General features: G+C 38.5%; 5 protein-coding genes across 12 annotated transcripts; all 5 read left to right on the forward strand.

Moving 5' to 3' along the window:
* The first annotated feature begins 432 nt into the window (after positions 1-432).
* Positions 433-16,566, forward strand: panx2 (pannexin 2). 4 transcript variants are annotated; one of them, XM_038305549.1, is made up of 6 exons: positions 433-467; positions 6,426-7,112; positions 11,172-12,268; positions 12,575-12,710; positions 13,765-13,950; positions 14,044-16,566. In XM_038305549.1, the coding sequence occupies exons 2-6, from the start codon at positions 6,884-6,886 to the stop codon at positions 14,355-14,357; spliced, it is 1,962 nt and encodes a 653-aa protein (XP_038161477.1). In that variant the 5' UTR covers positions 433-467; positions 6,426-6,883; the 3' UTR covers positions 14,358-16,566. The 4 variants fall into 4 exon arrangements, with proteins under 4 accessions (XP_038161477.1, XP_038161478.1, XP_038161476.1 ...); XM_038305550.1 differs by lacking the exon at positions 433-467 and adding an exon at positions 1,433-1,623; XM_038305548.1 differs by lacking the exon at positions 433-467 and adding an exon at positions 1,796-1,880.
* A 2,401-nt stretch (positions 16,567-18,967) lies between these two features.
* trabd (TraB domain containing) lies at positions 18,968-29,936 on the forward strand. Of its 2 annotated transcripts, none has more exons than XM_038305551.1 (10): positions 18,968-19,045; positions 19,608-19,648; positions 19,877-19,937; positions 22,464-22,630; positions 23,872-24,012; positions 25,650-25,760; positions 26,034-26,173; positions 26,860-27,032; positions 27,788-27,884; positions 27,978-29,936. In XM_038305551.1, exons 2-10 carry the CDS (start codon positions 19,625-19,627, stop codon positions 28,147-28,149), a joined length of 1,086 nt encoding a protein of 361 aa, XP_038161479.1. In that variant the 5' UTR covers positions 18,968-19,045; positions 19,608-19,624; the 3' UTR covers positions 28,150-29,936. The 2 variants fall into 2 exon arrangements, with proteins under 2 accessions (XP_038161479.1, XP_038161480.1); XM_038305552.1 differs by having other exon boundaries at positions 18,976-19,045; positions 19,608-19,679.
* A 2,423-nt stretch (positions 29,937-32,359) lies between these two features.
* selenoo1 (selenoprotein O1) lies at positions 32,360-41,410 on the forward strand. Its single transcript, XM_038305518.1, has 9 exons — positions 32,360-33,034; positions 35,483-35,686; positions 35,782-35,959; positions 36,171-36,301; positions 38,249-38,526; positions 38,627-38,792; positions 39,618-39,803; positions 40,009-40,165; positions 40,271-41,410. The coding sequence occupies exons 1-9, from the start codon at positions 32,481-32,483 to the stop codon at positions 40,496-40,498; spliced, it is 2,082 nt and encodes a 693-aa protein (XP_038161446.1). The 5' UTR covers positions 32,360-32,480; the 3' UTR covers positions 40,499-41,410.
* A 1,156-nt stretch (positions 41,411-42,566) lies between these two features.
* Positions 42,567-52,587, forward strand: mapk12a (mitogen-activated protein kinase 12a). Its single transcript, XM_038305519.1, has 12 exons — positions 42,567-42,824; positions 43,303-43,432; positions 44,619-44,677; positions 44,785-44,896; positions 44,970-44,999; positions 45,102-45,149; positions 48,041-48,155; positions 48,658-48,729; positions 48,839-48,918; positions 50,017-50,095; positions 50,203-50,376; positions 50,541-52,587. Exons 1-12 carry the CDS (start codon positions 42,706-42,708, stop codon positions 50,606-50,608), a joined length of 1,086 nt encoding a protein of 361 aa, XP_038161447.1. The 5' UTR covers positions 42,567-42,705; the 3' UTR covers positions 50,609-52,587.
* A 12,032-nt stretch (positions 52,588-64,619) lies between these two features.
* On the forward strand, positions 64,620-113,215 carry mtss1la (MTSS I-BAR domain containing 2a). 4 transcript variants are annotated; one of them, XM_038305522.1, is made up of 16 exons: positions 64,621-65,131; positions 75,052-75,113; positions 75,213-75,286; positions 96,213-96,297; positions 96,421-96,512; positions 96,606-96,680; positions 97,082-97,090; positions 99,262-99,419; positions 99,518-99,625; positions 104,777-104,874; positions 107,140-107,272; positions 109,238-109,312; positions 109,509-109,664; positions 110,004-110,180; positions 110,321-110,486; positions 111,924-113,215. In XM_038305522.1, exons 1-16 carry the CDS (start codon positions 65,063-65,065, stop codon positions 112,739-112,741), a joined length of 2,355 nt encoding a protein of 784 aa, XP_038161450.1. In that variant the 5' UTR covers positions 64,621-65,062; the 3' UTR covers positions 112,742-113,215. The 4 variants fall into 4 exon arrangements, with proteins under 4 accessions (XP_038161452.1, XP_038161453.1, XP_038161450.1 ...); XM_038305524.1 differs by lacking the exon at positions 109,509-109,664 and having other exon boundaries at positions 64,620-65,131; positions 111,924-112,741; XM_038305523.1 differs by lacking the exon at positions 97,082-97,090 and having other exon boundaries at positions 111,924-112,741.
* The last annotated feature ends 1,374 nt before the right edge of the window (positions 113,216-114,589 follow it).

Below are 114,589 nucleotides of genomic sequence, written 5' to 3' on the forward strand. Positions count from 1 at the left end.
ATAGATAGATAGATAGATAGATAGATAGATAGATAGATAGATAGATAGATAGATAGATAGATAGATAGATAGATAGATAGATAGATAGATAGATAGATAGATAGATAGATAGATAGATAGATAGATAGATAGATAGATAGATAGATAGATAGATAGATAGATAGATAGATAGATAGATAGATAGACCGACCTCAAAAAGGGCCCACAGTTTTTTTTGTTTTTTTTTTAGGTACCAATATTATGAAAAGATTGCACTGTCAGGAAACTAAATCTTCAAGGCTTGTTGAAGGTTACATAAATATGAAGGAGGAGGGGTGAGGCAGAAGGAAGGAGCCTATATTTGGAAGCAGTGCGTGGTGAGGAGCGGATTCCCTTACTGGCAGAAGTCGGCTTGGGGTTTCATACTAATGGTTAGGCCCCACTTGGACACACTCAGACATTTACACAAGAGCAAAACGATCTCAGCAGTAAGCAGAAATGTTTCAGAGGCTGTAAACATACTCAAATCAAATATTTCCTTTATAAGTGTGCAGCGTGTTCTTTGATTTGACAGACAAGTGAGGCCTATAATTATTGATGAGAGGTAATTGATATGGATTCGTTTGTGAATTTTATTTGCTATTTCACGTCTAAGACTGAGTCTGTGTCTTAACTACAGCTTTTGTTCTATGCCAAACATATTCTCTGTTCTAGTGTGTACATTACTCTATAAGTTCTGTTTTTTTTCTGGCAAACATTAGTTAGTTCTTCATGTTTTTTCAACGTGAGAAGAGTTTTCCTTCTTCCAAACCTCACAGCAGTGTTTTCCAATAGGGCAGGCATTTAAATCAAAATTAAATGTAGCAGGAACATTCCGTCCTTTGAAAGTATTTTAGTGTTTTCTGAAAGCACATTAGGCATCCTGCCACCTGATCTCAGGGTGACATTACTTTGAAACTACTACTATTACTTTCTTGCCTTAACTCATCTCTACTTGTAGTTCAATATGAAAAACTTACATGGAAACAGAGGAAAATTAGAAGAATTTTATTGATACAATTATTTTAAGATTTTGGTGCTAAGACCTCAGCAGGAAACATTAGCGGGAATTTTTCTTTACCATGCATGAGCAGGTGTATGAGAACAGGGATGTTTCCCACAGGCCTGAAACTGGTGGTAGAGTGGAGATAGATGAAGTTGGTTCAGTCCAGAGACTGCTGGTTGGTGAGACGATCTGCTTGAGCTGTACTGGATTTTGCATGAACCTGTCCATGATGAGCAAGCAGGAAATGACAGTGGAGAGGAAAAACTCTCCTTTTGTAAGAAACCTCTGGCAGAACCAGGCTCAAATTGGAAAGGAAGTAAGAGTCCAGGAGGAATAACACTCTAATAGGGATGAGGTTGAAGAAACACCATGGAAAAGCTAGATGGAGCTTAGCTACGATTCAGGTGGGTTGAATCTGGGTCATCTGAGTCCAAATCAGACATACACAACCGCAGCTTGCCCTTTGGCTGGGTAGCAGGGTGATTCATGGAGTTGAAGTCTTTTGAAGATGAACTCTGATTGCTGATTGGGCTTCTTGGTGGTGCGGTTAAAAACTGATTGGCTTGCGATGGAGGATGATGAGCCTCTGATGGATGAGGGTAAGTAATTTAGTTTCAGTTGAACTTCTGCCTAAGCTTCATATAATGTTCTAGAGAGTGGAGTAGCTGAAATACATGAAAGACCTCTTTAAATGCCTAAACAGAATCGTAAGCTTTTGATATTACTATGGCGTTACTTTAAGAGTCAGAAGCACAAAAATCTAGGGTATTTTCTGATTGCTGATTGGGCTTCTTGGTGGTGCGGTTAAAAACTGATTGGCTTGCGATGGAGGATGATGAGCCTCTGATGGATGAGGGTAAGTAATTTAGTTTCAGTTGAACTTCTGCCTAAACTTCATATAATGTTCTAGAGAGTGGAGTAGCTGAAATACATGAAAGACCTCTTTAAATGCCTAAACAGAATCGTAAGCTTTTGATATTACTATGGCGTTACTTTAAGAGTCAGAAGCACAAAAATCTAGGGTATTGCTGAAAATTGCTGAGTAATGACGTCCTCTGATATGAAGTAGAAAACCGTTGTGTTGTTTCATTTTATTTATTAAATTTGGGAATAAATGCAGGGATGTTGTAATCTATGGAGCCCCTAAAGGGACATGGAGGAAAAAATAAACTTTTGCGAGATCCCGCAATACCTTTGCAAGATCTCGCAAAGGTATTGCTGGATCTCGCAAAAGTATTGCAGGATCTTGCAAAAGTTATTTATTCCCCTCCATGTCCCTTCAAGGGCTCTATAGTAATCTTTTCCTTACCAGAATCTGAAGAATGTTTCATTCTTAAGATTTAGGTTTCAGTATTAAAATGTCCTAAACTTGCTTGTTGTGTTATCAAATCACCTTAGATTAGTTAAAAGCCGTCTTAAAACCCCCCAAATTATTATTACTTACATGATGAGACTAAGTTTCTGATAACATTGCAGTCCAAACAATTCACTTTTTTTAATCTCATAAACCTTCCTCGAAACAGGAGGTTTAGGAAACCTCTTGATAATGCCTCATCCACAGACAGAAAGGCAAAGAACCAAGCTGCTGGCCACACTCGGAAGGTTTGAATGACAAGCATCTTTCCCTGTCGTCGTTTGCATGTGTCTTGCGGTCAGTCTCATTCTCAGATGATGGACATGCGGGATAAACCTATAAGTAGGCAAGAAAACGCAGTCATTGTCACGCAGCTATGGACCGAGCAAACAGGAGTTGGGCCGTACAGCCGGTCTGCAAGGCGTATAATCGATATTTGGAGTCAATAATGTGACAATTGGGGTGCTAAATTATCATGTTGAGTAGAAGATTGTCCCAGAAAGCTGCTTATTTTGTATTTCAATCTCAATGTTTGTATAGGCATATTCATTTGTTACAGGATGTAGCTCATTTCCCGTTTTTTTGTCTCGCCAACAAACCACTGCGCGTCTGTAATTCCACTTCAAACACTCAGAGAGCGGAAACAAAGATCCGCAGAATTTGTTTTTGAGGATGAGTCAAATACAGGGAGGGAGGGGGTGGATTGGGGAAGAAGGCTGGAGTCACCGGGGGAGGGTGGAGGGGGAGAAAAGGCGGAACAAACCGGTGCGCTCGGATACAAGCTGTAGCGTCTCGCCCGCACTGCAGATTAACTCTTACCGCGCCGGGAAGACACAGCTGGATTCGGTGAGTTATTTTCAAATTCTTATCTCTCTCATTCTCGCCGCCTGCAAATAGCAGTAGTTCGCTCCAGAGCAGCTGCGGTTTGGTCTCGTCTCACGCACACTCAAAGCACACGCATAAACATTTCAGCATACAAATCAAATCCATGTATTTGACGTTCAGCAGCCTTATCCCTGGTCGTGCGGGAGCTGTCCATTGCTCAGGTGCTGAAGCAGCTCGTCATCTACAGGCAAATGTAATTAACTGCAATGCAATGTCTCGGCAGAGGTGATGCCCTGGACTAATGGACCCCTTTTGGAAACAGCAGTTAGGATCCCAGCCTGCTGTGCTAACAAGGACATGATGATCTTTTTTTATGAGAAAAACAAAAAAACCTTATTTGTTCACTTTAAACACTTACTCACGCTAAAATTGTGGAAAGTGTGACCATGCTGATTTAGTTATCTCGGCTTGACATTTAGACATCCTAACCAGATGCCCTCATCCCACCTTAGAAGTTCTTCCATGTAATTTCGTCATCCAATCAATAATTAATGGAGAAACGGAAAGAGCTCCCCTCTCTGAGCTATTGTCCTGAAGTCTAACTTAGCCTCCTTTCACAGACAGCTGCACTAGTCAAACCGCCAAGCGGGGATGTCGTAGTAGCCAAAAAAAGTGGGATTCCCTATGTAAACACTGGTAACATTGCCCACCTGAGGTGCACAATCTGTTGGGCTGGAGCCGTGCCAGTGGCAAACAGACACCTCCTTAAATGTCTTTCTGCTCCTTTAAATATAAATTATGCAAACTTTTCATCTTCTCTGATTATTGTCATAGTCTTGCAGGATGCAGGTGAAACTAAAATTCATGTGGGGGGTTAAAGTGGAAGGCTGTTATCCCCAAAGGGAAATCTCATGCTCTCCTTAAGGAACAGTAATTATCCTTTGTCAGCATTAACATCAAATAATTGGCCCTTGATAATGCTTCTAAGGATTCTTCTGCTCACTATTAGGCTACAGAGGAGCACACTAATTGCTCTTTGCACTAGTGAAACCGCTACTTAATATTCTTTGATCTAGGATCTTAGGAGGATATTCCAGGATATACCAGTGTGTGCTATTAGAGGATTTTTGTGGAAGAGCTGTAATTTTATAAGAGCGAGAAGGAGAGATTCAGATATGCAACTGTTAATAAAAAGAAGAAGCAATGGCATATAGGGCTGGGTGAAAAAATTGATTTAATCGATTTTAAATATATTCCTTTACATTTTTGCAAAATCGATGTGTAGGGAATGAGATCGATTAGTTTAATAGTGACATGCGTGACGTTCACATTCAAATGAGCAAGCAGGTGTAAATGCCGACCCAAGTAACACACCGCTCAGCAAGCTGTCCCAACCGAAGTCTGATGTCTGGAACCATTTTGGGTTTAAAACAGCTAAAGATAATGTGCTGGATATGTAACATTAAGGTGACTTCCCCCTACATTGATAATGAGTGGCGCCTCTCATCTTGTGCTACAGACCATCAAGATGACTTCAATCCAGTCAGCTGCAAGTATAGCCAATAGGTTGACTAAAGACATTAATGGGGGCTGACCAGCAAACACCCTGTAGTTGTTACAGACAACGCTGCAAATATGCTTTGTGCAGTGAAGATAATGCAGCTCATGCATGTCTGCTGTGTCCCTACCGTGTCACGTCTGCTTGCTCGAGAGGCTTCACTTTTTCACAAACAAGTTTGCACTTTTGAGACTGTGTTTTTTCACATCTCAAGTTTTAACTGTCTGATTTACAAGTTTGAATTTTGTGTTTAATATGACAGGAAAAAATTAATTACATGAGTATTTTGAAACACAGTTGAACCGAAATTAATCGAATGATCGAATCGAAAGGAATAATTTAGAACGTATGAATCAAAATCGAATCGATTCAGGACTTTGGCCAAAATACCCAGCCATACATATAAAGGTACGATTAGTTAATGGTAAAATGGTGATGCATTCAATTTCCCTACAAAGGAGCTTCTCATAACTTTTATGTTAACCAACCCTGCTGCAGCAAGTGATCCTGCAGACAATTATGGCTCTTGACGTGCATTAGTTTAAACATTTACAATTGCATACATGAGAAAAAATGTAGGCGGACACTAAACATCTTGGATCACTTTAAGGGTTTTTTAGTAAGCACACAGTACATTTTGCAGTGTTAAAGTAACATTTTAAGAATGCATTTGGTCCCATTCAGAATTAGTGTTAAATTAGAACTCTACATAGCGTATATTTTACTTCAGTTGTTGTTTTAATAACTCTAAAGGAGTCAATGTACTTGGTCGCTGCATATTTAAGAGTGTGGAATTTACTGTGCATTCTTACCGCATCCATTGTCTAATCTTCATTGAAGAGTAGAGAAATAATTCTGATAGCATGTTCAAGATAAAAATATTTGACATTTTGGTGTCGATTTCAGTTTGAATCAGTTTTATATTTGTCTTTTCCTCTGTTCATTAAAAAAAAGGTTGTTTTTTATTTTAGGGGGGGGGGGGGGTATGCTTGAATTTGACAAAGATACAAGGATACAATAGGTAGGATTAGATAAGATAGGATTTCTTACAAAAAACAACCAAAACATTATTGTTTCACAGCTAAGTTCGAAAAATCAATCGTCAGGTCATCCATTATTCATAGCTCTTTGGATCTGGTCTTTATGGAGATGCAGCAAAATGCTGTGGGAAACTAACACTCTGTATCATCAAAGTGTTGAAAATTGAAGTTCGCAGACACTCTCCACCCAGCCTTAGTGAGCTTAAGCAATTGTGTTAAAAATAATGAACAAATATCTTTTCTCTAGGGCTTAAAATAGATACACACTTAAAAACACATTACTAAAATATTTCTCAACACTGTTTCGTTCCGCTTTACCATTATGCACTAGTTTTTAGAGAGTCTGTCATATGTACTATATGAACCCGGAATACAAAGTGTTAAAGTCTCTAGTAACATAAAAAACGTTTCCATACTTAGGTATGTTGTCTGGAAAATGTATTGGAATTACCTGTTCTTAATCGAAACATATCGTTTTAGACTCTGAAATATAATATTTTCCTAAAAATTTACTTTGATTAAGAGCAGCATTAAAATAATAGCAACATTCTTTATTTCTGTATAATTTAATTTGAAAAAAAACAACAACTAACTTTTACACCTAACTTCTTATTTGTCTTGTAGGAAAGGACTGGGATAGCTTCCTCTTTCCAATGATCACCTAACCACCCTTCAGCCTGTGATTACTGTTCCTTTGAGGCACAAGAGCTCTTCCTAAACTCAGGTTATTTCTCAACCTGTCACATAAAGAGCTTGTGGACTGCAGCCAGACTCTGTGGAGATGGGACAAAACAAAGGGATGTACCTGGTGGACGCTGATTGAGAGAAGTGCTTCTAACCCTTATGTTGGTTGTTTTACAAAAGTTGAACAACATGCAACTGCTGAGCAAAGTTTGAACGTCACCATACCTCTAGGAACTACCACTTTCTCACATATGCTGACGTGGGCTTACAGTAGCCACACATTTCTGTGTGTATGTTTGCTTTACAGCATCTTGGCAAGTATCTAAACACAAGAGGGAGCGTCGGGTCTTGCCTCATTTGCCGGAGAGGATTTGTAGAGAACATCCTTCTGTTTCCGCATGCAGAATATCCTTGATCAGAACTTAGACATGGCCACAGCGCTACTTGCTGGCGAAAAGCTGAAGGAGCTTATCATGCCAGGCTCCTCTCAGGATGAGAAGGGTGGGGCACTGGCTGGCCTCATGGTGCAGCTCAAACTGGAGCTGCCATTTGATCGGGTTGTTACTATAGGGACAGTCATCATCCCCATCCTGTTGGTCACACTTGTCTTCACAAGAAACTTTGCAGGTGGGTGGCTCAGCCACTAGAGGGGGTATGTGTTAAAGTGACAACAAAAGTTTTTCTTTTTTAACATACTCTTTTTGACAGTTCACAAGAACATGTCTGAGTTTACATACAATGTCTCACAAAGCATTGAAAGAAAGTCTGATATTTTGTCATGTTACAACCACAAAATTTAATTTAATTTGACAGGGTTTTAGGTAATAGACCGACTCAAAACAGTTCATAGTTGTAAAGAAGAAGGGACATATTTCAAAGTCAAAAAGATATACAAGAATTTTGGGTAATTTTCAAGCCCCTTTACACAGATACTCCACAATACAATTAGCACAACCAGATGCCTTAAGAAGAAACCTATTTAGAATCCATAGGTGTGCATGACCACTTTTTCTACAATTACATTGTAAATGCAAGCATGGCCACGGGAAGTGGGGGTACTGAGGGTGCTGCACAATCCCCTAGTGGAGAGAGGGAGATTTAAAGAAAATGTTTTAAAAATACTTTGCACAATTTATACATTTCTTAAGAATATTTTGGGAAATGATTTTTGCCTTATTTATTTTACTATTATATGTGTAGCTAGAGCGTGGTATCCTGCTTGCAGCAGCAGACTAGTAAATTTACATAGAAACGAGGAGGAAATATAGCACAGAAACGCATTTCGGATTTGTCGCTTATGAATGACTTTCTCTCTACGACCTCAACATTTGGACACCTGTAAAAGAGCAGGGCACCCTGCCTGTAGCCCTGACTGTGGCTCAATTCGCACTATTCATGCAGTTTAAAGTATCCATAGTATTTTAGAGTTTTATTTTGGTCTTGTGTTCTTTGTGTAATGGAGAACTGTTCAACAACGTTTAAATAGTATAATAATATAATTATTTCCTTTGGGTTTGCGTTTGTGTGACATAAACACAGTGACTCGGGCTCATGCCAGCTGACCAAATCTACATTGTTATAATGTTATTGTGAAGTTGAATTAATAACTTATACATTCACCTGAGAACTGATGAGGTCTGTGTGTTACAGACCCTGGTGGCGTGCACCGAAGTTTATATGACAATAAAGTAGTGAATCTCAATCTATTTACTTATTTATTTTAATTTTATTTTAAATAGGCCTATAGGTTCATTTTCTAAAAAAATAAAAAATAAAAAAATCACAGCACCCCTTGTTCAAAAGTACTTCCAACGGCCCTGGCCGCAGGGCATGTGTAAAATGTTGCCTACAGTATTTAATATCATACCACTGATATCTGGTCATTTATCTTTGCAGAGAGCTCAAGCTTAATTAATATGTTGTAAAAATATTATTATTGTTGTTGTTGTTATTATTCATAAATTCATAGATTATTTATTAATAAATTATTATCCATTCATAATCATAATAGATACATGAAATTAATATGTGTTCATCTAAAATATTCAATTGCTGCTCTGGATGTTTGTGAAGAGTTAAATATCCCCTCCATTCTCATGTCTTCTTGCTGCCTATGATTGATAGTTTTTCTTCCAGCATTGTCTTTTAGTTAGCTCCCTCTGCTTTCTCTGGAGAGCCTCCCCACAGCATTTCTTAATACGTAGGTGTTTCTTTTGGTTTTCTCTTGTGTTCCCCTTTGAGTATGTGGTTAGAAAACATATTATTGTATATTTAGTTGTTAAATACTTTCATTACTGTTTTAATATATTTTGTGTTCTTTCATATATAAATTGATTTATATTCTTTTATTCTAATCTCAGGATTTTCCCTTTTGGTTTAAAGAACCTCTTGGATTTTAGTATAGCTCCCTATCTGCCAATTACTCCCGCTCTCTCAGTATTCCTGCTTTAATTCTTCTAAAGCTGTTCCAGTTAGCTCATTTGTTTTGTATTTTACTCTTGCTGGGTTCTGTAGTTGCTCTGCTATGTCCCATGTTCTTTTTTACCTGTGGGATTCCCTATAAGATTTATTATATTTTATTAAAACCTCTGTTCTTTTCTTAGTCATTCTCTGCATATGGGATAAACATGACACAGCATAATTCTTAATACACATTGTTGAACCTTGGGGATATTTTATAGGGGTCTGTATTCTATTAAGTTTTCCAACACACATAGCATTTTGAGTACTGTACCTACATAATGTCTAGTTTTGCTCTCATTAGACCACCTTTGTACACATGTTATCTCTGCCCTCTACAATACTTGCAACAAACTACAAATTAACTGCTCAAGACTTTGTTTTAACCATGGGCCTCTTGGCTGCTTCATTGATTAGTACTGTCCTTACCCAGCCTGTCATTTTACATTAACAATCATGTCTTTGTGGGTTTGCAGTTGTTTCCAGTGTATTTCTATTTTTTATATTGATTGAACTGTAGCCTACAACACCAGATATTGAAGCATGTAGAATTGTTTTATAACCTAAAGCTGTTTTGAGCTAACATCATTTTGATTTATCTGTATGCATTGTTCCATGATTTTCTTGATTCTTTTTGTTCACTAATGCTTTCTAACAAACCTGCAAGGACTTTATAGAACAGCTATCTCTTCTCGTTGTCTTCCGATTTATCTGGGAATGGGTTGCCCTACGATAGACTGATGACCTGTCCAAGGTGTACCCCGCCTCTTGCCCATTGACAGCTGGAGATACGCACCAGCACCCCTTGCGACTTCACCCGGGATAAGCGTGACGGAAAATGGATGGATGGGCTCAGGTGCAGCAGTCTCAGCAGACACTACCAGACTTCCCTCTCTACAGACAGCTTGTCCAGCTCTGCTGGGGGAAGCCTGAGGTTCTCCCAGGCAAGCTGAGAGACTCTCTTGTCCTGGGTGTCCTGGGTCGTCCCCTGGGCCTCCTCCCGGTGGGACATGCCTGAAACAGCTCATAAGGGGGGCATACAGGGGGCTTCCCGAAAAAGATGTCCATGCCACCTCAGCTGACTCCTTTCGATGAGAAGGAGAAGCAGCTCTACTCCAAGCCTCCCCCAAATGACCAACCTACTCACCTTATTTCCAAGGGAGAGCCCAGCCACCCTGCTGAGAAAGCTATTTTCGGCCACTTATATCCAGGATCTCGTTCTTTTGGTCATGATCCAGAGGGTAGGGACGTAGAAAAGTTTTGCCTTTTTTCTCAGCTCTCTCTTCACCATGACAGACTGATGCATTATAGTAGCAGCCACATACTATTTTGTGTTGGTCTAACATCACTTCATATAAAATTGGTTGCAGCATAAAATTGGTTGTATCATAATGGTTATGGTAAAATATAACATTGTTTCAGAGTGTTTGACTGTATTTAAGGTGATGTTTACATGACCAGTTTGTTTCTGAGAAAATTCAAACAAAATATAGTTTTGATGATGCAAAAAATGTAATATTTTGTTGAAAGTAGGTTTAAGAAGGAGTTTGGCCAAAATACAGTTTAAAATCAATGACTGATGCAAATGCTAGCTTGATGCTGAGTCAGGCTCTCAGCTGCAGTGTTTATTCAGCTGGGAATGAAAATGAAGCAGCAGAACAATGTGGGAGTTCAGACAGTCTAAGGATTGACGGTATGTTAGAGTTAGAGACAAAAAAAAGCAATTTCATTAAAAAAAATCTTAAATGTCACAAAGATAAACAGAGACCAAATTAAACATTGAATTCCAATGTATTGTTAACATGGGCAGAGAAAATGTTTGGCAGACCATACTTCTTAGGTTCTCTTTTTGAACATGAAAGATAGATATTATATCAAAACGCAGAATGTCTCTGGTTAAGGTTTTAGTATTCAGCAGATGAATGACACAAAAATGCTCAGAGCTATAATATGATTAGAGAAAATAGCAATTTGTCATTTTCATAAAAATCGAAACAATTCCTTCAAGAAAATGTGGATTTCAGAGTAGAACTAAATAAAAGACAGGCACTTTAAACATTTGTGTTATCCATATGCAATATTTTTCCAGTGGTTATATTACTTTATACAGACTTTGATGTACACTATAGCATGATATTGGTACTTTACTGTTTCAGCTCAAACATTTAAGTATCATAATAAATCAGAAAATATATATTGACCCAAATATTTCTTTTCTTTTTTCAGAGGAATCTATATACTGTTACACACCGCACAACTTCACCCGAGACCAGGCACTTTATGCGAGGGGCTACTGCTGGACAGAGCTTTGTGATGCTAATCTTGGAGTGGACCTGTTTGAACATAAATTCCTGCCCTATGCCCTCCTTGCCTTTGCTGGGATCATGTACATTCCTGCCTTAGGTTGGGAGTTCCTTGCGTCTACGCGGCTAACTTCAGAGCTCAATTTCCTGCTTCAAGAGATTGATAACTGCTACCACAGAGCTGCTGAAGGCAGAGCCCCCAAGATTGAGAAGCAGATTCAGTCCAAAGGCCCTGGTATAACTGAACGGGAAAGGAGAGAGATTATAGAAAATGCAGAGAAGGAGAAAAGTCCAGAGCAAAATCTTTTTGAAAAATACCTTGAGAGACGAGGCGAAAGTAACTTTTTGGCTAAGATTTACCTAGCTCGCCATCTAGCTATCATGTGCCTCAGCTCTATTCCCATTTCCTACCTGAGTGCATACTATGCACGGCAAAGGCAGAATGAGTTTACTTGTGCACTAGGCCAGCCCCCAGACATCAGCAGCTACCCAGAGTTAAAGCTTAATGTCAACTGCAAGCTCCCTGCTGTGCAGCTGCAACGTATCATGGCTGTGGTAGACTTAGCCCTGCTATGTACTATGAACTTCATCATCCTGCTAAATTTGTTGCATTTGTTTGTGGTGCGCAAGTCTAATTTTGTTTTTGACAAACTTAATAAAGTCGGGATCAAGACAAAGCGACGATGGCAGAAGTCTCCGTTCTGTGACATCAACATTCTGGCCATGTTTTGTAATGAGAACAGGGACCACATTAAGTCTCTCAACCGGCTGGACTTCATAACTAATGAGAGTGATCTCATGTATGACAATGTGGTCAGGCAACTGTTGGCTGCACTTGCACAGTCCAACCATGACGTCACACCTACTGTGAGGGAATCTGGGATACAGACCATTGATCCCAACATGGACCCTTCAGATATTGGGGTAGGAGAGATAGCTGGGGAACCGCTGGTCATCAAACGTCCCCGAAAGAAGATCAAATGGATACCAAGCTCAAACCCTCTTCCTCAGCCATTTAAGGTAAGGCAGTCACTGCTGAACACAGCTCACATTTTTCTTGTATTTCAGAATTCATTGAACATCACCATACCAACATTCCAATTGGGCATAAATGCAGCTACTATTGAAAACGAATGAAGATGTATCATTGAAACTATTTTACAGAACAATATAGATCAACATGCTCTCAGCTCAGGAAACCTTTGATTTAGAGTCCATTAAAAACTTATGAAATGTGCCTGAGGTTCCTAACTGTTGTTTTTGGCTCTTGAAATGGGAGCTATTTAAACAATAAAAAATTCACCTCTTCTCTGTCTGCTAATCAAGGAGCCGCTTACCATGACCCGCTTGGAGAATAACACTAAGCCTGAAAAGCCCAAACCACTCAGACGGAAAAACATGGCAGACAGCCTCATTGCACCACTGCTGGACAGTAAAAGCACACAGCATCCTTCAACTAAAGGTATTCTGTCTTCTGTCTATGACATGACAAGAGCAAATTTATGGTTCTCCACAATTATCTGAATCTCTGATATAGATATGCAACAAGCCTATACCAAAAACATATCACGCTTATTTGCAGTAGTATAATATCCATTCAAAATTTTAAAAATGATAATTTAATTGGGGAAAACCCACAAATTTTCCAAGCATTTTTTTACCTTTAAAAAGACATTATGTAAGTTTTTAATAAAAAAATATGTTATAAACAGACTTTATATTTGACCCTTTACTACTTAAACATTATTTGATGAGCAGGTGGACACCTCAGTTGTTAAGTGTCTGAGGTGTCCACCTGCATCTGTTAGCTTGTAGCATATATTCCTGAATTTACTTCAGGTCGAAAGTTCCCGCGCTATTCAGCAGCTGTAACTTAAAGCTGTTCAATCGGTTAGACCTTGCAAACAATCTAAGCGTTAAATTGGAGATGGATTTTGTGGATACCCAGAAATGACTCAGTTCTCCTCAGACACCAAAGGCAAGTCAATGTAGGTTAAAAAAAAAAACCTTGTCAAGTACGAGCACGAGCTATGAGAACAAACAGCAGAGTGCTGCAGACCTGTGTTTTGGCTTAAGGGGGCAGTATTATTAGAAAACCTCGGAATGCCTCTTTAAATGGACAAGTTTAGCACTTTTCATTAGTTATCCATGACTTCCAATTTTCATAAGGCTCTATTACCTTAGATATACTTATAATGGGATTCAACTAAGGTTGCTGATCTTCATAAGTCACTAAATAAGTTCTTAATATTACTAAAATCTGAGCAAGAATTTTAAAGTACATTTAAAAATGTAAAAATTAACACAGGATGAGAACCTAAACTTATTTTGTCATAACTTACAGTTTTAATCAGTAACAGAAGTAAAAAATAAATGAATAAAATTCCATGACCTCTTGTTTGATATTTGTACTAAGGAATGACATCCTAGAGGTCCCCAGGTCTACCTTATGGTACATTTTCACCAGTGACATTCAGATTCTTTTTAAACCAGACAGCTTTTTTTCTAATCTACAGACATCAGTGGAATGGAGAAGAAACATGCACGAAACCTGTCTCTGGATATCCACCCGTACATGCTGACAAGCCGCAAGCCAAAGGTGGAGGTCTCAACCGTTGAACCACTACCATCAGAACACAACATGGATACTGTTTACCTAGAAGGCACTCACACTATTGTTCATGTCTCCTGTGCCATGACAGGTATGCCCTACAATAGGTTGGTGCTGATACTGGATTAACATTTATTAGAACATTCTGAATGTGAAGTTCAACTCATGACTTTTATCTTTTCAGAGCCTAAGATTAGTTCCCCAGTATCAACCACTGCTGCCTTTTCTACAGTAACTCTGCCCTCCACTACATATGTGAATGGAGTGAGCCCCAACCCTCCCTCTAGTGAAGACGCACTCAGTCCCAAGTCATCCCCTGCACTTATGGAGCCTCTTGCTCCAGCTGACAACACTGAGCCACCTCTCCTGACCAAAGTCCCCACAAGCAAGCTTCGGAATATTCATCACACCCTTTTTGAAGAAGAAGAGGATGAAGAAAATAGGAGAGGCCGGTTGGGAGAAAGACCTGGGGAGCTCATTGCTGCTGGAGAATGTTGAAAAGTACACCATACACTCAACAAAAGTATAAACGCCACACTTTTGGTTTTGCTCTCTTTTTTTATGAGGTTAACTCAAAGATTTAAAACTTTTTCCACATACACAAATTTACAATTTCCCTCAAATATTGTTAACAAACCAGTCTAAATCTGTGATAGTTAGTACTTCTCCTTTGCTGAGATAATCCATCTATATCACCATGATTAGTGCAGAGGTGCGCCTTAGAGTGCCCACAATAAAAGACCACAATTAAAGGTACAGTTTTGTCACACAGCACAATGCCACAGATGTCGCCATGGATGATGGAGCATGCAATTGGCATGCTGACAGCAGGAATGTCAACCAGAGCTGTTGCTTGTGTATTGAATGTTCATTTCTCTACCTTAAGTCATCTCCAAAGGCATTTCAGAGAATTTGCCAGTACAACCAACCAGTCTCACAATTGCAGACCACGTGTAACCACACCAGCCCACGACCTCTACACCCAGCATGTTCAACCTCCAAGATTGTCTGAGACCAGCCACTTGGACAGCTGCAGAAACAATTGGTTTACATAACCAACAAATTTCTGCACAATCTGTCAGAAACCGTCTCAGGGAAGCTCATCTGCATGCTTGTCGCCCTCATCGGGGTCTCCGTCTGACTCCAGTTCATCGTCATAACATACTTGAGCCGGCAAATGCTCACATTCACTGGTGTCTGGAACGTTGGAGAGGTGTTCTCTTCACAGATGAATCCTGGTTTACACTGTTCAGGGTAGATGGCAGACAGCGTGTGTTGCCTTGTGTGGATGAGTGGTTTTCTGATGTCAATGTTGTGGATTGAGTGTCCCATGGTGGTGATGGGGTTATGGTATGCCCAGGCATCTGTTATGAATGAAAAACACAGGTGCATTTTATTGATGGAATTTTGAATGCACAGAGATACCGTGACGAGATCCTGAGGCCCATTGTTGTGCAATACATCCAAAAACATCCCCTCTTGATGCAGCAGGATATTGCACGGCCCCGTCTTCCAAGGATCTGTACACAATTCTTGAAAGCTGAAAATGTCCCAGTTCTTAAATGACCGGCATACTCACCGGAGATGTTACCCATTGTGCTTGTTTAGGATGTTCTGAATTGGCATATTCGACAGCGTGTACCAGTTCCTGCCAATATCCAGCAACTTCACACAGCCATTGAAGAGGAGTGAACCAACATTCCACAGGCCTTTTGGCATCCTGTTCAACCCTATGTGAAGGAGACGTGTTGCACTTCCCACCAATAAAATAAAACTGTACCTTTCAGATTGGCCTTTTATTATGGGCAGTCTAAAGGCTGATTTATACTCAGAAACCAGGTCATCTGCGTGTGTTGCAGTTAACGCAGATATGCCCCCGCCCCTTCCACAGACACTCTGGTGCACCTCTCCGAAATTGTAGGTGACTGCAGACAGTGTCGCAGACATGAGGCCTCTGATTGGTCAAATCTACATCCCCTCACAAATATGCATATTTCCTGTTTGGTATCTTACTGGCTTGTTCAGGTTATATGACCGCCATTGTGGAATACGACTCGTGAAGATCGACTTGCTAGAAGAGCAAGGTGCGCAAGAATGCTGAGACCTGGATCCCCGCTCTTTTTCACCCTCATGTCCCTCCATTGTTGCACAAACTTACCTCTTGTATTTTTCCACTTCCTCACTGCCTTGGCCGTATCTAGACCCACAGCTAGTTTGTGATTGTCCCTCTTGTGTTGTGCCGTGGAATGACATAAGACCATCCTTCAAAATTGGACATAAATCAAAAATATCTGCGTCATACCTGCGATAAGCTCACTGCGACACACTGCTGCAGGAGTATAACCAGCCCTTAAGGCACAGCTGTGCACTATTCATGGTGTCTAATCAGCATCTTGATATGGCACACCTGCGAGGTGGGATTGATTATCTCAGCAAAAGAGAAGTGCTCACTATCATAGATTTAGACTGCTTTGTGAACAATATTTGAAGTAAATGGTTATATTGTGTATGTGGAAAAAGTTTTAGATCTTTGAGTTCTTCTCATAAAAAATGGGAGCAAATCCAAATTTGTTGCTTTCATATTTTTGTTGAGTGTACTTCAGAACTGTGTGATCACAAATGCAACAATCCCCTATTTCTCATCTCCTTCTACTCATATCAATTCATGTGACTGGTGTCCTGGGCAGCAGAATGCAAGAAAATGATAATGGCATATGAAAAAAAAAACATTTCTGGATGACAAAATATGTGATTTGTTGAAGGAAATGATGTCATCTTCATGCCTCAGGATGACCTTGCTCAGCTTTCACCCACCAATGAAACCAGCAGCGATAAATTATAAAACAGGGTGCTAAAGAGCAGGGTAAACACCTATAATTAAAAAAGGCACAAGGTGAAGAAACATGTTAAGATTTTTAAAATAAAAAAATGAAAGACACCTCCATATCCCCTACAGACTCCAATATGGAAAGAAATTTCTTTAGAACACATACTAGGACTTTGTCCCCTAATCCCTCTAGCTGAGTAGACACGTAGCTCATGCAATACAGCTGTTGAGATCTGCACAAATAATATGCAAATGTTCACTATATATATGTGGCAATAATGTATGCGCTTTGAGCATATTACTTCACACAATGTTTTAACTTGGTATATGCTTCAAATCTAAAACATTTCATAGCTTTCCATTTTTAATTAGCAATACAATGGATATTTCACTATATGCACACATCCTTTATCAGTAAGTTAGCACATTATTGGATTGTAAGAGGGCTAAGAGTAGTAACACAGGTATAGTGCCTTGTAAAAGTACTCATATCTTTGGACATTTTTTTTTCTCAAGTTAGAATCTTAAACTTTAATTAAAATTGTATGCCTTGAAACAACCCAAAGTAGTGGATGGATTCTGATAGAAGCCTGTTTAATTTATTTATACATAATATAAATACAACAGGTACTATGGGAAGTTATTTAGACCCTGAAGAGAATCATTTGTAAGACCACCTTATGCTGAAGTCTATTATTTATTAGCTTATTTTATGCATCAACCAACAAGTTTTTTTTCTAAAGCATTATTCTTTGCAAGATAACTCAAACTCAGCCAGACTGCACAGTGTCTTAGGACATGTATTTTTAAGTCTCTTCATAATATTCTAATTTGAGTTAGGTATGGGCTTTAGCAAGGGCCATCAGATTTTACCGAAACATTCTAGTTAAGTTCTAGCCATATGTTTTGATTTTCTTGCCTTTTAAAAGGTGAACCACTGCCCCAGTGCAAAGTCTTTGCTAATTTTGTTCAGTTTTTTTCCTCTGTATCTATCCACATTCCCATCATGACTAATAATTGACCTGTTGGCACATTCTCCCACCCGAGCTATAATTTACTGTAGCTCTTCCAGAGTTGCTACAGACCTCTTGTCTGCTTCTCTGTGCATTGCTCTTTATGATTATACCTCAATCTTATTTTTAGATGTTGTATTGTGAAGTGTTTCGTGAGATGTCCAAAGGTCGGAACATAGTTATTTTAAACCTAACACTAATATTCCATAATCTGATTAATCTCCTGATCTGTGTCAGGTGTGTCCAACTCTTGAGAAAGGCCATGCCTTTCAGATTAGATTTTCAGAATAAGAAAATTGAATGACATCCTTCTCCCTTTTACGTACTTGAAAATCACCCTGCATTGTTCCTTCACATAAAATCCCAACATATACATTAAGGTTAGTTTGATAAAATGTGTAAAAAGGTATGAATACTTCAACAAGGCATTGTGTAGTGTTAATAAACAAGTTATCGGGAATTTAGAAAAATGTTGGTGGGCTCCTGAAAATTTGGTGATCAGCTCATTTTAAAGGAAGAAGCTCAACTATATTGTTGAGGTGGTTTGATGTAATGTAAACAAAACAATGTGCTATGTGGTAAATTGTACCTTTTTGAATGGGTTATTGCAAAGATGAGTAAGCTATACTCTGTTTGATCCTCTGACACAATCCAAAAACAATCTTTCTGTAAATTAAATCACAAGTAGTTAGAATATATATTTATAATATTCATAGATTAAAAACTAGCATATAGATATGCATTTACCATACGCCTTTTTTTTTTTTAAATGTGTTACATGTGCACACCACAAACTTTCTTGCACAAAAGATTACAGGAACTTCAATAAAGGAAGTTTAATACTTAGTGACACATCAGCATGACATTTGTTGCAGACATATTACTTTATAGGGCCTACAGTGTAGATCCACCTACATATAAAACTTGCATCAAACATAAACACTGTGGCTAAAGTCTTTTTCACATTAGCTAATTATCATACGATTGTCTTGAGGCTGCCTCGTTATAATACGCACATTAAATGCATCCACAAGCACTTTAAGACTAGAACCTTTAATGAGTTCAAAACGCATTTTTTCTGTTGATTTTCACATTATAGCTGACTCAGAGCAGAACCTCTGATAGTGAAAGGTTACTGGATAAGGTACAGTCCAGACTTTGATTGTACCTTGTGAAATGTCACAGAAAAAACACAAATAAAAAAGTTTTCCTTAAAAAACCTGATTTGGTCGTAAATGCCTACATGTACCATAATGCACCGCGGCTGTCAGTGTTAACCAACTGAGTGCTACTCTGCTGCATTAGCAAACACCAGTGGGACAGACGGGCCCCGGTTGGCTGGCTTTGTAAGTAACATGTTTTCTATAACATCTTTAGGAGTTGCTTGAGTCAGAAAAGAAGTTAGATGCATTTTAATATTGTTTTGGTTGTAAATAAACTTTGTGTGTCCATATTTTATCGAACCAGCTAGCGTATGCTAGCTTTAAGTTAGCTTTATCCAGAGGAAGCTAGGGAAACAGTGAAGTTCTCAATAAGTAAAGTGTTTGCATGCGCTGCAGCAGCAGGCATTTATAAAAAAAAATGTATAAACAGCCTTGACTATATTATTGCTTTGTTGTAGGTCACCCCTCACACTCATAGCGATATCGAGTGATATTGTAATATGTGTGTGATTAATTCTGTTAGGTCTGTTACAGTCACCACTTTCAACAGCAACATGTTCTGCGTTGTAAGCGGTAGCAACCTTTAGCTAAGCCGGTAGTTGTTGTGTTGCACATAAAGCAACGTCAGCAGTCAGTGCGTGTCCAACTGTCAGTGAACGCCTCACCGCAGTCCGCCCTCTGTTTGTGTACAGAGTTGCACCTCGATGTGAGCCGTTCTCATTCCTCTTCTTTCTGTTGCACTTAGTTTTCGATTCTCCAATCATGGACGAAGACAAAAAACCTGAGGTGAGGAAAGAAACAAGCTTGTTTTTAAAAGGTATTTGGTTATATCAAGTTCTTACAACTACATAGTTACTTAGGTTCCGTCAAAAAAAATATTTCTCAATCTCCAATGATCTGGCAGTGTTCATCTTTCTCAATACAGCAAGGTTTTTCACGAGGAATCTCTTAATCTTTAGCAGGACTGAACAAGCCATTAAGTGATGATGATGTGTCTGTTTTGTTGTTTCACAGGATCATTTAGTGGCTTCTAATGCTTCAGAAGATGAACCACCCTGTATAGCTCCAGGAATGGGTATGCTATAGTTTTTAAGTCTTTTTTCGTGTAAGTTATATATTTACTGTGTTGCAAGAGTGTTCCCTGTTGATTCAGACACTGAAAACTGCATAACATGTCGGTAGGCATAAGATAGAATCAGTTTTTTTTTTTTTTTAGGAATACTGTAATACTGTGCCTACACTTTAAGACAGCCAGCAACTGAAACAGTTCTGAACATAGCTGCAAGCTATAAAACATGCTTAGAAAAGAACAAGACTATATGAATCAGGAACACTTAAAAATAATAAAACCAACTGAAAACAAACAAGGTCAGACTAAGTCTGACCCATGAATAAAGTTAGATTTTAAGCCTAGTTTTTAAAATCAAAGCCAACTCTCGCTGTTGGGTCGGTAGTGCATTTGTTCACCTGCCTAAAAGCGCTCAGGATGAGTCGATGACAGAGTATGAAATGCACAAGCTTCTCTTTTTCATGGTGCGTTTCTCATATTTGTGCAGATAGGGAGCTGAATGTGTTTAAAAAGGACTGTTTCTCTGGAGTTATGCTGATTAAAATCCAGTGCATTGGTCTGATTTCGGTGTTAATTTGACAGCTTTCAGTGTAACCAATATTTGTGCTGAGATGAGTTGGATAGAGCCCTGCGAAGGGAGCCTGAAGGTTTGTGAAAGCGACATTACATTCATTAAAAAAAGGCGTAGAGGCCTGTAGAAGCCCCCTATGTTCAAATACGCTGGTGCCATCCCTGTACTGTTGGAATCTAATGGCTCTGCTTGCAGTATGGCTGACAGGATTTTTTTTTTTCCTGGGAAAAATGATTTCTATAGCTTGATGGAATTGTGTCGTAATACATAACATTTGGCATCTCCATCTATCCCTCCAATGTCTTCCTCGTGTCTCTTCTTCTTCTTTTGAAATTATTGGAATACTCTTTTAAAAAAATGCAACCAGAAGCATGTTTCAACCCAACATAAAGCTATGTCTTGCTGTTCAAAATGTATCTAAAACATTATGTATAAAGGCCAAACTATATTGACCTACTACGTTACTACTATATATTATAGTATATTTCCTCTTTGTCAGACTGCAATTAATTATGCTTTGATCAGAAGAGAGGAATATACATTTTTGGAAATCAGAAAGGCGTTAAAAACAATATAAACAAGTTTAAAAATAGAAATTAGACATAAGACAAGCTATGTAATTTCTGATCAGTACTGTTTTTGTTCATATAAACATTTTAACTGTTATATACATTCATATAAATTATATTTCATTATATATTTTATTTAGATCATTAGATGCCAGAAAGTTTTACTTCTGTGAATTTTATTTTTATTTTAACACTTATTGCTATTTATAAACAGGTCTCCCAGCTTGAATCTCAGTGAGATAGTCTATATAAATAATGGATAAATGAAATAAAATTATTAATAACAACTTATTTAAAATAAAATATTTTAGTTTGAGATAATGAAACTTATTGAAGAAAAACATGTATTAAAAGTGTTTACATATCTTTGGCTGGTTTTCCCATAATTGTGTGAGGTTGCTTGGTATAAGAATAAATCCAACAGTTTTATTCCTCTAAACTGTACCACACATGACCACACTGTCTTCATTCATGATTCGACATTGTTAGACAATGTGATGATGCTGTCCATTTAGCAGGTTAAGTTACAAAATGTTAACATGTCATTGAGTTATCTTGGTAAACCGAAGAAGATATAGGTACAGTTGGAGCTCAAAACATTAGATTACAATATTGTAAAAAGTCTGTAACTTATTTTGGAAAATGAAACTCATACAAAGATTTGTTATACAGAGAGTGAATTATTTAAAGCTTTTTACTCCTTTTCTTTACATTATTATTATGTTTATTTCTATGCACTCCATGCTGGATTGGGGCTCTTTTTGTATCATTTACTCTATCAATACAGCGAGCCATGACTGTTGCATTGCTGATGTCTAATGAAGCTCAGGCTGCTTTGATGGCTGCCTTCAGTTCCTCTGTATTGTTTAATCTGGAGTCTCTTCTTCTCATCAATATCCTATAGATTGTCTATGGGGTTGTCTCCTGGATAAATGTCAAGTCAGCAGTCTACCCAATGACTGTTTAATCTATTGAAACTGTGACTAAACAAACTTTTTCAGGTATTTTGAGATCATTTACTGATTAGGGTTCGACAGCATGAGTTCCCAACATTTGCTTTGGTTACAATTTTCTGATAAACTAATTATTGGTTTTAATTCTCCATCATAATCAACAAAATCCGCACAAAAATAAAAGGCTGGTATATTTCACTCTCTGTAATGTAAATAATGGAATAAGTAACAATATTTAACCTTTTTTCACACCATTCAAAGTTTAGATATGTGTATTCATTATCACGTTGTCTTACTTCCTATTGGTTGTTTAATCAAATATCTCATCTCAACTGAAAGAATATATGAAGATGTGTCCTTTATATTGGAGTTATTTAGTGTTCATGTAACATGACAGCGTCAGTATTGACTTAAATGAGTATCTCTTCTGTCTGTTTAGCGGATGGTGAAACGTTAGAGATGCTCTGGCAGTTGCGAGCCCAGCGGCGCCAGAACTCCCCTGAGCTTCCAGAGACGGTGACCCGTCTTAATGCTCCTGACGGCAGCATCCTCTACTTGGTGGGGACTGCCCATTTCAGTGACAACAGCAAAAATGATGTGGCGATGGTAGGTTACATTTACTTTAAAGATTTGGCATGTTGTAAAGTGGCAGGCAAGTCAGTTGTGAATTAGCTAGGGCTGCACAATATATGAAAGATGTATTGTCATTATTATAACAGCTTATATGTTAGGAAACCCACACAAAACTGCTCAAAATTTAATAAATGACTCACTTAAAAAATATTTGTAATTTTTCCACTATGTCAGACTCACCACCGTGAAAAAAATCCGTAAACATATTGCCAGAATGATTTAACATTAGGAGGACCACTTACTTTGATGATCCACCCCGAAAAGAACATCCTTCACTAGGGATGCACGATATAATCAGCCCCCTATCGGTATCGGCCTGTATCGGGCTTAAAACTGAATATTGGACATCGGCCACCCCACCGATATTTAACCCTATATTTGATCAGCTTCTGAGTTTCTAAAGTCTAAAAAAAAAAAATACTACTTCTTCTTCCTCAAAAACTTATTTTTTACAGACTTAAAAACTTCTAAAGACGAGGGAAAAAATATTGATACATTAAAATATCACAATATCTTCATATACTGATATATTGCCATTTAAAAACACCATATAAATCTCTTTTACTAATGAAATATTGCTATATCTCATCGTTATGCTACGAATTCCCCCATAAATTCACGAAATTTTGCCATATTTTTATATGTTGATATATTGACGCGGTATCGATCTATTTTACTCACAAGAATTTGCAAAATATCAAGAGTTTGTAACAGAACGATGAAATTTCTCGAGATTTTTTAAAGTAAAATAGATCGATACCGCGTTTTTAAAAATCAATTTGATATCAGCATATGAAAATACATTTGAGTATATTATTTTTCAAAGTGTCAGAAATGGATAACCAAACTGCTATTTTCAATGACTACTTATTTTTGTCCACCTTTAACATCAGTATCGATATCGGTTATCGGCTACATGAGTTTTAAAATATCGGGATATCGGCCAAAATCCCAATATCGTGCATTCCTATCCTTCACTATACCTTTAATTAAGTCCATGTTGAATATTTTCACTGTCAGGGTTCGTGATATTTAGATCAGAGAGCTAATTTAGTAAAGTCTCATCTTGATTCTTCTTTGCTCCTCAGCAGTCATTCTCCCTTTTTGTTTAGTACATATTTCTTTTCCGTTTGTCTCATTTTACCTTCTTTGGCTCTTATAGTGCCCTCATGTCTTTTGTCTCTCATCCACTGCTCTTTCTCCCCTTCATCCAGACGATCCGTGCCGTGCAGCCAGACGTGGTGGTTGTGGAACTTTGCCAGTACAGAGTTTCGATGTTGAGGATGGATGAGAATACGCTGCTGAAGGAAGCCAAAGACATCAACCTGGAGAAGGTTCAGCAAGCCATCAAGCAGGTTAGACTTGGAGACAGGATGAAGTTGAATAAAATTAAATAAAATTCAAATTTTAATGGTTATTCAGAGGTTTGTATTTGGAATGTGATTTAAAATCGGGAAGGTTTCAGGGATATGAACACTTTTGCAGACAATTGGATAAATACTTTGACATTTCACTCATTAAATTAATTGAATTGGGTCAGTTAAGTAATGCCATATACCTTCAATAAGGTTCATATATGTACAGCACTACATCCCAATCATACTGTTATTTGCATGACTATCACAAGCCATTAGTACTGATTGTATATTTCTATCAATGCTCCATCATAACTGTTCCGATTTCTATAAAATCTCTCTAATAAAATCTACGACATTGTCATTGTTTTATGCTTGTGTGACAGTTTTTTCCTGTCCAGTTAAATAATATGTTAGACACTTTTATAAATTAGCAGTAAACTTTTTTGGTTAGTATCCATCTACATGTATAGATATTATGGGTGGAACGGTTCACAAAATCCACGGTTCGGTTCGATTCACGGTTTCTGGTCACGGTTTTCGGTTCGATTCGATACATGTTGATTGTTACACCGAAATTCCATAAAAAATTATGAAATTAATGAAAAAATCCCCCCAAAAATAATGGATTGTAATTATTTTAAATGATCCGCGGAAACCCTGGATAATTTCCGTTTGTTTTGCTGCTTTGAATTTAATCATCTGGCGCATGCTCTCTAACCTGACAACAGCCAGATGCATGTCTCGCTCATGTAGGCGGAGCGAGACATGCATCTGGCTGTTGTCAGTTACATGCTCTCTACCATCTCCAAGGAACTCAGAGGGGAGCAGACGAAGCCACAATGGGGGCTGTAGGCTTTGCTTTGAGCAGCCGGTCTGGAGCGCAGCGGGGGTTGCTGACGGAGTATGAGGGATTTCGGGGTTAGCATGACATGTTGCTGTTAGCATAAACAAAACATGTTGCACAATGCTTGCACACTGTTGCACTTTTATCCACAACTTTCTTTCCGCCGTCATCGTAGGTCACTCTGAATGCAAAGCGCTCCCATACAGCAGACCTATAAAGTGCTGCTGGCGCGTCTTCCAACTCCTGTTCTTTCCCACTCGCCAGTCCGACACAATTCTCCACAACAACTGATTTTTTTCCCTGCTACACCCGGCTAAGCTGCTTCGCTTCTTCTTCTTGTTTACGACTGGCGGTTGGCTTTAGTCGCAGTACCGCCACCTTCTGCTCTGGGTGTAAACGCTTCGCCTATGAGAAAAAGGAGCAGCGCATGAACCGAACGAAACACACGCGAACCGAACCGAGACAGTCGAACCGAACGATTCTGACGGTTTTCATAAATCGTCCCATCCCTAATAGATATGAATACTACTAGCAGGTGTGATTATCCTTCTTTTTTATGGTTCCAGTTAAGAAATATGCATAAATGGCCTTACAGGCATAAACTTCTCTTTGAATCTCTAAGTGCACAAAAAAAAACCCTCTTTCAGAGCTTCTAGTTTCTCAGGTTTCCTTTTTACTTCAGGCTCTGGTTCCCTTCCAGCCAAGATTTTACTTCCTCATACAGCCTGTTATCAAGTTCTGAAATGTATTGACGTTTTTATTTGTATTGTTCTTTTTCTCTGTCTGACAGAATGGGCTCATGTCCGGCCTGATGCAGATTCTTCTGCTCAAAGTTTCGGCTCATATCACACAACAACTTGGAATGGCACCTGGAGGAGAATTCAGGGAGGCATTCAAAGAAGTAAGTTGACCACAAACCTGTTTTACACAACTACCGTGCCATATCTAAGCCAGACACGATGTTGTAATTTCTAACTTGGAGGTGCGTCATCTGGAACTGCAATTCCTTGTCTGTGTTTTGCAAGAAGAAAACAAAGAGCAGTTTTGATAGATCAATCTTACCTTAAAGAGGCTACTTAAAAATCCTTGACAAAGCAGAAAATATGACTTATTTTGAATTATCTGTGCACTCTTTACCTGTTTTTACAATCTGGAAGTATTTTTGTCTTGACAGGCAGGACGGGTTCCATTCTGTAAATTTCACCTTGGGGACAGGCCAATCCCAGTGACATTCAAGAGGGCCATAGCTGCTCTCAGTCTGTGGCAGAAGGCCCGTCTGGCCTGGGGTCTTTGCTTTTTGTCAGATCCAATAAGGTATAAATTCACTTTTCCCCCCCCCCTACATTGTATTGAATGCTTTCTTAATAACCTTTTATAATACTGCTTAATAAAGAAAAAACTGCGTCTTTATCTGGATCCTTTAGTCTCACCAAAGTGACATGGAGACTTTCCATTTATTAAGTGGATGTAGGGCCAAAAGGCTAAGCATACAACATAATGTAATAACACCTAGTAATTTTATTCTGATTGCAGGATTGGTTTGTAACAAAAAATATAAGCATCTTAGATATGTTTATGTTCACTTTAGAACTTAACGATTAGCACCAACATAATCTTAAGAAAATCTGCTAGTGTTTTAATAACAGCTTGTTTGGTGTATCTGATTGATAAACTCATTATTTAAAGTGCCTTATTACAGCTTTAGCATTTCCTTTTTATGGCCTATCCTTGTAAGATAAAAAGCGTACTTTGAATTTATATATTGACTTGCATCTTAAAATATATTCTGGGCTCATTTAAATCTTATGTCATTAAACACAAACAAACAAAGTTTGTGTTAAGCACTTTAAAGTAAAGGCTTTTTCAAATATGTTTTTGTAAAGTCATCTTCTCAAGTTCTACCACTGTAGAGTACACCCTAAAATGTTCCATATGAGCTATAAAAAAAAGCATGATTGTATAACCTTCATCTAAGTGTAAGAACTGGTAAAACGTTTCAGTAAAGAGGACGTAGAGAAGTGCAAGCAGAAGGACTTGCTGGAGCAAACCATGTCCGAGATGATTGGAGAGTTTCCTGCTCTTCATCAAACCATTGTTGCTGAAAGGGACATCTACCTCACACACACCCTCCGCCAGGCAACACGCTGCGTGGAGTCGCCATCTGATGGCCAGAGTGAGTATTGCATTTAAAGATCTCATCAGTTATGTATAAAGTAATCTAAACACATCAGTATATTTGAATATATATGGAGGCTTTGAAAGCATCATTACCATCATTACCCCATCTAAACACATAAAAGTGGTTATCATCTAAATGTAGCTGTATTTCTAGGAGAAGCTGAGCCTTTTCATCAGCCTCATGGAGCTCCTAGAAGGTGTTCTCTAGACCTTTCCATCTCATTCAGAATAGCCCTTGACACCTGATATATCAAGTAATCCCCTCCTTGCCCTGTTATTTTACTCCTTGAAGGTGAACATTTGGCCTTCCTCTTGAGATGCTTTGTAGCCTGTTTTGTATTTCCTGGAGTTTGGACTGTGTTTAACTCCCTGTCTCTGGCCACCATTTCTTTCCTATCTAGAGAAAAGTATCTCCATAGCATGATGCTGATATTGCTGTATACAATGCTGTACATGCAGGTCAAAAGCTGAACCAGTTCTTTATTTTTTTATGCTCCAACATGGTTTGTAGCTTATTGCAGAGGGGCATATATTTAAACAGTCTTAAACAAACCAGATTTGTGGACTACTAACTAAGTAGCAAACAAAGGTGAAAGCCATTTACTACGGTTAATTTTGAAGCCAAAATGGATGCGTTGAAATCCTTACAAATTTAAGCTACTTTTATTTTGCCCATACAAAGTATGTATTTTTTTTTTTAAGTTTTACATTAAATGAATAACAGAAGCATACTTTTTTTTGTTTTTATAGAAGTGCCTGCTGTGGTGGTTGGAGTGGTAGGAATGGGTCATGTCCCTGGGATTGAACAAAACTGGGAAAAGGAGCTCAACATTCAAGAAATCATGACGTAGGTTTTTACCTTTTAATCAAATACTAAGAATAATGGCCACGTAAAGAAATAAACAAACATGTTATTTTCTGCTTTATCTTTCCTCCTCAGTGTTGCACCGCCCTCACAGTTCAGCTGGGTTATGAGCGCTCTGGTGAAGGGTGTCCTGTTGGGAATGCTGGGATATGCCTGTTACCGCGCTGGAGGAGGTTTAGGTCGAACCCTGTTGTCTCTACCAGCAGTCCAGTCTTTACTGGAGAAACTTTGGCCTCATCCTGCCTGACCCCACTGGACCTTTTTAAGCCTTCATCTGACACAAGCTTTGATCTGTTAAAATAATGCATCTATCACCGATGGCCTAAAAAACAGGAGGTGAGGCTGGATGAACGAGTGCACCAGCTCACGCCTAGGAACTGAGACGGACCTCACTGGGGTCAAAATCTCTTAACCTTATGATGTCTCCATAGACACTGTTGGAGTATACTGCCAAAGAAATCACAACTGTACCCTAATCCTTCAGTTTTGTTGTACATTTGGCATAATTTGCCTCCTACTAGAAAAATAATATCCCTATTTTACCCAAGATTTAGATCATTTTAATTACTGTCCTTGGAAGCAAATAGTTATTTCCCTGGATATAATGGAACCCTTAACCTGAAAGAAGCCATTTTCTGTGTATCAAACAGATTGTTGGTAATTGGTCCAGCACTTTATAAGGTGAGTAGAAAGAAGGAAGTAACCTATACTGTTATTTAGGTATATATGGATTTGAAAATTGCACAGCGTCTCGAACTAGACAGTCTATCATATTTTGTATGATCATTGAAGCATATTTCAAAAATATCAGCATGGTGCTCATCACCCACATTCAGGATTAGCAGAAGAAACTGATTGCTCTGTGTCCCAAACTATACAGCCAAGTGCCTCATGTTCCAGCTGGAAGGGCTACTGTGAAATCCAACCATGTTTGTTAGCTGCATCTAACAAAGCATTTGTGCAGTTTTAATAAGTCTTGTCATCTTGCAACTAAAATACTATTTTATAAAGAGAGGAGGTGAGGTTGATGTTGACTTTTTAAATGTTACCAAACTGCAACTTTTTTGTAAGAATATTCTAGAGACACTGATGCTCAGGAGGCCTAACAAAGCCTTACAAAAAAGTTAGATGATTTTTTTTAATATATATATATATATATACAGTTTTCAATATAAGGTACTTAACTTTTGTGTTAATGTTCTTATAAAAAAAAAAGATCCTATAGGGAAAACCATAGTTTGAGGATGTGGCAGTCATTGCTTCAGCTGTCCTTATATATGCATTTATATTTATTGTAAAATCAGGAAACCAGATGATGAAAGTTGCTTTGTTTCCCCCCCCCCTGAGTAAAGGAACACTCTGGTTTGTACATTTATAATTTTCATTATTTGGGATGCTAACAAAAATGTTGGTTGTGTTGGGAAGTGTAGCCTTACTTCATTATTACTTCTGCCTTTGACCCCTGACTGCCTCCTCTGCTAAAGCATATCACCAACCATGAGTCTACGGTATATTCTGGTACTGCATGTAAAACAAAAAGAGACACCCCTGAAGCAAAATGTTATATCGGAGTGCAGTACTGCTAGTTCTCTAAACATATTTGCATGATTTTAATTCTTAGCAATATCCAGGTAATTTTAAGTGATCTTTGTACAGCAGATTTATTATTTACTGTATGGGACGGGAAATGAGCTGCCTCATTAAACCTGTAAATGGGTCCAATTAATTTATATTGAATGTGATGTTCATTTTTTTAAAAGCAAAATTAAAACCTATTCAGTCTAATTGTATTCAGGTAATGTGTCTTCCAAGTAATAAAAGGTTTAAAAACTGAAGGTCAGATGCAGGTCAGATACTTTGCTTTAACACAAAAAGTATACAATTGATGACTGTACAAGTATGAACACATAGAATGAATGTTTCTGTTTGTTTTAATGACCGTTTAGCCCATATCAATAATTTGTTTTGGCACTGTAAAGGTACCAAACACAGTCTTGTACAAAAAAGTAAAGGTAAACTATATTTGATTGAAAATGTGTACATTGGTCTGTGATTGGTCTAAGTTTGCTTAGGTGGGAAGATGGTGACATCTATGCTATTAATCTAAAAATGGTGTAGATTTTAAAGGGAGGGGGTCATTTCACTGACTTTTGGGAAACTAGATTAACAGATAAATGTTAACTTTATACCCGATACATGCATTCATTAAACTGTTAAAAATATTAACTTTCATGACTGGCATATGAACTTAAAGCTACAGTGTGTAATTTTCAGCAACATCAACATCCCCCGCCCCCCCCCCCCCCCCCCACCGCTTCTCCCCCCCAACAGTACGGCGAGCCTTACGGGACAAAATGTCTTCCACGACATCCGCATCACCTACCTTCTCAAGTGATGAGGTTTGTTTACATAGATAATTTTACAGATAGTATTTCATTAGTCTGTGTGTTCAGTACCGTCTCAGTTCATCTCTCTCAACTTGCCGTAGTTACTTTCGAGCGTAATGGGCGATCTCGCAATCGCTAGTTTGTTGGCTCTGCGCTGCCGTAGCGCAAAGATGTCTGCCTCCATGGCTGCGAGACCCGCTCCTATGTAATTATAAATAACGAATTCTAAGGCAACGCAAATATTAAGGTTAAGAGGCTGAGCTCGTAGATGATGATAAATAACATAGTTATGTATAATATATTACATTTCTGACTGTATATCCCTGTAATTATTACACACTGTAGCTTTAAGAGAGATACCATTATTAATCCACAGGGTTCAATATGATTTTCGTCTTTCCTTTGCCACTGAAAAAGTGTAAACTCTTCTAGAACTAGTGGTAGGAAAGAATGCCTGGTTGTCAATGTCCACTTATTTCACTTCAAAGGAATCTGCAATCAGGGTTGTACAGACCAGTTCAGCTAATTCACTCAACCTCCACGTCTTTGTGGGCTTTACTTTGGAAATAGGTGTACTGATCGAATAGGTTCAGAGAAAATAAAATCCCTTTAACTTTATTAGGAATCTTAATCCCTCATATTTGAAGTCATCTGTCCCAAACAGGGATCTGACCAACAACTGATAGACTTAGAGACTTAGATTTATTTTGTCATTTTTTTATACACAAGTGTATACGAAAAGAAATTTCGTTTTGAACAGCTCTCTAGACAATTTCATTTTTTTAAAGGGCAGCCTTGATAAGGTATGCAGCAGTTGTTGTCGAACTGCTACTACTTCCTCCAGCTCCTGAAGCACTTGCTTCTCTTCTCTCAGGGGAGGAAGAGGACGATGATGACGATGCTGTAAGGGTGGTAGCCCCCTGAGCTGAAGAGGCTGACGTGGTTGAAGCAGCAGTGGTGCCATCGACAGGTTTAGTAGTGACAGATGATGCTGGAGAAGGTGTGGAAGCTGGAGGGGGCCTGGAGGAGCCGGCTGGGGATGTTTCAGCATTTGGCAAGGAAGCATCTAGAGTGCTCTAGAATCTATATATGAATATGAGATCTCTGAAATTTCTCAGTCATCCAGATTATGTGCAAGCTTGAAATGTTCAGTATAGGCAACTGGATGTGAAGTTTTCTAGAAGTCGTTTCGCCTCTCATCACACCTGGTCAGCCAGGCCAACCATGATGATCACTACTCCCTTTTCAGAGGCAAAGGCCAGTATGGGGCAATACAGGCCAACAACGACCTCAGAGACCCCATTACTAAGGGGTGGACCTGTTCTTCAGTGTGCATGTTTTTTAAGCCATAATAACGCTTTGCTGCATTACGTCATAAAGCCTGGAACTCAACGCTAATTCAGACATTTTCAATTGAGAAAGTTTCCTGGATGGAGAAGGAAACCTCTTCAAACTTGGAAAACAAAGTCCAGCGGTTTGTATTTTAACTTTTTTGGAGTACTGTACATGTAACAAAGAATTAGAGGGAACAAAAGGTGGTTATGATCCATCAGACTTGATTGGCCATGGAGGTCACCTGGGGGGAGATAAGAAATGTATATTTGTGAGATTTAGTTCAATTATGGGTTGACTCTTTCTACTAAAATTTCAGAAGATTTTAAATACCTTAATGTGAAAAATAATTATATTTTTCTCAAATATTTTTTATGGGCAGTGTTGGTCTAGTGGTTAGAGCACACTGCTCCCTGGGTGCTGCACAGTGGCAGTTCACTGCACCTCAAGTGAATGGGTGAAATGCAGAGATGAATTTCTCCAATGTGAGTTTAATAAAGTTAAATTATATTGATCATTAGTTCTTACTTATTCTCAGAATTCTGACTATTAACCTCAAATCATAACTCTATGAGAATAATTGAGATGAAAGTGTTTTGAGGTACCTTTAATTAAAACCTTTCAGAAATTATAAGTTAGTTTTAGGTATTTGGAGTAAAATTTGTTCAAGCGCCCCAACTTGATTTTTCCCCACCAAGGATCGAAAGTTCCGACTTCTGTTTCAAGTCGGACGTATAAAGGCGTAACAACAAAACGTTTCCTAAACATCCGCCGCAAGCCTGAGGGTTATGAAAGCATGAGTAGCTTACACCGTTCAGTCTGCGCCATAGGACATTGACGTACTGATGGCCTAGTTTTCATGGCTTATTTAGCACCTCGACTTGGAATATCACGCATCTTCCCGCACCGTGTGGCTGTTTTCAGACTCCTTTGCACAGTAGGAATGGAAGACATGGGTTTGGCTGTGGGTCGTTCCGCTTTAGAGCGGCTCGACTTTGACAACGTCGTCCTAAAGAAACTTCCCATCGACCCGTCCGAGGAGCCGGGTGTGAGGCTGGTGAAAGGAGCGTGCTTCTCTCGGGTCAAGCCCGAGCCTTTGAAAAATCCCCGCTTCGTGGCCGTTTCTCATGAAGCCCTGGCGCTGCTGGGGCTGGACGGAGACCAAGTCCTCAACGACCCTCTCGGACCAGAGTACCTGAGCGGATCAAAAGTCATGCCTGGATCCGAACCCGCGGCTCACTGTTACTGCGGTCACCAGTTCGGGCAGTTTGCCGGGCAGCTGGGGGATGGAGCTGCCTGTTACCTCGGAGAGGTGAAGATTCCTCCAGGACAGAATCCAGAGTTACTCCGAGAAAATCCAAGCGGGCGGTGGGAGATCCAGGTGAAAGGAGCTGGACTCACTCCCTATTCTAGGTAACATGTCTCTAGTTAAAAGTATTTTTTTTTTTATTTTTTTTTTGCGAACAAGTAAAAAAATTAATAAATATAAAAAGAGAGACATATGATTCGTAATATTTTTCCCCCAGTAACTTTAAACTCCAGTTACATATAGTAAAGTTAGTAAAGTAAGAAATTTTTTTCTTGTAATTTTGGCTTTCAAAATTAAAACCTCGAAGTACAGTGTCTGAAAATAGTGTCATTGCCTCATCCATAGGGTTGGCATGGCTTCCTCTGGCACTCATAGGAAGCCCATGTTTCTCTAATAGTGTCCTCCATGGCATCTGTAGTGTTGGTTCTGGCGTTTCTTATCTTTATCTTCATTCTTAATGAGGTTTAAGGCAGGTAAGTTTGCAGGACAATCAAGCACAGCAGTACCATGGTTAATTAAATTAGCTTCTGGTATCTTAAGGGTGGATGGGTGCCATGCCATAATGGAAAAGAGGAGCGGCTCAGCACTAGAGCTGTGACAATTGTAGGCCATGTGTCGGATTAGTGCACATTGGCTGTTAATGCATTGACTCAAGCCTTAGTCTACTCTTATAATCTACTAAATTCTTTAATATATTTTGATCAGCAATCCTCTCAAGGTGACAAAATCCCTGCTGTGTGTGCACCCTATCCTTTTAGATAAGACAACTGGCAAATCAGCCTTCTTCCATCAGTTGTGTAGGCCAATGCATGGATTAAAAAGTCTAGTTTTATTTAGATTTTTAATACAATTCTTGCTTCTGTTACTGCATGTAAGGCTTCTAGAATTAATTAAAAAAGTTACAAGAAATATAAACATTGATAGAATTTAATGATCTTTTTTTTTTTGCATGCAGATTCAATTCAGTTCGTTTATATGATGCCAATTCACAACACGTCGTCTCAAGGCACTTTACAGTTCACCAGATCATACAGTCAAATTGATTTAAAGTTTCTATCTAAGGAAAAACAGTTTATTGCATCGAAACACTGACTTGAATGCAATCCCTCACATTAAGCATGTCTGTAGCGACAGTCGAGAGGAAAAACTCGCTTTTAACAGGAAGAAACCTCCAGCAGAACCAGGCTCAGTGTGAGCGGCCATCTGCCAAGGCTAACTGGGGTTTAAGGAGATAGAAGCAGAGATACAAAAAGCAGCTGTAAAAGGCAGGCCCATCCAGGAAACACACAGCCAGACAGACCAGCTCTGAGCTAACTCCCATGTCAGAGGATGAAGAGAGCACATTTCTACAAATCACAAACTTTATTTTATCTTGGGGGTGAGTTTGTTTGTCACAAACAAACACAAAGTCTACTTGTTAAGAAGGAAATATAGAAGGAAATATATAAAGAATTATAGAATCCGAACATTTTTTTGTTTTGTATTAAAACATGTTGTGTGTTCTGCATTTCTTTTTGTCCCCTAAGATACAGTAGTTTGTTAAACTATCAAAACAACTATAATCCTTGATAATTCCTTAAGGGTTTGGTCCCTACCAGCTTTACAAGTCTTAAAAAGCTGTGTTTTTAATTTCTATTTGTATATTTAAAAAAAAGGCTCAGTTATATTGGAAGGAGATCATCTTTTTCAATTACGTAATCAGATTCTGAGTTACGTTTAGGTCTGGACTTTGACTGGGCCAATATGAACTGCAGCCTTTATTAAATGTCTCATATTATGCTACATTTGAAAATGAAAAAATATTAACAATGAGGCCAACAGAGCATGCTTTCTCCGTTTGTGCCGAAAAATTCCTCTGAAATTAGGCAGACTGCATTTACCAAAAATCTCCCTATTCAGTCCTCCTTTGGACAAGCTGTATTCCACGGCCCCTTCTTCGTGAAGGCTGCGCCCCCGTAACCATGACAACCAGTCAGACTTTGTAAAGATAGCCTAGGAGCATGAGATAATATATTAGATGAAGGCCGTAGCTTGACCGATGGGCTGCTACAGACTGCTCTGAGCAGCTTATTACCCTTATGACATCATAAAGGGAACACTTTTCAAACAGAACATATTGAGAGGTGGAACATTAGCTAAGAGGTGGACAAAGGCAGTGATATGAGGTTCGCATTTGTGAATGTTTCCAAAAGCTTGTGTGTGAGGTTCACAAATGTGAACCTCATACACAAGCTTTTGGAAACATGACTGTTAAACAAATTTTTATAAAGTGAAATTTGCATAATATGGGACCTTTAATGCTCATTTTCCATAGCATACTGCTGCCACTGCTTACTTTCACTTTGGCAATGGTTTCCAATGTTCCTTGTCACAGGTAACAGTTTGCACGGCAGTCAAATATTCATGAATTAGAAATGTGGTGCCTTTTTTATTACCCTGGTGATTTACAAAGCCACCCTCTTCATTGCATTTATCATTTTTCTTTGTACTCAAAGCTATTAGCTACCGTTTTCATCAATCACACAGAATTAAAATACGTGCATCCCCTACAGAAAAGCTGATGGCCGAAAAGTCCTGCGATCAAGTATAAGAGAATTCCTGTGCAGTGAGGCAATGTTCTTCCTCGGCATTCCCACCACCAGAGCAGGCTCTGTTGTCACCTCCGACAGTAAGGTCGTAAGGGATGTGTACTACAGTGGAAATCCCTGTTATGAGAGATGCTCAGTCGTCCTCCGCATTGCCCCCACCTTCCTCAGGTAAGCACGTACTCTTCTTGTTTCCTGTATAACGGATATCTGAAGTCATCCTGATGTTTTCATTGGAGGTTGTTTGTTATTTTCGGTCTGCACAGGTTTGGATCCTTTGAGATCTTCAAGCCAGCTGATGAGTTCACTGGACGCCAGGGTCCCAGTTATGGACGAGAGGAGATCCGTGGTCAGATGTTGGACTATGTCATCGGAATGTTTTATCCTGAAATTCAACAGAACTTTCCAGACCGGGTGGAGAGAAACGTGGCTTTCTTCAGGGAGGTGAGAAATGTTTGAAGTAGAAATAATTTTTTTTAAGGCTATTTTTGTTTTTTTTCTTCTTTTAGTAGAAATAGTTCAATGTCTGTACAAAAACTGCTCCCTCTGTTTACAACGTTTTAATTTAAGGTAAGGTAAGGTTCTTATTTGTATTTTACACTTAAAAAAAAAGCTAATTTAAAGATTCCATTATCTCTTTTCCTTGTAATTGTAGCTGATGTGTCGTACAGCTCGACTCGTGGCTCAGTGGCAGTGTGTGGGATTCTGTCATGGAGTCCTGAACACTGACAATATGAGTGTGTTGGGTCTCACTCTGGACTATGGTCCATATGGCTTCATGGACAGGTAAGACATAGGGGTTGTGATATTAATGTGGAATGATTGACTTTATGGCTGTTGAAAGAATATATAAATATACCGGGAAAATTAGATCTTTATACACATTATGTTAAAAGAGAAAAGCCATCACTGAATTGAGGAGGAGGATTAAGGTTTCAGCTTCCAAACATGTACAATTCAGTCCTGAAACTCATTCCAAAAACAAAATATACCAGCAGCCTCATCAGGATTTGAACGGAAAAACCCAAAACCCATACAAAACAACAGACTTCAACGACCTAAGAGAACAACAGGTTGATCATTGATCTGCATGCGACTTGGAATGTGCTTAGGAGGATGGGCCTCCCGGTGCTTCAAAACATCAGCACTTCAACTAAAAGTTGCTCTAGAGAAAGGTAACAGAACCAACAAAGACTCCTGGGTTACTGGGTTAGTGAGACAACTTCAGCTTTAACCCTGACTTTCCACAAAGTCAGGGTACCACAAAGCTTGATTCACTCTTGGCAAGGCTAGCCACCGTGGTAATGTACTCTGAACTGCAAACTTGCTTTAGGGCAGGCTAGCTTTCAGATTTGATCTGAATCCTGGAAAACGCTTCAATCAGCAGCCAATCAGCTGTTTTGGAAACAATGATGGACCCTTGTGTAATTGCTATACTGAAGCTGCACCAATTGGGGATTGATGGTAAACCGGCAGGTAAAAAAGAAAAAAGTTCTAACACATTTAAAAAATCAGGACTATTTGACTCAGTCTCCTCACTTCTTGTCTTAATATGATGCAGTTGTAGCTTCAGATTCAGCTTTGTTGTAGCTCAAACATTATTGAATTAAAAAGTCCAACTAACTAGATAAAATAAAGTTTTAGTGTTTTATTTTTAACTTCCCCAAAGTCCTCTTCACAGCTCAGGGTGTTGCATCGAGGGGATGAGACATGATTAATGCACTAAAGTAATTGGGATGTATGGTTGTTAAATGACAATGTGTAACTTATGCATTTACACAGCCAGGAATCCTTTGTCACTTGTTTTAGCTTCTCTTTCATGGTACCTCCTTGTATAATTTTTTTATTGAGACTTTTTTTTTCTCTTCTAAGCTCAGGAATATGATTGGTCTGCTACTTTAAAACCGCCCCTTTCTACATACTCGATCACAGATCCATGATTAGTCGAAGCTAGTTTGAGTTAGCGAGTTGATAACCAGCTTCATGGTGCTGTTGATCCTGATTGCCATTGTTGGGGATTGTTTAAAATAGATAGTCCGGAAGTAATCCCACTACGTTTAGCTCGATTCGTTGTACAGGCCTCTGGTCTTGTGGTCTTCATTTCATCCTGTTCTGTGGATACACAAAAGTGTCTTCTATAATGTCCCTTAATTAGATTAGAGAGAAGAAACCTCAGTTTTTTCAATTCTCAAACCAGACTTTATTTGCATTAACCTCTTCTTACACGTAAATATATTCGAGTTTGAACCTTCTGATATATTTTTCTAGATGTTCTGTTTCTTTTATGGTTAATCTTCAATAATGTATAAGTAGTGCTTCATTATTCTATCGATTTTATACAATTTACCAGGACTATTGGCAGCTAAACAGACTCAACATGCACTACCTTCATTATGCCAGACGGTTCAATGTTCTTGGCTTTAGAAGCTTCCGCTTGACTCCTTTTATTAATCTCTTTATGGCCTGATAGCCTAATCTTTGCCCCCATTTAGAAGTAAAACATTACCTTAAATTGTATTTTTCTTGTCCATGTGTGCAACTGTAGATTATTAGTTGTGCTGAGTTGAAGCAGGGACTTCTATTATTATTTCCTCATTCAACTTTTAACTAGCATTGTATGTGGTTCTCACTGCTTATATAGCATCCTTAACTGTATGATCAGTCAAACATGTAATAAATAGTGATCATGTGTAATCTACATCAGTTGTTTCAGGATTTCTCTGTTCATTTCAGGTTTGATCCGGATTTTATTTGCAATGCATCAGACAACTCTGGCCGATATTCATACAAGGCCCAGCCGGCTATCTGCAGGTGGAACCTGGTGAAGCTGGCAGAGGCTCTGGCTCCAGAGCTGCCAACGGATCGGGCTAAGGCAGTGATAGATGAATACCTGGATCAGTTCAATCGCTACTACCTGGAAAACATGAGGAAAAAACTAGGCTTGCTTAAAAAGGAGGAGTCTGAGGATGAAATCCTGATCACAGAGCTGCTACGCACTATGCATGATACAGGTTGGGCTGCGGTTTGGGACCTTTAATGTGTTTTGCATCTCAAGAAAAGAGCATTAACTCAAATTAACTTAATTCATTAACTTTCCATTTGCTCATCTAGGTGCTGACTTTACGAACACCTTCCGCAGCTTAGCTCAGATTTCCTGTTCACCAGAGGGAGAAACGGAGCAAGATGAGGAGATTAAGAAAGCCACAGAACTCCTTCTTGAGCAGTGTGCCTCTTTAGACGAGCTAAAGTCAGCAAACACTCCCACAATGGATCCCCGGTGAGCTATTTAGATAATGAGCAAGGATAATGGTATCAGTCAGACAAATGAAATGGGTAGAAATTTTCCATCGTAAGACCAAAAATAAATGTACCTGATAGGGCCTGTATAGACTTAAGGAAATGTCAGATTTACTTTGTTTTATCCCAAATAAATCAGACCTAGTAAGATCTGAGATGTTGCTTCAACATGTTAACTTTACATGGGCTCTTCTTTTCTTTCCTTTTTTTAACAGATTCTGGCTTTCTAGTGGTCGTCTCATTTCTGGGATGGCTGAAATAGTTACATAGGTCAGGGGAGTGAGGCGATGGGTTCTAGATGGTGACCCACATGTTTCAAATATGATTAGATGAAGAATTTATTTTGGAGGAAAAAACTACAAAACTGCTAAATTGAGAAGCAGTTCATGTTTACTATGCTAAGTCTATTTCCTCTGACCTTGTATGGTCAAACTATGAGCTGAAAGATGGACAGGTGCCTCTTTTAGCACTGCTATTTTGGCACAATCATAGCATACTGGCTAGGTTCCATAAAATTAAAAGGAAGGGAAAGGTATTGATTTTATGATTGACTGTAGACTTATTTTGTTAAATGTAGTGCTTATTTCTGACTCTAGAGGGCCGTTGTGGCTTAAAACATTACTTTTATCTGCTCATACTGCTGAAGATGCAAACACCTGGTTTTAATGATAATGATGACACTTTTCCTGACTGGCCAGAGAACCTGCCTGACATTAAACACATAGAGTATCTCTTTATTTTTTTCTTAAAGACAGTTATTGCCTGTATTTTAATAGTTAAGCATCCTTTATCTTTTTGTTGACAGTGAGTTGGCAATGCTGCTCTCTATGGCTGAGAGCAACCCCGCTCTGTTTGAGATGATCTCAGACAGGGCGACCATAGCAAAGCAGCTGGACAGAATGAGCAAACTGAAAGTCCTGATGGAGACGAGTCAGGAGGAGCTGAGAGGCAGGCAAGCTCAGGAGTGGACTTCCTGGATTAAACTCTATAGGTAAGCGACTTTCTTTGCAAAACTAAACAGGAAAAGGACTAATTTGGAAGAGGCTGACTATAGACCGAGTGGGATCGTTATCATTCTGGTGGAAGTCTAACTGATAAAAGGGGCGGACAGACAGAAATGGGAGGAAATGGGGTTTTCTGGTGGATAATGTCCCAATGCTTTATTTCACAAGTGTTTTCATGTTATCACTGCACAGGAAACGCCTGGCTCTTGAGCTGGAGGGTCAGAGTGACGCGTTGGCTGTACAGGAAGAGAGGGTGAGGGTGATGAACAGCACTAACCCTCGTGTGGTGCTCAGAAACTACATTGCCCAGAATGCAATAGAGGCTGCAGAGAATGGGGACTTTTCTGAGGTCAGGATACACATCATGACTTTTTTTTTTTTTTTTTTTTTTTTTTCCTTTGTGCCCTGAAAACAGCTTTTCTCATCTCTCTTTGACCACTTTGTCATTCTGCAGGTCCAACGGGTCCTCAAGGTCCTTGAGAAACCATTCTCTTCTCAACCAGGCCTGGAGCTTCCTGCGTGGGTGGGTTCGCATGGGAGCACCACGCAGGGGGAAAGGGATGAAGGAGAGGAGCAGCAGCAGCAGGGAGCCTCTGCATCACCAACAGCTATAGACCCTGTGCCATATGACAGCAAGCCCCCAGCATGGGCACGCCAAATCTGCGTCACATGATCTTCGTAAACGCTTCCTTATTGCTGCCATGCCTGAAAGAACAAAAAAGTTGGAAGTTGTTGATTGATTTATCTCTTAACTTTTATGTCCCTCTCCTGATTTAGTCAATGTCCAACTTTCTTTTTTGTTTAGCTCTGGCAGGGCAGCATTGAGGGAGTAGTGACCCTTCACAGATTAGCACGATGACACAAAACAGATAGGGGTTAAGAGATGACTCGCTTCTTCCATTGCTTACAGTTTCCAAATTTAAAGTGCTCTGTTTTTATTTTAAAACATTTAATAATGAAGATAAAAAGACATGTTCAGATTCAATCATGGATCTGAAGGTTCCAGAAGGAAAAGTCTTTCGAATGCATTTGTTTGAAGGGATTTTCAACTTTACAGAAACCAAACTTGGCTCACCTCCACCTTATCTGTTCAGTGTCACTTCTGCTATTTATGATGATTCAGGCAACAAGTCCCAAGGTGACCTGCCTGCCTCTGACAAACTGTGGGTTGTCACTTCTAATGTACACCAAATATGCAGACTGTAAGTTTAAAAGGGAGTGTTTGCAGTGGAAAGAAACACGCACAACTAAATCTTTAAAGAACTTATTTTCCACCAATGGGGCTCAGACTATTATTTTCTTTTTCTTAATTTCTTCACTCAGGCAAGTTTCAATAATGAATATCAAACCTGGATGTAACTGTTTACTTATAGTGAATACCCATGTTTGCTACACAAAATAAGATGTAATAGAAAATGTAATTTTTGTCCATATGTAAATAACATGTAGAATTAAGCTCTTCATCTGTTAGAACCAGTTGTTACTAAACAGCTTTTAGTAGACTGATAGATTTTAGCCTTAAATTTTAAGTCACATTTGAACACAGAAACTTTTAAATCTCAATAAAAAATGTTTTTTTTTTCAATAATGAGAAGTGTATTGTGCATAATCACTCTCTTCTTTGATACCCTTTGATACCCCTTATTAAAGTCAGCTGCACTGACTTTAATTAGGGCAGTCACCCAGGATTTGAGGCCATCTTACCAACTGTATAATATGTAGAATTTACTTTTTACCTGAAATAATTCAATGAAAATCTTTTTTTTTTTTCTAACCGGCGGTCGGGATGCTGCTCAAATGCATCTACATTATGCTATTTTTAATCCTGCTTTTAGATTTTGTGCTTTTATTTTTATAAATATGGACCCATCTTCCTGTTTATTTATTCCTTTATTGTCCAAGTGGCTATTTTTAGTCATTTGGATATAAACACCACTTTGCTGAAGACCAAGGAGGGATTATGAGGTCAAATGTGATCTACAGGATCTACCTCTGTCTTTAAACGATACGTTTACATCCTATCTATCAAAAATAACAGCTTTTTTTTTTTTTTTTTTACAAAAAGCACAGCCTTATCTATGTACACATGAATAGAAATGAGGTTTTGGATTGTAAAAATATATTCCCATTAGGTTTCACTATAATTTCATTAAAGGACCGATCATTTTTATGCTGCCCCGGCGAAATTTTCATTAAATGATCATGAGAATGACAAAGATTTATAGATGTCTTTCAATGGCATAAAATATATTTATGGTATGATAATATTTTAATGTTATAAAAACTTCATATACTCAATATATTCAGAATGTGTTTTTCTGTTTACTGTTGAAAATTGAGGGAGAACAAAAAGATAATTTATTCCACTGCTGGATTTTCTTTTTATATATGAAAAATATAGCAGGACAAATCTTTTCTTATTTTGGGGCCCCATCAGTCTAGGGCCCTTGGAATCTTCCTAACCCCCTTGAAATGTTACGTGTGAATGCCTTTGCAAGGCAGTACCAGTTTGGGTGTCAGCCTTGCCTGAAATAACCTCATAGTTATTACGTTCATGTTCCAACACGTCTTCAAATAATTACTGAGGAATCCTGCAGCTATAACGCAGCTTCAGGTTTTCATCCAACCTGTGCGCATGAGTGAGTTTTAAAATTGACACCTGCCTTTCACTCACCACTGTTCTTCACCTTTAATTATTGAGCTCCGGGTATTAGTCAGGAGTGTTTTTTTTTTTTTTTTTTTTTTTTTTGGCGACCTGAGGGTGCGCCCTGAACTGCACTGAGCGCATAGGTGGAATCGAGAACAGATGAGTGCGCAGCGCCGGAAGACAAAGAGATCACAGGGAAGCTTTTATGTCACACGTCTGAACCGATATATTCCGCATTCATCATGGCAAAGCGGGTCAGACCTGGATTTTATCGGCAGGAAATAAACAAAAGCATCTGGGAAGTACCGGAGCGGTACCGCGACCTAGTCCAGGTGGGGACCGGAGCATACGGAACTGTGTGGTAAGTAAAGTGGAGTGAAAGACGATCTTTGATTGTTATGAGGAGGAGGAGGGGGGTAACAAAGAGCGTCAGTGGACAGATGGTGCCTGTCCAAGCAGACACTCAGTTAACAGCCAAACAAAAGGAAAAAGTGTCCACGCTTGGTTGATCTCACGCTGATCCACTTCCTCATATGATGGTGATGATGATGATGATGATGATGAAGAAGACGCTCATCGACACCGCGACGCATTGTGGGCAGCCATTCTGACAGCCTTTAGAGAGGGGCACTTTGCTTTATTGTGATCTGGAAAGTTTATACAAATGCCTGTTTAAAAAAAAAAAAAAAAAACTCCAGTTACACAATCAAGTCTGTGCATGGCTTGTTCTGCCTTGTTCCCGTATCAAAGTGAAGTTCCTATGTAACCTAACTGCTTGTTCATCTTGCTTCAAATACTGCAGGTTATCAGGTAATGAATTTCTGCGCTCCTTCCTGCAGCTCCGCGCTGGACTCCAAAACAGGGACCAAAGTGGCCATCAAGAAGCTCTACAGACCATTCCAGTCTGAGGTGTTCGCAAAGCGGGCCTACAGGGAGCTGAAGCTTCTCAAACATATGAGACATGAAAACGTGAGGCACAACATAAACAATGCGTCCTTCTGATCAGAGCAGCTTCATATGGATGCATGTCAGGAATTAGAATCTCAACTAAAAGTTTATTTCAGTATTCTGTTATATATATATATTTTTAAACCTTTGGACCGAATCCATGTTATTTTAGTAAGATTCCAAGATCCATTATCTTAAAAAAAAGTGATGGTAAAAAACTTAAATTATAAAAACGTTTTTAAAGTTGTCGACTTAAAAAAACCACAGTCACTAACATTCTCCACATTTAGGTAATATCACAAAAATATTAAAGATATTGACTGATAATGACAATAGTTTTTCTAAGTCTTAAAAAAAAAAACCGTTTGACTGCTCTCAAACAATGCTGTATCCAAACGTATTGACTGAAGTTTAGTGCAAGAATAAAATGATCGAAAGCAGGGAAGGTGAAGTCCAAGACTTTGCTGGAGATAAAGAAGGTGTGGACTGTGATGAAATGACTGTACCTGTACAGTATGACGCAGGCGATCAGCCTGAGCCATCGATGAGGTGTAGGAAGCCGAGGCTTGCATCATTGCAGTGTATCTCTCACTTTCCCCTTGTCAAAACCCACAACTTCTGCATTTGATTTCAGGTCCGATGATACCGTGGCCCCTGAGGCAAAATGAATTGGAATCCCTGTAAAGTTTGTCAGCCTAGCTTAATGCTTAACTATGTTCTATATATTATAAATCTCCTCCAAACTCTTGAATTGCTTATGTGTCGCAGTCCTGTCAGAGACTATCTGCTGGACAGCTGTAAACTCAGCAGTCTTCCCTGCTTTTTTACTATCACAATTAAGTTAAAATATATATATATATTTTCTTGGTAATGTAATTCATTTCAACAAAAAATTGTTTCAGGTTTCTGTTATTTGTTTTAGCAGAAATATATGCATTCTAAATTTTTTGTATCAGTTTTACTCTTTAAACTGAATAATTTCCATTAGTTAACTTGTTGACATTCAGGTTTATGCAGATGTTTTTGTGGTCAGTTTCATTCATACAGAGTTGAAAAAAAATTGAGATCAGTGGCTTAACTGGTGGTTTAAACAGAGGTGAGCTCTCAGGAACATAAAATCTTAGGGTGGCTCTGAACATTGCAGCGTTCGATACTTGATGAGGTAAATGAAAGAACGCAGAGTGTAATATATTTCCATTGCATGCAGGTGATTGGTCTTCTAGATGTGTTTACTGCAGACCATTCTCTGGACAGATTCAAAGATTTGTAAGCATGCATTTATTTCTCTCATCATGACGCCCCTGTAAACATCTCCGCTTGTACACAACAGTGTGCCTTACAATGATAATTGCAATCTGTTCCTGCCTTTCAAGCTGTCTGGTGATGCCGTTCATGGGAACAGATTTGGGGAAGCTGATGAAAAAGACCAGATTATCAGAAGAAAAAATCCAGTGTTTGGTTTATCAGACCCTCAAAGGATTAAAGGTTTGATGCTGTCCAAAAAATTTTTCCTTAATGTTTCAATTGATTAAACTCACTCTCTGTTTCTCTCTTTCAGTATATTCATTCTGCTGGTATAATCCACAGAGTGAGTTTATTTTATAATATCCATGAGGAATTTGAAGTAGTCATATCCTTCTTTTCTCTGAGTTTCTAACGTGTTTTTCTTTACTTATTTAAACTTTTTCAGGATCTCAAGCCAGGAAATCTTGTTGTCAACCAAGACTGTGAGCTTAAGGTACTGCTATTTCCATCACTGTGGTTAAAACAAATCACTCAACCATTTATAAACAAAAAATGCAAAGTCACATTTAATTGCTGGAAAATAATATTCAGTTTTACCAAAAACGGCAACATTTACAGTGGTAACAGTCATTTACTTGTAGAAAAATTGTACATAAAGACATAAATGTTAATAACAAAATAACAGGTGACTTAATTAACCCGGGTTTTCCCTTACTGTCAATGTTTTTTTAAGCAAAAATATTTGCCAATCTCATTTACACCATCTGTTGGGAATATCTAGACTCAGTTCTATAGTATTGTATGTTTTGCTTTAGCTCATCACCCAAGTTTTCTGTAAGATTTAATTTTGTGGACTAAGATGCCCAAATTATACCTGATGAGCCCTTTTTTCTCTATCATTTTACCCCACATTTCAAATCATTATTCTACTGACAAATATAATTTTAGTTCACTGGTGTAGTACATCTGATTTTCATTTAAAAGTTCCTGGTCTTTTAAAGAGTTCAAGCAGCAGTGGAGTCTAAAACGGTTCCTGTGGCTTTTGTAGGAGAAACAGCGCATCAGAGTCTGTATTATACTCAGCAGTGACCAACGAATTTCTTTTTCAACCTTTGCTCTTTTTTTTTTTAACCAGTGGCAGCTGGCCAATAGAGGGTGCTAGGACGCCACCCCTCCCACCCAATGACCTCGATTAAGACATAAAAAAACATTATGAAATGAAAATATTTAGAAGTATAATCATATATGTTTTTAGATGTGCAAGATAAGTATTTAATCTTTAATGATGAGTATTTCCGTATTAGAGAGGGACACTTTGCTTTATTGTAATCTGGAAAGTTTACAAAGATGCCTGCTTAAAAAATAAATAATATTATTATTCCGTATTATTACGTATTTCCGCCCTGGGGTGCCAAAATCTTTGGCCATTGACTCTGCAATGCAAAAGGATAGGAGAGGGCGCAGCTCTCCTGTGGCCCGAGCTCCCCCCATCTGACAGGAATTGTCGTTACAGTGGTAGTGCGGCTGATTGACAGGTTGAGTCCCGGAAGTGAAGTCCCTTAACGCAAACTTACCAAGAGAAGCTTGAGGGTAAAGCGTTTGGACCTGATCAACCAAACATCAAAATTTACAGCAATCCAAAGACAGATGGAGATGGTACACGCTTGGTCTTTTTCCAGAACCTAGTTTTGCTACAAGGCTTTTGCTAACTGAATGCAGCGAGGCTAAGGCTTTATTCTGCTGCCTTGACTGCCTCCTTTTTCAAATGTCAGGATCTGACCCAGCATGGATAAAGACGGGTAGAAATGATTTAAAGCACTTTTTAGCAAAGGCAAAGAAGAATGAACAATCTGGGATTCACATGGAAAATAATATAATATAGTGTACTTTTAGTAGTTTGTTAATTTGCATAGTTGATCTTAAATTATCACATTCTCAGAAAATAAACAGTTTTTATATATCAAAAAATATAAAGCTGACAGATAGTTTCTCCGTTATTAAACTGGTACATTATTTTTTCAGGTCTGTGACACAATATTCGAGCATGCAAACCACAGATTTCCCTTCCTAAAGCCTCAGAAAGGCAAAATTTATGTACAAAATGAAAACCTTTACATGAAATTATGTTTTGTTTTTATAATGTTTTAAAATGTAGTTTTTTTGTTGTTGGCATTCATATAAATATACTGGTTTGATAACTTAGTTTGATTGGTCTTTGGTAAACAACTATTTTGAATTTATAGCACCCCCAGGATCAATTCCATTAGCTGTCACTGTTTTTGACACGAAACAGACCATGAAAACTCCACCTTTAGATCCAAGTCTAACTGCTCCAATCAGTTCAGTATACAGCAGCAAATCCCACCTTTTTTACTCCTGTACTCTTTTGCTTTGTACCAGTTAAAACTGAAGCAAACCTTTCAATTGCTATGCTGACAGTAAATATGGGAAGTTTTGCTTAAGAGCTATTTCCATTCGACTATTTCCTGCCTAAAGACCAGCTCTCATTTGTCTTACTTGAAGAACAGGTTCTCAAGGAATAGAGTCCATGCTAAAGAGGCTGGAAAACAAAACAAAAACACCTTCATTGCATCCTGTCATGTTTCTACCCAAGAAACTAGTTTTTAACAAAGTAATTTTTAACATTACTAATCAAAACCTTAAAGGGGTCATAGAATGATTATATAGGGTATTTGGTGCTGGTCCTTAAGGTCTCTGAATAGGGTGTGCAACATTGTTTGCTCTGAAAATTGCATATTTTCTGTTCTATGAGCCCTAACGCAAGCCTTGTTAAAAGCCCCAGAATAAAACAACAGGTTTTCTTCCTTTTATGGTATGCTCATGAATATTTAGATGAGCTGATTGGTTGGTTTACAACGAGCGAATCTGCTGAGCAAAGATGCATCATAGCAACAAGCACTCACTCACTGAAACATTTCTTTCTGGCCATGTCCTGCTTTTTCACACCAGATTTTACGTCAACTCTGGGCTTCGTTTGAATTCGCCCGGTTTCTGTCGAAAGTTTAGAATTGTGAGATTTGCAAAGAAAGGTGGTGTCGATGGGGTTTGAACTTCTCTTTACATCCATTTCACTCACTGAACTGTCGTGATTCATCTATGACAATGTAAACTTGGCTTTGCATTCTATGACCCCTTTAAGACTTCTCCACAATGCTGCACTTCCCTTTGTTTTAAGGGTTTGTTAGGATAGACAACAGTAATGGAGGTAGAGGTCCTTTTCCTGAATTGCTTTTTGCACATTTCACTGAAGGGGCCGTCATCTGTATCTGTTTGAACCCTTTTTTGTAATTACATTTTGTCTATCTGTTTATAGAAACACAGAGGCTCATAAACCTTTCATTGTCGCCCTTCCTGTTCTGTTAGATCTTGGATTTTGGTTTAGCTCGGCAGGCGGACACTGAGATGACAGGATATGTGGTGACTCGCTGGTACAGAGCCCCGGAGGTCATCCTCAACTGGATGCACTACACACAGACCGGTAAATCTCGGGAGCAGCACCCTGATAATGGCCTCTCTTATTAGTCTGTCATTTTTAATAATTCTACTAGAGCAAAATGTATTTGATTTGAACCTGTTTCTTCTGTGTATGAACCTTCACCTGTTTAGGGATTCTACTTTTGAGAAAACACTAGATTTGTTTTTTGAAAAAAAAAAAATCTTAAATTAGGGAGAAATATTTGCTTTATCCTAAAATCATAATTGTGATATCATTGATATTGATAATTTTTTGTTGATGGATGTGAGTTTAAAATGTGCTCTTTGTGCTACTTTATGGTATAGATAGATTTTAAACAAAGAATAATGCGCCTTTTACTTCATAACAGCACCATTACTCAATACAGCCTTTATCCACTAGGTGGAGCTACCTTAACATCTTGAATTATTCATTCCATTTCAAATGCTTTAATCTCAGCTTGCAGATAGAGGACCTTCAATGTTATCATACTGTGTCTTTATCTGTGCTGTTTTCTGTTTCACAGTGGATATTTGGTCTGTGGGCTGCATCATGGCAGAGATGCTACAAGGAAAACCGCTTTTTAAAGGCAGCGACCGTATCCTTATCAATCTTTTATTCCATGCAGAGGCTTTTCTTTTCTTTCCTGTGATCAGTTTGTACTCACTTTGCTGTTTCAAGTTTGAACCTTAATATAATCTCCTTAGACCTAGATCAGTTGAATCAGATCTTGAAGGTCACAGGAACACCCAGTCCAGAGTTTATATCAAAACTAGACTCTGAGGACGTGAGTTCACATTTAAGAACAAAGTTTTATAAACATGTGATATTACCATTTTGGAAAATAGTGTCATATGTGGACTTTGTTTTGAGATATATTTTTACCCATAGACTTCAAAGCATTTTTATTTTCACAGTGTCGGTGAAATGTTTAAATACAGTCAATAAGAGCTTAATTTCTAAATGATTAAAGGAACTAATTACTTCAATTAATTAAAATTCTCCATGGTGATGTGATGCGTACAGATCTGGAAGTGATTCTCTTTTGTCGTTATTTTATTGGCTGTGATAAAGCTCCATTACTGTTGGTCAAAGAGCTCCACAGCATGCCACTGAAGCCACCATAAAAACTTTAGTCAACCTGATTTAATCACTGGAATCAAGGCTCTGGTGGATTACCCAGCTTTGTTCAAGGTTTAAGAATCTGATCCAAAGGGATCACACTGTTTCAGACTGATTAGATCTGAACCACAAATCAGTAGTTTAATCGGTTCTTCCTGTCTGCAGAGATGCACATTTTACATAAACTAAGAAGAGTACCCAACTATGGAATGAGCCCCTGCTCCAAAATAAACCTATTTAGATTTGACTCAAGTTTTGGCATCATACTTCCCTAAATCCCTAGATTCCCAGAACAAAAGTTAAAAATTTGGACACATTTGAATGCCATGTAAAAATAGTTAAAGTGGTTTTGATGTAATCAAATCAGGTTTCTAGAATAGTCTTTCAAAAGCCCCAACATCACTAACATACAGTTCTGAACTATGCTTTAAAATCTGCTTTTATCTCATTAAAAAAAAAAAAATTATTGGAAGATTGTTAAAGTATCTGAGCCACAAGTATGTTCAAGGCTGCTAAAAGTAAGAGTTCAAGGGGAAACTTCTCAAAGCATCTGAAAACATTGTCGTGGTTTCTTTATTTATGATTCATTTTTATCATGTCAGGATTAGGGAAAATCCTCCATAAAATTCAACCTGTGCACCTAGTTCTTGTATTATACTGATCGATGTATTAATGATATTATGGAAACATTTAACTGGCACTGTCTAATGTATTGCATTGTGTAAGAATGTTCGAACTGACCTATTTATATGTTTACTTTTAGGCTAAAGGTTATCTAAAAAGTCTTCAAAAAATGGAAAAGAAAGACCTTAAGACAATGTTTCCCTCAGCTAGTTCCCAAGGTACAGGTTATCATTTTCGATAAATATTCAAAACCTTTCTGTTGTGGTTAAACTTACCCTTTTGTTTACATATTGAACCATCTCTGTATTTTTCCTTGTTTTCTTAGCCGTCTCTGTGTTGGAGCACATGCTTCTGCTAGATCCTGAGGAGAGAGTGACTGCTGTGGAGGCCGTCTCCCTGCCTTACTTTGCTGTATTTAGGGAACCAACAGAAGAGACTGAGGCTCAGCCATATGACAACTCACTTGATGACAAGGACTTGACTTTGGACCAGTGGAAACGTAAGAATGAGGAGAGGAGGGAGGCTATTAAAGGCTTCATTCTATTCAAACTTATTTGGGCAATAGAAAAATTGTTTGTAGGATGTATTTTTAGAGCAATCCCGGGGACTTTAGGTGGTAAACATGATTAACTGAATAAATCCCTGTTTTGCTTCTTTCTACAGGTTGTGCCTTCACAGAGATCTTGAGCTTCCAGCGTACTTTGTTGGATGCAAAGGAAACACCACTTTAAAACCATGCCTGCACCCTTCAGGTCAGGCCCAGAACAAACTAACTCCCAACAGAACTTTTCGATTGATGAATGTCCAATGTTTAAGGGTTTCTAAAGTAATTGATGGAGCATTGAAATGGGACACTTGTACAGCACTAGCTTGACACTGGATTCACCTTGTTCTTTTAAGTATTTTACTGTTTTAAAAGTTGTCTTAACATCAGAATAGAGAAATTCAAAGGTCTAATGAACTGATTTAAGGAATACCTCAGCTTCTTCATTGTCTAGAAAAGATTTGGATATATAATTCTGAGAGTATTGCTCCTCACATGCATGGTTTTCAAGATGCATTTGCCATTTTCAAGCATTCCTTTTTGAATTAGTTGTTGTTGACAGCTCAGTTTATCTAACCTTTTTCATATATTTCCGGTACTATTGTTTTTTTGTTTCTACTCCATCTCAAAAGGTTACTTATGTTCTTCTTTTTTTGTTATTGTTATTTCTGCATTTGACGCAGCTCTAGCACAAACATATCTCGATACTGCTGAGCCAGATCAATGTGCGCTTTATTTTTTGATAAGGCTACATCACACATGCACAAACACACACACATGTTCAAAGCTGAAGTAAAGGTACTTAAACTACTGTTGCAAATTAAGGGTTCCATTTTTTCTCTCTTAGATGTAGGAGATGTAAATTTCTGCAATTAGAAAAAACTTAATATGTAACCAGCAGTGACTTTGGATACAGGCGCTATATTGCTCATCCCCGAAGAGGCTGTTCAATCCAGTAACATCTTTTTTCATGTTTTTCTATTTGTTTGGTTTATTTTACATAAAAAGTACTTAGACATCAATCTGCAGGTGGATTATTCAGGACTGAATAATGGTTGCCTAAAATTAGTTTAAGGTTTGATAAACCTTTATTCTATTTTAACAAAATACAAAAGAGCATTTTCAATTATTTTATTATTTACATCCAAAATCTCCTTGATAAAGACAAACATAAAATGCACAAAATATGGGGACTGAATTTGTTTCAGTGATTATGGAAGCATGAAGAGTTTGGAATTAGTGAAATTTCTATGGGTGAAAAAGAGGTTTCTTAAATTTTCATAAATATATAATTTCTTAAAAATCATTCTTATAATCTTGAATAAAATTTGTTCGTAGAATATAAACAAAAGCAGAAACAGTTATGCAATAAGAAGAATGTTTTGACTACATTATACAAACACAGCTAAAGAGGAGGGCTTGGCCATGGCACAATGGAGGTACTCCTACTTTAAAATTTTTGACTGCTTTAAGCCCAAGTTCCCTTTAATAAACACTGATTCACTAAGTTAGGGATATTATCTGCCAAAGACTCAGTCTAAGATTTAAACATGGCTATAATATTTTCAGGTTAAATTGTTTTGTTTTGTAAAAACACCAAAGATAGTCAAGCTGTAACAAATGTAAGAACTCATATGAATACCTCTTTTTATTTTAATATAATCTTTCCTTCCCTCTCAGCAATGACTTTCTGACAACCTTTCTGAGATGTTTGAGTATATTTTTTAAAACCTGCGCATTTGTGTCAATTTGCACCAGTTCTGACCTTTTTCTCTCTCCCAGTGGCCTTAGAGATAACAAACAAACACCACTGAGCAGAATTATTCTTCTCTCAGTTTGTTATACACAATAATCCACACCTTGGTAAAGAAAAAAAAAAGAGGCTGTTGCTAATTCTGATGGTGTATGGTATAAAAATATCTACAGCGATTTATGGAGTAATTTTTGTAACACCAGTCAAACTTTTTTTTTTTTTTTCCAATGAGGAAAATTTCTTAGAAGTCACTTGGTGACATAAAACAGATTTTTAAATCAGATGGATATTACCGCTCTAGAACTGTACTTTTTCCAAGTACTACATTTTTACACTTTCTGTTGTTGCACTTTTGTATTTTTTATGTAATTTTGTTGATAAACAAAATAATAAATAAAGAAAATGAAGCAAAATGAGAAAAGAGCCAATGTTTTTTCAATTTTTATTAAAGAAAATCTAATTGTCATTCTGCACATCTGTTACTCACTTGGTGATATTTATCCCGTAGCAATTGTTTATAGGTTAAATGATATGCAGAAAAATGTTACTTTTCAATGTTTTTATTGCAAAGGCATTACTTTTTATTTTAGTGGTTGTGTATTAGAAATTGAACTAAGCCAGACAATGTGAGACGAACACTAGGTGGCAGCACCCAAACAAAATTTCTGCAATCATCTATAATTTCTCATTTGTGATCTTAAAGTCAGGTTAACTTATTGAATAAGAATAACAACCATTATACTTGCAAATCATATGTATGCTGGCCTTATCTTTTTAAGTATCACAACATAAATGTTTATCTCTTTGTTTCCAGTTTTACTTTTTATTTGATGCAATGAACTCTTATTGCAGCTGTTGCAGAGATTTATTGTGCACAAAGCACCCCTGGCAACCTAATGTTTTTTCCCCTGATGAATATGATTGATGATCTCAAGAAGCAAATGTTTAAAAAGTCTTGAGGAATGCCTGTTTGCTTTGAGATTCTGCTCATTCTTCCGTGCGATTCTCCACCACTGGGTGTTGAATTTAACTGGCTTGTCTCAAGTGACCTCCAGATCCTTGACTCCTAAAAGTTACTCCCCAGCGGATGAGCTTCCTTCCTTGGGCTTAGCATTTCCAAACCAAACCGTGGCTGTAGTGTCTTCGCTGCATACACACAAACACATGCATACGGTACATGGGGTTGGGGTGCTGCTGGTTCACTAAAGAGTCACAGAGTTCTTATTCCTGCAGGAGACAGATAAACAAGTGGGAAAGTACTTCTTTTTTTTTTACCCCACAACCTTCCCACAGTAACATAGCTGCACATTGAGTGACTGCCTCACTTGTTTGTTGAACCTTTGTTCTATTTGAACAGTTTACAGGATTTTGGCTCTCTGGGAAACAGTATTGTGTTGAATGCTTTTTTTGTTTTGCATCCAATGATCTGAACATAAAATAGTTTGAAGCTGATGAACACTTCTTAAGTTTTTCTAAAGATCTGTTAAATTTTCTCAGCAATGTGTTTTAACACTAATGTTTGGTCTATCTTGTGAAATAAGATGAATAATTTTAGCTTATTTATTTATTTGTTTGTTTCTTTGGCCTTTAAGTTTGATGTAGGGATCTTTTAAATGTGAAAGGCCTCTAAACTGAATAAATATTATATGTCATTAATAATATTATAAATATTAGCATTTTCTTAACAATCAGAGCCCATATTCTTAAGCAAATCTGTGAAAAATGAAGGAATGGAGTGATGGCAGAACAACAGTCAGCTCCAAATTTGGTGATGAACTCCGTGTTAGACTTTTTCCTGGTTCTGCCAAATGACAAAATTACAGGAATTTTGATAACCCTAATGGAAGACCACTCCTAACAATCACAGTGGGCAAAAATTGCCCTTCGAACCAATTCTTACCTCTTGGCCAAAATGTTTTGATTAAAATTATTTTGAGATTGATATACTAAACAAGATAGGATTCTGTTAGATTATTTATCTATAATCTGCCAGTGCAGTAACAGAATTGCACTTGGTAAGACTTCTTGAAATCATATATATTCTCAAAACAAGATGTCCCACCAAGTGCAACTTTCTAGATGTAAAAATGTGCTGGATAAACAGTTTAAACAGTTTATTCCCACAGTACATGTTTGGAAGTGTCATGCTGGGGTGATACTTTTGGTATTTTAATCTGTTCAAAGTTGTAAGATGGATATACCAAAAAACAAGATGAGTTGTCAACAATTCTAAATAATTTAAGACCGTACTAGAGGTTCATCTTCCAGGATAGCAACAAGACATGCAACCAAACCTATAATGTTTGTCAAAGTCCAAGGTAAATCCAATTAAATACTGGAGGCAAAGTGGACAGAACTTCCAGTGTTCCAAGGAAAGCAAGGCTGGTAGAAAAAAAAACTGACAGCTGTTCTTTTCATGGAAGATTAATGTAACTCTTCTAAAAATAAAGAATATATGGACAATTCTTAAGATTCATCAAAATGCTCTATTTCATTTTGGCCTATTACATAAATGCCCAATATGACCCATTAACACGTGTAGTTGGCACATAGTAAAATGTGAAAAAATTATTCCAACATGCAGACAACTAACAGATCAGGATTCTAAACACTGACTTCAGATGGAGCCTGTGAGGAATGGCAGCAATCCTCAAACGATGATCTGCCCTGGGTCACCCTCCTTTCTTAGACTGGAATGTCAGTTATAACTGTGTTTATTTTATGTGTCAGGGGGAGGCACATCTCTGTGGATCTCACTACAGTCATAGGATCCTCTCAGTCTTTTCTCAGAATCAAGGATGCATACTCATATTCAACTTTCACTGCTCTGCATGACAAATTGAATATGATGAAAATAACATGGGGTGAACTTGAAACTGTCTTTTCTCTCTGCAAAGACAGGAATGTTGATAGCTGAAGAGGTGATAAATACACTTGAACCTTTAGCCCTTATCGTTTTCTTCATCAGAGAGCATCAGTTTGAGTTGAAATGAATCAAAAAGGAATGTCAGGAGTGAGAGGGCTTTTATTACTCACTTTTATTACTCAAATATGGCGTGTCAGGTCCTTCCTATGGATAAAATACACTGATTCAAGGATTCAATAGTGAAAAACTGACAGAGGCGTTGCTTGGCGGCGAGGTAAGAAGCAATCAATTTCTTGTCCATCTCTATATCTTAGGTTCTTATATGCAACACTATTTATTCATTTGGTATGGTATCATTAAGTCTGTACATGACTCTGGATGTTTATTTGGTTCCAAATGCAAGATTGAGTCTATAATAGCAATATAAAGTTCATTGGCACAAATATGAAGTTTTAATGGATTTTTATTGGTGCATTTGACCTAATGCATTAAATGCATATAAAAGTATACAGTATTTAGCTGACCTGTTGGAACATCCAGTTATATCCAACTTTAAGCTGTTATTCTGGGAGGAGGGTGCTAGTTCACATGAGTATTTCTAAATATCAGTCAGGATTTAAAGATTTTGTTTTGAAGCAGCATTATTTATGGCCAGCTTCTTCTCAGACCATTCAGATGAAAACTTGCTCTGATAAGGACAGTTACTCTGTTCTTCCAGTAGTTTCGGGGTCATGTCGGGCCTTAGCTACTGTGGTTCTTTGGGGTGTTATAGTGTATAATATAATATAATTATAATATAATATTATATTATATAATATAGATAACATTTACCACATTATTTTAAATATATCATTATACCCTGAGAAACAAACTGAGTTCAAAGAAATTATATTCATATTATATTTATGCCAATGATAACAGTATATAAACTTCTAACCTACATTGTACTTTGCTCTAGTAAATTGACATCTCCATGATCATATGGTGAAAGCGCTTTTAGTTTTCGGTTTGCTTACTTAATAATTAATAGGATACTATTATTTCCTGTGTTTGAGACAAAGGAAATTAAATCAATTAAGCTTTCCCTGTATCAATGTTTTTTAGATGCATGTTTATTTTGTTGCATTTTTTTTCTTGTACATCTCTGTGGCTGTGTGGATCCTCTTGTCTTCAGCCCTCTCCACGTAGAACATGTGTTATTAACTCTTTTACTATCATTATGAGACAAGGACCCACAGAGGAAAATTCACAGACTGTGAAGAAGGTAAGGAAATATCTTTACACTAAAAATAAAATCAATGTCACTGAATCCTAGGCAGATTCACAGCTGTGACTGCATTGGATAATTAAGTCCACAAGAAAGAAGTTTAGATTACATTACCCTTTTCATTTGTTTCCCAACAGTTGTTAAGAGACTCCAATGGAACAAGCAATGTAAAGAATGCATACCAAAGATTTCAATGTTCTCTGAGGACAACTTTAAATGGAACTGTTATGTGTTGACATGTGTATTCTGGCCACTTTCAGAGATTCCTTTCATATGCTAAAGAGATTCTCAGCTCTTCCTGGAACATAGTAATAATGGAAGTCGGTTGTTTTACAAATAGATTATTGTTCTTAACTATTTTATGTTTGTTCATGTGCTCTTTTCCCTTAACAAATACAGTGGGGCAAAAAAAGCCACTGAGTGTGAAACTTGTCCTTACTTAGAGATAAGGGAAGTCTGTTATTCTTGTCATAGGTAGACTTCAATTCTGAGAGACCAGGTTATAAAAAATCGAGGAAATTCCATGGTAGGATATTTAAATAATTTATTTGTAGTAAATTATGACGGAAGAAAAGTATCATATATTTGTGTGAGATACCTGTCACAAACTGGTAATTTGGAGAAAATTGTAGACCTACACCAGGCTGGGAAGAGTGAATCTACAATAGGCAAGCAGGCTGCTGAGAACAATTAAACTGCGGGAGTAATTGAAAGAAAATGGAAGACATACAAGACCATTATTAATCTTCCATAATCTGGAACCCAAAATCTAATTCCATAATTTTTGTCTCTCATAGTTAAAGCGTACCTATGATGAAAAGTATAGACTTAACTTTCTAAGTAGGAGAAATGCACAACCGCTGAGTAAATTCTTAATTTGCCCCTCTGTACACACTTTGAGAATTGTTAATATTGTTGCGTCATCTCTTCTTGTGGTCTTCCACTTCATCCGGGATAGGGTTGCAAAAGCACAAGTCTCAGGAAAGACTTCAAGACTTCCCTCTCCGCATATACCTCCTCCAGCTTTGCTGCTGAAATCTCAAGGCAGTCACAGGCAAGCCAAGTGACATTGTCCCTCCAGCATGTCCTGGGTGGTCCTCTGGACCATCGGCGTCGCCAGACCCCATTTACTGGGGCACGTGCCCCAGTATAAATGAGCTGTGCCCCAGTATAAATCTCATGAATATTTGCAACAGTATTACATTTTTTTAATGCATCAATTTAGATATTTCCAACGGAAGGAGACGTATATTTCTACTCAAATGCGCAGCAAGTGTGTTGGTAACTCCAAATTGAGGATGTATTAGCGCCCCCACGTCACCGCATGTCACTGCATGAACTGCAGGTAAACTAACACGCCGCTCTCAACTGAGTTGGATGGGACACTGTGCAGCCACGACGCATTTTTAGTTCTGGTAATGTTTCTTACCTGTCATTTTTATTATTTTCCCAGTGAAACCACATGATTTATAGGCTACTAACTGAAAATTACTGCATTGGTTTGTAGATGGATAGCAGGAAATTCCTCACACGAAGCAGAGACAGGGAAGCAGTAAAACAAGATGAGAGAGAGGGAGGTAAGGTCCCGTAATGAATTAGTGATTTAATGTAACCAGTTACATTAGGAACGTTATAAGTAATATGATAGATATTTACATAATTATAAATTTGCGTTTTTTTTTATGTTTGCTGTAGAGAATGAGAATGCAGGTGCTGGAGTAGGAAAGGGAGGAGGAGGCGAGACTGACTGGCAAGAGACAGGTGAAAGACAGGAGAGACAGGACCATGAAGGTGATGAGGATGCAACAACCAGCTTCCACAAACAAGAAGGGGACATTAGGGACTTAGGGGGAAAGCATGATGGTCCTAAACAAGTGAAGTTGTCCCACTATCCCCTGGGGCAAATTTGGAGTAAAAAAACGTTCATTTAATTCAAAATGGTTTGAGCTTTTCCTGGTTAAAAAAGAAAGCCTTGTTATCAAGGATATGCAGTGTGTTTTCAACTTGCTTGATAACATCATATTCCCAACACTAAAGCAGGTCATCCAGATCTCCCTCACAATCCCAGTCTACAGATGGAGTTGTGAAAGGTCATTCAGTGTGTTGAGAAGGCTCCACACTTGGCCGAGGTGCACAATGGGACAAGATAGGCTCCATCATCTTGCTATTTTATCAGTTGAAAAGGAAGAACTTTCTAAGCTGAGTCACAAGTGATTGACCACTTTGCAAAAATGAAAAATAGGAGGTACACTTTAATGCTCAAAAAATAAAAGGAAAACTTAGTTCGGGTTGAGTTAAACTTTCCCCTGAACTAAAACTCGGAAACCTAGGAATTAATGATTACTTCAGAATGTGTATAAGGAAACTTTTTATTTTTAAAGTTGTTGATGTCTTATTTTTTATAGCTGCAATGTTGAAAATGTTCATATTTGTTAAAACAAATATGCTCTTATACTCATTAATATCTCAACTGGTAATTTTGGTAGGAATGTATCAGGGTTGGGCAGTGTGCTTGTCTGTATTTATGTATGGAAGGAGGGGCATATGCACTAGGGGGCCAGTGCCCCAGTAAAGCTTTGTGCCTAGCAACGCCCCTGCTCTGGACCTCCTTTAGGGAGGGATCTGAAAAATATGTCCAAGCCACCTCAGCTGACTCCTTTCGATGTGGGGAAGTGACACTACTGAGAGCCCTTCACGAGCTTGAGCTTTGAGAGCTTTGCCTTTTTGCACCATGCAGCGTCTGCATTATAGGACCAGCCACACCAACCCTTCTATTGATCTCCTGCTCTCCCGAAGAGTTGGTTTCCAGACCATACGCTTACTTTGGAGGAGAGCTTGACTATTTCTAGTCCATATCACTCCACATCCCCCAAAAGCACAGAATCATCCCCACCGCCATCGAGGTGACATTCCATTACACAAGAACAGGTCTAAGTGCCCACGTATTGGGTCAAAAGGCCTACCCCTTTGACTTCCCCAAAATCCTCGTCGCACTGGTCCCACATGGTTCCCCCTGCTGGTGGTGAGCTCACTGGGGATGGCCTTGCCTCATACTTTCAGGCTGTGCAGGACTCAGCCCCAAGAGGAAGAACCCAGCCACACTGCTCGCAGATGAACCCCAACCCCAGGCCTGTCTCAAATGTTGGGTCTCTGCTCTGCTGTACTGGACAACTTCACATGTATTGATTTTTTTTTTATTCATCCCGGGGACATTGTTAACCGCTTTTTGTCTGACCGGTCACCAAGAGCCTGTTTGCATTTAAGCCCGGGACAACCTAGCCTCTGGGATCATGCAGGCACTGAAATCCCTCCACCATGTTAAGGTGGTGGTTTGAGGAGGGGAACCACCACTATCATTATAAAAAAAAAAAAAGAACAAATCAGTTAGCAAAACTCAAGAGACCTATTGTACATTTTTTTATTAACTTTTGTGACTAAAGAAATTAACCCATCTTTGCCACTAAAATTGATCCAATATGATGGAATAGCTAAAAGTTGCTAATCTCCCTACAAACTTTTAATGAATATCGAATGGCATAATGTGACACTTTAAAATTACTTCAAACATTTTGTAGTAATGAAATGGAAACCAGGTTTCTCACAACCAAAAATCCAAATCCTATAAGTCAGTCCTCCAGCTAATAACACTTGTCTTAAATCCAGGAAAAACGTTTTATTCCATTTCTGTTTAATTATATTTTATTCTTTGTTGCCACAGTGTCTGATTGCAAAAACATGCAGAGAAACATATGTTAGCAGCCTTTATTGCTATTAGTAGTTAGCCTCATTACTATGCAGTAAGCAAATCCCACAACTCTTATAACTGGATATGGGTTTAAAATAGACCTGAGAGGTAATTTACATAAAAAAAGAGCAATTTAATAAAGAATTATTTAAGCTGGAAAATTCATGCATTGTTTTTTTTATTTCTCAAACAGCCTGGTTGCTTTAATAACACTTACTAAAAATATTTTCATCTGTCTAAGATCATATAAAAAGTCCTTTAAGTCAAACTTTATTTTTTTCTATATTTTCGAAGATGTTTAAAGAATTCACTGGAATGTAATTACTTTCAGCTAATTATTCCTCAACTAGGACTAAACCCTGGTCAAGAACACCTTTTTAGCTCTTAGATCCCTGATAATGTTCATTATGAGGGATAATTACAAATATTTTGAGAATGTAATAATATTACAGTAATGGAGTTTCCGCAGACTGCACACAGGGTACCTGCATTTGAATCCCAGTTGTTTTGGGTTAACACTTTGCCAAGTCTGACAAGCAAGTATGAATGACTTGCTGTGGCGAACCCTGAGTAAGAGATCAGCTGAAAGGACACAAACAATAATATCACAGACATCTGTGGAAAAGTAAAAAGGATCATCAATCATAGACTGAAAGAATGTTTATCAGTCTATTTCAGCAAATGGAAACTATGGACCCAGACTTCCTGCTTTCCTTATAAAAATGGATTGATAGGTTAAGGCCTAAAAGTCAGCTGTTAAAAGTTTGCTGTTCCCTGCTAGATAGAGAACAACAGCTTGAATTTATTCAATAAAATGAATTCTTAAGTGACAGGCTTTCATGGTGGAAAAATAAGACTAAAACTTAGCCGCAGAAATGTCTGCAGCGTTGGAATAACCACGTCTCCGCTTTCGGTCCACATCCACAGCATGTTTGTCCATTTCTTAATGGGAACCAGAGCCATTTCTGTGGTATGTACGAACCCCTACAGGTGAGCTTACCACAATGTTCAAACTTTTTTTTTTTTTTTACTTGCATAACACTATGACATCATGTTTACTAACAACAAAGACATTTGCATTAATTTTTATACTTAATTCATAATTTGTACTTACTTATACCACATTAAAAGTAAAATATTCTTGAAGGTCATGTTACATCACGGGATTAAGGTATTCAGGGGAAAAGCTTTAGTGACACAATCTTGGTTAGGAACAAGCAGGGAGAACATAACCAGAACTGAAGCAGATCGCAAACCTAAAATATTGACACAATAAAAGCCATGAAATTAGGGCATTAATTGGAGAAACATACAAGAAAACTATGGTAATTTGCAACAGCTGCAGAGATCCACAACTTTAATAGAAGAAACCATTGAAAGGACTATCATTTATTGTATAGTCACACACTAGAGGAAAAGCAGCTAGAAAAAGTCTAAATGGACACTTCCTTAAGGTAATATTCTGGTTTGCCATAATCCATGTAAGAGAGGCTGCAAACGTATTGAATGAGGTGGTCTTATTAAATGAGTCCAAAATCCAGCTTTCTACTTCACACGAAAACTGCCATATGTGGAGAGCTCACTCCACATCACCCAGAATGGACAAACCCAACAGTGAAACAGGGTGGTGGCACTACCATGCTGTGGTGCAGTTTTGTGTTTTTTTTTTTCAAGATAAAAAAGGCATTCAGATGGTTATTCATTTGTCAAAAGTATATTTTTTAAATGTCTTTTTTTCTTTTAATCTCTCAATTATTCCTCTCTCTGTGTTGGTCTATCACATAAAATTCCAATAAGTATTTTGAAGTTTGTGGTTATAAAGTGATAAAATAGGTAAGGCAGAAAATGTTATCATTTGTGGTATGAAGTATTTGACCAAATGCCTCACTGAGGTGAAAGACGAAGTGTTAAAAAGGGCTTAGAATTGTTCACATATTGTTGTACAATATTAGATGTAAGTGTACCCCGAAGCTAAACCATGACATACAGTTATATAAGCCTCTAAAATCCTGTCGGTCTGCCCAGCTTGATGTGTTTGGGGCTGATGATTGCTTTCATTTGTTCAGCCTCAGTGGAGGAAAAGAGAGCTGAAACAGAGACCTTTGCATATTTTCCTATCTAAAACCCATTCAGAAATAAGAAAAACAATCTAATGTAGTCACATCAGGGGTATGGAAGAGAACAGATTAGATCCCCCTTTTTCCAGGAGAGGAGGTTGATAGTGGTGGTTAGGAATGTCAGCATCTGTGTCGAGATATTTTCTGTTTTATAGCTGCTTTTGCTGAGAAGCCATTTAATCCTGTGGTGAGAGCACAAAAAGTCTGGGCTGCAGTCTCAGTCTCTCTACCTCATGTCTGTCCACGTGGGCAGGAGTTACCAAACCAGGCATAGTATCTAAATGTAGTTTATAAAATTAAAGCATGATTCTGATTTATTTGAGGTTATTCTTAGACCATTTATGTTTCTGTTGTATTCTGTTTTTATTGCTCGGGAATTTTTTTATGAGTTCTATGACAGGAAGGACAGTATTTGGTTACTCTATAAATACCCAAAGCAAAGACAGGGTTCCCCTGCTCTGTAGGAAGAGAACAGGATATAATTACTGACCCTGTAATTGCTTTGTGAATAAACTTTGGTGACATGACCCGTTGGAGGGATGACGTGATAAAAGAGATACATGGCAGACATTTCCCACATTAAAAAAATCATGTAAACTGAAGTTGTGGGCTGTGAAATGCTCTACATTAAGGTTAATTTTGTGCTGGATGAGAGAGGGAAGTGTGTGTGGCAGATGTACAGGGTAGACGGGATCAGGAATGCTGTGTGGTGACCTTGTGGCTCTATCTTAAATAGAAGTCATTAAAATTTGGAAATTATAAATATTATTGCCTGTAACTCTTTCTGAAAAATTACCTCTTTGTTAATTAGTACACATCTGATAAATGTGATCCAGAGTTGTTGGATGTGTGGCTTTTTTATTACGGTAAATATAACTGAATTTTTTAATTTATTTTTTTTTTTTTACTGGATTGTGTTAGCATAACCACTCTATGTTTTAAAAAAAAAATTATCCAAGGACAAAAGTTAGAATGCTTTTCCCTTTTGGGACACAACAAATTCTCCCCCAAGAGGAACACGTTGTCCCTGACCCAGGTGTTTTATTTGAGAGAAACGCCTTCTACTCTGTAACTCTACTTCTGGGTTCTGTTTTGGGAAGTCAGCAGATTGTTGTTAGTTGTAGAACACATCTAGTGCTCTTTTAAAATTTTGTCTTTCTATCGTATTGTTGCCTCTTTCTGTCCAGTTTCTTTATTGTGCTTTCATTTCTTTTGTAATAGGCTCAATATTCATTCTGTCAATATTTTGTTGAAGATACTATTGCTAAAAATTATACTTATACTGATTTCAATGTCCAACAGTTTCCAGCTATTTCCACAATATCCCCACAATATGCAGTGAAGGCAATAGGGGAAGCTCCAGTCCATTCAAGTGTATGCATATTGAATTAATATGCACGTAAATAGCCAAATATTTTACTCGGGTAAGAATAGCAATTTTTACAATGATATTACTCAAGTCACCTTTTAGTTACAGTACAACTACTCTTAAAAGGTCTTTTTTCCCCAATGTGTGCATCTGCTGGATCTATTTCAGCCATTTTAATTACTTAACCGTATTGCTTAATGTCTTAACCCCGTTACATGAGCAGGAGTGTTAAAGCAACTAAAGATGCTAAAAACTGATCCAATAAAGTCCTAAGTTTGTTTATGTAATTATATATATATATATATATATATATATATATATTGTTTTTATTTATTCCTCTGCACCTATGTTGTAAACTGGAACTTTCACTTTGTTGTACTACCCACTCCAACAAATTCGTTTTAATGTTGAGATGTACAGGAAATATTTTCACCTTAAAAAATAAACACAGTAAAGTATTTATAAAAGACTCATGGATATTAAGTCCTACAATCCTTGAGTTTTGACACTTAAAAGAAAGGTACAAAGGTATGATGGATTGATATTTTAGTTCTGCAAATGGTCATATATATATATATATATATAAAATCATATATGGATCATCCCACTTCTATTCCATATCATAGCTAGAGAAATATAAATGTTTAGCCTCTCACACCCTAGAAGAACAAGGACCAAAAAAATGAGCAGATACTCAGTGTCCCCTTAGTGATCACCTTTAATCATTTATCACAGTTGTATTACCTGTTGTTATTAATATTTTATAATACATTTATTGTGGTTCATAAAAAAAGGCCTAATTTTAAAGTCTCCAACACCTTGCTGTGTTTATTTAGGTGATTGGTGCAATCCTGTATCCTTTAACATGTTTAAGAATAAAACAGAGGCGCAACTGAGCATTACCAGGCGCGTGCTTGAATACGCACATAATAAGGAGGAAATCCTGCTTTGCATGTCAGGAAAATGTTCCCTTGGAGAACAGGGTTTTACTTTTGTTTGCTACGGGTGAAAGGAGGGCGGGGGGTGTTTCACCCTGTCCCCTCCTCCTCACCCAGAAAAGAAAAAAAAATTGACCTGCCCCTTTTCCATTCCCATGGATCGTATTACGGCAGACTCCATCTCCGAGACATCTGCTGTGCCATTAACAACAGAGCGCGTCTCCTCCGCGTCCCCCCTGTCCTCCCGTCGTGTGGTGGCCCCTGCTCCTGCGCTCTCATCGTTTTATGCCTCCATCATGAGGAGCCACCGCGCGTCTGTCCTCCACGTTTCCCGGCGGCTTTAGTCCCAAACCAGACCGCTCCATCACTCCACCGAGCGAGACGCGAGAGGAAAGCAGTCGGTGGCCCCCAGCCGCTGATTTCTTTTTGTGTGTGCGCTCCATGGCTGCGCGGCTTCGCATCCTCGGATGATCCAAACAAGCATCGGCACGATTAATGAGTGATCAAAGCTGAACCTCGGGATCCGCGCACAGTTTTTTCTACTCTCTTAAAGCTTTATTTAGTTAGTTTGTTTGTTTTGGACACCATGGAGTCTGTAGAGAAGGAGTGCGGAGCGCTGGGTGGATTATTCCAGGCCATCGTGAACGACATGAAGGTAAAGCGCAGTTATTTAATTAAACTGGGGTTTTGATCTGACCCTTGTTTCTGCACAGTGGCTTTGCATGCGCATATTATTTTTTTACTGCCTTTGTCTGTATCACCGGGTCCTCCCCCACATCCCACATGAAACACCGCTGCAGGACAGGCCAAGGGATGAGACATGTTTCCCTTTGTGTTATTTGCATAATGTGCAGCAGGTCCGTGAGGCAAGTGGTTGCCACAACACTCAAAACCAGTGTGCCATGCTGTTTACCAAACACACACTGCCCAGATGCATGCTTAATGGGAAATAATTAGCCTACCCAGTTTAATTGTTTCAGTTGTCATAGCAATATCCCAACAATTCCTGTGTCCTCTTCAAAAACAAAAGGTAGGGAAGAAGATGAGTAAATGCATAATAATGAGTTATCCCATTGGAAGTGATGGTGTGACATTTGACCCCAGATATTGCTCCCTCTTTATTCTAATCAGGGCAGGATGGACTGAAAGGAAATAAAACTTTCATCACCTCAGCCTCTCCAGCAGAAACAGGCATGAGAGGTTATTGATTGTGCTTCCTGATGTCTGGCCTTGTGCCATTAAATCATCTTCACAATATGGTGTTTTAGTGTTTAATTCAAACGAGGGGCATTGGTCATTTAACTGATTTAACTTGTTAATAATTTGTGGTAAATAGGTTAGCAGTCTTTTAAAGAATATATGTGTTATATTTTCATAAGAAGGAGTTACTTTTGGAAGTGTGTATTTGTGTGTATTGGGGGAAGTCAAGGAAGTTGTTCCAGGGTGGTCTCTTGTTGTTCTCATCAACAGATGGAAAGTGTGAACATATCCATCAGGCCTGCAGGCAGCTCCCTGCCATCTCATTGTTTAGGACCCAAATGGTGCTTGCAAAGCGCTCAGCAAAGCAAACAAATGACGAATCAGGTCTAGCATTGAGGCTCAAAGATTTTTTTATTGATCCAAAGCTCATGGGACCTTATACCATGGAGATAGGTTATTTTCAGTCTGCTCAGTCATCGGGCTCAGATGAAATGACCTTTCAGCTATTGGCAGCATTTACTTAGTTTCATATGTTTTTCCTTTGTGTTATGGTTATGCTAGGACCAGAGGGATGCTGGAGCTCTCCGACAGAAGCAGTTTTTGTATTGATAAGCAGCACAGATGAATGGGGCTGAAGCCCTTAGTCAGCACAGCATCAATGTCCAAGGCCTGAGACAAAAGGTCTGACCTCATTGCTGTCTCTCTTTTTGGGCAGTTGAAGCATGCATGACCAGCTTTTAGCATCAGCATTGTAGGCCAGCATTCTTGATTTTGAACAGTGACCGGACAGAGATTATCCTTATTTGCATGTGCTGTTCCCTTGGAGTACTCAGATGTCTTATTCCAAAGACGTGCTGAACTCTACAGATGTAAAGGGATAGTACTTGATTACCATCAGAAGACAACCCTCTCAGCTTCTTTATCTAGTATAAATTCAGATTAGTTGGTCCCAGAGTCTTAGAATAATGGAAGTCTGAGGGCTGCTAACATAAAAGTGGCTTCTACTGCCTCAAAATCTCTCTGGTCTCAAATTATCTTAAAGTTTTATGAAAATATTTCCTATTAAAGTTGTATTACTGTTATATTTACAGTTTACAGTTTGTTTATGAAGATGCAAACAATTAAATGTAGATATTGTACAGGTGCTGGTCATAAAATTAGAATATCATGAAAAAGTAGATTGATTTCAGTAATTCCATTTAAAAAGTGAAACTTGTATATTATATTCATACATTACATACAAACTCATATATTTCAGATGTTTATTTTGTTTAATTTTGATGATTACAAATGACAACAAATGAAAATCTCAAATTCATCATATCAGAAAATTAGAATATTACTGAAGACCAATAAAAACAAAGGATTTATAGAAATGTTGGCCAACTGAAAAGTATGAACATGAAAAGTATGAGCATGTACAGCACTCAGTATTTAGTTGGGCCTCCTTTGGCCTGTATTACTGCAGCAATGCGGCGTGGCATGGAGTCGATCAGTCTGTGGCACTGCTCAGGTGTTATGATAGCCCAGGTTGCTCTAATAGTGGCTTTTAGCTCTTCTGAATTGTTGGGTCTGGTGTATTGCATCTTCTTCTTCACAATACCCCATAGATTTTCTATGGGGTTAAGGTCAGGAGAGTTTGCTGGCCAATTAAGAACAGGGATACCATGGTCCTTCAACCAGGTACTGGTAGCTTTGGCACTGTGTGCAGGTGCCAAGTCCTGTTGGAAAATGAAATCTGCATCTCCAAAAAGTTGGTCAGCTGCAGGAAGCATGAAGTGCTCTAAAACTTCCTGGTATGTGGCTGCGTTGACCCTGGACCTCAGAAAACACAATGGACCAACACCAGCAGATGACATGGCACCCCAAACCATCACTGACTGTGGAAACTTTACACTGGACTTCAAGCAACGTGGATGAAGTGCCTCTCTTCTTTTCCTCCAGACTCTGGGACCTTGATTTCCAAAGGAAATGCAAAATTTACTTTCATCAGAGAACATGACTTTGGACCACTCACCAGCAGTCCAGTCCTGTTTCTCTTTAGCCCAGGCAAGACGCTTCTGACGCTGTCTGTGGTTCAAGAGTGGCTTGACACAAGGAATGCGACAGCAGAAACCCATGTCTTTCATACGTCTGTGTGTGGTGGTTCTTGAAGCACTCACTCCAGCTGCAGTCCACTCTTTGTGAATCTCCCCCACATTTTTGAAGGGGTTTTGTTTCACAATCCTCTCCAGGGTGCGGTTATCTCTCTTGCTTGTACACTTTTTTCGACCACATCTTTTCCTTCCCTTCGCCTCTCTATTAATGTGCTTGGACACTGAGCTCTGTGAACAGCCAGCCTCTTTAGCGATGACCTTTTGTGTCTTGCCCTCCTTGTGCAAGGTGTCGATGGTCGTCTTTTGGACAACTGTCAAGTCAGCAGTCTTCCCCATGATTGTGTAGCCTATAGAACTAGACTGAAAGACCATTTAAAGGCTTTTGCAGGTGGTTTGAGTTAATTAGCTGATTAGAGTGTGGCACCAGGGGCCATCAATTTTGAACCTTTTCACAATATTCTAATTTTCTGATATGATGAATTTGAGATTTTCATTTGTTGTCATTTGTAATCATCAAAATTAAACAAAATAAACATCTGAAATATATGAGTTTGTATGTAATGTATGAATATAATATACAAGTTTCACTTTTTAAATGGAATTACTGAAATCAATCTACTTTTTCATGATATTCTAATTTTATGACCAGCACCTGTAGGTCTTCATTCATGTACCATGGGAAGTGGAGGTAACAGGTACTTTAACAACAGGGGAACGGTTTAAAATTTTAAATATAGAAAACTAAGCCAATATCGAAACCAACAGAAAATACTACAAAAATACTATATTATTTTTTTCGTTTTACATACCTCTTTACTTGTCTGTCATGTTTTCAGTTTGAAATTATACATGTTGTTTGGTTTGTTTAGGTATTGCAGTTTTTATTGTTGTTTAATTAAAATATTGTTCTGATACCAAAATACAAAGGAAATTTTTTTTTTTTTATTTGAGCAAGGATCTTATATGAACCTTTAACTGTGTTCTCTACTGTCACCATCCCAGTTGAAGTAAAACCTGTAAAAGAGCCCTTCAATTAATCAACAAGACACATAAGAAGCTCCAAAGTAATAATTGATTTCTATTGATCTCACATTGCTGAAATTTACCTCTGCATTTAACCCATCCCCTTGGGGAGCAGTGGGCTGCCATTGTGCTGGCACGGGGAGCAGTGTGGTACTTGCAACCTTCTCAGAGTACAAGCACACTGCTCTGACCACTAGGCCAATGTCAACAATGGGTGGTGAGGTTGCTTGAGGACCCAGATGCAGAGACAAGTGAAGCAGGGATGTGTTCTGAAAGGTTTAATTGCAGACCAAAAAGCAGCGGAGGCAGAAATCCAGAAATCCAGCTTAAAATACAAAACAAACCAAAATCATGGAGACATCAGGGTAAAGACGAGTCTGAGGAGCCGGGGAGAGACGAGCTGAGTAGACAACACAGCAACAAGAAGGAACCAGCACTGAGTGACTGCAGAGGTGGAGTATTTAAGGACAACCAAACAAAGGATGGACTAACGAGCTGAATGGGGAGCAGGTGTGGGTGGAACTGGCAAGAGGGAATCCAAGGGAAAAGAAAACAATCACAAGGGGGCAACAGAGAGTAACTAAAGAATGCTTGAAGATAATGGAAAATAAAAACAAAACAACTGATAACAGAAAACTCAGAGTAACAACAAATAGGAACCATAACAGTACCCCCCCCCTCAAGGGCGGATACCAGACGCTCTTGGAGCCCAAAAACAAAACAACCCACCCAGGGTGGGCGGAGGGGGAAACCAGGAAGGAGGGCAAAAAACCAAAAACAAAACAACCCACAAAAGGTGGGCGAGGGCAACCTAAAGTCTCTAGAATTCAGCCGTGTGGCCGGGGAGGAGAAAGAGTCTCTGGAGGCCGGCCGTGGGGCCGGAGGCGAGGTGACAGAGTCTCTGGAGGCCGGCCGTGGGGCCGGAGGCGAGGACGGAGGTGGGCCTCTGGAGGCCGGCCGTGGGCCTCTGGAGGACGGAGGTGGGCCTCTGGAGGACGGAGGTGGGCCTCTGGAGGACGGAGGTGGGCCTCTGGAGGACACCGGCGACACTGTCTCTGAAGAAGGGGAACCTTTGGAGAGGGACGCCGTCTCAAACGCAGACTCTGCAGGAACCTTGGGGGACGCCGTCTCAAACGCAGACTCTGCAGGAACCTTGGGGGACGCCGTCTCAGACACAGACTCTGCAGGAACCTTGAGGGCCGCCGACTGCGGCACAGGAACAGCCTCAGAGGGGGCCGCCGACTGCGGCACAGGAACAGCCTCAGAGGGGGCCGCCGACTGCGGCACAGGAACAGCCTCAGAGGGGGCCGCCGACTGCGGCACAGGAACAGCCTCAGAGGGGGCCGCCGACTGCGGCACAGGAACAGCCTCAGAGGGGGCCGCCGACTGCGGCACAGGAACAGCCTCAGAGGGGGCCGCCGACTGCGGCACAGGAACAGCCTCAGAGGGGGCCGCCGACTGCGGCACAGGAACAGCCTCAGAGGAGGCTTGGAGCGCCCGCTGAGGGGCCGTGGAGGCTTGGAGTGCCCGCTGAGCTTTATTTTAGAGAGCCTTTTACTTGTGTGCTCAGGGATATCAGGATGACTCTGAGAGGGCTCAGGGGTCCCAAGCGCTAGGCTAAACGGCCCACTAATGGGCTCAGGAGCCTCTGGCGGTAGGCAAAACAACCCGCTAATGGGCTCAGGAGTCTCTGGCGCTAGGCAAAACAACCCGCTAATGGGCTCAGGAATCTTTGGCGCTAGGCAAAACAACCTGCTAATGGGCTCAGGAGTCTCTGGCGCTAGGCAAAACAACCCGCTAATGGGCTCAGGAGTCTCTGGCGCTAGGCAAAACAACCCGCTAATGGGCTCAGGAGTCTCTGGCGCTAGGCAAAACAACCCGCTAATGGGCTCAGGCACTGGGGAAGCTGCCCCGCTAATGGGCTCAGGCACTGGGGAAGCAGGACCGCTAATGGGGACTGGAGCTAGGGAAACAGGACCGCTAAGGGGGACTGGAGCTAGGGAAACTGGCTGGCTAGGAGCTGATGGAGGTGGCAGGAAAGGAAAAAGATCTTCCCTCTCTCCATAAAAGTAGTGCCTTAACTGAGACTCCTCAATATGGGGAGCTCTAACTGCAGGGGGTGTAATACGTGGACCTGGTTTGATTTTTTTCGAAGATGGGACTAGCTGTTTGTCATAAAGGTGACGACTGAGACTATGGGAGACACTGACCTGGTTATGGGGGAAGCTAAGTCTAGCAGCTGGCTGACCAAAGGGAGTGGAGGCGTCAGGCTGACCCGCCGGAGAGGGAGTGGAGGCGTCAGGCTGACCCGCCGGAGAGGGAGTGGAGGCGTCAGGCTGACCCGCCGGAGAGGGAGTGGAGGCGTCAGGCTGACCCGCCGGAGAGGGAGTGGAGGCGTCAGGCTGACCCGCCGGAGAGGGAGAGGAGGCGTCAGGCTGACCCGCCGGAGAGGGAGAGGAGGCCCCAGGCTGACCCGCCGGAGAGGGAGAGGAGGCGTCAGACTGACCCGCCGGAGAGGGAGTGGACTTCTTCCCCCGGCGACGCTTACGCCTGGAGGGAGCAGTTGGCAGGGGAGAAACAGAGGTTGAACAGGCAGCTGCTGCAGGTGATTGTGGTTGAGGTGGAGGAGGTTTATTTAATAGCTGGGCTAAAGCCGCCTTGTGGTTCCACTCCACCTCTTCTAAAATGTCCAGAAATCCTAGGGATGACAGGAGAGTTGTTTGGGGGGTTAAAATCTTCTTTAGGTCGGCTGCAGCACATACCCGTCTCCAGGGAGGGCTGAGAGTGGCAATCCTGTCCAGTGTGAACCGACAGTTCTCCAGGAAGTGTGTCATGCTTCCTGCCAAGTTTGACTCTGCTTGGTCCATGTTGGCTGGTTCCTTCTGTCAACAATGGGTGGTGAGGTTGCTTGAGGACCCAGATGCAGAGACAAGTGAAGCAGGGATGTGTTCTGAAAGGTTTAATTGCAGACCAAAAATCAGCGGAGGCAGAAATCCAGAAATCCAGCTTAAAATACAAAACAAACCAAAATCATGGAGACATCAGGGTAAAGACGAGTCTGAGGAGCCGGGGAGAGACGAGCTGAGTAGACAACACAGCAACAAGAAGGAACCAGCACTGAGTGACTGCAGAGGTGGAGTATTTAAGGACAACCAAACAAAGGATGGACTAACGAGTTGAATGGGGAGCAGGTGTGGGTGGAACTGGCAAGAGGGAATCCAAGGGAAAAGAAAACAATCACAAGGGGGCAACAGAGAGTAACTTAAGAATGCTTGAAGATAATGGAAAATAAAAACAAAACAACTGATAACAGAAAACTCAGACTAACAACAAATAGGAACCATAATAGCCAACACTTCCTAGTAGACACAACCTTTTGCATTGTTACCTTATGCTTTACTAAATTTCTTCCTTCTGTCTCCAGCTCTTTCACAATTAGTTGTTTTTTTCCAGCAGGTTCCCAAAAACCTGTTATACAAACTGTTTGAAGGCAGTAGATGTTTCTTCAATGTTGTTTCAGTCAGCCCTATGAGGGGTTTCATGCATGAACTTTTTCTACAGACACCAACTCTAGGACTACTCAATTTTTTGATGGAAAATAAGAAACTCACAAAGATATGAGAGAATCTAGTATCATATATTAATACAATTTTACTTTTTAGGGAAGATTTCGTAATGTTTTTACTTTGTGAGAACTCTTGTCATAAAACAAAGATTAATGGTTGTTATTATTCCCATTAATAACCATCCGATGCAAATGAGAGGGCACTTTGAAAATGATTCAATGATTTTTGCTTTAGCAAAAACAGCAGTTTTAAATTGGGTCATTAAACCACTCAAACTTGACGTTAACTTCAACGACCAGATATAACCAATCTGGATTTATGCTAAAGAGACCAAAACAGTTGTCTTCTAGACATAAGATAGTAAATGCTATCTCTGTAAGGTTATCTAAAACACAAGTAAAGTGCATAAGCATCATGCAAATACAATAAGGACACTCCGATCTCATTATTTGGCTACAGTGAGGAATGTTGAGCTGATAAAAGTTAAATTAAAGCTCAAACAGTACATTACTGACAGTCAAGTACAGGATAAGTAGAAGTATGACAACGATTTAACTGCTTTGTGAACAAAACTATTGTTTTAGATGAAAACCAGATATAGTCTTGCCTTCATGACAGTAATGTATGATTATAGGTGAGACGCCTTTGCACCAGTTCGAAAATAGGGGAGGAGAGGGAATTAAACTAAATTAGACAAATGGTTACCTTTCACAAACAGATAACAATACAGACTAATTTAACAATAGGTGTGGTGCAAGGGTGGATTGCAAATAGGGTTTGTGATTATTGCTTGCCATCTTTAGTCGGATGGTTCATACTAACAATGCATGTTTAATTTCATACCCACCAAGGAGAATATATTATACCTGCTCTGATAACCAACAATTTAGATTAGATTGCTATCCATTATCTACCCATTGCCTTTTGTAAGGATATTTTCCTATATTTGTTTTATATTTAGAAGTATACTGACACAAGGAGGTCAATTAATGTTGGTATATAACCAATGATCTTTGTCAATTATTTTATGAGAATCAACCAGATAAAGGCTGAGAAGTATGGATGATGGAAATACGGTGTAACACACAGTTTTTAGAAAATTATATGTAATTTAGGTAAAATGCCTATGTGACCTGACCATTTATACTATCTTCATAATTCCTGAACTTAATTACAGACACAAAAAACATAAACATGGTTTCAATAAAGGGGAAGAAAACTGTTGAAATAAACAAATGAACTACAAAAAACTCAAAGATGCCTTGAAGCAGGCCTATCTGAAACCAGGACCAAACACATTTGTCTTTTTTAAATGAGCGAATTATAGTGTTTGTGTGTGTTTCATATAAAGGAAAAGCCAAATGCAGTTGTATTAAGTGATAAAAGTCATTTACCTTTATGTTTGTGTATTGCAAATTATAACTCATGCAGTTCAGTGCAAGAAGAAGGGCACATAGGTGTGTAGAAATACATCTTTAAACGTGTAAAAGGGGGCTAAATTGCATTTTTCCCTTTTTTGATCTAAAAGAATTTGATACTTTATGATTTAATCTACTGGTACTAGATTAAATAAAAAATCACAATAGATGTGCTTTTAAAAGTGAAACTAATTCACTAGTTAAAGCCCTTCTACAAAGCAGAACTTCAAAAATGTGAAACTGTCCCTTAAATATTTTCATCCAAACAGGTCTGTTGGTTATATAACAGTCTGACGAAGCTGAGGGGAAAGAAATAAAAAGGAGTGGGAGGTGATAGAACAGTCAGTGAAAGGGTGAAAGGATGACAGCAGTGACTCATCTGAATTAGATCAGCAGTTCGATCAGATTTGAGTGGCACATTTTGATTTTGTCCTTGAGGAATGAGGATAATGCTTTTATTTAATCCTTGCATGCTCTCCTGGATGGTGTGCATGTCTTTGCCCTCTTCTTTCACCCTGGTTTCTCAGCTGTCTTAATGCTTACTTTCTGCCCCTGGGAGCCACAAACCTTACAAACTAATTAGACACCTGTTGAAGCGGAGCATGAACAGCAAGACTGGGAGGCTCAGAGCAAATTTTATATATTTTTTTAAGAGGATAGCCTCTAAATCACTGTCATAGGGAAATGCTTTATCCAAGAAAAGCTGGGAGTTAACCTCTGTCAATGCCAGAATAGGGGTTACACCAGAAGCGCTGAGGAGGGAGACACTTACCAGATTGCATCTTGGCTATATATAGTCAGATCGTGTAACCCTTCTTTTTTTGGCTCATCTCCATCAAAGAGTCACACTGGGGTTATGCCTTCCCTCTCTTTTCTCCAGGGCTCAAGCTCTTGCTTTAATAGGATCTAGCATTGAATGTGTTATGGTTTTGGTTTCTGGACTTAAAGCTCAAAGCAGACTAGGATTATCAAAGGTAAATTTTATCCAGATTCTTCAAAGACAAGTCCATCTGACCTGCACAAGAAAAAAGTAATTGAAGAGCCTCTGTCTGACCTTATTATGTAAGCAGCAGACAGATTCCTTTCAATAGATTCATTTAAAAAGCACATTAAAACAACCACAATGCTACAGATTAAAAAGAATAATAAGAACAGGCTTCCTACTTTGATAAAAAAATGATGTCTGTGTTTTTAATGGAATATACTTTTGCACATAAATGTCCTTCCTTAGATGTTGCCAAACTTTTCAGTGTTTTTTTTTTTCCTCACCAGAGCTCCTACCCAGTGTGGGAAGATTTCAGTGCCAAGGCCACAAAGCTGCACTCTCAACTCAGGTGAGGAGTCGTACATGTGAACTCTCAACCTCAGAGGTGAAAACTATACAGTGCTTAATGTGACATCAGAATGCAGTAAACAGGCGGTTGTGTTTGCAGGACTACTATTCTGGCAGCTGTGGCATTTTTAGATGCCTTTCAGAAGGTAGCAGATATGGCTACCAACTCTAGAGGTAAGAATTTCACCTATGGTTGTGATTAAGCTAAATTTCCCTCCTCTTTTAATGATATTAGAATATCCCTACCCCTACCTGTAAGTTTTAATATCTGAATGAGGAATATATATTCAAAAACAGTAGTTAACATACATTCTACTGACCAAACATATTGGATGCATGCAATATGAAACATAGTCCATCATTTATTACATCTAAGCAGTCCTTTGCAAGTGCATTGTAGCACACCCTGATATCCTGACAATAACTGGTTCTGTATATTTTGCAGCCTTGCACTCTGTTTCAATAAGTAATTTGTTGTCTTCATGGGGCATTTTACTTTTGTTTTGTTTTGTTACTCACTTGATATGATGGAGATTTATCTGAGTCCTAATGTATGTGAACTCTCAGTATCTTTAAATTCAAACAGCATAACAATTGATTTAAGATCTATTTACATTTGTACCATAACACCGATATTGTGAAGCCGGTGAGATATATTCCAAAAGAATTGTAATTGAGAAAACACTGTGTGCAATATTAGTATTTCAAAAGGAATGATTGGATTGCAAAAAGTTGGGTAATATATCCCATGTCTTATGAAGTTGCATTTTACATCCTAACTTGTTATTTCACAATTTGGACATCCGCAGAGCAGCAGATGCTTACCCCAGATGCAAATGAGATTGCCCTACATGCTAGAGGTCAGTGTAGGAAACACAGATGAGAAAGAGAGGGAAGAATAAAGGGCATATCTTACAAATGAAATCGCCATTGCAATTTTTGTGTTTTATTTCCATTAAAAGATTTTCTAATAATATTTAGCCCCATATTTTCGACTTAAATGGACAGTTAAACGTTTTTGAAGCGAGGATTCGAGATACTCTCAGTAATATACCTATTACAAGCAGAAGAAACATGTCACCTCAACATAAGCTTGTTTACAAAGTAAATAAAACTGAATGAAGGCAAATAGGCTAGTCAGATAAGCCTTTATCTATATACCTTATCATCTGCTTTAATATATGAGCTGATCATCATGTTATATTCATCGGGGGGCGTTTGCTAAAGTATCGGTTTAGCTTATCATGTCTCATTCATTGATGATTAAAAATCTCAGTATGGTTGCAATTAATCTTGCGCGCTCAGATTTGGCTGGATTTGTTTATTTTAATATCTGTCTGTTTATTTACCAAAAAGTGGCATAGCTTGCTTGCTGCAAAGAAAATTGTTTGATAGAGAAAACACATTTTTTTATTTGTCTTACATAAAAAAAAAACAATTAAATTTTGAAATTAAGAGAGAAAGTTTTTATGTTTTTAATGAAAACTGCACCTTAAGGTTTCATTCTTCGTAAACATGAAGTGTGGCATGGGATGTCCAAGTGTGAATTGGATAATAGAGATGGGTCTGATATCAGCCAAAAAATTAATAAAATATAACGGCCTGCATCTAAAATCTCTGATATAAAGAAGCTTATAGAAGCACGCTTCTATTAGCAGCAGCACCAACAGCAGGGATATAGTCGTAGGATTGTAATCAGTGACTCCCTCTACCAGAATTGAAAAATGCCTCCACCAGAACCATGAGCCAATACCTTGGATCGGATCAGAAATTCCCAACACAATGAGCCTTTTCATTCACTTCTTAACGCAAAGCGAAGGCTTAGAGCTGACAAGCAAATGGGTTTGTTTAAGCATACAGGTTTTTGTTTTTCTTTATAAGTGGTGATTTGTGAAGTCACATCTTTAAAGAATAAATATTATTCCTTTTTTTCCCTTCACTTCATCCAGGGAGCAGTTCTGCATGCCTGAATATCTTTGATCACAATTTTCTCACACCAAGTAGATAATGGAAGCAACGAAGAGAAATAAAAATCTGAGCTTTTTGTTTTTCTCTCAATGAAGTCTCCTGATATGCTCCGTCATCTGCTTGCAACAGCAAAGAGGCTGGGCAGAGGGCCGCTGATTAACACAGATTTCTTTGGACCCGATCGTCGAGAGCAGTATGTAGGTCAAAAAAAAATCCAGCGAACCCACATGAGCGTGCAAAGGCTCTTGACATACTCTCAAATACAATCACATGGGCTTAGATGCAACACACACATATATGTTAAGAGTGTGACAGCTGGTAGCCGGCTACCTGACCCCACAGGTCACATACCAGTGTGCTTTCAAATACTCTGTAGCTGCACCAGCCTGTCTTACAAGCATAAAGGGGATCTCAACAACGCCATCTACTCACCATGATAACAATTTCTCTAATACACTTTTAACTTTATTTAGTTTAACATAGTTATCTCCATTATTACAGTAATTCCTTTAGATGATGCAAAAGGGTTTTACAAGACAAAGTAATATAGACTTGGCTTAACCAGCCTGTAGTGTGCACCAAAAAATTGGGGGTATGGACTATTATAGGGCAGGACTTCAAAGGAAGGGAATGCAGTTAAAGAAGTCAAGACAGCCAAATGATAGATGGCCCAGAGAGAGATGAGAGAGATGAGCAAACTGAGTTTCGCAGCTGGAGATGCATAACATCCCTGTAAGTGTGTCACTCATACACCCACTCACTCCCTTGCTTGTCTGCTAGCAACATTAAGCTAAGGATTAATGTCATCCTTCATAGGCCATAGACTATATGAGCCATGAGAGACTTTCAGAGCAATTAAGGGGAACTAATGAAACGTGGCCTAGACCCAAACAGAGCAGTCAGTTGCTAAAAAGGACTGAGGCTTTATTTTTATCATGTAACAACAGTGAGCTTTCAGTTTTTTTCAGGGCTGCATGATAAAAGGAAAATATGACATTGTGCTATTTTAGAATATTGAGATTGTATCGGTTCCAATTGAATTACATTTCACTTGCGTCACTCCCCTTTTTTTCCCCATCATCACAGTCTTGTTACCACTATAGAACATTGTTGACTGCAGTCTTTATTAGAGCATTGAGGGTTGGAAACATTGATATCAGAAATGGTATTGAAATGTAAAGATTTAATGAATGGTACTTGGAATATTTAAGTGTACTAAATAATTCCTGCAAGTATTTCTTTGCAGTTGGAAGTGAAACTATAAATGCAAATCAAAATATTTTATAGATGACCATTTAATTGTTTTTTTAGTTAGTGAAACAACATTAAATATAGATGACGTATCTTCCATGAATTTTTGTAATCACCTTTTGCAGCCTATATATTTAACTTGTATCATTAAGCAAATGTCACAATTTTTCCTGCAATATGTAGATGGCTAGATGTGATATATCTCTAGTTATCTACTGAATTAAAATCCGTGCAAACATATGCTTGAATATTCAGTAGCTTTGCAGTGTAGTAAAATAGCACCCTGTAGGGTCTATATTAATGCCATTTATCTCCCTCACAAACATTCTGGATGCTGCAATAGTAATTATTTTTTACCAACACACAACTGCAGTCCTCAGTTAAGCTGCTTTTGTTATTAATAAAAAAAAAAAAATATGTAGCAGTTTAAGTGCTAGGCTAATGTAAGCATGTTTGGGTCTGTTTGGCTCTTACTTGTGGATCATTTGTCTATGAAAGTTTTGTATGACATTTTGGTTAATCCTATGTGTGCGGAACTCACACAAAAGGTTCCTTAGGTGCTTCATGAACTTAGAGCTTTTTTGTGATTGGCATGTAGTTTAATGACATGTATAAATGCACAGACATGTTTACACAGAACAGACAAACAGGAATAGAACATCATTGTAGAGGATGCAAAATACATTTTTAGAAAACTAATACTATTCAAAAAAAGATAATTTGAAACTGATCATTTAAAATTGGCTTTGCTAATACTGGGGATCAGATGTGGACAAAAAATAATAAAATAATGGAATTAATAAATCCTTTAAAACATTAATGCAAAAGGTATTTAGAAGTTGAACTGTTATCAACCTTCTGTCATGTGATAGTAGGATTGGTTTCCTGTTTGTATGGCTGGGTATTGTTCAAAAATTTTCGGTTCCGGTACCAATACCGATACCTTCACTTCGATACCGGTTCCTGAACGATACTTTTTTCGATACCAGTTTTATAATATCAATTCGGAAAAAAAGAAAATTACACAACATAAAAAAGTACAAATCTTGATTTTTATTTTAAGCTCTGTTTTTCCATTTACATTTTTCCTCTTACATAAAAAAAAAAATTCAGTGTCTAATATTCATGAGGACCTTTTTACTTAGCAGTTTTCCTTTAGAAAAACTACCATGTCTGACAAACAAGCCCGTTGAATGGGATCCTACTGACAGCACACCGCTGGTATGTGGGGTTCTGAGCGGCTCCGACAGAAATATTGGAAGGCAGGATGAACTGACTGCACTGATTAAGTTTTCAGGTGGATTTTCCCACTTAAAAACATAATAAAACTACTTTATTCCCACTGATCACAGCAAATATAGCTGCAAGGCAAAGAAAGGATAGAGTAGCTCCGCCCAACGCGTGTCAGACACACTTTTGCACCGCGCAGCCAGAGCAGCAAAGCTTCTTCAGCCGCGCGTCAGAAGCTGGTACAAGCAGCAAAAAAGGAAGCATCAGACGTGATTTTGCTGCTCCTGCTGCGTCCAGTTTGAAAGCAGCATTCTCCAAGAGTGTCTCGCATTATTCACTCCGCTCTGGCTTTGCTCTGCCCACGGGCTGCTGAGAGGAGGATGGTCGTGCCGGCTGCGGTCCGCTCTTCTTGCAGTCAAACACCGAGCGACTTTCTGCTCTTAAATTATTTCCGTGCACGATTTATTGCATTGCGCACTATTAGCATCAGTCTTAATAAAGTGAAGCCGCACTTTTGACCGGGGGGGCATTTTAAAGGGGTTCCACGACGCTCGCAACCAGTTCACAACAGATACACATTAACCCTGGCTGTAGGCGTGACCACCTGTGTATTTTTCCTGGATGACGCAATCACGTTAAGTGTTACAGCCAATCACCGAAACTTGGTACCGAAAGACGAGGCATGTTTCGATACTCTGTAGAACCGAAGCATTTCGGTCGGTACCATAAAAGAACCGAAGTTCGGTACCCAGCCCTACCTGTTTGTAGTCCTACCAACATAGAGAATTTGTGAGGTTTGACTCCAGTTTTTGAGGCCATCATATTTAGATTTGCACTTAAATAACAATGATGTAGATCAGACAGCTATTATATGTTGTATTAGTTTAGTTTTTTTGCTGGAAAAGGCAAACATTTTTATTCAAAATGGACGATCTGCAGCACTTGACAGAAAGACCACATTGAAGTTGGCAGGTCTTCAGTCTATTCAAGCCAGTCTCTAGATTCCCTTTTTTGTCTGTTATAATCTGATTTTAGTAAAAAATGTTCAGGATAAAAGAACTGTAAAACCTTGCACCTTAGATAATATATCCTGGAAGTATTATTAATTACCAAATACATACATCTAAAACCCTTGAGGAAAAAAAGAACCAGTTGAAAAACCTAGAAACTCCTCTTTGATCAAAGTCTTAAACACTTTTTATTGGTAAAAATATGACTTGTTTGTTTCAAATAACAGGTGTTTAGTCAGTTTAAGAGAAACTTTGGTACCCTCCCCCCATTATTATGGTTGGTTTGGGCAAACGGTAAATGTCTGTCTGGGTTGAGATTCAAATCCAAGCCGGGTGTGTTGAGGATACTACCTTTTAGATATGGAAAGTAAAGGCTAATGTTTTAAACCCAGTATTTGTTCGGCAATGAACAGAAGTGAGGAAACAAAAGGGGTTTTTGACAGTTATTTTCCACCTTGATTTTGTTTTTTTACATGGTTAAGAAAATCCAGTAAGCACGGTATGCTTTTAAGGTACTCTAAACCAGAGTGACATTTCAATTTAATTGCTTCTTTGGGATCTGTTTTCTTTGTTGCCTGATCCAAACTCTAATTAATTTGGCTGCAGGAATGTCGATATTCATTGGACCAGGCCTGTGCTAGTCAGGAGTGATCTTTGATGATCAGCCTACTAATTCCATGACTGCAGTTTGGCTGCTTTAACCATTTGACTACTGCTACATTTAAAAAAAATTATATAAAAAAAAAGCAAAAATAAGCATAGCAGAAATACTCACCTCATTAATGTTCACTGCACTTTTTACACATCAGCTGTTAAACAGCAAAAAGCTGTTTGCACTTTGCTGTCTGATATCTGTCCATTGGGCTGTTTCTCTTTACCTGCTGCCTGCTTGCTCTTTTAGATGTATTTTGGGTCTGTGTCATTACAAAGATCATACATGTCCTAGTGTCTTCCATAAAGCCGTATAGGGCTGAACACACCATGGGTGGGTTGGTGGTAGAGGTTCTATGAACTGTTGGCCGCTATTGCCGTCACCCTGATCCACTTCTTGTACTTAGGGGTGAGTTTGCAGCTGCTGGCACAGCTTGAGGTTTCATCGCATTCTTTTGTTGCCTGCTTTAATCTACATTTAACACGCTCACCCTTCACCCCTTTAACTCTCCCACACTCAAGAGTATGCACGCTTCTCTGTTATTCCTTGCCAAGGCAGGCAATGTATCCCCTTATTCAGTACCGTCCAACTGGTCCAGGGAGAAGGTCAGGAATAAGAATGGGTTTTATGAGTTCCTGTCCTGACTTTAATGTTGTCTTTCACTCTGCTGACAGACTTTTGTTTAGAACCCATAATGACTATATTAGGTTAAAAAACATTCAACCAATCACAATGTTCCACTATAGAAGTCTAAAACCCCCTCTCCTTGTGCTCCTGTTTGGACTCCTTTTGCTTATATTTAGATTTTTAAGACTTTAGATCCACAGAGCAGCTGTGTGAGTTGGCTGCCAGCCATTTTGGCACTGCATTTGACAGTTTCTCCAAGCTGTGTTGATCGGTCTGTGTCTGAAGGCGTGTCTGAATCTGCAAAAAACAAGAAGTCCTCATATGGGTTCAATAATGTTTTTAATTGCTAAAACTTTATAAAATTGGTGTATTTAGAGAATTTAAATCTTGTGGTGAGGAAAGTTTCATGTTTCAAAACCCATACTTTCTGGAACTTTGAGGCCCTGCATATAGCTGGGATGTTTTAATATTAGACTATTCAAGATTCTACACCTTGTTTTTTGATTAATCAAGGGCAAATATACTTAAAAGTAGTAATGCACTGATCAGGATATTAGGAGCCGATCACAGCACCAAATCCATAAATCCTTCAATTGCTTTCTTATGTACATTGACATTGAATTATTATGTATCAAAATTATAGGAGATAAAGTATCATAAACTGACCACCGTTTTAGCGTAGGAGGTGGCGGAGATGAGTTTTTTTAAATTGAAATGAAAGCTAGAGAAAGTAATGTTGACAAAGGATTGAGGGGAAGGATGCTAAGAGGTTTTTAGGTGGCTTTAAAAAAAATCTGTTTGAATTTAGCCAAGAAGGATGTGTCATCATCCTACCTCCAGCATAGGCACTGGCCCGCAGTCACCCTTTTTTACCCGCTCCGCCGCGTTGTTTGCCCACAGGCTACTCTGATCCCCTACTGTCATTCTTTCACCTCTAGCTATTTACTAGGGGTTAGCCATACCCTGTAGCTACTCATTCTCCCTGGCGCGCTTCTCCAAAGTACTGATGGTCTACATCGGGTCAGCAGTAGCCTCTCCCCCACCCTCAGCATAGAGCCTCAAACTTGTGTGTCTGGCTTTAGATTAGACTGAAATGATGACATGAAAACTTAATAATTGAAAATAATTTCCACTGTTTTGCAAACCTACCACTTTCCTAAAAACAGAAAGTAAAACACTTACCGTATGAATTATGAGATGGTACTTCCAGCTGGAGTGTCTGATATTGTATACATGATCTATTTTCGTGATATTACAGAAACATTTTAAATGGAAATATAGATGGTAAAAGGATGAAATGACCATCTTTTTTAATAAGATACACTATGCAGGGAATGTAGGTTAGCTGAGTGCAAGTAAACAGCCAGATTACCAAGGCAGCCACGGCTATTGTTTGTGAGAAGCTGGAAGGCAAGTTGTTTGAACCGTGTCCTTGCAGCAAAAAGCGTCATAGATTTAAAACCTGGGCTGGGATCTTTCTACACAGGGTTTGGAGGTTCTCCTTGTTCATGGTTGGGGTCTATCTGGGTCACTTCTGCTTTCTTCCATAGTCTAAAAAAGGTACTGTTGGGTCAATTGATTTCTCCTAATTGCTTGTGCATGATTATCATCTGTGTCCCTTTTACCTTGGCAGAGCATACTGTCCAGTTAGTACCCATTGACAAATGTAGACGGGCATAATATAAGATTTAAGATTGCTTCTATCCTCCACATGTGTGGTATTGGCACCGAGCTACTGTCATACTACTGAATTTTACTACTGCATGACCAGTGGATTTTTACATGTGTCCTGAATTTGGGTAATCGCAAAACATCAAATTGTGAAAGTTCTATAACTACTTACAACTAGGTATTTTAAATAATTCTACAGCCCTCAGTACCAAATTGTTGTCTTGTTTGCTTAGTCTGTGGGACAAATGATGCCAACTGTACAGTTCTGTAATTTAGTCAGACTGTTATGAGTAAAGCATGCACTGGTAAAATGTTGAAAAAATGTCTTGCACAGTATGGCTCACTAAATGAAACGGGATATACTGCTGTCACTATTCTTTGGACGAACTGTCTTACACATACCGGTGACATTATGATAGAAAACACTAGTTAGAACTAGTTAGAAATTGCAGTTTGAATTTTAAGGCCTCATATGGAGTTTTTGTCAGAATACATCATTTTCAAACACTTTTAAACCCCTCTATAGGCTGCTTGTTGGATTTTCTTGCTACTCGTCTCCATAATTTTCTCCAGACCTCATTCTCTCCTCACTAGATAAAATGCCATTAAAAGCATTTACTTCAAGCATTTGTCTTTGATATCAATTCTTTTTGTCTTAGGTCGTATTGTGAGGATCCATAAGTATTTTCAGCTGATTTTAGGTTCCATTTTTCCTCTATTTTTTCAGTGTTATTATAACAATTTCAGATACTTACCTGAATATAATAAAAAGAAAATAATGATATAGTCCATTTTGATGTTATGTGAGATAATTATGATTTTTTTTAAACTGTTCTGCTGCCTGGTCAGATGGTTTCTTTTTCATTTTTCAACTTCTCAGCATTTTCCATTTTTAATTCTGGTTGAACTGCATAAACATCAAAAAGCTAGGAGTCTAAGGTTAATGATCTGTGACGGAATGCCGCAAAAGCTAAATATTTTTGGAGAGAGAGATGAGCCTGGTGTTTGGGAGGGGGTGTTAGCTGACCTGAATTGGGGGTTGTGGTTGGTTGCTCTTGGATTTCCACAGCTCTTGGTATCCGGGGTAGGTAGAGGCGTTGAGCTAATCCTCTTAGCCCCACTCTGTAAAACACAGACAGAAACTGCCTTCACTTGCTTTCCTCATCGGCCAAGTACTGCTTCAAAAATTCACACTCTGAGATCACTGACCAGACTGCTATGCTCTGCAAATTTGTCCCAAGTAATAAAACCTTTCTTCTCTCAACATCTGCACGCCAGAGCCTGCAGAGCACACACACACAGAAACGTTACAGAACATCTATGCAAACACAGACAGGATGTTCCTGTTGGTCATTGCAAATGCTTGCAGGCTTCCTCTGTCTCTTTTCCCTCTCTCTATCTCTTGTACAGTGGAGGTATGCTTGTAGATCAGTGTGTCAGTGAAGCAGTAATCTGCTTGGCTGCTGCACTTCTCTGGGTTGGCAGATGGAGCGGATATCCCTACCCGCCATCTGGACACCCTGGCATGGATGAGATGTGGTTGTGGCCTTGCACTGAGCAAGATCAGGGGATTATTGTTGCCCCCTCTATTCCAGCAGTTCAAGCTATTTGTACTGGCTTGTCAAATAATAAGCACACCCTTGTGATCAACAGAAGAACAATCATCCAGCCTAGTATTTCTCATCCAAGATTGATAATCATCTGTGTTGTAATCTTAGTACCAAGCACAGGAGTTACAATCTAGAGTTGCTGGTAGAAATGACAAACTAAGATAATAGGTCTTGAGTGTTTTATATTATATTCATTAAACCAAATAATTCTGTTAACTGCTTCCTCGGATGTTCAGCTCCATCCAGCTTCCTATCAGCTCTAACCTGATGATGCCACTATGTTTGTTTTTATTTTTTTTTGAGGATGCTCAGGGTTGTTCTTTTCTGACTAGAGCACCTTTTCTTCATCTATTTGCTGTTTCCTATTAATGGCTTGTGCCACTCTGCAAACAAGACTTCTTCTGGCTTTCTTACAATAATTTTCTTGGTCCTCGTTTTCAAGTTTATTACCAAAAGTTGACCAGTAAACTGAACCAATGCAAATGATGTCCTCACATGCAATTAACTTGCAATCTGCTGGGTTGACTTTGAAGACATTTTTTAACTAATTAAAATAATTAGTAAGATTAATTAATTTTGAATACTTTGTTTGATACTGTGACCTGTTTGGAAGGTATGTAAATTATTTGGATTCTGTCTGTAAGATTGGCCTTAATACATATTTTTTATAAATAGAAAAAAAAACCCAACTAATTGAGTTACTTCTACTTGAGCTGTGGACCTATACAGCTTTTTCAGAGTTGCATTTGGTGTAATGTTTCTTCGATTAACACTACTCTTAGTTTAGGTAAGCCGCTATATCGTGGTAGGTTTGTGGTTTTGTTATCCTCCTTCCATTTTTTGAGAAATGAATCATATTCTTTTTTTAATAACCTAACCCGGCAGCTACTTTTCTGATTATATTTGGTCACTGATGTTCTCGACAGCTCTATCTATGCTACAGCTATAGAATGTACAAGCCGGGTTATTTGCACCGGATTTGAATAGAATAATGGGACACAGAACACTTTTATTTTTATTTGTTAGACAGTTTCCTTCGGCTTCTCAAAAATGCATTACTTTTTTAATAAAGCATTCTTTATTGTATAAAATCTCCCCTCAAAAACAAATTCAAGTCAGTTTTTGACATGACAAAAAAGAAATAATTAGAGGGGCATGAAAAGTTTTGCATGATACTACTACAGATTTTGTTCTGCCCATCAATCCATTAGGCTTGTGTTTATGCTGAGTCTCTCTATAGTTTCTATCAACCACAAAACTGCATCAGACATCCTGGATTTTTTTTCTTTCTCTTATCATACTGTGTACATGCTACCAGAACAGACTGGGCAAGAGGGTTATGATGACTGGAGAAAATTATGTCCTTTGGTTCAACATAGCTTGGTGTTCCCCCTCAGAATGAAGGTTAAGATGGAAAACATGAGACTTTAGGGGAACAACGGTACTCAGCAATTTATTGAACAACAATGTAGCAATAAAGAGAGAGTGAGTGAGTGTGTGTCTCTTTGTGTGTACTTGTTTATGTTACCTATTTATGAGTTTTTGTGGTATATTTAGTAATTTGAGGACCATGTTGGTCCTGTTTTCATGTTGGGTGGTTGGTTTAGAGGTATGCTATGAAAGGTTAGGGTTAGCAATTTATTGGTAATGGTTATGATTAGGCTAAATGTCAGGGTTAGCCATAAATGCACTAACTAAAATGACAGTCAATGTAATGTCCTAATATGGACACACAGACACACACTTGGGTGATGTCAGATGTCAACACCTAATAACATTACTTTTATAGTATATTTGGCTATACAGTCAGTGACAGTTTTAATCCTGATTACAAAAAATAGAGCACTAGAGTGGGCACAGAGCATTTCTAGCTGTTGTCAGTATGTTTACAACGGGTATAAAAACAGAGCCGCCTCTGGTTGAAGTGACTCACAGCTTTAGCTTTTTAAGGGAGTTTATTTGTCTCCCAAGAAGATTTATCTGATCCATTACCCTCAGATTTAAATATCCCCCACACGGCAAGGGATGTCGTCAACCTTTGGTGGATTGCTTCCATTAACTGAGCATTCTCCTTTTCTCTTGCTCATCCTGTTTTTATTTTTTCTCCTCAAGTAAAATGCACATCTGGACAATCATTAAGAAGTATTTTTAGCAGCATTTGCTTCTTAGAACAGGAAGCTCCTCCAGTAGGGAAAAACCATCACTTGTTCTACTCCTGCTCCTATTGAGTCATGTACTAATGCACACCAGAACATCAGCACTCACCAGGGGCTGTCTGTGGGTGTTTCTGGCAGAGAGGTGAAACTGTCTGGCCAAAGAGCTTAGAGATGACTGTGTGTTTTTGACTGTATTTGCTTCAGGAACACTTGAACAATTGATCGTGAGATCACTTCCTCTGCTTCCCTGTTGTACTGTGGCTGATGAGAAGAAGCATTCCACATTTAAAGGAAAGACGCAACATGAAAGGCTTTGAATGAGGATATGAGACAGCATCTGAAATGTTGGGTATATTCTTTTTACTGTGATTGGAGCTTTTAGTTGATATTTACCTATGACTTAAAGATCTTAACAGCCACACACGTTGGCAGAACATCTTTGTATAGAACCATTTGTAAGAACCAAAGGAATTTGGACTACATTTAAACTCTGAATATGATATTTCAACACTTCAAGATGAGAGTTACAGTAAATATGGTTTAGAATCTGCACCATAGTAAAGTCTCCAAACCTCAGTGGATGTATTTGCCATGATAGCAGCTTGGTAGCTGCTCATTCTACTCATTCAGTGTACTGCTTAGCAACAGCTTTGAGTGGTAATGGAAGTAGAACAATAGCACATCACTTCACCAAAGCCACTGTGTAGATATTGTCAACCTGAAAGCTACACTACTTTTTTAAATGGAGGTCCTCTTGTGTCACAAACTCCTTCTATTCCTAGTGCTGTTTCATCTCCTAACATTTGATGAAGACACTCTTTCAATACTTCTTAGAAGAGATTTTGAATTTTGGATTATTGGTTGTTTACATTTACAATAAATTTGAAATGTAACTGTTTCAATGTATGTCAAACTTGTACATCGGGCTCTTTATTATCAGGTAGGATGGACTCTAGGGCTTACTTTAGGACAACTAAATAATCGTTAGTTGCAGCCCTAATGCACTCTATTAGTTTTCTTACTTTCTTTTCAAGATGAGCTTTAGGTGGGATGTAGGGGAATGATGAGAACTTAAGAGTTAACTTGGGGTTAAGGGTTAGAAGTCAAATGTTTTCTATTTCCTTTTTTAAATTTTATTTAATTAGAGATGAAAGATGGGGTTGTAAGTACACCACAACAAAACACATTTTTGCATATTTCTCTGTGAAATGAGTTAACTTTTTTGTGACTCAACCAACATTTAATGCATATTTATGGTTTGAACAGGAATTCATGTTCTGGCCTTATGATAATGACAGTTTCACATTGAACTCTGAGATAAGGGATTTGAAAAAGTTGTAGAAGAAAACAGCTAACAGCTTTTCCTCTTGGTATTAAGGCTCATTTTAAACTAGCTTCAGCTCCCTTTCAGATATTCAAAATATTCAGATATTTAACTTTAAACATAGTTGCATATTTGTATATCTAATGGAGGTAAAGATAACACTTCTCTGACTAACTCCCAGCAATGCATAATTAATTTTAATTTAGTTTGTTCATGGTCACTTTCCTGATTGTTGGATTAGAGTCAATTACTTTAAAGCTACAGTGTGTAATTTTTAGCGACATCTAACGTCCAGACTGCAGACCGCAGCAACATTAACATCTCCCCCCCATCGCTTCTCCCCCCCAACAGTACGGCGAGCGTTACGGGACAAAATATCTTCCACAACGTCCGCATCACCTACCTTCTCAAGTGATGAGGTTTGTTTACATAGATAATTTTACAGATAGTATTCTCAGGCATAATACTGCCATCTATTGTTCAGTACCGTCTCAGTTCATCTCTCTCAACTTGCCGTAGTTACTTTCGAGCGTAATGGGCGATCTCGCAATCGCTAGTTTGTTGGCTCTGCGCTGCCGTAGCGCAAAGATGTCTGCCTCCATGGCTGCGAGACCCGTTCCTATGTAATTATAAATAACGAATTCTAAGGCAACGCAAATATTAAGGTTAAGAGGCTGAGCTCGTAGATGATGATAAATAACATAGTTATGTATAATATATTACATTTCTGACTGTATATCCCTGTAATTATTACACACTGTAGCTTTAACTGTTGTTTTTTCAGTGAAAAATACACATAAACCCAAAAATCTACATAATTCATTTTAAAGGTATGCTTTTGTAAACAAATCTGGCTAGCCTAAATTGTAATAAATGTAACAAATAATTGTTCCCTTTCAAATAAGTGCTAAATACTGTCAGTTCCACCTGTGATCCTGGTCAATAGACCTTAAACAGAGAGGCCAATGATTTGATCTTTTACCCTGTTGCCATGTGCTTTCCTTAAAAACAGCGAGTTCCTCTGATGTACTTAGTGGTGACTGCAGTATGCTGCATATACTATAAACACCTTCTTGAAAAGATGTTGTGTTTGCTAACACAAGATTTATGTACAGCCACAAAATAAATGAATAATAAAAAAAAAAAACGGCCAGCAAAATGATTGTGCTCCAACTCCAATTAAATGGAAAATCTCTTAGCTAATTTTCTTTAAAAGCTTGCTTTACTTTTATTCAGTTTACTTATTTTCAAATGGGTAAAAAAAAAAGCCATTATCTTAACCAAGATAGTGTATCAGTGTGCAGTAGTTTATCAAAAGACATTCTGTCCATTTATGTCATCTGCGGACTATGTCCGCATGAAGCTGCCTTATCGGCCACTCAGAGGGTATCGCTCTCTGGCGGGCAGGATGAGTCGAGTCTCTTTTATTTATGACCTGAATTACCCATACTGTGCAAGCACACAAAAAATCCAGCTGCGCTTTGAAGCTAATTATTGATTATTTATGATTATCAGTAGAGGTTTTAAAGTCAGGAATGTCAACATCACCAGTGAATCTTAAAAAAAGTAACAAAAATTCTCTCATTTATTGTGTTATTTTACTGACTTACAATAAATTTTGGAAAGAACAGACAAATGTTAGGGTATCTGAATTATTTTACTTGATTTTTAACTCCTGGCATTGCCTGTGGCACCTGCCCCAGCCTCTTACTAACTGGTCAATTTCACCCTCCAACTAGGAGAATGTACCCTCTTTCATCTCTCTCTCCTCCGGTTTCATCCCACAACCCTTTTCATCCATCAGTGCCCTCCAGTGTGTCCCTGCCAGTTCACACTTAGCTTTCATTAATAAGGCAGGGTAAAGGCACCAAGCTTAACTGCCTGTGCCAGGCGCTATCAGCTCCCAAATCTGAGGTGCTAACGTGGGAAAGAACTGTTGTCCCACGGATTATGGCATTTTCTTAGTTAAACAGTCTGTTTAAAAGCCAGGTAAAACAAAAAAAGGACTTTATATTCCAAGAAATGCTAACGTGGATTTTCTGTACCTTTTCTTGTAAAGTCTACATGCACACTCGTTTTTGACAAGGTCAGCAGAGAAAGGGGCAGTCCAGACTAACTCAGTAGAGCTGATTAAGACTTAAAACCAACGAAACAAAGAAGTCTGTCTACAGAGGAATCTGTTAGCTTAATCACCAATGAAACCCGAGTCAAACAACAAGCCTTAGATGTTGAGTGAGACGGAGAGAGATAGTTAAGCTCCCATGCTGAAGTCATCAAGAAGCAGGGCCTGTGGCAGTGCAGCTCCTGGTAGTATAACCCCCTATAAAGCAGGACAATTAAAACGGTCCTCCCTCCACGTGGAGTCAGGGGAGTTAATCAGAAGCAGAGAGTTGGGTAGAAAAGCTAGCAGAAATGCTTATGCCATGTTGCACAGTTTGTTGAAACCAGAGCTTGAAAGATTTCACCAAGATCACACCAGTTTGAGCTTGACTTTTTCACCTGAGATTCTGCATACCACGGCAAGCAAGCATATACATACACCCATTACACTTTTTTTTTTTTGATTGACCAAGACAATGTTGGCCTAGTGGATATTTGCAAAGTGAAAAGAAAATGATATTTATGTTATATTTAAACACCTCACATCAATGGATATCATTTGAATTTGGTGATTTTTTTTTAACTTTGCAGCGAAAAAAACAAAGGCTTCCATAAGGATTTATTTTTCTCACTCTTGTCATGATGCTGTCTGTTTACTCGTGTTCGGAAACAAACCTGTGAAGCCTTCAAAGAACTAAAATCTTTAGACAGAAATTTATAAGCACCATATGCAGTTTTGAACCGGCTAGGTACATTACATATCCCTCTGAACGAGGCCCCATCTTCTTATTTGGTTAATTTCTTCTCTTTATCTTCTGATGGGAAAATGGATAATGCATAATATTCCTGAAGGACAATCTATTAGTAGCTACAAAGATTTAAGGTTGGAGTGGAGGTTCACTTTTAAGCAGGACACCTACAATCAGTTCTACGATGAAGTGATTAGGATAAAACTGGATTAGAATGATTCAACCAATTTCCAAACTCAACCATGTTATGAATATGTAGCAAGACTTAAAAAAAAGGATGTTCATAAACAGGGTTAAGCAGTTTTCCAAAAAAGAATGGGCATACTTCAAGTTTTAGATGTGCAAAACTGGTAGAGACAAACATCAAAAGATTTGCAGCTGTATCTTCAGCCACAGGTGGTTTTGTAATTATATCCCCCTTCTTCCTTTTGCTTCTATTTTAAATATATTACCTGGTCTTGAACTATTATAAAGGAATAGGAAATATATAGTGTGGCAAAATGTGAAAAAAAAAAGATATTTCAACATACACAGCTGATTTCATGACGAGTAAACACATTGCTGAACTGAAGTTTTAGTTTGCATGTTTTAGGTCACAAGATATATGACAGAGTTGCATAACAGCTCTCCTCAATGCTTTACTTCATCCATGCACATGTGGGTGCCTGCAAAGAGCTACCTTTAAAGCCCTAAGGGTCCAATTTGCCCCAATAATTACTTTTGCAGTCCTTGCACTTTTAGTCAATCCCCAGGCTACTTAAACGTGCGCTTAGTGGACTTAAATCACTAAAGTAATAGGGAGATAAAAAGATATAAACCACAAAGGCAAAAAACAAATAGGTAATGGAGGCTTTTATTTTCTTACATATTTTTTTTTCTTTTATGTTAAGAATCACTCCTTGTTTGTAAGTGTTTGCCAGAATTTCATGTAGCATTTCTGGCTGCTGTGGGAGTAATTCACTACATCCTTGCTCATCCGGCTGAGGCCAGGGGCCAGAAGGGCTCTTGGACACAGCCAGGAAGCCTCTGAAGCTCTCCAGGATGTATCTGTCAGCTGATCCCTCTTTCGGGAGGGGAAGAAGGACAGGAAGAGGGAAATTGGCAGGTGTGGATGGGACAGGAGAGTGTGGGCTTTCTCCAGCTGACAGTGTCATTGGCAAGTCTGCAAAAGGCTTGTATAAGCTCAGATTCTCTGTTTTATTCTTCTTTCGTTCAGCCTCCTTCCCTCCTGTAAGGGCCCATGACCAGCTCTTTGGTTGCCTCTTGTGCTGCGATTAGAGGAGGCAGAGTTTGAGGGAACATGTTGGAATCCAGCATAAATAATTTATGGGATCATGGTGGTGACAAGTTACAACAATATATTTTCAGATATTTATTTTGCTATAATACAGCACAACGGAATTCACTCTCTGCATTTAACCCATACCCTTGGGGAACAGTGGGCTGCCATTTGCGGCGCCCGGGGAGCAGTGTGGGGTCAAGGTGCTTTGCTCAGGGACCCAGAGTGGCAGTCTGTGCGAGTGGGTTTCGAACTCATATCCTCAGGATTGCAAGCTCTATGCCCCAACCACCAGGCCACAAAAATATATAAAAATCTTGAAATTCTATTCTATTTCAGAAACAAGTGGGAAAATTTAAAATATGCAGTAATAGTAATTTTTTTAAATGGTTTGAAAGCTGTCAAAAAAAACAAAACAAAACAAAAAGAAAACTTCTGCTGAGTTAGGCAGAGGTTTTTTAATTAACATGCTTGTTGTGCATAGCATGATCAGTACATGCATTTCAACGTTTTAACATTAAATTCCTATTGGTTTAGCTTGTTCATATTAGCTGGTTGATTATCCAGGTTTTTGGCTTGGTTAACTACTTTGATGTCTGCTGCTTAACAAACCTACTGATAGTCCCTTATAAGTCAGCTCTATTTAGTAAGAGTGATGAAAGATGATTCTTTGGTGTTAATCCCATATCTAGCGACTTTTCTACTGAACTGTGTAGGGAACTGGTAGAAGTGCATCAAAGAAAGTAAGGGGTGGGGAAAGCAACATAGGAGTGTCCCATAAAGTCAGACCAAACTTAGCTAACTCTGCAACTTTCTGTAGAACCATGTGAAAGCAACATTAACCCATAGGAGAGGCATGATGAAAGATTTTGGTGGTTTTAAAGCCGGAACCTTTTAAAAATCATGCTGGTAGGGAGCACAAGCAGGCTTACTGCTTACAGATGCTTGCATGCATGTTGTTTAAGGGTTGAAACGTTGCTATTTATAACACAGAGCGTTAAGGGAACTGTAAATGTTCAGCTATGTAGAGACAAAAGTAACATTTGTGTTTTGTAAATGATATTGATAAATTATTTGTATTTGTTCAGCAAAAAACAGGCATGTTCTGTTGTAAAATTAATCTTAAATAATGTGTGTTATTTAGTGCAATAGACAAAAAAACTCATGATCAGAATCCATACAAGTTTTATTCTGCAGTGGCATAAATAAATTTTTAGAAATGTTTAGACAAATGCAAGTTGTATAGGAAAATTAAGAGAATGGAGAAAATTTGTGCAGCTTTTTGCATGAGTACATTTAAGGTTTTCTAATATTGACTTGTACTGCAGCCTGTTTTTGTTTTGTGTTTTACAGCTAGTACATTGGCTCCATATGTGACTTTAATCACTTCCTGCTACAGGGAACTTTAACCTCCAACCCTGCCCTTATGCTAAGTCACCTGGAAAGCCAACCCAATCACCCCCCCACCCCCTCTCTAAAGCCCTTTGCAAGGACACTCAACTCATTGTACAGGTGTTTGGAAGAATTTCTCTGTAAGACAAGGGCCAATCTGATGGCTGTCTTCTTAAGTGAAATAGTTTGATTGTTCGTAAGTCATATGGTGGAAAATTGGTTATATATATATATATATATATATATATATATATATATATATATATATTTTTTTTTTAGGTGTTGTTTTTAAAAAATAATTTACCAATGTGAAATCTGGAATAGAACATTAATTCTTCTGAAACTATCTAGCCACCATGTATTTTGCTCCAAAGCATAACTTCTCCCTCTTTCATGTATTACCGTATATTGAGGGTTAATGTTGGCCTCTGTTTCTCACTGCTTGCACTGTTTGAATTGTGTTTAGCAAGCTGAGAGAACAGGAAAGGCAGAGCAGACATGGAAGAATAGAGGGATATCCCCTTACAGGGTTGCCTCCTTTTTCCTCCAGGACAGAAGGGTGGAGAACTTTGGAAATGTGGGGGCTGGTAAATCATATCACCTGTTTGCATTTAAACTTTTATCACTATGAAAGTCAGTCATTAAGATATATGTTATAGTGTTATTCTTTATGAATCTCCTGCACCCTTTGGTCTATAAGATGCCATGTTGCTCTGTTTGTATTTGCATGTGTGTCTGTTCTCATACACATCCAGATTAGCCCTATGTGGCACAGATTACAACAGGATCAGTACTACCATATATTTCCCCACCCTCTGAAGTATCACTGGGACAGTGGGCCAGCCACAGCTTTAAGAGCTTAAGACCCCATTGAATTACTCTTCTGCAAAGAGCAAAAGTACAAACTTAACCATTTACTGCAAGCTGTTAAGCAGACTGTGGTGGGAGGTGTGCATATATGAACCTTTAGGGATAAAATGCTTGTTTTAACAAGAATGAAAGAGGTACATTTATTTCAATCAAACATATGGGACATTTGTAGACTCTATTATCCCACTCAGACTGTGTTGATCTTCTGGCTGCAGCTGGTAATGCATCACTGCATGAGAAATGTAACTGCTCAAAGGTTGTGCGGACCCTTTCACATTTAGTTAGGGGACTCTCTTGACTAATATTAACCATCATGGCCATTATCTTTTTTTTTATATACATTTTTAAATTTTACAGCCACAGATTAGATTTTTTTATTTTGTGTGACCAGCAGTACTGGATTATTTTGAATAAAATGCAAATGGCATGTGGCGGCCTAGTGGTTACGGCATAGAGCTAGGAATCCTGAGATTCTGAGTTTGAGCCCCACTCCCACAGACTGCCACTTTCTGAGCAAGACCCTTAACCCCACACTGCTCCCTGGGCAGCCCACGATGGCAGCCTGCTGCTGATGGGTTAAAGGCAGAGGTAAATTTCTCCAATGAGAGATCAATAAAGTTAAATAATTATTAAATGATACTTGCTTATAATTATTTACAAATAAAAAACTGGTAACTGTTATGCATTTTTATTTCATTCTGCTTAGTTAATAGTTTGACTTAAAGGCATTAAACCTCTTTTTCTGCAATTATTATTATTACAGGGTTTTTAGGGCTTTCCAGTCTTATTTGCTTTTATAAAGAGCATTTGTGAAGCTCAGCTTTTAAATCCTGCTACAGATTTTGAATTGAATTCTGGTCTTGAAAGTCTTCACAGCCTATAACACCTGATTATGCTCTACATCAGACCATGAGCTCCGGCTACTTGTAATATTTTTTTTCCTGTAAGGTTGACCGCCACCTCATACCTAAATCCTTTGCCACTCCAAATTGATTTTCTTCCAGTTTTGCCCTGTATTTAGCTTCTTTATTCCTTCCAGCACCTGTAACCAATATCTGTCTCCATCTGCAGAAAGGCATCTCCACAGCAAAATGATGACTCGAGCTCTGATGTTTTTATTTTCTCTTCATGTTCCCTTGGAATTGTGTAATTTGGTTTGGTAATTTTTTTCAACATTCAGCAACAATTTGTCTTTATATCTTCTCTCCAAGGTGCAACCAGGGAAATTGGCTCAGCTCTGACCAGAATGTGCATGCGACACCGCAGCATTGAGACAAAATTAAGACATTTCACCAAGTAAGAGTCACTTGAACTTGTACTTACTTGTACATCTTTGAATGTCCATGGGGAAAAATTCACATCTTACAAGCTTCATCCTTAGACTTTGCTGATTCATTCTGACTCTCCTCTTTCTTGTAGTGTTCTCATGGAAGGCCTGGTCACACCACTCCAAGACCGGATAGAGGAATGGAAGAAGATGGCTAATCAGCTTGACAAAGACCACACCAAAGGTAAAAAATAATGTCTAGAAAGTATAGGAAAGGGATTATGCTCAGTGTTGTAGTCTGAGTTTGGAATCTTATGTACTTTTCTGCTTTTTACAGAATACAAGAGGGCCCGTCAGGAAATTAAAAGAAAATCGTTAGATACCATTAAGCTCCAGAAAAAAGCAAGAAAAGGTGAGAGAACTCTACAAGGTATACTTAGTAATCCAAACTATGGCTGCTGAGCTGTGCACTGATATTATAGTGAACTGGCACCATCTAGAGTCAGGACTGAGGTATTAATGTTCCCTTAAATTAAAATGTGCTGCACAGTACCATAGGCTCCACTGTAGCTATGACGATGATCTGCTTTATGAATGACAGTTATTTTCTTTCTCTTGCTGTTCTTATATTAGCCCATACCGCTGGTTTCAACTAACTCTTTCCATCAATAAAGCAGCGGTATGGGCTAATCATAAACATGCATTGTGCTGCTGTTCAACGCACCTAACGCTGCCTGTTCTTCTGTCTCTCCGTCCCCGCCTGATACTGCAATCCTCCTCTGTTTCTTTCTGGCTTTTCCCCCTTGGCTGTAGAGCTTCTAGGTATGTTTGCTGCTCTTTGGCCTGTATAAGAAACTCATATCAAGCATCAAAACCACCTTGAGATCAACATCCTTTCAAAAAAAACAAAACAAAAAAAAACACTTTGCTGTCTTAGCATTTTTAGCTGAAGGATGAAAGAGTTTGATATGCTAAAGGAATGTGCTTGCATGAGATATTGGGTGAAACTTGCAAGGGAAGATTGACTCTCCTGTCAGCTTGGTAGCGAAGTAGCTGGTTGCCAGATGTCATTTGACTGAGCTAAGCAAAAAAAGAGTCAAGAGTTTCATAATCCACCTACAAACACTTCAGAGTGAGAACTCTGTACACCGAAACATACTTTATGTTAGTTTTATCTATTATTTTTTCTTAAAGTGTAAATATTGCTGGTTCATAAACTAAATTGCTGCTTTTTTTCCAACTATACACTTAAAATGCACTCTGACTCATAGTGATTATTTATATATAGTACCTAAGTAATGTTCAGTGCTTTATTACCTTTTTTATAAAGACGTATTATCCGTATAAACTGCTAAAGGTTTTTGCTAATTTTATTATATTTATTGATTCAGAACAAACTATGCTAACAAATATTTATTTCATCTAAGAGGAACTCTTTTAACAGCACTTTCAGACTTCCCAGAGCTCTGGTTCCTCTGTTTTATGTTCCTCTTTTCTTCATCTTAATCCGCATAGTTTCTGAAGGATTTGGGTCTGGGGACTGATAGCCAAGATGGAAGGTTACATTTTTAATCTGGCAAACCATTTCTGCAAAGATTCGTTAATAAGTTTTTAACTTGCTATTCTAATGCAAGACTCAATCATGACCCATTTTCAGTTTGCTGCTGAAAATGGGTCATCAACCAGATTGATATTTAAATTGTCCTGGTGTCTCAAAAAGTTTAACCTGCCATGCAGTTTGACAAGGTTTTCAGTGGCTTGGGAAATGAAACAAGCCAACAGCATCACAGAACCCCAGCAATACCTGTTTGTGGGCATCTAATGCCCACCAACAGATGTTGCAGGGGTGGGCATTAGATGCTTTGCTACACACTAATTATTTGTTTTACACAAGACTCTTTGGAAGATTTGGATTTTTAACTGATTGGATTCGGGTCATATGGCCAAAGCATGCAGTTCCAGTTATTGTCCCAGTGGAGTTTAACAAACTCCACGTATTTTTAATATTTGTAATGGAAAGACAGTCAAATTAAGGAATATACATGAGTTGATATTACCTTTGAGACTGCAGAGTATTTACTTGCTATGTAATATAAGTTGTTTTCTGGTGCCCCTTAAAAAAATGAATTTTACATAACAGCTTTTTGGAATGGTTATGTTGTTCTAGTGAAAGAAAGTGTTATATTCATTTCTTTCCAAACCTTTTTTACAGTGAGAAACATTTTTTTATTTAAATGGCCAATAAGTATTTTTTTCTGTTGTATATTCTTCACCATAACTCTACGATTTTAACTGCAGCCTGAAAATTGCTTAAAGACCCTGTGAAAGGACAATAAGTAAGGTTTTGTTATGGGTCTCCCAAGTTAATTAGTGTGTTATTAAATAAATATGTGCCTCAAGGTTTACTTGTGTCTGCTAATTTGTGTTCAGCATAGACACAGTTAAAAATTATAATTTGCATTATTTATTATTAAATACAACTATAGTAATTTAGGTGATTTAATTAAAATGACAGCAAACTTTTCAAAATACAATTTGGTTTTAACAGTTTTGCTCATTTACGAGTCAGCTAGAAATGCTAAGATACACATGCAGAGAATGTGTTTGTTCAGAAAATCCAATTAAAGCAGAAATGGAGTGTTGCTTTTTTCATTTTCATCACTCATGTAACTCTGAACATTATGCACAGTCTCCTCCTCTTCTGCATCTGCTCATCATCGTAGTTTGATGACTTCTTTCAAATACCTCCAGCTCCCATGTGCATGAACCATTCAAGTATGAAGTTTGTCAGTGCATTGACCTCTAGTCCACAGCAGCTCATCATCATTTGTTCTAATCATTTCTAATTTGTTTCATCTTCCCCCTCTCCTTGACATTTTATGCCACTGCTTCAATTATCACCTACCTCCATCGATCCTCAATTTCTTTTCCTTTTGTTTATTCAACTCGCCTTTCCTCCCACGGTTTGCAAACTGCGCTACTACCCCACGCAGGCCGGGGAAACCTGCGCCCTCAGCTGGACAGCGCCATGCAAGATGTCAATGACTTGTATCTGCTAATGGAAGAGACAGAGAAGCAGGCGGTTCGAAGGGCGCTTCTGGAGGAGAGAGGACGTTACTGTACATTCATCAACTTCCTTCAGCCAGTGGTGGTGAGCAACATTTATGCCTTCACTAAGAGCTCCAACGCTAAAATCATAGAGCTTTCCTTCTCACAACTTTCTTTTCATTTTTTGTGTTTTCTCTGCAGAATGTGGAGATTGCCATGTTGGGAGAGATAACCCACTTACAAGCCATTGTTGATGACCTCACTATGTTGACTGAAGACCCACATAAGCTGCCACCTGCCAGTGAGCAGGTAACAAAGCTGGATACTCCTAGTTCTAGTGCTATAGATCCACTTTGATATGCAGTTCATTGCTACACTGCTAAAGTTGTACTGATCACTTGAAATTTGAGTTCATGTAGGTTGGAAAGCTATTTTCAACCTATTTAAATAAATGCTGGCATTTACAACCCACTTAACAGTTATTGACATCTCTGGTTTGCACATTAAGATTTCGCAATATGATTTGAATGGCCTTAATGTTTTAAAGTTGATTAGACTTCACTCTTGGTTAACTAAGGTGATAAATTACATACAACAGAAGTCCAGGTCTATGAAACACTGGCCCTGAGGGTATACAAGGACCATGATTTATCTGGCTTACATGCAGAGTAAAGACAGGTGTAAAAGAGGTTGAAGAAAAACCTCCAAGGCTCACTGCTAAAGAATTACAGAAGTTAACATCACATTGGGTTACTCACATTTCAGTAAAGCTGAATAAACTTTACCTACATATTAACTTTTATATTTGGCAGTCCAGAAAGATACAGTGATATCCTCTCTTTTTGTGTGTGTCCCCGTTTTTTTTTATGTGACTCTTATAATACCGTAGATGTCCCAGAGCTAGCAGAAAGCCCAACAGCTTTGCTTTTATAAGCAGACAATTATGACTATTGCCGTAAGGTTCTGCTTGATACTTGTATATAAAGAGAAAGAAAGAGGGTATAAGAATTAAGGGGAGAGAGAAAGAGATAGAGACAGGAAAGAATTCATTAAAAGGGGGAACGTAACAGCAAAAACAAGACAGCATACAACAGAAGTAAAGCTTAAAAAAAGCTTCAAGAGCAGTGAGTATACCTTAGATATTCATTTATGTGGAATGCAAAACCTTTGGCAATTACACAATATTATTCAGGGTGGTGTATATCTTTAGTTGCAACTTAGTGTTTAATATTAGTGTATATCTTTGAACACCTGGATCCCAATTCCTGTGCTCATGTATGAATGATTTACAAAACTTCTTTAGAAGAAAAATCAGTAGCAGTTTTGGGTGGCCCCAGGCCCATCCTACAAGGCCTCAGAATCGATAAAGAGGCGATGTGAGCCCCACATATGCAAAGGCACCCCAGATCATTGGAACACAAGGAGGGCAGACATACAGTAGGGATTCCCACAACTACCAGTGAATAGTAGAGCTGAGCACCTGGATCCCGACTACCAAGGGGGCAAACTCAAAATAGCCCAATTTTCATATATGTGGTTGTGTATGTGTTGAGGAAAACAGAAAGCATACATACCACCAAATCTTTGAATTGTGTTTTCTTTGACAATATGACTAAAAGCTGTAGGTATATTGTAAGTTTTACAGTAGGAAATGGATCGCAAGTGATCTGATAAGCGTTAATCTAGCCACAGTCTGCAGACTTCTCTTCATCTCTGGTTGCAAGGAAACAGGTGATTATCGCCCCCATGTGTTCATACAGTTGCAGCCATTCAAAATGGCCCTTCTGTCAAAAGCGAGCTTAATGGCAGCCTACTTCCCTGCAGCTCCCAGCAAAATCCTCTCCAACTTTCAGCCACTGGTGTAACCCCCTCCTTCTTTTGGGCGTCCAGATTTTTTTTGTACTCACTCCACCCTTTCATTGCATTACAGGGTCTGCCCAGGAAATAACGCGTCTGTTTACATCTTAATGTCCACAAATCATGACAGAAAGAATATCTTAGTAGAAAGATTGATGTTTAAAAAGGAACCTGTAAAGGACCAGCCAAGAGTCCATCAAGGAAATTGGAGACATTTTGAATAGCAACTACTGTATGTGTTCAGTCTAAGATCAATGAAGATATCATTTTCATAAATTTGAATTAACAAAAAAAAAAAAATCATTGTTGTCAGACAGAACACAGCCACTTTATTTATTTATGTGTTCATTTGAAGTTGGCTAAGTGAAGTAGTATAATCCTTTCAAAAAAAAAAAAAATGTACAAAAAAATAATGGGTAACTTGACTGTTTTAGCCAAAGTATATAAAATATGGTGCCATGTCACTTTACTTTTTTTTTGGTTTTGTATTTTTGTTATGCCATTCTTGATGATATTAAAATACCAAAATATAAAAACTTTCGAAATTATAAAGCTATTTATTATGTGTTTTAAATGAAAAAGTTTTTAAGTGACAGGGTATTTCAATGTCATATGTTACTTGCTGTCTTGTATCCTTTAGAAGGAAAAGCTGTCAAAGTTTGGTGGGAAAACCAGAAGCGAAGGGTGAAAAAAATTCAAACATCAATTATGTAATTTTACCAGAGATAAACTCAACCTAAAGTTCTTGGTGCTATTGTGCTTCTGGTGGTATTAGGAGAAAGTTCAGTGTCATGTATGTTTTCTTTTTCTTTTTATAATAGAGAGGTGTGATCTCAGAAAGTACCATTTTACCCTTTTTTTCCAGGTGAACATAGCTATCTATGATGCTGAAGTTCATGTAGATATGAGGCTGAATGTATCACCAAAGACCTGTCAAACACGACGGACAGATAGTTTCAAAAAGGGAGCTGTCAGAGTAACAAATAGTTGTTAAGTGTCTGTGGCTTGTTTTCTGGTAAAACTGATAAATCTGATTATAATAGTGCTTTCTTTAGTTGTATCAGATAATTTAAGATATAATATAAGGCAATGAGTGTTCTGTTTGTTTGCTAATAACTTTCTGTGTTTAGAAGTTGCGTTGGTGGTTGGTTTTGGTTATCAATAGCTGCAAGGAAGTTAAAGCTCGCCACCTCAAGAAATCTTTCTGTAAAACATTTTGATTTTATTATCAAAGCTGTAGGCATTTTGTTTCTGTAAAAAATATCATGGCTCTATTGTCATTTTCTATATAAAAAATTGCAACTATGTTTTCTAAGGTGTTATATAGAAGCACATTACCAGAAAATGAAGATTTTAGGAAGTACAGTAATCGGACATAAGAGAGTAAAACGCTATTGAACAATATAAAAATAAAGCTAAAACTTCTTCACACAAAAAAGGCCAGTAAAAGAGGCCTGCTTTTAGATAGTACACATTCACTTCAAGTTCAGTTCAAAATATTTGATTTATCCCAAAGGAAAAAAAAGTAAAATGTTCAAAGTTTTCTATAGACTTGGGGCTGCTTCATGTAGGCCTACTTCAAATCGACACATTACTAAATAAAGTGGTTATGGTCTGTCTAACATCAATAGCCTTTTAATATATTAAGATTTTTTTTCATAATGTCAAATCCAAATGTATGAATATAATATTTTCATTGATCTGAGGCCACACGCATATGTACAGCAGGATGCTGTAATCTCCTGTTGTTTGAAACCAGAGATTCAGAGGAAGAAGTGTACAGACTGTGGCTAGGTTAACGCTTAGCAGATCACTTCATACTGTAATGCTGAAAATATGTTTTTGGCACATTCAGTCTCATTATTAGTGTTGCACTGATACTGATACCAGTATCGGGATTGGCTCCGTTCCAGCGCTAAAATGCTGGTATTGGTATCGGCAAGTATCAACAAATAGGACACCGATACCATTTTGAGAGTTTATTCAAATATTGTCACCCATTCCAGGTAGGCAATAAAATGTTCTACTTGATTCACTTTGTATTAGTCTTTTTCCTGCTTCACAAAGGTAGGCAGCAGCTTGACAAAGCCATGATGGCAATTAATTTACATCCAAGTAGTATGCAGTTCTTCATATATACACACACACACACATCAATTTCAAACAGATGGTATCAGTATGGTATTGATATTGGCTAATACTGCACAGCCAAGTATCGGTATTGGGGCAACACTACTCATTGTCAAAGAAAACACAACTCAAACATTTGGTGGTATGAAAGTTTACGGTTTTCTCAAACACATTCATACATTTACAACCACATATATGAACATTTATTTTTCATGACTGAAAAAATATAGTGTCAATAAAATCAGATTACCACATTTAGTGCCCATATATGACCTTTGGTGAAATGGCATACACCATTTTTCCTGGCATACATCATTATTCAAAACTGGCATGCCAGCTACCATTTTTGGCTCTTGGTGCTGCTGTTCTCTTGGCTTTCTTAAGCTCCACTTATCAAGAATTTGTTGATGGCCAAAAAATCATGTGCTACAATACATGCAGCACAGTGATTGTCTCTTTGCATTTTTCATTTCAAATTCAAAGTCTAATTTTGTCAGACTCTAAAACATACACTTACGCTATAATGCCACTGTACCCTTCACAAATTGGTTGATACAGGTTTATGGCTTCCTCGTTTGGTGAGTCAGGGGGATAATGGCAGTGAGTTGACTTTTACCCCCCTTCCTTGCTTTGCATCTTTAAAAACAAACAATCAAGCAGATTGATAATGTTGATAATGAGTTTTCTTGATTTACTGTAATTCTTTACATTATCTATCTAGGCCTGCTCCAATGTATTCCTTTTGAGGTAAGGAGGGAACAGTCAGCAGAAACTCCTGAGCTCAATGGGCGAAGCGACATCTAGTGTCTGCCTTTCAAAGTTTGGTTTTAGCTAGTAATGGCTACCCACCAAAGTTTGGATCTAGCCAGTCATGGCTGCAAAGGAAAATGTTATAAACAACGGGCACCATGAGAAAAATGTTTTGCTTTATAGCAAGCTTGGGTTGGTTGGGATTGGGTTAGTATAAAACAACTGATGAGCAATATTAAAAAAAGATCTTGCAAGGTGGAGGATCTGTAATGCTGTGGGCCTGATAAACTGTTCAGTGCATTAAATATTGATTTCTTTCAAATGCCAAAATTATTTAAATAAAAATCTGGGCCACATTAAAAAAGTCCAAACTTTTTTTGTGATTGTTATTGAAAATGAAAAAATGATTTCTTCCTTCCTGTGATGTGTCAGAAAGGAGGTCACTCTTGAATTTTCCCAACTAAAGGTATTCTATTGTGTTCTATTCTATTATGTTTTTATTCTATTCTAAACATTTGACATTAACCAAAGAGAGGACTCCAGAGAGAATTTGGGATGAAAATTGTGTGTACAAAATATCAACACCATGTTTATCATTAGAGAAATAGATTCTTACTCTGCCTCAGTTTATTAAAAGAATATTGCATGCACATCACTCACTTTTAAATGTAAAACTTGTGATCACTATTTTTTTTTTTATTATAATTTAAATAATTTCTGCAGGTTATTCGGGATCTGAAAGGCTCAGACTACAGCTGGTCCTACCAGACCCCTCCTTCCTCCCCAAGCAGCACCAGCTCAAGGAAGAGCAGCATGTGCAGGTACATCCTATAAACACACATGGGTTCTTTTGGTTTTCTGCAATAAAAGTCTTCTTCCAAAAATAGATAAGAACTGCTTTGACTAGGAATTTCCAGCATGCCTTTTTAATGTTATTTACGGCTATGTTGGTAATGATGGATAACATTGACTGTGAAGCTGAACAAGCACACATGCAATCTTAACATCAAACCACCTCTTAATATTGACATTTTTAGAGTATGTATGTATTAATATATATTTGATGTGCAGTCCTCACCAAGAACCTGACTACATGTGACAGACTACATGCTGTACCTGTGGTATCTTAAGAGTTCTCCAGCTTCTTGCCTTAGGAAGATTTGTCATTTTCAAGCTTCTTACAGGCAGATTACATGGAAAGCTGTCAAACATCACAGGCTGTAAGGCACCAGCTTACACAGAAACCTAAACCTGCACTTTCTTTAGAGGAATGATGATTTTTTGACAGTTTATTTATAAATGTGTGGTTTTGGGTCGAGAGAAAAGTCTGTCTTCAAACGGAACACCTTGTAATGTGGGAGTTAAAAGGAAATCACCTTGCTTTGGTGTTAAGGTTCCTGTCAGTACTTCACTGATGCTTAAGGCAATTAACACGGCATCCTATATTTAGATTGCCATTATTTATCCACTCATAAATGTGACATACACTGCTCACAGGCTGAAGAGATGTGAGAATGGCATTTTTTTTAGCAATAAAACAGCCACAAATTTGCATTAAGCTTTCTTTGGAAATAAGTGTTTTGATTTTGGCTCAGTATATTGAATATTAAAAGCAACATAAGGGTCCAATTGTTTGAATATACTTTTAACTTAATCTCAATTAGACTATGTCAAATAATACAGGCTTAAATATATATGAGACCAGGGCTCCACTATATATAATGAAAACAATTCTGTTGGCAATATATATGTATGCAAATGCAGTACTGATTTTTCCAGGGACTTTTTGGAATGCAATAAATGTTTTCTAATATAATAAATGAATGTAGTTTTTGCTTGGAAATTAGATATTTAGTCTATTTGCAGGACTCTCACTGCAGTGACAGAGACTACATTGTTCATAATGCTAAAGGTTAAAGAGAAAGTGAGAAGCAATCATGAGAGAGATGGTAATAAAGAAGAGGTGGATTTATAGTAACTGAAACGATGCAATACCTGTCATCAATAACATAGATATGGTTTTAATTTTTAGTAATGTCCAACACTTGATACACCCTTGCTAACACCTGGAACTACACCTAAGAGCTGCAGAGAAACCACACTCTTTTTAAGCCATAAACAAAACATTTATATATTTGAATCTTTTTATTTCATCAGAACTGTTAAAGCTTGCATTAGCTGGTTTCTGTTTTTTTAGGGTCCCAAAACCAATGCTGCTTACAGGAGCTCAAGCTATGGTGATGCTATGACCCAGTTGTCACCTTATACCAAGTTAACGTCCCTCAAATCCACATTGTCCCTTTTTTATGCTTCCAAAAAAAAATGAAGCTTAAAAAAATATTTGCCTTCCTTTGCTATACAGCTACACAGTACATCTTTCCTACTTCTTTGTGTCATTGTGATGAGTTAATCAGCATTTTTTATTTCAAGCCCCTCTTATGGTTACATTCTGGTAGCTCTAGAATCATTACTGTATCAATGCAGAGAAACAGGATTATTTATCAAAGGAGAAGGAGAAAGAAATAGAAGACCCTTCCCGGTTTTAAATAAATAATGATTATTCAATTTGCCATGTTTAATTTGCCATTCGTCCTTAAGCCTCATCCTAGAGTATGAAGATTAATGAGAAGTGATAACTGCGGATACGTTCCTTAGGGAGATGGGGAGAGGAGTTGGTGTGGGGGAGGAGGAGTGCCGCGGGAGGGTGCGGAGTGGGTTTCTAAATGTGTGGGTGACAAAGGGAAACAACTTTGCGTGCGGATAACAAAGCAGGAGACAAAAGGCATAAAGCCAGCTCCTAATCTTCAGAGGGAAAAATAAATAAAGGGATAATGTTTTAATGCTCTTTGATGCTCCAAAATGAAAAGAACGGCATCATTTAGCCAACGTTCATGCTTGGAGCTTTTATATTCTTTTTTTTATTTTTTTTTGTTTGTTTTTTATTTATCCCGTCCTGTTTTTGCTAAATCCTTTCCTTTAAAGAAAAAAAAATCTCCCAGAAGACAACAAAAGGGGATAAAAACATGACAATCTTGATTATGAGAATGTTTATTATTCACACATTGTTTGTGATATTGTGCCAACAGCTTGCTTCAGATGCCATCAGCGGGAGCACATCGGCTCAGCAGCGTCTCCTCCCACGACTCTGGTTTTGTCTCACAGGATGCCAACACCCATTCTAAGCCTCCGTCACCCATGCCCTCAGATATCACTAGCCAGGTAGCTTTCTTTGTTTTGATACTGAAAAACTAAATATTACTCAGAACAGGGATTTTGTACTCCAAGAAAACGAGGACCGAAGCAGCCTTCCACTCCCAGGGGAATCCTCAGGCAGTAATGCTGCAGGGCAGGAGGCCACAGCAACAGTTTCACTTTCTTATCAAAGCAATACAGCGATGTGAAAAAGTATTAACGGTGTTTCCAATTTAATCTGTTTTTGACTTTTATTTAGAAATAACTTAAGGGTTCTCATTATGAAACAAATATTGATATCCGACAAAAGATAACTGAGTAATTCGAAATGTAAGGCTGCAACTAATGATTATTTTGCAAATTGATTATTCTGTTGATATTTTTCTCGATTAATCGATTAATAATCAAAAAGCTAAAGGTTCATTAAAGAACACTTTTTTCATAAGTAAACCAGCTGAAACTGAAATATTTCCACTTGAGGACTTCTGGATAGAGCATATTGACAGACATTTTTTTTTTAATCTTAAATGCAAAATGTTTATATTGTTTTTTTTTTTATTTAGATATTATTACTGCTCTAAGTAGGTTGCTCGTCAGCTACAGGCATGTTTTACAGTCTGTAGGCTCAATAATCAATTAATCACCATTAATCCGATTAATTGTCTCAGTCCTAAAGAAATGAAGTATTCAGGGGATTTCTTTTATTAGAGAAAAGAGATACCCAGTTCATGTACAGTCAATGGCTTTTACGACATTTTGAGGTTCTAATTTGAGTGCCACTGAATAGTTCATAAACTGATGGTCAGATGTTCCCCTCAGATTTTTGTGGTAAAAAGTAGAATTCATCAATTACAAAATATTTCATATCCTAAACAACAAAGCAACCTCAGATAATCTAACACCACCATGTTTGTCTGAATATAATGAATTGGTTAAACGCCTGATTTTAAAGGACACAAAACTTCTATAAGTAGGAGTGATTTTGATTTGCCAGTGTACTCAGTACTGTTTTTCTGTTCTCCATTTTAGTGTAATGGCTTAATTTGAGTGTTAATGCCTTAGAAATAGTCTTTCAACCTTTCCAACTAAATTTCAGTTACTTTGTTTTATTACCTGGTAATGAATGTAGCTAGATCAGAGCATGATGTGTGGATGTTTTTAAATATTTTAGCCTTATTGAAGATGTCAAGCAGGTTCTTTCTAAGTTGTGTCCTGATTTTACAGATCTAGTCGTTATTAATTCTGGCTGTGGTTAGTTATATTAGACCCAGGTTTAAAGAAATGCGGTGAAATTACTTTATCACATAGCACCAGAATGGCTTGGATAGCTTTTTACCCTTTGCAAGTTAAACCATTATTTTAAAATTCCTTTCTGTATTTACTCAGATTGTCACTGTTTGATATTTTATTTTTTGATCATATGAAACATTTATGTTTAGAAAAAAAAAAGGCAGAATGAGAAGAAATGTGTAGCGGCGAATACTCAGCACTGTAATTTGCTGCTCTTTGAACCCACGATTACTTCCAGTCTGGTAAAGCAAGTGTATTTTTTTTCATGTTTGAATGTCAGACACAAATCCCTTGTCTCAGCAAGAGTTTGATAGTCAAACTGAGCTCTTGATTTTCAGTGGAATAGAGCCATATCATCTGCAAATATGAAGTTCTTATCCCACTGGAATGATAAAGTTATTCAGACTCTCATGGTCTGAACAGATTGCAGTGTATTGAAGACACTCAGCAGTGCTTCTTCACACCGACTGATGCAATGTTCCTTTGCTGAATAAATTATCTTACAGGCTACTTTATTTTCGATCTTGGCTGCAGTCTATAGATCCCATAAGAGAATTGTGAGAAAAAAAAATCCTTCTGTCTAATCTTATCGGCACTATTTTTCAACTCCCACCCCTCTTCCTGTTCATTTCTTCCACCTACCTCCTTTTCTTTATTTCCTGTGCAACTACGCTGTTCTTTACTACATCTTCCCTTCCCCAGAAATCCACAAGCTCAGCCTCCTCTGAGGCCTCAGAAACCTGCCAGTCTGTCAGCGAGTGCAACTCTCCTACAGCGGTTAGTACTGCATGCATACTATGAGTTCTCACTGACATGCACTCAGACACTCTGATGCATTGCACATTTGCTCTCATTGTTATCTATTGGTTAAAAAAAAGACTGCTGGCTGCTCACAGCAGCCGCAGTGCAGTTTAACTTGGACTACTTCTGGATGTTAAGCACTCTGACTCAGACTTGTCTGTCAATTCCGCAGTATGGCTCATGCTCATCCTTCGGTACCTTCCGCCCTGCTTTCTCTCACACTGGCACCATCAGGCCTCTCTCTGTCATACTCCCTGCGTCCCCCACATTTAACCACTCACCTGGATCCAACAATTCTTCACCCACATCAAAGGTTCCTAGCTGGAAGGTTTGTTTTAGTTCGCAATTTTAAGTTTGGGGTTTGTACTTTTTTTTAAACCCTTGCTACTCTGCCCTTTTTTTGTTTTTGTTATTGTTGGCGCCAACTTCACAACCACCCTCACGCTGTTGCCCATCAAGCTCAGCTTTCCAGTCTTTCCTTCAGATATGTGTTAAACAGAGAGTTAACACTGCCATAGCCTAACCCGCTCTGCAAATATCCGTGCATGCTTCTAACCAGTCAATGAGCCAGATGTGTTTGAACATCTTGGTCTGAACCCCCAAAAACTGAAAAAAACAGAGATACAAAGCTGAAAGTTCCTTCCGGGTTTTCCATCTGCCCTTTCAGGACTGGGTCAAGTCGAGCTCCTGTGAGCCGACGCTGGCCAGCACCCCACAGCGCAGGAGGGACTCTGTGGAAAAGATGAGAGAGCTTGAGGCGCCGCCTAGTCCACAGGGATACTCTGGGATGCAAACAGGTGATCGGCAGAGAGCAAGAAGTGGCCCAGGAATTATTACAGCCAAGGTAGGAGTGCCCTATGGACTTAAAATGTAAATGGCTGTGAATTAATTCCAGTGCCTCAGGGATTGGAATGTATTTTTAATGCAAACATATGGCAGTCTATATATATTTCTCATGTATCTCTGATTCTGTGTCTGCTTTAGCATGGAGAGCCCCTGTCTCCAGCAGCCAGTACTCTGGCTATGGTTCTTACGAGAGGCCTGAGTATGGAGCAGCAGAAGAGCAGCAGGGACTCCCTGCAATACTCCAGTGGCTACAGCACACAAACAAACACCCCTTCCTGCTCTGAGGACACAATTCCATCTCAAGGTAAACCAGAGCCTGAGGAGTTTAACAATGTATACATATTTCATTCAGCCAGCAATGTCCCACATATTAAATATTTACTTTAATGGTGTTCTGTCCAACCTTAAAGCATTAAGTGCTTTTCAACAGTGTTCATACCACTTGACCTGTTCTATGGTGTATCATGTTCCAACAACAAACACTATTGTGGTGTACTATTGGGGTTTTAAATAATAGGCTAACAAAAAATATAGCATATGGTTGTGAAGGAAAAGATACATTTTACATCTGAAAACTGTGTATATAATCAGCTGTCTTACTGATTTATGTTGATGCCTCTAAAGAAAATAAAATGCGAACAGCTCCTTCCAGAAGTGACAGGAACAGTGGTGTTCACTTGTGCAATTTATCCTCTGCTCAGGTCTCAGGGTGTGTTAGAGAAGAATGAGTGAAAAACCTTCTTCATGAAGAGAAGGGTTTAGAAAGAAAGTGATGGAGAAATGTAGTAAAGCTTTCAGTGATAAAAACTATATCACAAGCTCTTAAAATCCCTTTGAAAACTATTCAAACAAATATTTCTGAATGTGAAATCACTGAACTGCAAACCTACCAACCCTAACACTTACCTAAAACAAGGGTCACTTGGTAACTCTGGAGGAGCTGCAGAGAGCCAAAGCTTAAAATAGGAAATATGCCATTAGGACAATTTTTATTTTGCACTGCAAAAATGGGCCAAAGAAAGCCCTGCAAAGAAAACCATCAGGAGGATTTTCTGTTACAAACAGTATAAGGGATACAGTTAACATGTCGAGGAAAATGCTGTGGTGAGATCAAAAATAGACTTCTAGCCTTTATGTAAAATCATATGAAAGAGAAATGAAACTTCCCTCCCCCCCTCTGGAAGCACCATATCAGACCAGGCATCATGCAGTGGGGATGCTTTTTTTTTTTTAGTACTAAGAGGAGAGATAGGTGGAGCTAATTATATTAGAATCGTCTCCAACCTAAAAATAAAATAGATTGGTCCTTTGTTAAGTAATCCAAAAGAAATAGCATTTCTGCATTTCTGTACAAGGCAGTAGATAAAAAATCTAACAGACTTACAGGTTTAAGTGCAGCAAACAACATACATAAATCACTGACTTAGTTGGGCTGAAGAACAACAAAATTTAGACTCATGTTTCTCTAAAATTTAAATCCACGATTTCTCCCTATTGATCATATGCACTGCTTTGTGTTTGTGGCAGAAAAGTCACATAATATAGTTCAAAGAGTATAGGAGTTAAATTACCCTGTAGCCAGTGCAGGAAATTTCCTTAAGTGTCAGTGTAGTTACTGTGAATATAATGGAATAAATGAGCTGCAGATGATTTCACCAAAATAACAGTTCTAAGGATGTTTATCATTTAGTATGAAAAGTAGAAACCATCGATTCACTCTTGTTTTTTTTTGTTTTTTAAGGTTCTGATTATGAGTGTTACTCACTTAACGGGGATGTTGACAATGAGAGTCAGCCAGACTTTGACAAGTCCTCCACCATCCCACGCCATAGCAACATTGCTCAGAGCTACCGCCGCATGATTCAAACCAAGCGGCCTGCCAGCACAGCAGGTCTGCCTGCAGGTAAGAGCCTGCAGGGCACTTCAAATGGCTCCGGGGGAAGTGGCCCTGGAACCATTTCCTCTGGGACGGCCACGATCCGCAGGACGCCTTCCTCTAAAACTGGAGTTAGACGCACACCGTCAACATCTGGCCCCATTCCCATCCGGCCACCGATAGTGCCAGTTAGAACCCCCACAGTCCCAGACTCTCCAGGGTCTGCTAGCCCATCCCCACGCCATATGGGGGGTGAGGAGTTTCTATACAGTGATGACCCTTCAGCTGGGGACTACATGAGGGCTTCTCCAAAGCGGATAAGTCTTCCTGATACAGCTTGGGGCTATGGAGGAGGAGGAGGAGGAGGAGGAATGGACAGAACTGCTCACACCCAGCCAGCCCCCAGCGCGGCTGCTCACACAGCTGAGGAGGACCCTCAGCTTGCTGCCAACCGTCACAGCCTGATTGAGAAGATAGGAGAACTGGCAGCCAGTGCACATGCCCTCGGTGAAGGTCAGTACCCCTTCCCCAGCTCATTGTCTGGAGACATGGCTCAGCATGCGCCACAGGATTCATCAACTGTTACCCAGGAGGATGTGGATATGTTAAAAACCATTCGCCGTGGGGTGAAGCTGCGCAAGACGCTAACTGATGACCGGTCGGCTCCCAGGATCCTTCGGTAATTTAAGAAAACAAAAGCCCTTATCCACAAACTGAAGCACTCATTAAACCGAGGCACAGTGTGCAAAGAGGATACAAGGTGGTTAATAAAGACCAGCCAAAAACAGAAAGACTTTAAAGTATCTGAAGTCATTTCTGGTCAGATTTGTATTACGTTCGTACAAAGTAATGCATTTATTTTGTTTTTGTTGTCATTTTATTTTATTTTTTTTTGGTAAGCTGTGTTGTTGTGCATCTGCTCTTCAGCTCAGTTTGTCCCAGTGGTTCCAGTGTGCAACGCATCACACGGTTGGATGCTATTGCTATTAATACTGCATTTCTTATTGTATTAATAGTGCATATAGGGATGCATTTCCTAATGATCACAGCCGCCTTTCATTGGAAACGTGGGTGGCGGGGTGCTCTGTGAGCCTGTCTTGTTTCTCATCGTTACTGTCCAAGTATTTCTGTTTTGTTTTGTAAGCGGGGCAACAGCTGTGTAAAAATAGAAGCAGTACAGCAGTGTTTATATTGCCGTACTCTACTGTCAATGTATTCTGCAATTAAACCAGCTTTTTACTGAAAAAAACAGCTCAATTGTTTTTGTCAAAACATTATGAAAATGATTCTTCATTAGAGTGTGACGGTTTTCAAATTATGCGTATTTGTTTGTTTGCGGTTGCTGAAATGTGGAGCAGCCGTTATTACGGAGATAAATTAATTAGGATGTATATTTAAATGTGAAATGTGCTTTAACTATTCCCCTTGCCTTTTGAAGTTCTTTATTTCCTACTCAGTTTTTTTTAAGATGAGTAGATTAATTAGGATTTTATTTACTCAAGAGGCCACTTTATTTTAGATAATTATGCAACAGTTCATTTGCAATCATTTTATTTTTAACTCAGTACAGTAATGATAATTTTCCAGCTTTTTAACTTTAAAGTATATGACCACGTTTGTCCTTAAGATGCAACTTTTTATAAGACTGTAGTACTTTTCAAAGCCAAGTGGGGGTGCCGGAGGCCCTTTACAAGTGTCGATTATGGAGCATTTATTGGGACTTCACTGCTTTATTAGTAGTGTTTGACGGCCAAGATTAAACGGTAAGTTGAATGGCTAAAGAAACTAAGATCTATTTACTGTATTTGAAAAAAAAAATATATAGTACAGAGATAATTTAGCAAAAATGTAAAGTACTGTTTTGTTTTTCCTGAGAACAAAACGTCACTCCTAAAAACTGCAGGCGGTTTAATTTCCCGCCAAATCTAGGCCACCACGCAGCTGGGTTTATTATTGTACATTTTTGCTTCCTAGTGTTTATTAGCAGTTCTGCTTAAACCTCAAACAAATTCTCATAAATGTTGAAATTCATCTTTCAGAAACGACCAAAATCCCACTCATTATTAACTGCTCACATAACTATAAAGTTTATTTTCTCCCGTCATGGCAGTGAGTGTGAACTCTGAGTTGCTTTTTCTGGTGATGTATGAGCATGAGGCACTGCTTCAAAGAGTTTGCATCAGAGGACCATTCAATAATGTGACCTTGAGTGAAAATAATCAAGAATATAGTTAAGTTTTCAAGAAATTTGAACACAAGAATGAAATAACTTTGTTGCAGCAAAAAAAACTCAGGTATCTGATGTGTAGCATATCACAGTGACTAAAGAGTGAAGCTAGAATAGCAGCTGCTTCAAGCTGGAAGGTTTTAAAACATAGATAGCGAGTTTTATTAGGAAAACTGCTGTTTTTCCAAGCATTATGATTATTTGGTTAAGGTTTGCTATATGTTTGCTATGTGAACTATGTGTTCTAAGTGGAAATTTCCAAGTTTAAAGATTTAAATTGCAGTTGAAATCCAAATACAGACTT

The sequence above is a fragment of the Cyprinodon tularosa genome, unplaced genomic scaffold (assembly GCF_016077235.1).
Source record: "Cyprinodon tularosa strain WSP-4 unplaced genomic scaffold, ASM1607723v1 ctg56, whole genome shotgun sequence".
Taxonomy (NCBI): domain Eukaryota; kingdom Metazoa; phylum Chordata; class Actinopteri; order Cyprinodontiformes; family Cyprinodontidae; genus Cyprinodon; species Cyprinodon tularosa.

What these genes read in the sequence shown, in the direction of transcription:
- panx2 (XM_038305549.1), top strand. Translation starts at nt 6,884, where the DNA reads ATGCAGAATATCCTTGATCAGAACTTAGACATGGCCACAGCGCTACTT. An exon ending in CTCTTCCTCAGCCATTTAAG is followed by an intron (nt 12,269 to 12,574) that starts GTAAGGCAGTCA and finishes CTGCTAATCAAG; the next exon opens with GAGCCGCTTACCATGACCCG. An exon ending in TGTCTCCTGTGCCATGACAG is followed by an intron (nt 13,951 to 14,043) that starts GTATGCCCTACA and finishes TTATCTTTTCAG; the next exon opens with AGCCTAAGATTAGTTCCCCA.
- mtss1la (XM_038305522.1), top strand. Translation starts at nt 65,063, where the DNA reads ATGGAGTCTGTAGAGAAGGAGTGCGGAGCGCTGGGTGGATTATTCCAG. An exon ending in ACTTCCTTCAGCCAGTGGTG is followed by an intron (nt 99,420 to 99,517) that starts GTGAGCAACATT and finishes TTTTCTCTGCAG; the next exon opens with AATGTGGAGATTGCCATGTT. An exon ending in AGTGCAACTCTCCTACAGCG is followed by an intron (nt 109,313 to 109,508) that starts GTTAGTACTGCA and finishes TCAATTCCGCAG; the next exon opens with TATGGCTCATGCTCATCCTT.
- mapk12a (XM_038305519.1), top strand. Translation starts at nt 42,706, where the DNA reads ATGGCAAAGCGGGTCAGACCTGGATTTTATCGGCAGGAAATAAACAAA. An exon ending in GGAGCATACGGAACTGTGTG is followed by an intron (nt 42,825 to 43,302) that starts GTAAGTAAAGTG and finishes TCCTTCCTGCAG; the next exon opens with CTCCGCGCTGGACTCCAAAA. An exon ending in GCTTTTTAAAGGCAGCGACC is followed by an intron (nt 48,730 to 48,838) that starts GTATCCTTATCA and finishes TAATCTCCTTAG; the next exon opens with ACCTAGATCAGTTGAATCAG.
- trabd (XM_038305551.1), top strand. Translation starts at nt 19,625, where the DNA reads ATGGACGAAGACAAAAAACCTGAG. An exon ending in CTGTATAGCTCCAGGAATGG is followed by an intron (nt 19,938 to 22,463) that starts GTATGCTATAGT and finishes CTGTCTGTTTAG; the next exon opens with CGGATGGTGAAACGTTAGAG. An exon ending in GTCGCCATCTGATGGCCAGA is followed by an intron (nt 27,033 to 27,787) that starts GTGAGTATTGCA and finishes TTGTTTTTATAG; the next exon opens with AAGTGCCTGCTGTGGTGGTT.